The sequence below is a fragment of the Trematomus bernacchii genome, unplaced genomic scaffold (assembly GCF_902827165.1).
Source record: "Trematomus bernacchii unplaced genomic scaffold, fTreBer1.1, whole genome shotgun sequence".
NCBI classification, from domain to species: domain Eukaryota; kingdom Metazoa; phylum Chordata; class Actinopteri; order Perciformes; family Nototheniidae; genus Trematomus; species Trematomus bernacchii.
In genome coordinates, this window is record NW_022987720.1 from 12,767,703 (window position 1) to 12,911,295 (window position 143,593).

General features: G+C 40.7%; 9 protein-coding genes and 1 long non-coding RNA gene across 12 annotated transcripts; 5 read left to right on the forward strand and 5 right to left on the reverse strand.

Annotated features, from left to right (window-relative positions):
* The first annotated feature begins 9,045 nt into the window (after positions 1-9,045).
* ccdc43 (coiled-coil domain containing 43) lies at positions 9,046-12,225 on the forward strand. Its single transcript, XM_034144196.1, has 5 exons — positions 9,046-9,244; positions 10,080-10,173; positions 10,903-11,038; positions 11,207-11,262; positions 11,423-12,225. The coding sequence occupies exons 1-5, from the start codon at positions 9,071-9,073 to the stop codon at positions 11,608-11,610; spliced, it is 648 nt and encodes a 215-aa protein (XP_034000087.1). The 5' UTR covers positions 9,046-9,070; the 3' UTR covers positions 11,611-12,225.
* A 994-nt stretch (positions 12,226-13,219) lies between these two features.
* On the reverse strand, positions 13,220-18,291 carry moto (minamoto). Its single transcript, XM_034143685.1, has 7 exons — positions 18,229-18,291; positions 16,369-16,514; positions 15,969-16,073; positions 14,276-15,755; positions 13,996-14,130; positions 13,489-13,660; positions 13,220-13,410 (listed from the first exon to the last, which is right to left on the reverse strand). The coding sequence occupies exons 1-7, from the start codon at positions 18,289-18,291 to the stop codon at positions 13,220-13,222; spliced, it is 2,292 nt and encodes a 763-aa protein (XP_033999576.1).
* A 2,504-nt stretch (positions 18,292-20,795) lies between these two features.
* Positions 20,796-23,180, forward strand: fzd2 (frizzled class receptor 2). Its single transcript, XM_034143814.1, has one exon. The coding sequence runs from the start codon at positions 20,964-20,966 to the stop codon at positions 22,599-22,601; it is 1,638 nt and encodes a 545-aa protein (XP_033999705.1). The 5' UTR covers positions 20,796-20,963; the 3' UTR covers positions 22,602-23,180.
* A 10,548-nt stretch (positions 23,181-33,728) lies between these two features.
* Positions 33,729-49,369, forward strand: mylk5 (myosin, light chain kinase 5). Its single transcript, XM_034143815.1, has 17 exons — positions 33,729-34,125; positions 36,060-36,209; positions 37,061-37,213; positions 37,436-37,618; positions 38,022-38,057; positions 39,049-39,176; positions 40,238-40,391; positions 40,479-40,790; positions 40,883-40,985; positions 41,292-41,495; positions 41,598-41,815; positions 42,177-42,300; positions 43,436-43,588; positions 44,060-44,186; positions 44,268-44,355; positions 44,492-44,632; positions 47,798-49,369. Exons 1-17 carry the CDS (start codon positions 33,990-33,992, stop codon positions 48,001-48,003), a joined length of 2,616 nt encoding a protein of 871 aa, XP_033999706.1. The 5' UTR covers positions 33,729-33,989; the 3' UTR covers positions 48,004-49,369.
* LOC117493311 lies at positions 49,065-50,967 on the reverse strand. The gene is made up of 2 exons (XR_004556956.1): positions 50,368-50,967; positions 49,065-50,281 (listed from the first exon to the last, which is right to left on the reverse strand). It is a non-coding gene; the product is annotated as an uncharacterized LOC117493311 (long non-coding RNA).
* A 1,257-nt stretch (positions 50,968-52,224) lies between these two features.
* On the reverse strand, positions 52,225-55,008 carry si:ch73-141c7.1 (coenzyme Q-binding protein COQ10 homolog, mitochondrial). Of its 2 annotated transcripts, none has more exons than XM_034143817.1 (5): positions 54,793-55,008; positions 53,934-54,089; positions 53,327-53,519; positions 53,091-53,192; positions 52,225-52,673 (listed from the first exon to the last, which is right to left on the reverse strand). In XM_034143817.1, exons 1-5 carry the CDS (start codon positions 54,894-54,896, stop codon positions 52,521-52,523), a joined length of 708 nt encoding a protein of 235 aa, XP_033999708.1. In that variant the 5' UTR covers positions 54,897-55,008; the 3' UTR covers positions 52,225-52,520. The 2 variants fall into 2 exon arrangements, with proteins under 2 accessions (XP_033999708.1, XP_033999709.1); XM_034143818.1 differs by having other exon boundaries at positions 52,575-52,673; positions 53,087-53,192.
* Positions 55,009-56,391: 1,383 nt separating this feature from the next.
* On the reverse strand, positions 56,392-59,491 carry hsd17b1 (hydroxysteroid (17-beta) dehydrogenase 1). Its single transcript, XM_034143819.1, has 6 exons — positions 59,239-59,491; positions 58,870-59,031; positions 58,167-58,346; positions 57,906-57,999; positions 57,642-57,825; positions 56,392-57,083 (listed from the first exon to the last, which is right to left on the reverse strand). Exons 1-6 carry the CDS (start codon positions 59,333-59,335, stop codon positions 56,928-56,930), a joined length of 873 nt encoding a protein of 290 aa, XP_033999710.1. The 5' UTR covers positions 59,336-59,491; the 3' UTR covers positions 56,392-56,927.
* A 25,852-nt stretch (positions 59,492-85,343) lies between these two features.
* stk17al (serine/threonine kinase 17a like) lies at positions 85,344-96,563 on the forward strand. Its single transcript, XM_034142767.1, has 7 exons — positions 85,344-85,658; positions 89,002-89,214; positions 92,485-92,629; positions 93,371-93,497; positions 93,603-93,651; positions 93,958-94,137; positions 94,854-96,563. Exons 1-7 carry the CDS (start codon positions 85,546-85,548, stop codon positions 95,149-95,151), a joined length of 1,125 nt encoding a protein of 374 aa, XP_033998658.1. The 5' UTR covers positions 85,344-85,545; the 3' UTR covers positions 95,152-96,563.
* Positions 96,564-105,823: 9,260 nt separating this feature from the next.
* atp6v0a1a (ATPase H+ transporting V0 subunit a1a) lies at positions 105,824-121,645 on the reverse strand. Of its 2 annotated transcripts, XM_034142846.1 has the most exons (22): positions 121,520-121,645; positions 120,199-120,364; positions 119,556-119,634; positions 119,232-119,329; positions 119,012-119,140; positions 117,685-117,767; positions 117,062-117,188; positions 116,877-116,959; positions 116,703-116,796; positions 114,576-114,788; positions 113,408-113,558; positions 112,637-112,776; positions 111,836-112,002; positions 111,653-111,743; positions 111,310-111,428; positions 111,002-111,218; positions 110,795-110,902; positions 110,087-110,194; positions 109,375-109,419; positions 108,725-108,842; positions 108,418-108,589; positions 105,824-106,780 (listed from the first exon to the last, which is right to left on the reverse strand). In XM_034142846.1, exons 2-22 carry the CDS (start codon positions 120,313-120,315, stop codon positions 106,687-106,689), a joined length of 2,553 nt encoding a protein of 850 aa, XP_033998737.1. In that variant the 5' UTR covers positions 120,316-120,364; positions 121,520-121,645; the 3' UTR covers positions 105,824-106,686. The 2 variants fall into 2 exon arrangements, with proteins under 2 accessions (XP_033998737.1, XP_033998738.1); XM_034142847.1 differs by lacking the exon at positions 109,375-109,419.
* A 2,264-nt stretch (positions 121,646-123,909) lies between these two features.
* cavin1a (caveolae associated protein 1a) lies at positions 123,910-141,720 on the forward strand. The gene is made up of 2 exons (XM_034143855.1): positions 123,910-124,706; positions 140,652-141,720. Exons 1-2 carry the CDS (start codon positions 124,191-124,193, stop codon positions 141,411-141,413), a joined length of 1,278 nt encoding a protein of 425 aa, XP_033999746.1. The 5' UTR covers positions 123,910-124,190; the 3' UTR covers positions 141,414-141,720.
* The last annotated feature ends 1,873 nt before the right edge of the window (positions 141,721-143,593 follow it).

Below are 143,593 nucleotides of genomic sequence, written 5' to 3' on the forward strand. Positions count from 1 at the left end.
ATAAAAACATGGAACCCATACAGTAAAAGCTTCTCCGCGCCCAGAATAGCAAGTTATAAAGGCAGAGCAAGAAAGAGAAGAGGGATATTTGACAGAAGGGCAAGAAGAAGAGCAAAGGGCATGGAAGAGGGACTCCCGCTTCTAAAGGGTGAGCTTGTTAGTAAAAGGGGACGGCATAAAAAGCTCCGCTCAAGTACGCCCTCACAAATTGATATAATAACACACATATTCCTTCGACAGGCGTATGTGTCCCTGGGTTTTTCTTTTTTTTAAGAATGTGTCCCTGTGACATCAATACAACTGTAGCAGTTAAGGTGCCAGGTTTGGCCATATTGCCTGCCGTCCATTCTGCTCACCAACCAATAGACTGAACCTTGCACTTGGTGGACGGAAGAATGGAAAGGGGGAAGGAAACAAAAACAAAAACGATTGATATAAATGATCTGCCGGCCGAGAGAGGCCCCCAGGCAGGGGCGAGCGAAGGTCCGCTCGATACCAATTGATTGTGGGAGGCCCAGGCATTCGTCTTAATTCTGACTAATTAGGGCAGCGGCTGACTAGGAGGGGGTAACAGGGACAAGTTGTCGGCGTGTGTGTGTGCATGTGTGTCTGTGCATCGACGGGACCTCCCAGATTACAAAATCATGCCCCCATGTTTACAAAGCGTGGAACAAGTGGAGGATTAAGGAAATCAGTTTAGGAAACAACAACCGTCACCACATTAGTGTTGCTGCCAAAATAATTCTCCTCTCTTCGGCGGGTTGCCTGACAGGCAGGATGGGGGTAAATCCTTCCCTCACTCTTTTTTTTTGTATCTTGTTTGTGTGAGAACTACTGATTATCTTCAGACAGCACAAGTCTGGCCTTGGTAGCCAAGAGGCAGCAGAAGAGAGACACTTTTCTAGCCTCACCCATTGCACAGATAGACATCAAAGTATTTTAATTGGCAGGAAAGAATGGTTGGGCTGATCACAAGAAAAAATGGTGATAGTATTGCGTGGTCCTCAGCGTGAAAAATGATGAGACATAAGCTCCTGGTCCAGGGATAAAGAGACAAGTCTGTGGACACCTGAGGCAGATATTTTAGCGTGAGATGCTGCGGTAGATTGCAGAGAGAACAGACTAAGAGGTGTAACAGTTTAGAGGCAAAGCCCTTTTAAAAAATCGCAGCATTTAGGAGCAGACATGAGCTGCTCAGAGCCTGGCTAAGACTCTGATTTCTATCTGTCACTCCCTGAGGATGTTAGCAGCGCGAAATGGAAGGTGGCAGGAGGGAGGTATCGCCATGAATGAGAGGCAGCAGCAGGGACAATTCTACCTGACGGGAGATCACAATCTTGCAAAAAAACAACACAGGCATTCATGTAAAGGTGCACGGGCCAACTAGTGCAGCACTGGCCGCACAGACAAAAGTGACAAAATATCAACGGGTAAAAGTGACAGACAGCCGGCGTATCTGTTTCAGACACGATCCCATTGTTGAGGAGAGACAAAAAAAGCTCAGATGGGCCGGGTTGACTCGCGCCCTTTGTCACTCACTCTCATATGCGAGGAGAGACTGACGGATACACTTGAATATCAGCTACTCGCTCTTGTTCTTTGACAGATAAACTTGAATGCCCTTTCCACCTTTTCCGACCTGTTCCCCGCCAGCTATTCATATCCAGGTCCGCCTCGCTTTTGCCACCAGCCCCCAGTGGGCAGCGCTCTATCAGGGGCTCACGAACAGAAGCGCAGAAACTAACGGTGGGCGTCTGAATATCCTCGACTATAAATACCTCAATGGCTCAAAACGAGGTGTCAGTCTACTCACATCAAATTAACCAAGCGGGGTGGACATGTCCCCTGAAATCTCTGCTCGTCAGCTCAAGTGTGATGTCCTAATGACTGCCTGGCCGTCGATACCGGTCCACATAACAGTGAGCCCTGAGGGGGACAATTAGGAGAGATGGGGATGTTTTCCCTGATAAATGTTGTCACTGCTGGTATTGGTACTAATAAGATGTAATTTGTTGTCGTACACTCTGATGACACACAGTGTAACAGCACAACCAGACAGATGGGTGAGCCCTACAAGGCTTTACATGAAAGTGACACAAACGCTTTCATTATTTAATTAACGCAGAATGGTGGGATGCACAGCATTTGTATGCAGTGTTTATGAGATCATGCCTGTGTGACATATTGGAAATTCCTAAATGTTGCATTACTGAGCTCGAGAAGAGGAGAGAGATAAAGAGATAGGCGGGAAGACAAATATTATCATCCAGTCCCACAAGGAGTTTTTTTATAATAATTACAGCCCAAAAATATGGCTTGCAATTCTTACAAATTCTTTCAGGGATTGATTATTGTTAAATCTATTATTTTATGATTAAAGGGGCATTATTGTGCTCATTTCAGGTTTCCTTATTGTATTTTGTGCCTCTTCTGTGACATGTTTGTATTCTTTGATCTTCTCTGTTGTGATTGTTCCACCCTTTAGAGACGTCCCGCCCTTTAGTCTACATACAATGTGTTGCAACACTAGCCAATAGATGCACGAGTGTTTCAAAGTGATGTCATTATGTTACCGAAATAAACAAAGGACTATAATCAAGGCGTTTCAGTCAGGCGGTATGGGAGAAATACTTCCTCTGGATTGAGTTTAAAGGGATTGATGTAAATACATGGACAAAGAGCTATAACACAGGAAAAGTGAAGGGAAAACCCCAAAAAGCATATTAGGGCCCCTATAATCAAGTAATCATGTAGTGCACAGTAAAATATCTAAGTAAAAACCCAATGCCTGTCACATTTGACTAACACTGAACACTGTCCAATAAGCCATCAAATGTACAATGATATGCGAGTCTAAGCACTTTCACTTGATATTTTACTTTAATCAGAATCAGAAACAGGTTTATTACCAGGTAGGTTTACATGTACGAGGAATTTGATTGATTATTCTATTAAGAAAACAGTCGCACGTAAATGTTCTGCCGGTCAAACTATTGAATAATCAAATGCTCATTTCAGTGCTGCTTGATGGCTAGAGAGAAGCCCTTTTGATGGATTCTCCTCTTCAACATGCATGAGCGTGTGTTAAGCTCTTTCCCATCAGATCAAAAAAGCTTATTTTTTTTTGTATTGGCTCCAAGCAGAAAAACAAGATGAAGAATAGAGGGCCAGAGAGACAGACCGTCATCCAGACACAGGTGGTGTGAGACTGCGCCTCGCTGTCTGATGTGTGGGAGAGTGACGGCTACCAGTAGAGCAGGGTTGCCTCAGCCCATCAGCAGACGCGACACCAGCAGCAGTCTGTAACACCGACCAACAATGAGCAGGAACAACTGAGCGTTAGCCTCACCGGACTGCTCTCGCTCGCTCTCCAACTTTTCTTTTCCCCCCTCTGTGTCACCATCCTGCCAGAACATTGATGGGAGGATGTGTATTGTTGTCAGCGTCGCAACATGGTGTCAGCATAAACTGTCATGTGCTGATTCGCTTGAGTCAATATTTACCCTGATTTGAGTCGTCTTGTTAGGACCAACTGACAGCAATTCATCTGATTACGGATTTATTCATAGGCGGGAGAGAAAATCCATGGGAATTTGCTTAGACTTGGCTGTGTATAGCGGGAAATATTGGAATATATTGGAGCTCGCATGTAAACACATATACTGTCAAATAGCACTATGACATTTTTTTTCTACGAGAGAGGGTGGAAAATTGTATTCAGCCATCAACAGCTAAATAACAATTCATTTTAAAATGAGGTGACTGATGTGTCACAGTGGATAATAAGTGATGGCTGTGGGGGTTGTTCCGCTGTCGGTAAGCAGACAACTCAGTCAGCGTTTCATGCATTCATTTACACAGACCCTTAAAAATAGCCTAAGTACAGCTAAATCTACAGTATCCATTTCCTTTTCATATCATCTTGCTGAGAAGCTCCCAAAATCCATCATTTATGCCCCATACCAAGCCAGGTCTTCAATTTAATTCCCCATCTGTGGCCAGCTTGAAATATTATCCAAGAAATGAGATCCGTGACTCTGAATACAGAGTGTGAGGCAGCACAGGGAGCAGGATGGAGACATGGCCTGATTCTGTGGCTAAGAGGCATGCCTTAGCGGGGGGAGGAGGCCTGGATCCCCTCCCCAAGTGGCATGGCTAAATATTTGCCCTCCTCCACTTGGCTGTCTAGACGCATCCACTCAGCCCCCTTCCCATCATTCCTCTGCTCTGCTCAGAAGAGCTGGCACGGTCAGCCGGGCAGGACGCCAAACCAACGACAGAAAAGTTTCTTCTCACTGCCAGAGGTCACGAAAGGTCAACAACCTGGATAGAATGGGCTCTGCATTTATAAAACCTGTGGGCCATCATTTGGGGAGTCACATGCACACCGAGTGAGGGACGGGAGGAAAAGAACGCTGTCAAAAAGTCTTTGTGCTTCCCGATGATTTGGAGAAAGGAACTCTCAGAACTCGACGAGCGGTCTCGACGGACTCCTGCACGTTAGTGTTCCATATTCATTACCTTTTTCCCACATTCACATGGCAGGGTTTTAATTGCCTGCAATTCAGAGTAAAAAGCTCGACGAGCGGAGTGAAAGCACCATGCCTCCTGAGAGAGAGATGTGGGAAGTCCACCACCAGCACACTCAACCTGATAGAAGCATAACTACTAATAAGAGCCCTCATTACGCATAACCAGATTATTCCCTCGGCTGTATCAGCTCAAGTTAATTTTTCTCCTCCAAAGGGACACTAGGCTTAAGCAAACTGATGAACCAGCATGCATCACTGCTTTGCAGCCAATGCATTTCAAATCTAAGTAGCCCTGTACAGATCATTGAACAAGTCTAACAAAACATATTTTAATGAATGACTCCTCTTTATCCGTCAGAGGTGTTGACTCACAAATATGCTTATCAAATATTCAAGAAAATAAATGTTAGTTGCAGCCCTACTGCAAATAGAGTGGTATTGATCTGCTAACTCTCAAATAAGTATATATTAGTTAAAATTTTAGACTATTGCTTTAAGCTTTAGTGAGTTAGTTATGATAACAAAGTCAAATGGCTTTAAGCTAAGAGCCAAGTAACTATTCGAACATTAAATCAGCAAACTCTTCACACAATAAATGGTATGAGACAATCTTGGCACCAAAGATCTGATATCCTTAATGTTGTGTTGCAGAATCAATAAGCCATCAGCAATGTTTAATAATGGCAATCGAACACTGAAGGATGGACGGACATTACTAAAGACTGCTGCACTGACTCGCTGGCTCTTTATTTCTCACTTCTCTTTTTAACCACAGAAAAATAGTTTGTGTGTCTGTCAAAATGTGTGTAGGGGGGGAAGGGCAAAGTAGAGTGTGTGTGAGAGCTACAGAAAGACTTTGTGTACAGTATGTGTGTGTGTGAGAGAAAGAAACAGTGAGTACGTATTAAAAGAAAAAATAAGTATGGTGCCTGAACAGTAAACAATAACAATACAACTTAATGTATAAAAATAAATATAATTATTATGTTTTGTTGTTTTAATTACTGTTAGTTACTTGTTCGCGCCTGGTGTCCATCATATTGAGAGATTGGGTAGCTGACGTCATCTAGTCTGAAAAGATGAAAACAATCACTTTAATCATACCATCAATTTCATTCAATGAAATAACACACAACATTACCATTCATTAGTTATCGCCTACAATGTAACTAAAGAAAAGTTAGATGATGTAAATGTAAGTCCAGTCTCTGAACTAACACATACTAAACTATATTACTTATTTGATAGAATTAGCAGTATTTTAAAATACGAGCTAATGTGTGATGAGGAAGCAGACTGCTAGAGAAGAAGAGGGAACATGCCCGGTACACTTGCTGTTTTTCATGGCTCTGTACTGCCTGGTTGTTCTGGGCTCTGGTTATATTCTGTCACATCAACGTTGGGATAGAGGATATGTTGACAGAGAGAGGACATTGCACATTGAGACTGCGGGGCTTTTCTAAGGCTGGTGGCATTGGGACATGAAGACAAGTGTGTGTGTCTGTGTGTGTGTGTGTGTGTATATAGAAGGAAAGGGTTGCCTGTGGAGTGGAGCATGTGGATGCCCACCCACTCAGCAGCCTCGCGGACCTCGTCATTTCGCATCAATCCACAGCCTCTCAATATAAATAGGACAGGCCTCCTAAAGCTATGCAGTACTAAGAGTGGCAATGGCATTATGCATCGACCCTGGGCCTCTCAGCCTGAAATATGACTATACGCCTGTTGTAATGACAGTTTCCCTCTAACTTGCATTACACTATGTTAACAGGGGACTATTTGGCAGCATTATTTGAAATTAATGTACTAGTACTGCCTGCAATAACACAAGGCAAGTGAGCGCCAATAGACATCAATAAAACTGCAACTTTGGAAAACTACTTCCAATGTTTAACTTTGAAACACATTCATACTGTATACAATTCATAAACATATATGTATTCACATAGATTTTTTTTTTTTTTTCAAAATGACTGATAAACACTAAAAGGCAGTGAATTGCACATAGGGATTCAAATATGTTTTAAAAATGTGTGCATAATGTAATTTGTGTGCCTATTTTCTCTAGCCTAATGTACAATTTGATCAATAAGAGATATCTTTTAGATAATGAACTTAGATTTTAGTTTTACTCAAAAGTATACTTGCAGTGAACAAGCAGTGGCATACAGGCGGAGTTCACTAACATATTTGTATTTATCGCAAGTAATATCTTTATTGCAATATTCAACAACCGTATGACATTTTACACCTTTTTATCTTATACAGTAACAGTAAGATGCACTTTTATTTTAATCATGGGAATGTCAATCAGCCCACAAACATCAACAAAGTGTGCTTTTCATATTTTCTAATACAGTACTCAATTCATGGATAAAATGATTACCTAACATGCAGGTGGGACACAGAATCTGTATCTTTGGTCCAATTTGAAACATCTGAAAAACACTAGCACACAATTGTAGTACGGAGCATGGTGCACCAACTCAGTCTAGTTTCACAATTGTTTAAGGGTGTTTGATGAAAGTTAGTTTGAATGTTGCCTGTAGAAAGTACAAAGTGGACTTAATATGTGAGCAAATGTATCTGGGCTGTGAGGAATTGAAGGTGGTGCACAAAAATAGTGCAGTTCCACACGGTAGCTTCCCCGTGGCGTCACAGAAGCTTCACACTTCATTACTGCAAGGCCAGCGACGTGTGAAGCCATTATGTGGGAGCAGTGGGAAGGGGAGCGTGTGTTTGTGGGCATGTGTGTGTTGGGTGTATGACTAGGGGTTGTTGAATGTGTTTGTTGATGGGTGGGGTAAATAATAACCCTGCTTGCTCAAAGTGCTTTCTGGAAGCAGGATCAAGTCATTCACATGAAAACATTGTTTAATGTATTCAAACAGCTGGGAGGTGTTGTCTGTTGTCCCAGTGTCAAATGAAAGAGGACGAACAAACAGCTGGCAGGGCATTTTCTTGCTCCACAGCTCTGCTTACAACTATACTTTAATTAACAACGTCTGATGCACAAGCATGCAGCAATTTGCAATGAATCACATACTACATAAGTTCCAAACTACTGTCATGCAACTAAATCCAAGACTCCGCTTTATTCTCTGTCTCTATCATGAGGGGAAAACCAATCTATGTCCTCTACTTCCACCCAGTGGTCAAACTCAGGATGTCATACTCATGCTATTCTTGGTAGCATCATGTCATCTGTGCTTGTACTCACACAGGCAAACACTAGCCATGTTAAACAGTAACAATTTACAAAAAACTACTCCTTTCACCCATTTTCAATAAAGATTTTTAACAACCTTCTGGAAACAAATGTATCTTCAAAATAAGTAATCCTCTCAATAGGATGGTAGAAATACATTGTGTTTGTTTTTGTATATGTTGTGCTGTCCACTAAATGTAAAGATAACTGATTATTTTGAAATCGGATAGTAATGTCATGACGATAGCCTACGGGTGAGAGCCTGAGTACTTCTGTTAACTGCTGGATAATCAGACATTATTTTTTTTTTTTTTAAATCAAGAACTTGTTTTTTTGTGGCATGGGCACTTTATGTAACTGCCAACACTCAGCATTTTTTGCACTGATTGAAGCGTTGGCTGCATAAATTAGTTTTACAAGCCAGACAAGCAGCATGGCAAAGTTATAGCAGCCATTTTCATTCAAATGGACGGTTAACAAAACCTGTGCTTATATAAGCTTTAATGTAGCATATAGTTTACAGGGGTCAGAGTACATACCAAAAGTACTTATGTGGAGCAGGTAGAAATTAGAGGGCCAACAGCAAGATGTGGGAATATGTGGTGATTTGGTAAGGGGATAATGGAAGGCAAAATATAGAAGCAGTGGCCAATTATTTTGTCTATTTCATGTACATATATGAAATGCTTTATTACATCCTGATGCCAGATAGTCATGAGAATTCAGATGACTAGCATTTCACTTTTTTTTTCACAAATAAAAAGTTGTGGGTCTTTTTAGAATTAGTTTAGTTTTTTCTTTTTAGGTGGATGATTTTATTACAAAACAAAGGTTTACTTTGCATGGTACTTAACTGAACTGTATCACTGAAAACTGAGCAAATTACAGTTGTGGAAATGGAACTCACACTGAATAAATTGATGCAGTGATGCTAAATTAATTACTTTTTAAAGAAACAATATGTGTTGCTTACTTAGGTAATTTGAGGTCTGAAAAATGCAAACCACTGCAACAACAAACTGTTAATGAACATGTTTAGCTAGCTAAAATGCATGACTTAGGCTACAGAGTTTTTCTTCGAGTTTTTTTTCAGTTTGCACCGTGACAGCAACAACTTCTTTGTTATACTTCAACCGCTAAATGTGTATATGCGTACAACAAAATTACTGTCAACATACTGTAATTAAGTTACCTGGACGGTTACCCTCAAGTTTGTAGGAAAAAACGCTGAAATTTCAAACACGTGTACCTAAGTTGTATCATGTACCTTTTTCGACAGGCATTTACAAAGGACAACCATGCACCGCCGGAAAGACCCCATAGGGCCAAGATGGCTGCGCCCGTGACAGACGCCGGGGAGTTTGAAAGCTGGCTAAATGATCGTCTTGACTCGTTGGAAGTGGACAGAGAGGTGTATGGGACCTACATTTTAGGGGTCCTGGAGGAGGAGGAGAGTGACGAGGAGAGAGAAGATGCGCTACAAGGAATTCTATCCGCATTTGTGGTAAATATACAGGGCGGCACGTCCCGCTCTGCCAGCGAGGCTTTCTCATGTGTTGCTGTCCGTCTCGTCTGCCGGGCGCTGCCAAGTGACAACGCTGATGTCAGTCAGCTTTTATGGAGCTAAATATCGACGGTGTTGGTCGAAACCATATACAGTCTCTGATCAAAACACCACCGGCAGTTTAATGAGCTCATGAGTTCTCTCCTGCCATGTAATCAGCAATATGACTCTGATCGACCAAATTCGGCCAAGTAAAAGTGCTGTTTGGCGGTGATACATGTTTGAAACTGTTTAGATGTCTTTATATTGCAGTAAAGATATCATCCTCTAACAGCAGGGGTTGTTTGCTGTTAAGATTGTTAAGCCCCCTGTGGCAAAGTATCCAACCTTATATATGTGACCGTGTGTGGTGAGCATTGGCAGGCTTTCATTTGATCCTTATGTTGTTATTATTAAGGAATTCAGAACTTAACACTGTTTATGTGCTGTTTTCATATGCTCAGTGTGCCATTTGGCAGTCAAACTGCCTCTGTATCAGCCTCTGGTAGACCAACCTGATGTTATGCTAATTTTTGTAAGAAATAACCCCTTGGAAAGAAGAACCACCTTGTTATCAAAGCATAAATACAAATGGATAATTCATTCATAGATAAGTGTCCTTTTTAATGTGACATAATGGGATCACAGAACCACTGCTTGGATCTCTGAAGTAGCCTACATGACTGTGTCTCATGTAGTACTAACAGGTTGTGATAATAACCCGGTTCGATAGCCCGCATTTTATACAGTACAATGAACTGTTAGTACATAACATTTACATGTTTTTTATGTGCAGGAGGAGGACAATGTAGAAGATGTCTGCAAACAGATTATTAAGCAGTGGACCGATTGGCGCGACAGATCAGCTTCCAAAAGTGATTCTGATGATGGTATGTATGTCATTTAAATTCATCCACATTCCCTATCTCATTGAAAAGTAATATTTTAAATGTGTACCTTGTCAGTATGAATAAAAGTTCAGGGAACGAGTCATCAAAGTTTGCAGTGCACCAATTTGGCAATTATTGCTGGACATAATCATAAGTCAATGAAAACAAGAACAATATAACACAATCTTATGACAATACAGTCAAAACTTGGAAAGTGATATGGTCTAAGAATTTATATAACAATTTAGTCTAGTAAAAAAAAGGAGACTTGTCAACTCTTTTAAATCTTGACTCAACAGAGTAAAGACAGCTTGCTACTGAGTCTGTTGTCAATACCAGTTAAACATACAGAGAGAGGGATTAGCTGTTTGAGTTTTAAATCATTTTCTTTGAGTTTGGAGCAGAGTGCTCAAATGTATTTCTGTCTTCCAGAGAGATAAACATTGTCTGGAAAAAATAAACTTAAAAACAGCTCCTGTTTTTGATGTCGAAAAGTACTTTTCTTTCCGTCACTGTGTAACTGGAAAGAGATTGTTTACTGTGTACATATCCATAAGGATGGGTAAACTGTCTGGAGACTTGAGCTCAGATGGGGGCATAAGAGCCTCCTTCTGTTCACGCACCTTCATGTAGACAGTGAAAAGCAAGGGCTTTAATTGAAGTAAAAGTATTCCATGTTATTTGGGTTCATTTACACTTTGTCTGTGTTTTTACTTTTCTTTCCTGAAGCTGAAGTCCAGGCCATCGCCAGGATGATAGAAAAACAAGCCCAGATTGTGGTGAAACACAAAGAGGTTTCCGGGGAGTCGAAGCAAAGGAAGGACGCCCTCCTGGCTCAATACGCTAATGTTACGGACGACGAGGAATATCCTTTATTTTCTTTCTATCTCTATGGGCAATATCTCCAATACTTGCACCAGAACTGTTAAGATTGAGTAAAAATACTACAGGTAAGAGGAAATATGTTTTTTTAATTTATTTTTTGGGGTAAAGGGGTACCTTAAGTTGTCAGTTCTTTCCTTAACATAAGCACTGAAGCTGAAGAAGAGGAGCTAACCGGTGCAAATAACTTTATCGGGAATGAGAAATGTATCCTTTCTAAAGCTGTTTAAAATTCAGTGTCACTAATTGCAAAATGAATGGATAACCCCGACTACACACACACACACTGGTGATGGTAATATGCAGTAAATATCTTATAGCACAGTACATTTGCTTTCATCCTGCTGTCCTTTACTGAAAGTGTCAGCCCTGTTCAAGAACACCAACGTGGCAGAGGTGCTGAACAGACAGAAGGAGAAGCGGGACCAGGCTCGTGAAGATTCTCAGAAGAAGAAGGAAGGGGACAAGATGCAGCGGGAGAAGGACAAACTTACCAAACAGGACAGAAAAGAGAAGGAGAAGAAGCGTACACAGAAAGGTGAACGCAAAAGATAAAGCACAGAGAAAGGACACTTTGTATGTGGAAAGGTTTTCAGGAGACAGAAATCAAAAACAGTCATTGCCTCTTTAGCTGAACCCCATTGGCACATTCTATTATGTGTTCATCAGTCCCCTTACGTTAAGTTCTTTCTCTTTATATGTGTAAAGAATGTGTATTCGTCCAAAAATCCCTGCTATTCTTGGATACTGATATGACCAGTTCCTGAAACATGTATTGGAAACAAGCTGCCAACCGTTATGCGCTGAGTGTGACTGTGTCCTCTGTCGCTGATCAAACTTAAACCTCTGCTAATATGTTGTTATAGCAGCGTATGAAACACGCTTTGGCTGAGCTACAGCAAGTATACACAAATTGGATTGGTCACGGTAAAATCTGAGGAATGCCTGCAATGCAACTCAATCCAGTTTGTACTATTAGCCTCTGTGCCAATATGCCTTTCACTTCTGCACAACTTCTAACAAAGTGTTTATTTTGATGCATTTTTGTCCAAAATGAAAACAGAAGATTGGTTACTGAGTTATACCACAAACATATCATGTACCATAATTTCAATGTTTATAATGAGGTTCATCAGCTTTTGAAATTAATAAAAAAGAAAAAAAAATTCAGCCATTTGGATTGCTTTATTGTTAAAGAGTTGGTTAACAGAACAAGTAACGGTTAAAATCACAACACAAACATTAAAAGGACAAAAGAGAATAGAACAACTCGTATACATACAGCCTCCTCAGGGAGTACGTGTACAGATTTATGCTGCTAGAGAATTGTCACTTTTATAAAAGATACAAGCTTTGGTTCCTTGCTGACAAACTGTCAAACTGATGAGAATATTTAATAATACTATCTGAAAAGAATCAGATGGAAAGTGTGATTAGTACATATACATTTAATACGCTGCAAATGTCAGTATCTTGTTACAGTTAAAGGTTTAGAACACATTCTGATGAATGTGTTAAGATAACGCAAGAAAAATAAATGTCAGAGATTAATTGGAGCATTCAGAAAACATTTTATAATTTAGCATGTTTATATTTAACTAATTATATGAATTGCGTCTTCAAAGAAAACAGAATTCAGAGAATTATTATTAACTTAACATTTCACTGATGGGAATATTGTTTTATATGTTTCTTATGGAAAATGTGATTATACATTTTAATTTAAAACACTGAACCTTGCTTTCTGAAGTTTGAGCTTCTTTGGCATAGTTTGCAGATAAATACATTTGTTCTGATTATACTATATTAAGGCATGTTAATTACTGCCCTTATGATTCAATTATTGCTTGGGATTACCCAGAACTTAGGTTATAATACATTTCAATAAATTAGTATTAACAATGAAGAATTCATAAATAGTGTCTTTCAATACAACGGTGATGGAGCAAGATTCATGTAAATCTTGAACTGACACGAACAGCGCAGCCATCATTGAGCTTCAAACTGCTCAGTTCATATTTTGCAGTGATCACTGTGTTGCAGGTAAAATGTCACTATAAACTTCCAGGTAACACCCAGTTGCCTTTGGGAATATTATAATCGGGGCAATTGGAGTGGTTATAATGTAATCGTGACCTTTAACTCGTGCTTGATGCCTGCTAAATCATAACTTAAAGGAGTATCCCTCAAAGGGAGAGGGGCCCCTCTCTCTGTGCGTCTCCTGCTTGTTGACTTCGGGCTCCGGACTCTTGACAGTCTTTGGCAGTGTCAGCTGGAGAGCACACCACAGGGCGGTGCGGATCTTCCTCGTGGCAGCAGCCAGGTCTTTCAGTGCATTGACCATCAACAGGGTGTCTATGAAAAAAGCAGCAAGTAAGTACCAGCAGCATTTGAGAGAGAGGAACATACGCTAACTGATGCAATATGACTTACCTGTGTCCTCTGTGAAATGGGCTCTCTGCCGCTGGTGTTTGCTGGCTGGCTCCTCCTTGTGCCTCGCCTGGGTGTTGCAGATGGCCATATGATGCCTGCTCAGGGCGGTGTGGATGTCCATGTGGAGGGCAGTGTTGCCCAGAAACTCCATCCTATCCAGAAGGCTTGCCACCTGCAACACATACAACACAACATAATCAACACTTTTCCCTGTCACTCTTAGAAATACCCTTCTTAATGTGATATCCTCTCACACAATAAGCCATCACATGAACATTACTTAATTAAACAAAAATACATTACAAAAGTTGTATTGTGTGTAAGTATGGCATTTATTCAGGGCTAAAAATAACAATTATTTAAAACAAATCTCCAGGAGATTGCATATATTTCTCGTGAGTGTGCAAAATAAAGCTGCTTATATCACCTTACAAACATAACAGGGCTGCTGGGACTAAATTCACCTGGAGATGGCAGTATGGAAGCAATTAATTTAGGAGGTCTCACCCTTGCTTGTTCTCTCATCTGATTAACAATGAGGTGGTCGATTCTTGTGGGATTTGGTGGAGTTTTGGGGAGGTTAGGGCTGACCACTGCCGCCGTCCTTTTACCAAGAAATGCCTTGGTAAGAATTACCTCTGTCTAAAATCAAATTAAGAAAAAACACGTTAGAACATGACAACCGTGTGCAACAGCAATACTGAAGCTGTGACAATATGCAGCTTTTTAAAATATAGATTACGAAACGTTTGTATTAATGACACAAAATCAGATTTCAAAAGCATACCCTCTTTCTGTCCCGCTCCAAAGACCTCCACTGCTCATAGCACTCGTCCACGTAGACGTAAAGCTGGATCACAGGTCCTCCCTGATTCATCACCATTGACGGTGTCGGGGCTGAGGCCATGCCATGATAGGTGTTCTCTCCCCTGCAGGTCATCATGTCACTGATATAGGAGTTGAAAACTGCTGACTCGCTGGCTGACATCCTATCACCCACATTCATGGCTGTCACACCGCTGCCATAGGGCAGTGTGGATTTGGGGCTGAAGTGAGAGGCGTTCATGGGAACGCTGGAATATCTTCTGGGGTCATGCACAGGATACATGGGAGGCCTGAGCTGCTGTGTATTCCCACCACTCACCATGCCATTTTCTCCATTAGTTCTCCGAGACTGCATGCTCCCCAGGTGATCAAGGCTTAGATTATGTGAGAGGACCTGCTTCCTATCCCCCCCTCTCATGTTAGTGTTAGTGGAGAAGCCTTTACCTAGAAAGTGAGGCATATGCATCCTACTCTCTTCTCTCTGCATCTGTGGCTTGTTCTGTATCAGGCCCTGCTGGAAATGATGCTTTGAATACTGGTTCATGCTCATGTTAAAGGGGAGTGACGTGTTCTCTCTGTGAAGGGTCATGTTGCTTTGGTTTTGGAGGTAGTACTCTGCGTTTTGTGGGCTGAAACGAGGTGGATCTTGAAAGGCATCACGCTCAAATGTTTGTTTCCTCACTTCTCCATTTATTTCAATCTGCTGTGTCCCAAATGCTCCCACCAGCTGCTTCTGACTCTGCATTGCGGGATGACTTTGTGTTGACATTGCAGGACCAGAGATTTCCCATTGTTCAGCCACGCTGTCTTCATGCTGCATGCCCACTGACTGCCTGTGAATGTTTGTGAAGTCTCCACGACATAAGCTACCAGGCTCACCAGCCATCAAGGACCGGAAACTGCTGACCAGTTGGTTAATGTCTTGTGTCCCATACTGCTCATTACTGATGGGTTTTGTGCTGCTCTGGGTGAACTGCTTTTCGTAATAAGGAGTAAAGTATGAGCTGTTCATTTCACTTTGAGGTCTAAAGACATTACTGAGGTCAGATAAATTGTTGCTAGGCTGGCTATTCCCTCTGTTTTTCTCAGCTGGCATGTCGTCATATCCGCTCTGTTGTACCTGTGACAGGTAGGTGTTTCCTGTGTTGGGGATTGATAGACCTGGTGGCAGTTTCTGAGGACGTGGGACAGTGCTGTTTCGGTCTCCATTAGGCAAATTAAAAAGCCATTGTTGATTGGTGGAATGGCCATTGGACTGTTGATAAATCTCCTCAACATCTTTGCCCACTGATTGTCCCTGTGCTTTATCCAAAGCCTCACGGGATACATAGTTTGAAAGAAAGGTAGAGTGTTGTTGCGCTTTACCCTCCGATTGAACATACTGAAGCAGTTCTTCACTCAAAGTCTTTGGAGACCAGACAGGATTACATGTAGGAAGACTCCTAAAGAAATAATCAAGGACATATTTTAATATATAACAAACTATGGAAACATATTTAACTAACTATATTAATTAAAACACTCTTTTTTTGTATCAATTTTGTTTATTTTTGTGTAGATATTGTTATGATATGTATATGTTCAATAGCCATAAATCATACTATAGCAGTTGTACAACTAACCCACCAATTTGAAAACATAAAACCTTGACATACCCTTCACTGAAGTAGCTGTCTTGTGAATCTTCTTCATCGACAATATTTGACACTAGGCCCAGTAGATCAGTCTCTCCGTCATAGTCAGGTGTATTACTGGGTTTCCTGCAAAGCAAAGAAAACATGGCCCTTGATTTATGCTATAACTTTTCATTGTCACCTTAAAGCATTTATTTAACAGTAATACTTGAATTGTTTTCCTTCCACAATACAACTTGCACGCAGTATATTTTTATACCTTGCAAAATGATAATAAAATGGCTATTGAAATGTGGAAATTCCCTGGTTTCGATATCGACTAGTAAATGTCTGATATTGTGGTATTCCTAACCAATACTACAGAATAGTGCACAGATGAATAATAATAACCAACTCAACCTGAACATATTAAAAAGAATACCTGCTGTTCTGGGCACAACTGATGAGGCTATAGGGATCAAAAGCATTGTGAGACCAGGGCATGTCAACTGCTGTTTTCTGATCCTGTGGTGAAACGAAGGGCAAGGCCTCTCTACCATTCTCTCCCCCACCTGTATTGAAACTGGCCTAAGAGAGAGAAAAACATGGTTAATCCAGGGGTGGACATTAAGGGAAAAGGCCAGTGGCTTTTCAATTTCACTGGCCCCACCATTGTAATTACTGGCCCATAAGCATTCGTCAAAAATGTACCCCAATAATAAAGAAAATGAACATATTTGATGCAATAGTAATTTATTTAGAAACTAGATTAAAATTCAATGAGTTCTTCCTCATTTTCCTCCTTTTTTTCCTGGACGCCTACATCTATATAATTTACAAGTACTGCATCTAACACAGCGGGTGTTTCACTTGCTGCCTTCTGCCTCTGCACACACAACTTGTGTAATGGATATTACACAAGTCTGATTTAACGGAAGTCATTATGTACATTTCAGAACATTATCCTACACTGCTGTTACTTTATTACCCTAATGAATATAGCTATTTCGAGTCGTGGCTGAACCTGTCACTGTGTCACATCATACTATTTCCCTGATGGCTCCCAGAGGATTGTTGACATCCTTGTGGATTCATCTTATTATTATAGACACATGCATTTCCAAACATTTGGACTACCTATGTTGTAAATGTATTATCTTTTCAATTTACACACGGCATCTATTGCACGTCTGTCCGTCCTGGAAGAGGGATCCCTCCTCTGTTGCTTTCCCTGAGGTTTCTCCCATTTTCCCTTTAAACTGTGGGTTTTCTTTGGAAGATTTTCCTTGTACGATGTGAGGGTCTAAGGACAGAGGGTGTCGTATTGTCATACTGATATTCTGTACAAACTGTGAAGTCCACTGGGCTATACAAATAAACATTGATTGATTGAGTGATTTACTTTTGGTACTTTAAGTATATTTTCATGCTAACACTTTTGTACTTTTACTTGAGTAACATTTTGAATGCAGGACTTTGACTTGTAACAGAGTATTCCTACACTCTAGTACTTCTACTTTAGTACTTCTCCCACCTCACTGCAACGAACACCTTCCCTTTCTTTCACTCTTTATCTCATACTACTTCCTTTAACTCTTCCGGTGACTTTATCTAATCTGAAACTCGTTTTTCACGGCGTTTGGCCCGTTACCGGCGGTTTTTAAAACATTTTATCGAAAGGTGACGCGTCGGTAGTGAACATGATCGGCAGCGCGGAAGCGGGAGCGCGCTTCCTGCTCGCTGTGCGCCGGAGCACACAGCGTCTCCATTTCATCAACTATGACATCAGCCTCACGGAACGCTATGTCGAAACGATTTCCCAAAACTCCTTGACAAAATACCAATATCACAGGAAAAGCAATATTTTTGACTGGCCTGAGCGAGCAAGTGCAACATTTACAATGTTGAGCCCTGGCTGGTAATCAATCTAAAGCTCACTACACGTAAACAAAATACTTCGTAACTTTTGTGTTCTTCCTTGCACATAGCAGATTGATGCAAATTACAAAACTCATTGTAAGTCTCACAGAAGCTTCAGAATATATAAGAATACCGTTGAGAACAAAACGAGACAATTATAGCTGAAATGATTCGTTTCTTAATCAATTAGGGCGAACAAAAGTGAACGTTAAGGGATCTTGATCCTCTGAATATATCTAAGGCCTAATGAACAGTGTATTGTGCTATGACACCGTTATATGATTCCACCGTTTTACAACATTTATTTCCCTATTATAAACTCTCAACATATGTGTAAGGTTACTTCAAATGTCAAAGTTGTGTCCTAAAAGTGGTGTCTTACCTGATGCTGGTTTGAAGGAAAAAGTGAATTTGGAAATCTGCTCTGATGCCCATCAAATGCCATTCTGCACTCCCTTGAAATGATTCTTTAACGTTAATTTAATACTGGCCTGGAAAAACACAAGATACTTGTTAATATATGATGTTGCCAGATGAAACAGAAACATTTGGGTCAAACTAAAACCATTAGTTCACTACTATTTCAGGGAAAGGAAATCAACTTCGCCGTTAAAGTTAGGCGATTAAGCTAGCAAGCTATCGATGCTAGCTTGGCTAACTTGAACTCAACTTTCACCCATATTAAAACGGATTAACTGCCGTTTAAATGTGGTTAACTTCGCTAAACAGATAATGTGATCCAAGTAAAGTACAGAATGAACCTACCTGCGTACATTTGGTAACGGTCAACTTTAGGTGTTTAACTGTTTTGTTCAGCGGCCGTACATAATCTTCCAGTGCTGCTCGTGCCAGGTGGCCGCCCCCTTCGCTCGCCCCAAAGTTCCGATGTTTCCCTCGCGACCTGAACGCACATTGGCTGACGCAGCGCCATATTCGCCATCTGGCCTGACGAATCTGTTTTTCATCCAATCAACATCCAGCAGGAGATCCAAGCATAGCAACCGATAGCAACAGGTAGTGTCCCACCCTCCCCCACATCTGAGGGCATTGTGCACTGGCATTATGGCACAGGTGGTCCTCTTATTAAATACAGTCAGAATATGGTAAGTATTATACATACAGTCTATGGTTATTATATTCAGTCTATGTTTATTATGCCCACATGGAGTTCACCCATTTTTACACAACCAAAATACGTTTCAAGTAAATAATCTATACATAAATAATATTAGGAATGATAACCAGAATACCTTTATTCGTCCCACAGAGGGGAAATGTACATTTGTTACAGCAAGTAAAGAGCCAAAGATAGCTTATCTTATCTTATATAATTATACCATTCACAAAATACACATCCACTACCAATAACAGTTTTGTGATATAGCAGCCAGGTGAAAGTATTAAAGGTGGAAGTATATATATATATATATATTCCACATATAAGTATTTCACAACAGGGGCGTCATAAACCAGAACACTATTTGTTTTTAAACTAGTGAATAGCCTACATTCATTTCAAAATTGATTGTTAAAGTGTAATTACACACTAATAACACATTTGCACATTCATCAATTAAATCATGATACATTTCACATTTAATCAATTGTGCACTTGTTGATTATTATGTTAATATTATACGTACATTAAAAATAACAAAAGCTACCCCCAATTGAATTGGAATTGTATGTGATTTTGAAGAATAATTAAGATTATTAAACTTTTAATATTTGGTATGAAGTTTATTATTACTTTTATTTAATGCTTTTCATATGTTCACTTGTTGATTACATCTCTGAATTGTTTTACTTTTAAAAAGGTAGTAAATAAGGGTTTTAATCAATTAAATAATTATAAATAATGTGTAAATCCTATTGTAATATATTTGTCGATGTTGTTGTGATTATAATGTATTGCATTATTTGCAGTATTTTCTGTAACTAAAAATAAAAATGTGTTACAATACATTTTACCAAATAGTTCCAAATTACATACATAGATGAGTTAATTTTCTAAAAAAGATACTGTCTGCATAACATGATTCCTCCTCCTCCTCCCATGGACATATTACTTGAAGGGGAACTTGAAAGTCTGGTTGGGCCCATAGAATGTATAAAGGTTGGGCCACACAATCCAGCTGTGGAATCAAGCTCGAGAATATTTTCAAAAAATACAAGCAGGACACAAGCGACATTACTTTCAAAATAAAAGCACAAGTGTTCAAAAACAAGTTTAACATTGCCTTTATATAGACATTTATAATATCGATTGGGAGAATACATAAATGATGCGTAATGTGTCTGATTGTGTTATTTGTGTTTTTGAAATATCATAACAAGATACCATTATTTAAAAAAAAAATGAATACAATATCAATGTCATCCATTTCTAATGAGTATGAGGATTTAATCAATATTTACTGTAATGCATAGTAGAAATACTATATGTATTTGGTTGATGAATGCAATAAGAAAACATAATAATTATAAAAACATTAATAATAACAAAAATATCAATGAGAAGAATGAACAAATGGTATTATTTATTGTCTATAAGCATTATTTGTGCTTTGCTGATACATTTATTAACATTGTACAAGTCATGTTCGTCTTACAGCTGCTTACCAGAAGCCTTTTAACTTGTTTTAGCACCTACCGTATTTACAATGTTGTTTTTAAACTATTCTGCATCTCTTTTATGCATGGTTTGAATGAATCTGTTATTCCATTATGTTTATTTATTGTGTTCCTCTCTGTTGTCTTATTATTAAGTGTTAATGATTATGTAAAGCACTTTGCCTCTGTGTCTTAAAATGTGCTATAGGCCTATAAATAAACGTATGCTACCTTACCTAAGGGATTTTATTTTGAAAGTTTTCACCGGAGGTTATGTTGCTTAGTATGGCTGCCTTGATGGATTGATCGGAGTTGTGGAAAAGAAAAAAGTAAGCCAACAGTGTTAAAATCGGAGAGCAGGCACTCGGAGAGCAGCGTACACGTCTATGCCGCAGAGTTTTCACTTGTGTAAGTTAAAGAACTGCTTGCAGAATTTATGGTAGGACACTAAACCACTTCACGTCCAGTTAATCCGGTTATAAACTGTTTTATACTTTTTCGAAGATGTTTTTTGGCAAGACCTGGGCTGTTGCACTCCTGCTGCCTCTGCTGTTATCAGCCCAGTATCAAGGGGACAACGGAATAGTCGTCCCGGAGCACGGATTTTGTCAGCCGATTTCCATACCTCTGTGCACGGACATAGCCTATAACCAAACCATCATGCCAAATCTCGTGGGACATTACAACCAGGAGGACGCAGGGCTCGAGGTGCACCAGTTTTACCCTCTGGTGAAGGTACAGTGTTCGCCGGAGCTGAAATTCTTCCTCTGCTCCATGTATGCGCCTGTGTGCACAGTTTTGGAGAAGGCCATTCCTCCCTGCAGGTCAATCTGCGAAAGAGCCAAGCAGGGCTGCGAGGCTCTCATGAACAAGTTTGGCTTCCAGTGGCCCGAGCGCCTGCGCTGCGAAAACTTCCCCGTGCTGGGAGACGGACAAATCTGTGTGGGCCAAAACGATTCCTCCCACGCCACCCTACCACCCCCAACTCCTGTCTCGGGGACCCACGACCACGCCATGGCCCCCAGACATGACAGGCCTTTTCGTTGCCCATCTGTTCTCAAAGTACCACCATATTTGAATTATAAGTTTTTAGATGAGATTGACTGTGCAGCTCCCTGTGACCCCTCAAGGAGCGGTGGGTACATGTTTTTCACTGACAAAGAAATCAATTTCTCCCGCATATGGATTCTGGTCTGGTCTGTGCTTTGTTGTGCATCTACTTTATTTACAGTTACCACCTATTTAGTGGACATGCAACGCTTCAGATACCCTGAGCGACCGATCATCTTCCTGTCTGGCTGCTACACTATGGTCTCCATAGCCTACATAGCTGGATACTTCCTGGGAGACAAAGTGGTGTGCAATGACAGCTTCACCCCAGAAGGCTATAAAACCATCGTCCAAGGCACCAAAAAGGAAGGTTGCACCATCCTCTTCATGATGCTCTACTTCTTCAGCATGGCCAGCTCCATCTGGTGGGTCATCCTGTCTCTCACCTGGTTCCTGGCAGCAGGTATGAAGTGGGGCCACGAGGCTATTGAGGCCAACTCTCAGTATTTTCACCTGGCAGCCTGGGCAGTGCCGGCCGTCAAGACTATCAGCATCCTGGCCATCGGGCAGATCGAGGGCGACGTGCTCAGCGGGGTCTGCTTCGTTAGTCTCAGCAGCCTGGACCCTCTACGAGGCTTTGTGTTGGCCCCTCTCTTCATTTATCTCTTCATCGGTACCTCTTTCCTGCTTGCCGGCTTTGTGTCTCTGTTCAGGATCCGCACCATCATGAAACACGATGGCACCAAGACAGAGAAGCTGGAGCGACTGATGGTGAGGATTGGGGTGTTCAGCGTTCTCTACACCGTGCCCGCCACCATTGTTATCGCCTGCGTCTTCTACGAGCAGGCCTTCCGCTCCCACTGGGAGAGGAACTGGGTCAGCCATAACTGCAGAGGCCTGGCCATCCCCTGCCCCAAGCAGACCGGGCCCCGCATGACTCCAGACTTTACCGTCTACATGATCAAGTACCTGATGACTCTGATAGTGGGCATCACCTCTGGTTTCTGGATCTGGTCTGGAAAAACTCTACAGTCCTGGCATAAGTTTTACACCAGGCTCACAAATGGCAAACACGGAGAGACCACTGTGTAGAATAATGGGACATCTAAATGTTGCTGGGACTAACTTGTGTATTATTACCTGTTTATCATGTGATAGGTGAGTAGCATAGTGAGTAGCCATTGGTTCTTACAGCATTTGTATTCACCTCAACTTTATAGCCACACATGCATGCCAAACTGAGGGTCAGGGGTTTGACAAAAGGGCAAGCTGGATAAACAAGGACTGAGCCTGACTGTCTGAACAAATAACAAGCATGGCTATGGATGCCATGTGCTGAAATGCTCTCCCTCCCCCTCTCTTAAATCCACCATAAGCTCAAGGGGAGTGATGATCCAGCAGCCAAGAACACAGAGAGCGGGGAATGAACTTTGGTTTATTCGCTCCTTAAACATTTCATATGTAATTAAATGAAATTGTAAATAGTATTTGTAAAAACATGAAATTATATATTTGTATTTATAAGTAAATACTCTTCCTGCTAGTGTACCTGCTATACTTTTGCACTGTAAGAAAGCCACATACCGTAGATCCAAACATGCTCTTTTTTTATTAACTGCTGGTTATGAATTACGTTGTTTTTGTATGGATTAAAAGAACATTTTACATGGATGATATCGAACAAGCTTTTTTGGTCAGTACTTTTTAAATGAAAAACCTTTAGCAAAGGTTGCAGATATAATCGATTAACTATAAATCAAATGCTTGATTTCAAGTTCCAAGCGCAAGATAAAAAATGAATTAAGTTTGTTTTTTCTTAACTTTTTCCCTTACTTATGTTGAGTCCCTTTAGTGATTAAATGTCTTTATAGCAAGTTACTTTTTGATAAAAAAGTAACTGCTCATGCTGTTTTCTTTAGGGGGTGAGGGTTTGTGTCACACCTGAACATCTGCTTCCTAAGACTTGCGGGGAACAGTAAAAGAGACTATTGAATTCCTAATGGAAAAAGCCCTGAGTGTAGCCCTCTGGGAAATAAAAGAAGTGAGTTTAAACTAAGACAAATTAAACCACCTTTTGCGTTAAACCTTTTCATCATAGTTGCTGAAACTATCACTTTTTTTGGACAGTAAGGAATGATTCAAATAATATATTTAAAAATCAAGTTATCTGTCTCCTCCTAGTTCTCCTAATATTATTTCCGAGATTCAAACCCAACGAAAGAAAACCAACCAATCAGAGCCGAGGAGTCTAACACAGACAGAATCACTGCTCATGAACTATCAAACTGCGTTGGTCAGATATGATTATGAATCAAGATTATTTTAGTGCATTGGCCATTTATTGCCTCAAATGTTTTCAGAAACATATTTTGGTATACTTATTAGCTGTAAAACAGGAAAGTTTGCTCCGACTGTTGGACGGTGCTTAGTTTTGGCTGGACTGTTAACAACATGTCGTCTGGTTCACAAATGTCCTCATTTGACAGCATCTGATAATGCACAACTGTCAGGATATAGTGACAGTTTGAGAAAAAATAACAAATATATCAAAATGAACCAATTGAAACTTTATTCACCCAAATTGTTAACTTATTCTGAAATAATTCCCATCTATGTGTTTTGTGTCTGAGACACTAGTGCCAACCGGTGCCAACCTGTATGAATGCCTTCTCACACATGTACACTATCATCGCCTCCAAGTGCCAAACAAAACAAGAAACCTTTTTTATTGTGTCCTGTTGTCAGAGAGGGCTCGCTTAAATCAACAGGAGTCATTTGGCAAGAAACCGTCTGTGCATAGGTGTGAAAATGTCCCTGCCTGCCTGGTGAAGGGAAAACAAGGGTGTTCAGGTTTGCTATAGTGTTACTTCTCTGGAGCCGCTGTTGCTTTGTGCCAAGTTGGAATCCCCCGAGCCATGCATGGCTGAAACTCAACCTTCTCTGCGGTGATGTCATGAAGTAGATGGGTGTTGGAGAAAGTTGATCCCCTTGCCTCAGAGCGAAGCTTTGGGCTAGAAGCAAGAAGTTTGAGGATTGCACGCACATACAGTTACTACGTGTGCAATTAAACATTATCAATTTATTAGCCTCTCTAGGTTGCAGTATAATTACTGACACATATAGCAAAGCCTTACTGTCTCTCTTATATCTCCTGTCCCATCGGACAAGTTGATGTTTGTCTTTCTTGTATCCTTATGTGAGGTTAAATAAAGAAACGTTGTAATAACAGACAAGTGAGAGTGATTAAAGGTAGAAACAGATACTCCAAGGGGCAAAAAACCATAAATCTCCCTTCTTACACTCCCCCTGCCTTCACCCTCCTTCCCTCTCTCCACTCAGATGAATGGGGGGAATGCGAGTGAGTCAGTGGAGCGGTGCTGGGCCTTTGCATAGTGACAGACAGTCTCCTGTGTGCTGCTCACTTCAAAGCACCGCTGAAACCTGACTAGCTCCTTGTAAACAGTGCCGCCTGGCCCGAAGGCCCACTTCCTGCGCTTAACTCAACTTAATGGTTGGCTTGTTTGGTTTTTCACCGAAGCAGAGAAACGAATGAAGAGCAAGAGAATGAAGTGAAGCGGCATGGGGTGGAGTGCTGCAGCAAGGGAGTAGTGAGATTGTTTAAGGGTTTAGGGGAGGAGGGGTTTGGAGAGCATGATGGAAAATTCACTATTATTTGGTTGCTTTTGTCTTTCTCCAAGAAAAAAGAAAACATCAAAGAAAGGGAAGCAAAGCAGAATCCAAATTAGGATAAATTACTGTGATATTTCCACTGAAACCTTGGATCTCAGATCATTAAAACTAAATGAAATCAGATGAAAAGGTTTTCTCTCAGTAAATCTTCATGTGTTCTGGGAAAGTATTACCAACTTTGCCTATTGGCCTTACTTGTGGAGAACAAGACATTTCACACTGTGAAACCTTCTCAACCTGTTAATATTTACTGGTAGTTGTCTGGAGTAGATCCCTTTCTCTTAAAAAAACGGTGCCCAGTTTTTCAGTAGCAGCCGTCTACCATGTTGTTGATCTCAGATCTTAAATCTTGCATGCAGCCGCTTCCTGCTTGCTCGAAGGCAAGAAGGGACAAGCCACGGAACGGGGGTAAGACAGGAAGAATGCTCCTGGAGTTGATATTATGGTGTCGCTCTTATTGGGAGAAGGGATAGTGTGAAAGCCTTGGCATGTCAGAAAAGGATCATGTTGTTAGTCACTAGCGCCACTGTTGCTGCCGAACCATTGTCTAAGTATGTGTTAACGTACCATTAACTTATTTCTTTGCTGAGATTTATATCAGGCCTACGAACTGGCTTAAAAAGGACAAAGGAAATCAAGATGGGGGGAAAAGGGAAAAAAAAGGAAAAATACCCAGACATGTAGTAAGCCTGTTTCTAATCAAATCTTGGCACAAACTCAAGAAGAAATCCTGCTCTGAAGGCTAACACTGGATTAGTTGCAGTCATACATTATCCTAACCATAGGAGAGCAGCTGAGATTTTCCAGAGCACATACTATATCTATCTGTCTCGCTCCCCCATTGAAATCTCAACAGGAAGTTTAATATGTTCTTTCTCCGTCTATCATTGCTCTCAGAGGCGGCCACTGTGAGTGGGATGGAGCGTAACAAGTTGGCAGGAGACTGAACATTTATCTTGCGTCCACTAAAAGCCCTTTTTTCTTATTTGACAGCCTGCTTCACTCTTGTTGAGTTTAAAGCCCTATTTTTTCACTGAAAAAAAATATGATCCCACTGTAGTTTTGATGTTGAAGAACGACATTGCTTGGCGAAAACTAACCAAAGAAAATCCAACCTAATCATTTGTTTTGTCTTGATATCACTTGGATTATTGGTCCTGCTGGTCTCTTTAAGGCTTGATAAATGTCTTACAATATGTCCAACTAAATCACTAAACACAGCCTCTCATACCTTATTTCGTAAATAAACAGCATGTTTTGGCCTTGCAGTAGTGAGCAAAAGCATTCAAAATAGTGGAAAGAAGTTTTGCATACAGAGCTTCCAAACTTTGGTGCCTTATTTTCATGCCTCATGACATGCATTTGTCTGGGATTGTATGTCTCATAAGTGCAGGGATCACTCACTTCTTGCTTTGAAAAGAAAACAAACACATTATGGACCAACTGTGATACAAGGAGACTTCCCCCCCCCCCCCCTCTGGCCTTCAGGGCGAGGTAGAACTGTATCAGGGTAAACGTGAGGGAGTGCCTCGGAGCCTCTCCAGCTGCTGAGCGAGAGGTGCCGACAGCTGCGTGACAGATATTTTGAGAGCCTGCAGCACGCTTGGGATAATAATGGGCTTGATTGGGAGGAGTGTGTGTGAAGGGAAGGGAATGGTTAATGTGTACTCAGACACCACAGTGTGTACACAAACCGTGCCACTCTCATAAACCTTCGGGTGATGGTGCAAGTAGCAAATGACAACACATGGAGGAATGATGTTCTAAGCTACTTTGGCATCTGTGTCTAACTTTTTACATTTATTAAGTTGCACATTTTGAGCTGAGCAGGCATATAAACTAGATTTACCAGTAAACATAATAGTGTCAGAGTATTATGTCTAAGAACCACAGATACAGTATTGTTATGCCTCCTGTTTAAAATGTTGGTTTAACAATATGTGTGCTATACTGAGATGGATCATTTTTCATAGTATGAATACACTGATAGCCCAAAGCAGTGTGTCTGATGTGTCATGTTTCATCACTTGTCTTGTAATGCATCTAGAGTATGTTGTCCTCTACTTAGTACTACAGATAAAGACTTGTAGTGAAATAATGAGACCTTTATTGACATTTATTTTGAAACTCTTCTCATTTCCTGTTCGATTGTGTTGTTAAATACTTCAATGAAAAATCTGAGTTGTTAGATATTATTTTGGCTACTAAACAAAGCAACTTTTTGATCCGTAATTGTCAGTAGGTGTAAGTAAAACGTTGCAATTTCTTCAAATAATAATGGGCCAATTGGAGTTTTGTTTCTATGCAGCCAGTCCTTTAAAAGCAAGTCTAGAAAGCCACATCAATCAACAGCTGTGCAAGTAATCACTGAGCTTTAAATTGATGAGTCAATGAACCCCCTGCTGATGCATTAAAAGGCAGTAAAATCATTCTTAGTGGCCCATTACTGCCAGGATGCAGCATTTTAACCACCTGCATTTCCAGGTAAACAAGGTGTGTTAAATGGAACGCCGTCGCCCTAATCCAGTCTGTGAAACGTGGCTCTCCCGTGGGCCCCCGTGAGGCCTCAGGCTTTGACGATGACTTATTGAGTCGGCTCCTCTCTGGCGAGCGCCGGCCCCCCCTGCTTTAATGGAGGCGCTCTTAACAGCACTTTCTGAGGAATTTACAGCCCTGGCCCCGACCCACTCCCATCCAGGAGAGAGAGAGAGCGGAGCACACTGCAGCCTTGTCCCAACAGAGCCAGCAGTGGAAATGTACAGCTTCAGGCAAGGTGGCAGCACGGCTCCTGTGTGAGCGTGTGTGTGTGCCCATTTGTCCCTGTATATCTCTGTGTGTGTGTGTTCACTTGGCTGCATGTGCTTTCTGCGCTTTTGCTCATGAGTGTACATCTAAGTGAATGAGTGAGCGGTTAAAGGAGGGCTCCAGTTCTGTAGGTTCTCTCTGTAATTTCACTCTCTGCACGGCGTAATCACTTCCATGTGGGCCCTCACCGACAGCAGTGGTGGAGGGGCCTCATCGCAAAGGTGGGAGTTAAACACAGCGACTCATGCAGGCTCACAAATGCTCTCTCTTCACTGACGTAACAGAAGGCCAGAAGATTTTATTTTTCTTTGGACTGGGTGTTTCTTCATTCTTCATTCCTGTGTTGAGTAATTTCCAAAGGAACAGAACATAGCGTATCAAACCACAAATGCGTAATGTCTCAGACTTGTGGGATACAATACATGCCTCAGTTTGAGGAGCAGGAAAGCCAGTATGCCTAACCTATGCTAGTTAGTGTCCAATAAAGATATTCGGGTGAATTTTCCTTTGCATCCTGTGTTTTTTTGGTGGGTCCCACTTCACATGTGATGCTGTCAGCCCCAAGGACTTCTGGGCCAGACAGTCACGGTCAATGTGTGAAGCCAACAGAGCGGAAAACAAAAGGGCCTTCGCACAACAGGGTCGACATTTGCTCTTTTAGCCAAATGGGAGTGATACTATAAAAAGGTACAAGAAATCCTGATTGGAAAGAGAGAGAGAGAGGTGGTATTTAAGTAAAGTATGTAAGAGTCAGAAAATGTAAAGACGCGGACTGAGTTTCTGAAATCAACACTTGGAGTTTCAAACACTTCATGCAAAGATCCTTTTAGATTGATAGCTAGTGTTAATAGTGTTATGGTGAAGGACCTCCGCTGCTATTTCAGATCATACTGCTACAATGCACGCTTATGAACACAACCATGCAAACACAACATGATGAAATGTTCCCTAAGCAGTTATTTGGTGTTGTGCAAGTTGTGACCTTGCATACAACTATGCATAATTAGTTTAAGTTTGACAGTCTAATATTTTCCAAAATAAGGAATTTTGCAGAAACACATCCACTTTGAAAATAGTGAGAGTAGGTACAGTCAGCAGGCCTCTCAGGACTGCAGCCTGAGGCAATACATGACTTTCTGTCCTGTCAGCCTGCGAGCTGCTATGGGAGAAGTCAGGGGTCACTGGTCAGCTTAAGTGTTACATTTTTCACGTCGCCTTGAAAGTTTCATAATATTCCTGCTGAAGAGTTGCATGTGTATGTGAATTGCTTTATAAAGTTAGCAGTAAATTCTTCAAACCACAACTCTGTTAGTTGTGAAGGCGTGAGAAGAAAATGTTTATTTGATGCAGTTGGTGTAAGATTTTCACGATCAGAGCTTAAACTTAAGCAACAGTAGCATTACAAGTGGAAGTCATTACTTCAACTTACTTTCACTTAAGTACAGAATCAAAATATTAGCATCAAATATGAAAAGGGGAAGTAATTTCACCTAACCCTTTAACAGCCAGCGCCACCATTTGGTAGAGCACATTTTGTGTCTTGATATCTTGTTGAAAAAATAATAAAAAAGTGTAACTCCATCTGATTCAGCCATCTCTACGAGTTGGTTGACATGTTATGCGCAAAACAACCTGTAGATGTCACTGTGGTTCGAATAGAAAGCCCTTCAGCTAGCTTCAACTGAGATAGTTGGCATGCTAAAAATCACTGCTGATGAAATCACTCTTTTTGGTCAACTTTTGTCAGGTAACCATATCATTTTTGACATATTTTAGTGTCAGAGCACTGACTGAACATAATTAGATAACTTGATGCACAAAAAAGTTTCAACAAGGGTGTAATTTCTTTTTTTTAAATATGCTCAACCAATCGGTCAAATTGGCCTTCATATTGTAAACTAGCAATATTACTTTTTCAGAGTTTCAGAGATGTTTTCCAATAAAATATGGTAAATAAATAGCTAGATTCATGGTAATATTACTACATCTAGTACTGCCTTATGAGTCTCAGAGTGAAAGAGCGATAATAATTTATATAGCACCTTTCATGCATGGCATACAGCCCAAAGTTGCACACAGATGAGCAAGTTAGGCCAACACAGGATATAGACATTTGCTGTTAGGCCAGTGGTTTCTTGTTAGGCCAATTCAGCATATACAGTAAGATGAGCAAGTATTTTTTATTATTATGAAAAACACTTAACATTACTTTTTTCCATTTTTCCCAATTATAATTTATTATCTTTTATGAATATATCTGGTTGTATATATTGCTCATTTTCCATAAAAGAACTGTATTTGAGTTTGTGTTTTATTTGAGTTTGATGCATATGTAGCAGGATGAGTAGTAAATGCTGTTGTAAGGCATATTCTTCTAAGCCTATCACAGGGGGGCACCCTATAAAGGGGCAGAGGCTTCTAGCTGGCGGCCTCTTGTTCGTTGGTGCACAGACCTACCCACTTCCGTGCTTGCAGTGTTTTGCTTCCGCCACCGGGGTAGGTATGTTGTAGGTAGGAGAATAGCTGGCTTCAGGTAAAGTTCCGCAAATTCTCCACCATACTTACGTGTAGTCACGTTTTGTTTTGTATAGCGGAGGGTCTTCCTGGCGATGCCTGTCAAGTCATACAAATACTGTACTGTATATGATTGTTGAAAATGCACTTTTACCATAAAAGGCCAGTTCGACCAGTATATACAGTCTATGGTAGAGGCTCATAAAAATAAAACTGTGTGGTCAGTCAACAAAATAATTTTTTGTGGTTATTTGTGTCCCATTTGATAAAAAAATGCAAACATTTTTTTTTCCATAGCTTTTTTCTTGGTCTGGTAGTTAAAGGGTAAGGAGGCGTTTCCTATCCAAGCATCAGGTGTGATCATGTGACCTCTTAATGGGGCATCTGACTTGTTTATTAGACTCAAGTACATCTTGAATAATATACTTTCTACTGCTGATATGGTAACGATAACATGAAGCTTTAACATTGGTCACAGAGGGGAAGATGGCGGATGTTAATGTGCTATTTTAGGTTCCCTTCCAAGTGTTTTTATGCACCTGAAATTCTTAAATATGATAGTAATGATGGATCCACAAGGTGCTGTAGAGTGTTTTACTTTTATGCCCGAGAATGAAGCATCCTTGTCTCCTCAAAAGGTCCCAGTGAGACTAAAGAGTGTTTATTAAACCAGCAGGAAATGACAGGATGTAGCTGTAAAGATTGATGTTATGCTAGGTTTTCTAGTCTGTTTCTATTTAAAATGCTGCAGGTAATGAAATATAACATATGAAGTTTTAGAAAAAGCTTCTAGAAAGTAAAGGGAGATTATTGGAACCCTCTTACAATATAGAATGTATTAAATACAGTTACATTGCTGCATTGACAGAGTGAACATATAAGAAAGAAGCATTATGGGCTACAGTTAACATGTATGTAGTTGTCCTCCAGGTGGAGCCAGTGTCTTCATTCTGATGGTGTGAGGGCTGATTACTGCAGCAGCCACAGTGGAGAGATGTCATTTTCTGAAGAACACTTGCAGTTTTAGATCCATATTTTTAGGAGTCCTTGTTTAACCAGTTTGACTGCCACATTTTACTGTCTGACTTTCACTGGAGAACTGGCTCAACCTGAATGTAACATTAGCATGTATGTGACAGAATTACAGGTTTGCTTTATGACCTTTAAGATATATCTTGATATAAGAGACAGATGATTTGCTATAACACCCTAAGTTTTTGTGAATAAGGAGATGTAAGTATTGGCGGAAGTTTGTATGTGCAACAACTTCCTCAAATATATCAAAAAACTATGGGTTCCTTTACCGGTTAGAAGTAATAGTCTGCTAGGCCCAATATATCTTACTTCCTAATTGTGTAGGGTTTACATGTGTAATGTCTGATGCAAACAGTTCCAGTCGTATTTGTTCTAACTTTCGTAGGAAAATTATTCACAATCCATCTCTTTTTTTTTTTTTTACATTTGTTAGGTTTCATTATCACTCGCATTGCATTACTTTCACTTTTGATGCACTACGAAGATTCTTCTCCAAGGACTGAATCCATTTCTTCAGTCTGCTGTGACTATCTGTAGTCTACATCTCCCCCTTCGTGTTTAGATTCAGGAGTCGTGTTGGATAGTTCTGCAAAGACAGAGGTTTTTTTGTTTTTATCACTCCAGTCGTTCACATGCATACCAACCTGCATGCATACCATCATTTATAGCTGCAGAATCTAGACAGGGAAGTAGATTATTGGGTCAGTCAGCATGCTCCCTCCTGGTCTAGACTATTGTGTGCAAGTGGCCCTGTGCCTGAGTGACATTAATTATGCTCCTAGAGCCAATGCTCTGTGGGAGAGATGCAGCATTATCACCGTTTCCTCTTAATGAGCAGCTCTGCAGCGTCAGAGTCTCTGCCAACTTTCTTTCCGTGTGCTTTCTTTTTCACAGGAATCTGTCAGATATTATTTAGAGCTTTGAGTCAGACCTCATGAGGTAATGTGTCAATCATAATGTGCAGCTCATGGTTATTTGCTTTGGTACTGTGACAATCTTCTCATAACGAAACAATTATTAGCTTCACCTGCAGGGTCCATTAACACCAAAGCTAACAGATTGTAGTCCTTAATTGAATCACTCACACAGACGGTGTGTGTAAAGTGCCATGCATAATCTGACAGATTTTGAATAACTTTGCAAGGTGGAGCCTGTGGTAATTAATAAGGTGTGTATGAAAAAGGTTATCGTTTTTTTTATCAGCAGTTTTAGGATAGTTTCGTAATCAGTTGAGTAACTCTCATTTTTTTTTAATAGTACAAAATTAGTGAAATCAAAACAATGATGTGCGGATTAAACTTGAAAGAATGTGATTGAAGAAGAAGTTGGTATAGGCTACTTTCAGCACTTTGAATATAACTTCTGCTATATTTAAAAAGCTAGGAATTCCACACATTTTGCCAAAATCTACTTCCAAAACTAAATGTATAAAAATCATCATCCTGACAATGGTGACTGTGTGTTCAGCCTTTTTGTAAATGTTTGATTTGGGAATTCCTCCCTGACAGAAACTAAAACAAGCCCCTCACAGTGCTTTTCTCTGTGATCACTGATGTGGAATTCAGGGGTCTGGGACGGGAGTGGAGTGAGATGTTATAATCACCTCAGAGGGCTTCTGCTGTGTTCACTGAGGTCGATTATGTCCTCCCATCCCATAATGTATAAGGCAGATTGTGTGATCTGTAGGGTCTAAACAGCAAGTGTTCATCATGAGAACAACAGCAGGCCCCCTCTTGAGACATCCCTGGTTTCCATAGGAGCAGGTGGATCTGTTCAAGTGACGCTGTTACCGTGGTAATAGTCCCCTTGTGTGTGTGTGCTGGGATATACCTCAGCTGAATAGGATTTACAAGCCTGTCTTTCACAATCACATGTTTAACAATCCACAGGCGTGAGGTGAACCTTTGCAACGCCGGCGTCACTGACATCACAAAGTTCAGTGGCAGCATTGATAAGTGAGAGGGCAAACTGGGAAATCAATAAACAGCAGCGCATTCGACAAACAGCACACAATGCGACCTTTGGCTGGGCGGGTAGATAAGTCCTCCCACTCTCCCTCTTTTCTGCCTTTCCTTGTTTATGTGCCATGTGTGTCTATTAGCCTTGGTAATAAAGACAGGGGTTTGAGCAGTGGGTGTGGGATTTGGCATTAGAGTAACTTTGACAGATAAGCCTGTTGTGCCTTAAAAAAAAGAAGGGCCAAAGCAAAAGAGAAAGATTTGTGATGTAGGTGGAGTTTGTGTAGATAAGGGGAGGGTGAGAAAAGAGGTTAACATGTGCAGAGAAGTGTGAGGGAGTGTTGGTTCTACAGAAGAGAGAGACGGAGCGAGCTGCAGAGGCAGTGACCGAGAAGGGAAGTGTGATAATCAGCTTGGGAAATGACACTGTGAACTATTTGTTTTTCCGCTCAGAGGCCTGGGGTGTTCTTGAACAGAAATGAATGGTGATGGCAGCAAACAGCGATATGTGTCAACCTTCAGGATGCACATCAAGCAGCCCAGTGCATCGCCTACATCAGGGAATGGGCCGGGAGCTATTGACAGCAGGATCACAGACACATGTCCTGACACTGGTGAGGGCTGCATGACAGAGAGAGGAGATTAATACTTTCAGGGTGTGTGTTTGTGTTGGAAAGAGCTCAACTGCTAGGAATTATGTTTTAAATCTCATATTTACTTTTATCAAGAGTCATCACCATGTTCAGACTTGTATATAATCAAAGTGCACTATAAACACACCCTTGCTTTTATTTTCTCCTGGTGTTATGTTTGTTGTTTTTCTAAGCCAATATTAAGGGTTATGTTGAAATGGCCAAATATTTGACTTGATTGCTTTGCATGTCCACACTGAATATCAAATATAAGTATAACTGGGTGTTATTTGCAATAACAATATAAAGCTAAAGTAGTTATCATGCAGTAAAATAGTTACTGTCATGGTCGTACTATAATTATGATGGGTTTGGCTTAATATTACTGCTGCATCATTGTGTGTAAGCTAAAAAAAAAACAGGCCTGTTTTCAGCTTTGTGACAATGCATTTTCAGCAGATTCAAGAGCCTTTTAAACAATTTATTTGGATTAAAAAGCAGATCAGATCTCTTGCCAAACACTTCTCCCCTCAGTTTATCACAGACATTTCAAATCAACACATCTGGAGATACTTGTTATTTACTGCACAGGAAGGGGCAACTAAGAATAGCCACTAAGGTTGTCAGGCAAGCATAGTGGTGTAGAAAGTACAATATACCATCTGAAATGTATTGGGGTAGAAATGCAAAGCTGCATACAATGAGTGATTGAAGTAAATACAAGTAACTCGAAAGTACAGTACTCCAGTAGACATGCTTTTTTCAGTGTGAATCGTCATCGGGCAGATGTTATGACCCACATTTGTCTGGCAGATGACAATCTTGTACATTATCTTTGACATGTTAAAACATCAGGAACCGATAAAAGCAGACTTGTTTCGGCATGGCCATTTTCAATGGCATAAGAGCAGCCTGTAAGCCTTTAGTTCAGCTTATCGGTTATCACTGACCTGCCAGTGGAAGCTTTTAGGTCTGCTTAAGTCTTATCAAAGGAAGGGTCAAAGAGTCATGATGTGACAAGGGTGTGATAGTCCTCCTCAGTGTGTTTGTGTGCTGAGGTGCTGCTCAAAGCACTTGATTGAACAGTGCCTGCCTCCAGCTTTATCATGAATACTTGAGGATTGTAAACTCTGACTAAAGGTTGATTGTTAAAACATATATTTTGTTAAACCATAACTAGTTTACTGTGCATGGTATTTATAACCTCTTTTACACAATGTTTCGGAAAGTTACTTTACTACGGCTGTAGACCTCTTTAATAACAATGCATTTTACTGGTGATACCACTCAATATCAGCCTGTGGTGCAGATTATGTGCTTTTGATTAATGAAGCGTTGCTACATCAGGGGGAGTGCAGATCCTTGGTGTACCCACCCCCGTGTTTCAAGCAAGGATTCAGATCTGATATCATTACTGCAATAAAAAAAAACTAAGAAAAAACACAAAAGCAGATGTCTGATGTCAGTACTTTGGTATCTTTTGGGCAGTGGAGACTAGAATTCATGTGAAAGAAGGAAGAACAAATTAAAATGTGTTGTAACAGCTTGGCTAGTTGAGAGGATAGAACATGCACACCCATCACATCTGTAGCACCTGTGGGTGTTACTTCTAATTTAAGAGTATGAGTGTGATGATAAAAGGTGTGAATTAATGTAAATAAACACACACTATAATAAAGTTTGTGGCCAAAATTGATGTCATAAATATATAATAAATAGCGAACTAAAATAAGACGATTCAAAACATGATTTATCTAAACCTATATGCAGTTCTGTGAAGAGCAACACACACTTATCAAGGGTTTTAAGACTTCACAGAACTGCATCGTCTACAAGGGGTTACAACTCTATGTGTGTTGCTCTTGCTTTGTGTATCTGACCCCTCACCCTTTTTCACCACTCTACTCCACATTCAGGGTCTGTTAACCTTTCCGCTCGTAAACGCCTGGATCTGCCCGTCTTCATAGAGCCGCTGCAGGACTGCTGTGTAGACGAAGGAAATGACATCACACTGCGGGGGGCTCTGACTGGAGGTCAGCCTATTCAAGTGTCATGGTTGCACAATGGTGAGTGAAAAATTTAAACTGCTATATCTTGATTATCGATTGGGGTCAGATGTTGACCTAAAGTAGAAGGCCCTTATACAGTCAATAACTCGTATTTTCTTTTACAACAGGTCGTTATCCTACCAGTTAACCTCTTGAACTCTTTAGTTTTGCCTTATATCAACTCCTTTTCCTATTTAGATGTACTGTTTTTTGTTTGTGCTTATCCCAACACAATGAAGCTTATATAACAGACTATTCTACTGTATGTTTTCATGTCTGCACCTTTACACTAAATGTAAACTTTCTAGATGTATTTTTGACACATTTTCTACACCTTTTTACACTTCACTTAGCCCAAAATGTTTTGTCATTTTGGAGGGATATCTATCATAAATAAAACCTGCAAAGGTCTTTAAAGTCTAAAATCCCAAAGTTCCCTCCAGAGGGAGTTTCTCTCCCACACACTCCCTACCCCTGCCTGAAACGCTGATGGTGGTCCTTTGCGCTCCGTCCTTGCGCACATTTTTCCTTGATAGGCTAAGGGACATCTCTAAGCGGTTGACCAACCACAACTGAGCAAACCAGTAACCAATCAGACCAGACTGGGCTCTGGTTTCAGACAGAGGGTGAAAAGAGATGCTGCAGTATGAGAAAAATAAAGCACTTCTTGAACATTAAAACATGTAAACATGTCAAATTAGAGGCATAAAATATAATTATGAAATCCCCAAAATGATCATAATAGGGCCCCTTTAAACCCTTCTGTCAATATCAGCCCTTCCTTCGTTCACATGCCTTGTCTTTTCCTCGTGAATTCCCCTAGCCAGAGAATGCAAGTGTTTCTAATTAGTTTCTCCTCCTATGGGCAGGTGAAGTGGCCCGTTTTGGAAAACCTTCCTTTAATGGCAGGGAGACGAGTTTTGTGGTGCGAGAGTGCTTGCCTGAAGATGCGGGTGCCTACACGTGCTTGGCAGAGAACAGTGCAGGGAAGACTTCCTGTTGTGCTGCTGTGTATGTCAAAGGTGAGGAGGGAGACACTGGGACACACTGGAGACTGCTTTATAATGGACATTAAAACATAAGTCTAAAACACAAATGTGAAGCCCATAAACTCTCTGCCTTTTGGAGGTTGCAATGCAAGATGTGGAATATTTATTCTGTTGGTTACTCTGGTCAAAATAGTTAGGAGTTTCATTGTGTTCTGCGTTTCCTTTTTCTCTTCCTCTTACCAAAAACCAATCCAGACTTTGAAACTATCTGCGGGTCGCAGAGTCATGTCTCAAATATCCAAACTTCTGCATCCAAGAGCATGGTGCCGAATGGAACGTCACCACAGTCTCTCAAAGACGAGCAACAGAAGACCAGAGGATCTATTTGCTCTTCCCCTGCAGGCTCTGATAAGCTCAGCCCGGTCTCCAGTCCAAGAGGTAAATCATTCATTTCCCAAATTGAACATACTGTACAATGCAGCTTCCTTCCTTCCTTACATGTTTTGATGCACCAAGACATGTAAGGCCTCTTTTCCATTGTTTTAACTTCTTCCGGACATCCATGATAGGTTTTCAAACAAATAGGAAACGCATCATTTCCAGTCCTTGTGTAATTGGTTGTCAGGCTGTACGTCCGCCATGCAGGGATAATGTAGGACTTCCACAATAATGATATACACCCACTACAAGTTCTCGGTCCCAAGTGAGCGCCATGTAGGGAAGTGGACAGTGCACAGTACAGTAAAACTTGCCGAGTGTGTGTGAACAGATAGCAATAGAACAGCAGAGCCACACCTCCACCATATACTAAAACCTACCTGCGCTTCACCTGTCTCTGCAGAAGTCATCCCAAAGAAGAGAGCCAACTCAGCGACAGGTGAGAAGCCTTTTTCCTCATTTACTTTCTCTGCCAGATGACTAAGCATCGGTCTTTCCATCGTCCACCTACACTTCCATTTCTTATTATTCAATGCTACAGTATATTGTCTGATTTCTGCTTGTTCATGAAAATTCAACTTTTTCATTAGAGCCTTTTCTGTGTGTGAGTTGCTTCTGATTCTGTTTTGGTTTCCCTGGAATTTTCTTTTTTTTCAGCCTTTGTTTATAGAAATAATGTTGGCTAACTCTGATCTATTGTTATCCAATACACTGGAAACCTTTAACCTCAGGGTGTAGGCTGCAACAATAAAGGCGTGAAAAGAGAACACAGTAAGGTCTGAATGTTTGTTATGAGTGCATAGGATATGTCTGCTTTAAAAAAGATGGTTTGATGGATTGGAACAAGTTGAAGTAATGGCTAGAGGGTTAGATCGAATAATTTAGCATGTCTGTTAAATAGATAAACTGTAAAGCCTATCAGATGTCTCCAGTCAAATTGATGCCACAGTATTTGAATACTGACTGTTTGAGTGATGATGTTGACTCTATGCTCATATATGGAATTGTTCTAGTCTATTGTTAATATGTGGTTAGAAAAAAAATAATATTTGTTTTGTGTGTTTGCTTGATATTTGTAATTAGTTCTATATTGAAAATAACACGTGGGATTCATAGGTGTCTTCTATCGTGAACTAGTTTTAACATTGTTGAACACGCTCCAAAACCCAGGTACTGTGTGGAAAATATCATCAGTGTTTTGTATTTGTTTCCAGTTGAGACACTGAGTTTGTTGTATAATAATAATAATAATAAGGGTTTCGATGGAAGTAACACACTCCCAGTCCAATAGTACAAGACAAACCACATTCTCATTCTGTCTTATCTCTCTGACACAGTACTGGATAGTTTCCTTTCAGTGTGATGCTTAAGGCCTTCAGTCTAACCAAGGCTCCGAGTCAAAACGCTCACTTTGCTATTCTTCTTTGAAGGTCCAGCATTACGTTTTGAAAACCCTCCACAACACCTGGAGGTGAAGCTGGGACAAACTGCCAGATTGACGTGTTCCTTCACTGGCAGTCTTCCTGTAGTGTCGTGTTGGATCAGAAACAAGGATCAGGTATTTTCATTTATTTAGCAAGATCATATTTTATTATTATGTAAATTATCTAGAAAAATGTCCTTGGGGACACTTAGTCTTTTACTTCCTTCAGAGAAATGTTATTAACAATGGATGTAAATATTTGTTTTGTTTTTTATTGTAAAAGTAAGGAAAAAGTTTGACTGTTTAATTGTATGTTTGGTCATGAAATGTAAGCAAATTATTTTGGTGGGATAGTACGGAGCCCCTATAGGGACATTAAAAAATAACAAAACAGAGAGAGAGAGAGACACCGAACACATACACAGAGTGGAGCTGAGCACAAACAGACACACATCATGCGCCTTGGTGACCCGACATCTCCTTCATTAAACTAATAATAGGGTGTAATAATCTGCCAGTGTGTGTGTGTGTGTGTGTGTGTGTGTGTGTGTGGTTAAAACATATACAGCCTGCGGTCGCTCTTTAGCTGTTCTAATGAAGGTAAACACAGTGAAGACGGTGCATAAAAGGCACAGCTCTTTGCGCGGTGGAGCTGCACTTCTCATAGGCTGAGTGACACGTCCCTCTGCCTCCTGGTGCTGCAGCCATTTCATGAAGTGAAGGAGGTTTTCCTTCTATAAAACAGATGTGGGCAGCAGATACTGTGAGAGTCACAGTTGTGCTTAAACAAATAGCTCTACACCCCTGGGTGAAATGTCCTTAAAATTAAGTCTGAGTTCGAAATATATCTCAAATAATGTATGCACTGTCATTCGCACGAGATACTAACCCGCTATCCTGATTTATTAAATGTTTTCTCTCTCTTTTTTTATTTTTGTTCATGTCCCTTTAGGGGCTACGTAGGAGGGTTTATTTTCTTAGAGATAAGTAGATATAAAATATAAGTATAATGTGTTTTGAAAATGTGTGGGATTTTGAAAGCATACATTCCTCTTTAAATGAAATTACCTTTACAAAGGTATTTAATGTATCAACTGATGGTTATGTATTGTGACTGTTTTATTCTGCAAACTATTGGACATTTTCAAAAGAATCATTTTTATTGGCTTGAATAATAATTAAAAAAAACTCTGCAGATCGTGGATGGTCCAGAGCTGTGGTCAGAAAACACAGATCAGAGCAGCACACTGGTCATAGCAAAAGCTAACCCGCAGCACACAGCCCGCTACACTGTTGTAGTGAAGGACCGCAAGAGCTCTGCACAACACACGGTTGCTCTTTCTGTCATAGGTAAGGCAACACACACTCTGCAATGTCAGTACAAAGTGATATAAGTTTGCAGTTACCTGACCCTTCATCTTACCGTCATCCAACCAGAGCCCCCCCAGCCTCCGGCCTCCTGTCCCGTGATCTCCCTCGTCTCTCCCAGCAGCCTCGTGCTCTCCTGGTCCGGCCCCTGCTACGACGGAGGCAGTGCTGTCCTAGGTTATGTGGTCGAAGTGAAGAACCAGGGACGTGTTGATCCTGGGGATTGGGCCGAGCTCACCGCCCAGTGTAAGAGTACCTCATACAAAGTGTGCTCAGGTCTGCTGCCTCAACAGGAGTACTGCTTCAGAGTGAGGGCCTACAACGCAGTGGGAGTCAGTGAGCCAGGACCAGTGTCACCAGTAGTTAGGATGGAGCAGAATGGTGAGGCAACGTGTGTTACTCGTACCACAAAATCTAGAGACTAATTATTGAGGCTTTTATTACAGCCGTTGTGCCTTTGTCTGTGTATTTAGATAAACCACAAGAAGAAGAAACCCCTCAAGCTTACTCCTGTGTCACTGTTGACTCTTCACACAAAGTCACAGATCACTACAGTTTGCAGGAGAAACTGGGAATGTGAGTATCTGTCAGGCACAAACATGTTTTATCCAATTAGCTTGAACATTTCTTTGGAAGCTGGTGACCTCCGTGGAATTGGGGAAATCAGCCAAGTACAACAGAGCGATGATTAAAATACATGCAGAGACATGATTCTATCTATAAACAACGACATTGATTTCAATGTTGAGAAATGTTGGGTGGTTTTTCCCCTTTGACAGTTAAGGCATAAAACAATAACAGATCTCAGATTAAGTATTGTTTAACATTCACATTTTGATTTATGGTCTCAGAGATAACAAAATAAACGTGTTTCTTCATTAGGGGAAAGTTCGGCCTGGTGTTCAAGTTAACCCACAAGGAAACAGGACGTGTGTGTGCAGGGAAGTTCTACAAAGGTCGACGTGCCAAGGAGAGGGAGGCTGCTCGTAAGGAGATAGAGCTGATGAACTTCCTCCACCACCCCCAACTGGTGCAGTGTCTCGCAGCATACGACCACAAGCCTGAGATGGTCATGGTCATGGAGTTGTGAGTATCATCGTGAAAGTCAATCGTTGTTGGAAACCTGCAAATTCTGGTTGCATACAAAGAAAATGAAGTATAACAATGCTGTGGTTTGTGTGTCTGCAGTATCGCAGGCGGGGAACTGTTTGAACGCATTGTGGACGACAGTTTTGTGCACACTGAGCTTGCTAGTGTGCGCTACATGCAGCAGATCCTGGAGGGGATTGCCTTCATGCATCAGCAGAACATTGTCCATCTGGACATGAAACCTGAAAACATTGTGTGTGTTGACACCACTGGCACCTCCGTGAAGATCATTGACTTCGGATTAGCCTGCAAGATTGGTATGTGAATGTCTGTCCAAAATGTCATCACTTCATTGTCCATCGTCAAATTGTCATAATATGCACGTTAGTTCTTTGAACACTAAATTATAATTCTTGAATCCAAGCGGACATATCATTTGAAGAAATTCCTTCCAAGCATTTCTGAGTTATCATGTTTACGAGAAGGGATGGAATGAGGTCAAAGTGACCTTTGACCACCAAAATGTAATCTACATCCTCAAATGTTTAAAATGTAAAGAAATTCCCTGAAGGCATTTCAGAGGTATTGCATTCACAAGAATGGTACGGACTGTCAGGATAGTTGTCAAACATAATGCCGCCGGTGTGGAGGCATAATTATGTGATTTATGTTTAACAGAAGGGGACACACCACTGAAGGTGATGCATGGGACTCCAGAGTTTGTGGCTCCTGAAGTGATCAACTATGAGCCTGTGTGTTTGTTCACTGACATGTGGAGCATAGGAGTCATCTGCTACATATTGTGAGTCACACTGCCCCTCCCATGGCTCTTTCTACATTTAGTTTGATATTTCGGAAAACTCACCTAAGGTGCAGAGAGTTGGATTTTGTTACCTTTGCACAGGGAAAAGCTAGCTCTTTCAAGTCTTTGTGCTAAGCTAACCTGTTGCTGAGAGTGGCTTCATTTACGGTATAGACACAAGACTGGTCATAAGAACCCGGACCCATTTCTACTTTTGGGAGAATTAAGGGGAACATAATTTAGACTAAATAGACCACATAGAACACATTTATGACAAGTAACCCCCCCCCTAGTGTCAAATATCTGAAAAGTGACATGTATGTCAAATTGGGCTTTAATGGTAAAGTAACTCTTATTTCTAACTTAATTAATGAGGAAGATTTTTTGGTTTAAATTAGTTTGAACATTCTTTGAATTGAAGAATAAAGAATATATTAAATTAACTGAGCAGATCATAATCATATTTCTAATTGTGCATATATGTCACTTTGGGTTTACTGTGAATGTTTACATCCCGATGTCAGTGTCACAGCGATGTTTGTCTAATTTGTTTCATATCAATTTGATCAATAAATGTTTCCAAAACAGGTTAAATGTAATAAAGGACATGTTATGTAAGCATTTTAATTATTAAATGGCTTGAATTGCACCTTTAGCAACAAAAAACAAGCTTCTGAAATGTAGCTAGTTCTGTCACATGTGTTAGCCTGGCACATGGACATCTTGGACATGTTGTTATGGGAACACAAAATCACATGACCTGGATCATGATCCAACAAACCGTTCAGTGTGTGTCACTTAGGGGACTTCATGAGATAAAATAAAGGCTAAAGCTGTATAAGGAACTTTCCAGAACATTTAAAGGTCATGTGACACCTATGTAACGGTGGGTCCTTATGGGTTAATTAAACTACTCATCCATCTCTTAGCAAGAAAACAAATAATTGGTATAATCTGAATAATAAAAAGGCCCTTAATCAACTGAAACTTCTGATAACAACTTAATAGAACATATACGACTGATAGGACTGGGCTGATGGTGTTTGTTACGATGAGGCTGCAGCTTTTTGAATGACTTATAATGCCACCTAGTCTGGACTTAGGTTGTATAATGTTTTTTCTCTCTGCTCCTCAGACTCAGTGGTGAGTCTCCATTCCAGGGTAACAACGATGTGGAGACCCTCTCCTTGGTCACAGCTGCCCAGTGGGAGTTTGATGAGGAGAGCTTTGATGAGATTACAGACGAGGCCAAACACTTCATCAGCTCGCTGCTCAACAAGGACACCAGGTCAGACAGACAGACGCACACGCACACGCACACGCACACTTTATTTGTATCTTGATCATTCTGAAGGAAGCGTTCAAATTACACTTTTTTTTTTTTAACATTCACAATTGTTTTTAGATAATTTATTTAATAAAATGTATTTAATTCTACAATGGAAATATTTGTAAGGCTTTTTTTCTTAAATTACTTTTTCTCATATGAGCCAGAAATCTCTCTAGATACAGACGTCAAACTTTACAAAGGTATATTTATATAAAGGTTTTTGAAGAAGACCTAGATGAACACTCATAGCTTGTTTTATATAACACTTGTTCCTCGTTCGTATTTTTAAACGTGCAGATTACATTTTTTTCTGATTTATGGAGTGATGCAAAGACATATTCAAAATTCCCTCTGTAAAAACATTTGACCTTTGAGGATTTATAAACCTATAGTGTCTTCCCTTTACCATCTGTAACACTGTTTTCCCAGGCGGAGGATGACATGTGAGGAAGCACTCGCACACCCCTGGATGGCATTTGACTCTGGAGCTGTTGCCACCACCAAGAGCCTGTCCAAGGAGAAGATGAAGAGGTTTCTAGCCAGGCAGAAGTGGAAGGTCTTTAAGTACTTTTATGCTTATCTGTGAGTTTGAGGTGTTGTTTTTGTTTTCTGATCCCGGACTTTTTTTGTTACATAGAAAGCAGGGAAGGCCTTGTTAGCCCTGAAGAGAATGGCTCTGCTGTCTAAAGGTGACAGCTCTGTCTCGCTTACCAGCCCTGGAGAAGGTAGGACAAATCACATTCTGATTTTATCTTCTTATCAGGATTGTTTTATTTTCCTGGTTTAAAGTTGAAGGATAACAATCCTGGGGTTTTCCACCACTCTCATCTACTTCCTTCTTCCTCCCCCTCTCTGACCCAGATTTACCCCTGAGCCCAGAGGCGGAGCACGCCCTGCAGTCTCTGGAACGCAAGATGCAGGTGCCACCCCAGTTCACCCAGAGCCTGGAGGACCTTACAGTAGTTCAGGGATCCTGTGCCCGTCTCTCCTGTCACCTCACAGGTACACACAACTTCAGTCAAGAGCTTAAAGCTCACCTTTTATGCTATATTTGAACAATATAATATAGGTCGAAATCTATACAAAACATGTCTCTGAAGTGTTTTGCTCAAAATACCAAACAGATTACCCATTGTAGCCATGCTTTATACCCCTCTATTTCAGCCCTGTTACAAAAGTGCTGAATCTGGCCCTTTAAATATAACCAAGCTGCCGCATGCAAGCGGTGAGATAAAAGGCTGATTACCGGCAGTAACTCAGCTAAATGCTGCCGTGATTAAACGCCATATTATGTTCCAAACCACATGAAGGATTATTTCTGAAACAGTATGGAGCTCAAACGCTTTCTCTCTAACGGGTTTACCACAAGGATAGTACCTTTTACATCCGGCTTCTTTATACATATTCTCTCCAGTACAGTGTTAGCTCTGAGTGTTAGCGATGCTTGCTAATATAAACACAGACCATATTACTTCCAAAACATGTTGCGCATTGTTTCTGATACAGCACAAAGCTTGACATGTTCTTAATTCTGGGTTTACAGCTAGCACAGTGGCATTATATGAATGAGATATATATATATATATATATATATATATATATATATATATATATATATATATATATATATATATATATACATATATATACACACACACACAACCCAGTCTCACGGCATTTCGTGTTATTAGTCACGAAATTAATTTAATCTATTGATTCGTGTTCACCAACACGATTTTCACCTTTTTTTCGTGTCACAGAACGATTTTAAATGCAATGTATTTCTATTGGTAGTATGTTTCGTGCCTGCAACACGTCTTTTTGTCCGGTCGGGTCTTGGAAGACCAGAAGCTGTGTGGTTCATAAAAACATGTTCTTACTCAATATCTTACCCTCAGCCTAACCCTATCCCTTTTATTTTAAATTGTATAATGTCTGAGTTTTTTTGCCATCAGTGAGGAAAATAAATGGGGCTCAGAGCCTCAGAATACTGAAATCTGTATTTTATGTCATCTTTTTTTCCTTCTAATTTGTTATTATTTGGTGCAGGCACGAAACATACTACCAATATAAATACATTGCTTCTAAAATCGTTCTGTGTCAGAATATTTAAATCTGTATTTTTTTTAAATGTGTTTTTCCTTCTAATTTGTTATTATTTACGTTGCTTTTAAAATCGTTCTGTGTGACACGAAAAAAATGGCGAAATCGTGTTGGTGAACATGAATCAATAGATTAATTTCGTGACTATAACACGAAATGCCGTGAGACTGTGTTGATATATAACAACTTTACTCTAAGTCCCTCCCGTAGACATCCTGCTGAATACACAGACACACAGCTAGCCGACTATATATGAGGGACAGAGATGGGGTTGTTACTAAAAAAAAAAAAGTAATATATTGCATATTACATATTACTTAAGTAAAAAAGTAATATATTACACTACTTCGTTACTCTCTACATAAAGTAACTCGTTACTTTACTCGTTACTTTACTCGCAGGGCCGGCCCGCCCCTCCCTACAGGCAGATCACGCAGACTGCTAAAGTTTCAAATGTTCTCTTTAGTTCAGTTTCCATTGTCGCATAAGACTGATCCAGATAGCTCTGACCATGGCTGTCCTCGGTCTCCTGCTATCTGTATTTTGCGCAGTATATCTCTGAACGATGCGATGGTGATTCCACTGTGCAAATGGGCAACATTACCTCTACTATGAAGGATGCTACAAGCCTGTCCATCTCTGCTTTGGTTACCGGTCCTCCAAATTCTTGCGGCGGCGCACTCACAACATCCTCACTCTGGGTTCGGGGGTCCTTAGCTATTAGCTTCACCTTAGCATGTGTTCTTTGCAGGTGTTTGAGGTTTGACGTGGTGTTTACAGCAGTGTATAACAGCTTCTGGCCTGGACACAGTTTGCACCTCACCGTCACATTCCTGTCTATTCTTCGGACGAACTCAAAATAATGGGCATACCTCCACCCCTCGAAAGTTATCGCTGACTCAGCCATGTTTATGCAGCACTGCACACGGAGATGTGGACGTGCAAGTCGCGCAGATTACGTACATATAAACCTGCGGCGGAAACCCCTCTTGTCTGTCAGTGTGATTATGACTGATTTTATAAAAGTAACGAAGTAACGCGTGTCGGGGCAATGTTAGTAACTGTAGTGTGATTACTGAATTATAAAAGTAACGCGTTACACTACTCCGTTACCGACAAAAGTAATATTATTACAGTAACGCGTTACTTTGTAACGCGTTACACCCAACTCTGATGAGGGACGATAGGTTGGGACATGGGCGTTACGTTGCCAGGAGCTCAATGTATAGCCAGCCCACATTTCAGTAATGACGTCAAGTCCGCAGCAAGTCCCGTTTTTAGAGATGTGGGTAAGGAGGAAACGAGAGAGGGTTTTATTTTCTGACACTTTGTGAGTCTCCTTAGACACCAGGGACACGTATATGTATGTAAAAAAGTGCATTTTGTATAATAGGTGACCTTTAAGCAATGTTTTCATCTTTGTGACTTATTATTGCACCGTTACTAAAAAGAGCAAAAGCAAAAAGATTTATCACACATTTTGGACAATATCTAATAAATAAGCCTTGCATAACCCATATTAGACCCACTGCTATACACAACATATGTCCCTTTTTAAAGGTAGGTAAGAATGGAGAAACCAGCTCGAGTGCGCTAGAATTTGAAAGTACGCAGCCGAAACAAATCTGCCCCTTCCTTCAGACTTCCTTACAGAGCCCCTCCTCCACACACAAACGCGCACATGACCAATGAGGGCACGAGATAAGTTTGTGCACAGATGAAAGGCTGACAGGCAGGTAGGCCATCCAGTTATTTTAGCCGGGCTGGCTAAAATAATTGGTCGTGCTTTTTACAGCACCACGGCTTCCACAGATGACATTTTTTTAATGTATTTATTGTCAAAGCATTTAATGTATTCATTGCTATCGGGATGTTAAGAGCATTCCATGGAATATAACAAAGTGTTTCTGAAGTTAATTACCTACCCCACCTTTAATGGTCAGTTTTCAGGCCTGAAAGACTTGCTATCAACTCGCAACTGAAACTTCCCCTAAAAGAAAACAGAAGCACTTGTCATTTCTTTCTGCTCTTTAATCCTGTCCTCACCCCCATCTATCTTGACAGGGTACCCAGACCCAGAGGTGGTGTGGCTGTGTGGTAAAGAGCATGTGGAGGAGTCACCCTCGAAGCAGATAGAGTATGATGAAGATGGCCGCTGCACACTGGTCTTAGACAAAGTGGGCCCAGGGGAGAGCGGTGTGTACACCTGCAGAGCCACCAATGACCAAGGGGAGGCGTTCTGCTCAGCCAAACTTATTGTAAAAAAGTAGATAAAGGAGAGACAAAATGTATAAACACAACATTTTCAAGAGTGCCTTCAACTGTTTTATTGTAGAATATTGTATTAAAAGTCAGGACCAAAATGTACATCCTGTACTATCGCTGGAAATATATGATATTTGTATTACTGTATTGTACAAAATGTATGAATATTGTTACAGAGCTACAGGCATATATAAAAGTTGGTATTTCTTCATTGGACTTAGGTATGAGGACTGTCTTATATCGGCTAAAACAAGACTATCTCTTAAGATTTTATTTCAAACTTTTCAACTGGCGGTATGAATACAAATAAATATCCTTTGTCAAAAGGCCTGAAACCGCAGTAAAATCTGACTTCTGATATACTTTAAGGTAAAATGTTGACCACAATAGACACTAGGGGCTAACTGTTAGCATGTGCTTCGTGCTATGAAAAGAAACACTTGAGCAATTGTACTTTATAAATGCTTTGTGTTATAATTTTTCCAGAGCACTAACACAACCATAAACACCATTTTAGAAAAACTTTTAGTGGAATATCAAAATTAAACCACTGCATTAAAATGGAAGAGAGCATTTTTGTTAAACTTAGCAGAACAGTGTCAATTAAGGATCAGACTACCTTTGTGCCAGCTAACAGCTAAAAAGGAGACACTTGTTCCGTTTACTTATTTTGATCAGAATGTTTGGAGTGTTTAGGGCAGTCAACTTATATTAAAAACTACATTTAAAAGTCATTACAATTAAAGCACTTATTGACTTTGATCAGTTTTTCCACTGGGCAGCTTGTATGAAATGTGCCTGTCATGCAAATCATATCATACAAAAGTCTATAGATTTCCACGATTTGAATACTTACAATGCAAAATGAGCCAAGACCGAAGTTGGTGCTGGTTTTAGTTTCGCTTCTTAAACAATTTTTTTAATTTAACCTATAAACATCATGGACTAAAGCTCAATGCATCAGACCAATGGAATCAAGTGCAAGGGATATAAAAAGATATACTTTTACAGTAAATCATATACTTCTACTATGCTACAAAGTTCTACAGTAATGTCTTTTTTTTTCTTTTTCATATAAAAGATAAACTCTGATTACTAAATACCCCAGGTTTGAGTATATCAATCATTCAAGAATAAGCATTTCAATAACCAGAAAGTCACCTGTTCTCTTGTCCGTGAAGAGGCTATTGACAATATTCAAGTTGAAGTATGGAGAAAAATAAATGGTGAGTAAAGTAAGTCAATAAGCAAGTTAGTAAGAAAGTACATTTTATTTCTAGAGCTCATTTGAACACACCTGAATTATACCAAGGTGATATACAAAACTTAAAAATGTTATGTCTTCAAAACAATAAACTCATATGAATCTCATTAGCATCTTTTTTCATTTCATTTTTTTTACTGCAGTTATACATTCAATACAAAACTTCACACTTTAATTTCACATGTGCTGGAGCTGTACACATGAAAAAGTCTAAACACACATGAAATGAAAATAAAGATGGCGCAGAGAAAGCCAGATATTTATCATTATTACAACTATATTATACCATATGTTACAAAAAGGGTCGATGAAAAAACTAGGAATTAAATAAGATGGCTAGAGTCACAATGTATCCTTAAGTGCTTTTATTAACAGCCAAAATGCTGAAAGAACACAGTAACAAGGATCTAGTCCAAAATAGAAAGAAAAACAAACCTCAATATATATGTACAGGTCGAAGAAATATAACTAGGACCTCTCTGCTCTACAGCCACAGTCAGACTAACTCCAAAACACTTGTGGCCAGAGGTTTATATATGTTAAGCCCCTCCCCATAGGACAATCAACTATTTATACCCTTAATTACTGTTATTCTTATCATCTTCAAACGTATTCAAAATGTAGTTCAAACTAATTAAACACAATAAATCAAATAGGTCAACATATTCTACATTTCTGACCACAGAAGCCTTAAACAATAACAAGGCTTATTGTTTATTAGTAGTTAGGCTTTTGCTACCAGCTACCAGTTACCAGTATTAATAAAGTGAGATTATATTCCTTTTAAAAGTATAAACACACATGCAGATTATTCAGAGAAGAGCAGAAAACCAGAGAAGGTGTTGTAGCCCATGGCATCATCATACCTGAGTCATTCACATCAGACCCTGAGCTGTCCCATACTGACGTAAGCCGCACATCATTCTTCATGAGGCTAACAGAGTTTGGAGTAGGAGAAACATTGTTGTACATCGTGAAACGAAAGAAGTAGGTTCCTTTGACGGTTGCTGAAAATATGCCTGCAAGAATAAGGAGAATGATTGAATGTTATGAGCCATTGTTTGTGTTTTTTCTTTTTCGCTCTGTAACTGTTAACATACACTACCTGTTGTAGGATTGTAGTTATTTCCAGTGTTGGAGATGACCCTCTTATACTTAAGTGGTGTATTAGAAGTGAAAGGTCCAATGGTTTCCCAGCCAGATTCCACGAGAGCTGTAGAAAAGGCCACCTGAGGTTTGCCTGAGACCATGAAATTAACACATGAAATTAAAAGTGAAAAAAAATACATCATATGACCTCCAGTCAGGCTACGCAGCTCCAAGACTTCTTTTTCAGTGTTCTGCAACTTCGCCTCCAGGAGTGTTATTTTTTCTGCCATGTTTGCGACCTTCTCTCCCACTGCTCCCAAGTTTTGACTGATTTCAAAGCAGCAGGACGATCCTGAGCACAGACGGACTTTGTCATCGATCTCATCATGAATTTGCCCTTCACATACGCAGCAGCTTAATGCTAGTACAGGACTGCAAGCTGCTTCATCTTCGTGGTTTTAAAAAACAATCTCTGCCTCCATGCCAACCTCCCTCTTTTATACTTCAGCCTGCATTGCGCAAAACAAGAAAGTTTCAGGAAACACCCATCGATAAAACAACGTAAATCATCTTTTCTTGAGAGTGATGGGAAAACACACAGAACTCAGTCAAGTGATTTAAGATAATACATTTTGTGAATATACAGTTACATTTAGGCAACATTTACAAAGCAATTGGTGTGAAGTAATCAATCACTACATAAATACAGACTAAAAAGTTGTCAAATGATTTGAAGATATTGATTTAGTGAACCTGTTCAAACAAGGCATTGTGCAGTTTGTTAGCCCTGCACCCATAAGTCAGAGAGGACTGAATGACTTGCCATAATATTCCACTTGAGGGATAAATTAAAGTACTGGACCTTAATTAATATCAGTTCAGATATCTGTAAAACACCAAATCCAATATTTATGTATGGCATTGTCAAATCAATGAGAAGTTATGGCCTTTTGTTGAAGTGGAACCCATGTGAAGAATACGTTTGTAACAACTAGTCTGGAAATATTCTTTCACTTAGGCCAACTCTCTCTCTCTGTCCTCTGTGCATTATTGCCACAAGAGAAACACAAACAGATGTTGTCTATATTATGTGGTAGTTAAGTGTGAATCCTTGCAATCTCAACAGGATTCCTCATGGGTCCTTTGATCTTATATATTTTTGTACAACTCTGGAAATACCTCGTTATGGGGGAGACGTAAAGCATGGACACACGTCACAAGATAGATTATTTGTTGCACTTTCCCGTTTGTACTTGGTACTGTTAAAATGGTTACAAGTAAAGATTGTAAATATCTGCTACACGTGTACTTTAAACGTCCCCTATTATACTGTTTTTCATTACTTTATTATAGGTCTAAATACCAAACAGATCATTGTAGCATCCCATAAACCCCTCTGTTACTTAAGATGAAAATAAGGAGCCACTCCCCACGCCCCTCAGAGATATTTGGTTAAAATAAACACAATGGTGCTCTAGGAGGAGGTTCAGGTGATACGGTGGGGGTTACCTTGGTTGGTTATTGGCTAATGGTTACACAAGCCAAAAAATCGTTATGACATAAAGTGGCCAAAATCTGATCAGCTCATTTTCAGACAGGTTTTTATATAAATGGATCAGGACAAAAAGAGAGCGAATCTTTTTTCCTGAAACTTTCAGAATCTCTTTACACAGAGGGGACACATATTTATGTATAAAAGACATGAAAAAGTGGACTTTGCATAATAGGTGACCTTTAACATGTTTCTTCTCATGAAAACTGATCATCACCTATGAGAGTAAAACCAGGAGCGAAGTGTTGACTGATACAATTATAAAAAAGGAAATTAAAACAGCACATTAAAATAATAGACGCAATTAATAAAACATGGACATAGGATAACCAAAATAGCTTTTTATTTCCACAAACAAATAATAGCTCAACACTTGTTTCTGCGCTGAACAGTTGTCACTTGTTGATCCACAATTTAACAAGAAAAAATAAATAAATTAGCTTGTGACTGGCTTATAAATAATGTTTTTAAGTATGTTCAATGTGTATGTAAATTTAAGTATAAGACTGTGTGCAAAAAAAAGAAGATCCAGCCTTCTGTGACTTCTTTGTAGGACATGTTTTGACAGCAAGAGCAGGCTTTGAAGGGGATGTGGATGATATGGGAGGACAAACGCCTCATGTTGACCGGCTCCTCAATGGCGCCCCCTGCTGGCTCCTGTAAAGAGTTGATGCTCGTGACTCAAAGGCCTTGACCATCTGTTTAACCACTTCGTCAAAGAACACGCCGGCCAGCTGAGAGTGCAGGAGAGACTTGAACTCAAATGACACCTAGAGAAAACAAGAGATGGGCAAACACGTCAGTTAAATGTTTGGGAGAATCTTCAATTGTAAATTAAATGGATTTCTTCTCAAATCCTTCTAAACAGGAACAGCAAGAGGCAGAGACCACATCAGATTGTATAGAAGTCTATGAGAAAATGTACTTGATTTATTCCCTCAGTTAACATTTTCCTAACAATTGTATGGTCTTAATCGCTAGTTTTAAACTCTCTTGAATGCAACATGCTGTTGATTTAGTAAATTATGCGCTACCTTTACATGTTCATTGGTCATCTTTTTCAACATGTCAACTACTTCCTGGCTGACCCTGAGGTTTACTTTATTCAATTTCAACCCAGAATAAGTTCCCCTTCCCATTTCCTCATACTTTCAATGTATTTTCTCTCAGGTCAATATATTACTTGCATAGAAATAGACTTTGCAGGAGGCTGGTAGGTCTTTGGCTCCAGGGGCAAACCTCCATATTGTTTCCAGATGGCTGAAGAGGGATCCATTAGTACACACGGCCTGTTTTAAAAGAAATTAACCTTTAGTTATCTTTATTTCAAAAGGTCAAAGAGCATACGCTGCAGTTCAAAGTGTATTATTTGGGCAAAGGGGTTTGTAGTGGTGCATTCCTGGAGCTACCAAGACTTCCTTACCCTGACTTGGTGATTTGGGACGACGGTGACTTCAGAGGTGTAGCGCTCCACGATGGGGGGGAAACCTATTTCGAGATCCGCCTGGACGTTACCATTTTGTCTCCTTGTGACACGAGACTTCTTGCACCAGGGAACAAAGTGCTGGTATTGGTCCACACTGGCCACCACATCATACATCTGCTTTGGAGTAAACCTGAGCACACATTACATGAAAACAGAGGCACATCCAATGAGTTTATTTCTTCATAAATGTGTGTATTCAACACTTGGAGTTCCAATTTCTATTTAATGCTAAGTTTTAAATGTATTTAGGTATTTTCAATACATTTTCTTATTTAAAAAAATATATACGATTCCATCTTGTGCTCCAATTAATCTGCCATTTTTTACATCACCAAAATAATTATAAATGTTATCACTGTTGACTTATTGTAAGTTACGATCAGGTGTTGCTTTACCATGCACTTGAAGAAAACCTGTATATTTTTGTGTATTTTATCCTTTTGTTTGAAATTACACCACTTTCAGTTACATTCTGTATGGTTTGGAAGGACTGCCGTCTTCTTATTTCACTGGTTTTCAACATGTTGGATGTCAGATGGCTCACCCTAATGTCCGGCACTCGGTGTACTCCATCCTGCGAGCACTGATGGGAGCAGCCAGGTTGATGAAGCTGCGGCTGGGTGTGCTGAGGGGGGTGGCGGGGCAGAGAGGCATGCTGGTCCTTCTCGCTGCCAGGGCCCCACAGGAGCCCCACAAGTGTCTGACAGGAAGAAATTAAAAACATATATGGTTACATATTAATCAGTTTGTGGGAAATATACAAGAAGCATCACAGGTGTATTCAGTGAGGGGGCTCTGACATGTGACTGACCCAAATTAGAGTTTGGGTTAATAATAGCACAGGTTACCATATCATTTATGTTGTGAAATTGTTTGTTCTGTGGACAAACTGAATTCATTTGTCCCTAATATTTAAGTATGTAGTTATTTATAGTAAGTATTTCTCACTGAGAAAAACTGCTGGCAGCTTACTGAATGCAAGTGGTAACCATCTACAAGAGGAGACAAGACAAAGAGCAATACTGTATGTCTGCTTTGTTTTCAACCAAGCCACAACTTGCTCTCCATTTACGAATGTTCATGTTTTTGCTCTTTCAGTTTTGATATCGATAGTAACGTTGACGCATTATAATTGTGACTCACTGCGAGTCTCATGACTGTTTCTCTTTGCCAATTATTTCTTCACACGCACACAGGCTAACTTGCCACTCATGCCACTAAGTCTACAATTAATTCAAAATAACAAAACATAGCCGGATATGTGAAGAACATACATTTTAACATATAATGTACAGCTCGACCCATATTGTGACAAGTATAATTCAATATAAATGCTCCTTAGTATTTCGCCTACCTCGGCTACCTGAACGCATCACCTTTGAAAAATCCCCGTGTTCACTCACCTGATGTTTGTTCTTTTACCGGTCCCTCGTCCAACTTTTGAGTAATGTGCTTCAGACATCTGCAGCAGCGCCTTGAAGAGGAGAGGGGTCACTTTGTTGGTCATGGTGAAGTTTAAGTTTTGAAGACTAATGGAGAAAAGTCCTTATTTCCACCCCAGCAGCAGCAGCACCTACCCGGCTGTTCTGACTGATCCGCGCTACTGCCCACAGTGCCCAGATTGATAAAGACAGCAATGACGTAACGAGATGCTCTAGCCAATCAGAGTGAAATCTTGATCTTTGAACTTAAAGCCAAGATGAATCCAGATTTAAAAAATAAGAAATTAAAGAAGTTCAGAAGACGTGTTAAATGAATAAAATCAAACAGCTTTCATATGACACGTTTTATGTCATGTTATTGAACCTTTGTGAAACACTGCACCAGAAGTCTATCTTCATACAGTAAGTGGCAAGACAGGCAAACACTTTTAACAATTTGAATGAAAATCAAATGTAGGTATTTTTGTCAAAACATTTAGCAAATGTAAATATTATTTAAACCTAGTTAGTATTGTTATTATGGGATGCATTAGACTACAAGCTGATCTCCTCAGACTTGGATTTCAGAAATTACACAGTTTTACTCTCATCATGAAGGAGACATGATAAGGAATACAATCATATGTATTATTTGATTGAGAACACTGGCCTTCAAAAGGGTTTCCACGAGAAATCCAAAGTCTAAAATGATACTGTATGGTAGAGCTTGCATGCTGTGTGCATGATTCACCTGGACTTTGGTTCTTCAGACAAATAAAGGTTGTCATCTATATTTAGACGTACGGTACCACACAGTAGGAACTGGTATTGCAGGATTCCATTTCAGGATCTTTAATCTGGAATGACAGAATTTAATCAGAAAGGGACATAAGATCCTCAGTCAGTCCTAACAAAGACATTTTGGAAACGGAATGTTTTTATACAGGCAAGCTAACCTGTCTCAGGTTGTAATAGAAATACTCATGGGCTAAACAGCCTAAGACTGATCCAAATAAATAAATAAATAATACCCAGGTGATGGATGTTGTTCCAGCTGGCCCTCGTACAGTCTTTCATCTGTTCAGTGATTCAAGCAGTTCAACCTCCTCCTCACAATTTACTGGTCATAAAGACATTTCTTAACTTTTCATAATTTAAATGAACTCTTTCAAATTCCTATTTAAATAGAAAGGTATAGAGGTATAATGGTAATACGAATTAGATAATTGTGTCCATTTATGAAGTCATTTTGAGAAGAAGTTACTGATTTTAAGGATTAAAACTGTATAATACATGACATTGTCTGTTTGCTTTATGTAGATCAATGAGAGAGAATCCACCTCAAAGTGAAATAATATTTCAGCACCAATACTAGACCAAAGCATTTACAAGCTGTATATTTCCTTTCTTTTCTTTGGTCAATGGCCTTGATGTGTTGCTCCTAATTATTAGTTAAAGTGTGCATACTTCTTGTGACACACAACATCTGTTATGATAAATAATATATGGAGCAAAGACTTAGTGAAATCCAACTTTGCATACAATCTACAGTGAGTGTTTAACAGATATCATCCAAACTGGTTTCAGTTCATGGTTCATTTAACCATCAACGGGAATTTTAATGCAAGTCATTCAGAAAACACACAAAAAAGAAAACAACATACAATGTATTTATTTTATGGAGAACAATCCTGCATCTTGTTTTGTTTCATGCTTTGGAGTAACAAAATAGTTTCTGGTTGTGGTTCTCCAGAAGCACGCCCTGTGAAAATATGCCAACCAGTGTGGTAACAACACTATCACATGGTAAAAATGAAGAAGCTGCTGTATCACTCAACATAATACTTACTTAAAATGTCTCCAACAACCAAAACTTTGTTTATTTTTCAAATCTTAAAATTGTCCAAAGGAATATACATTTTTAAACGTGACTCACAAAAATAGAAGCATGCAGTCCCTTCATGTTAAAATATAAAACTGAACTTTGAGTCACCACGGTGAGTCACAGTGCCCCAACTTTAACTCCAAAACACAAAACTGAGAGAACAACAACATAAAACTCTGTACACGAAGAAAAAAGAAGAGCAACTAGTGGCTTGGTTGAAAACAAGGCACAATTATTGTTCCTCAGATGAGAACATGGTTTTGCTCAAAGCACTGATGTACCGCGAGCCACCTGGCTCTGTGGCCTTCAGTTTGGTGAGAGGTGGCACGTCCCCGCTGGTGAAGTATCTGAAGGCAGGGCTGGGCGACTGGATGGCTTCCAGAAATACCTTAGAGACAAAAACAAACAGCACCAGTGAGATACAGCGGGTCACACTACAAAGCAAGATCGTGCAAATGAAAATGTGTAAATCGTGCATTCATTTTGAAGGAATTCAAAGCCAGGCACAAAGTGTGACCCAGCTCCAGCGTGATAGTTTCCCTGCCAGAGCAGGCATACATATTTAACTTTCAGATAGCAGATTAGAGTATATGTTTTAGATTGGAGTCTGTAAATCTGAAATGTTTAATGTGTCCTGGGTTTTATGGGAAGTGTTGTCTAGATTTCCAGTTTATTTCTCAGAATAAAAACCTAAAATAATGAAATCTTCAATCATTATAATGTTATTTAATCAGCACAACAGCCAAAATAGTTAACCCACATTTTAAAAATCAATTGTTTCCACCAGTATCTTTATCATTTATGATTTTACGCTCTAAGATTAAGAGATTAAGATAGGTACTTTATTGATCCCAATTTGGGAAATGTTTGCGTTGCAGCAGCATAAAAAACACAAGGCAATGTACACAAGAGAAATGAATACACTCTAATGTATGACACAGCATACCTTCACAATGTCCTCAGTGTCCTGGGCTGCGTTTTGGAAAACAGAGCCACAGTGCTGCAGGTATTTTTCATAGAGGTTGAGTGTGAGGTCATCGACCTGTTGCAGAGATGTGTCCCCGAGCTCTGCCTTCTGCAGGTTCACCAGGAAGTCAGTGTTCACTGGACCACACTCAACAAGACTCACACTGCAGGATGAAGCATAGTTAACACTTGAAGTTGACTGTTAACTGCCTCTGAACTCAGGAAACAAAGTGCAGAGACTCACTGGATATTGAAGTGTTGCAGGAGGATTGCCAAACTCTCACATGCTCCCTCTATTGCAAACTTACTGGCACAGTACACCTCATTAAAGGGGAGACCTGTGAGAGAGCATGAAGCATGAAGATGGGTTATTTTGGCAATTTCATGCATGGCAGCAAGCATCAACACAACATGTTTTTCGACATTCCCAATAAATTATTCTTAAATCTGCACATGTGGAACACTGAGGACGATCAGTGATTTCTCAACGATGTTCCCGTCTCACCTTGAAGCCCTCCTGTGCTTCCCGTGACCAGGATGTGGCCCTGACCCCGAGCCTTCATCCCTGGCAGGAACGCCTGGATGGTCTGGATGGTACCGAAGAGGTTGACCTCCAGAATCTGCCTCATCGAGTCCAAGGACTGCACCTCCAGCGGCCCCATCAGACCCACACCCGCATTACACACTGTGAGCGGCGAGGAGATGCCCATTAACACACTTTACAATTTATCACTCTCTCCACTACAGTATACACCAAATGATACCGTTTTATTCCTGTCTATTTGTCTGTATTCATATCAAGGCCTTAACTGAGGCGTTTGTTTATATATCATTCAAAGCCTGATTATGTTTTGCCTACAACATGATGGAAACTTTTGACAGTATTTTCTGATTAAGGGAGGGATCCAAACAGATATAAAAAATTACCCGTAGAAAACGTTTGACTATGATACTGTATATAAACCAAATCTAACAAAAATGAAGAACTGGGCTTTTTTGTCAGATGTTCATGCGAAGTAGCATATATAATGAGATTACCCGTAATTTGCATATTTACACATAACAGAAAACTTGTATTGCAAAAAAAGGTTTTATTTACCAGATCTCTACACTGCAGGGAGTTTCACTGTGATGTATGTTAGTCAACATGTTCCCCATTCCCCTGTATTGTGTCCCCTTAATAAGAACACACTGACATTAGAGCATACCCAGAATGTCCACTCGTTTCTCCACAACCCTCTCCCTCGCATCCAGGATGGACTGCCAGCCGGTCACGTCCATTTGCAGGATGTCCAAGGTGTCTTTGTGCAGGCTTTTCACACACTCTATGAGACGCTCCTTCTTGGCCAGGTTTCTCATGGTGGCATACACTTAAACAGAAAGCAGCACTCACTGGCATGCCTTGATACAGATTTCAAAAATGATTTTCTCATCTCACAATCTCATCCAGCATCCAGTCTAGTATCACATTACAAACGGTGTGATCAGTAGGTCATTACCTGAACACTTCCTGACAGTAAGGCTTCCTAAAAAGACACAAAAGGAATACTTCAAAAGTCCATGTCAGCTGTGGTTACCTTTGAATGTTTTGTCGGGGTCGGAGGCCAGCCGGACAGCCAGGCTGAGGCCGATTCCCGAGGAGCAGCCTGTGATCAGAACCACCTTCTTCTCCATCGATCCAGGATCTCTAACTGCTCTGATCTGCTTCAACAGAGAGAAGCAAAGAGGATGCGAGGGAAAAACTCTGTGTTTTCACATATTTGGCTATCTCAAGGCCAGTTCAACTTAAACATCTTATCGGCCACCTGGAGTCTGCCCTCTTTTCTCATGCCCTTGTCAGTATAGTTGTTTTGATTTGGTTGTTTTCTTTCTGTTGAGAAACACATAACGGATGAGGGGTTGTTCACACCCGCAGTAACATAACTGATCATTGGTGAGAATGTAAAAATGTACCACAATTGTAAGCACCAGGTGGCAGCAAAGCATCATGATACCAGTCAGAATGACAACACTAACAGTGATGCTGAGAATAGTCAGAGCACAATGGGTGAGTTCAAGGGATTGAAGAAGAAGGAAATCGCTCAAAGGGTCTCTGATTTTGGAGACCCTGCATCCTTTTCCCAGGCTTGTGTTGAAGATGAATTGTTATTTCAGGAATGCCTCACTGAGAGTTATCATTTGCTGATTTGAATAATATCCTTGAAATATTTCTGAGCTTTACAACATCCAGAGATGAAGTACTGTATACACTTTAATTCTCAACATTTTATTAAATTGCGATAAAATACAGTCTTCCAGGTTAGTGGTTTCAGCTGATCCAGGTGCCTAACTAACATGGTTGTTATCAACATTATCACTTTTTAAACACATTTATTATTTAAAGTATTACAGTTTGCATCAATTTATTATCAATTTTATGTATTTTATAAAATGTTATATTTATTTATTTCCCTTTTTCTTTAATGTATTCTTTATATATATATGGTCCCTTGTGTTTTTTTGTTTTGATATTCTTATGTTTTGCCATTATATTTGTGTATCTGAATTAAGAAGAACCTTATTTAGTTATCTTTGAAAATGATGCTTCAATATATAAGCCTTTCAAAAAACCTAAAGATACTTTGAGATGTCCTATACAATCTCTATAAGTCATTATAAATCTATGATCACAAAGATTAAGGCATTGAACATCTTCAAATAAAGTGAGGTTGCACTGAGAGGAAACTAATAGCCTTAATATTAAAGAAAGACATTCAAACCAAAGCAGAGGACTAGGAGGGTCTTATATTAGGTAGTGAATAAATCCATCATGCCAGTTTTAAGCAGTGTCTGGATAACAGGTTTTATGATTAAAAAGCATTATCATGTGAATGATTTTTCACTAGGTGGCAACGAATCCTCAGGTACAAACCAATCATCCTATAAAGCTTGTCTACAATTACAAACATAGCATCACAGACTGGACAAAGTGCTTCGTTTAGATAACTTTTTATATCAAAGTCTCACTTATTCACATTTCTCATTTGTTTTTGTTCCTTTTAATTGTTTTGGGGAACTTTAACAGTGTTTTTGTCCCATACAGCTGATCATCTGACCAGTCAAAACAACTTACATTGTTGTGCAACATTTCAGCAGCCTGAATCGAAAGAATTTCTTCTGCTTATGGGAGAAAACCAAGTAGGAATTTCCTGCCATTTTCTTGCGTTCCTCCGCTTGAGATGGCATCGGCTTGGCTGCTGTCCCAGAGTCTGTGGGATAGATAACAGCGGGCCTTGAACCTCTTTCAAATATCTACAACTCCCAAGCATTGTTCAAACTCCTGAACTGCTTGACCTCAGACGTTAATGGCTTTTAGCTGTTTTATTGTATCCTGTCTCCATCAATCCCTAATTTCCGTTAATAGCTTTTCTTGTTCAGGGCCATGTAGTTTGAACTGCCATATGCATGGTGCATTGTTACTGTTCTTGTAGAAGAGGTGATGAAGCACATTTGTTGCTACTGTGTTCACATTGCTTTAACTTGAGTGAAAAAAGGAATGAGAGTGAGTCAAACACAGTGTTTTCAGTGCACAGATAAGCAACAATCAGTAGTATGGGCTGCATTTGATCCAGTGGGTGTTTCTGAATCCATCCTGGCAAAATGGAGCAGTCTATGGTCCATGAGTTGGTGAATTTGGGCATCTTGCTGCTACACATTGCAGCAAGTCTTTCCTCTGGGCTAGCAATTACCAGAATTGTTGGGTGGAGGTGCACCAAGGTCTGGAAAAGCCTTAAAACCACGATTAGAACACAGCACCTGACCATAAACAGATTTCCAGAGATGGCAAAAGTACACATATCCTTTACTCAAGTAGAAGTACAAATACTGGTGTTTAAAAATACTCTGTTAAAAGTAAGTACTGACTAAACTTCTTTACTCAAGTAAAAGTAAAGAAGTGTGGGCTTCGAAATGTACTTAAGTAAAAAATACCCATAACTACCATCTGTTTTAAAGAGTACCTGACCTCCCTTTATATTAATAGAACTATAATGTCATTGTTAGCTAATGAATGTTTCCATGCTGAACAACGGCAACATGACAACGTTTTCATTGGTCCCTCTTCTTTAGAGAAGACCAGGAAGTGATGGATACACGGATCGTGTTAAAATCAATAGGCACGCAATGGCTCTAACTAATAATGATCACGCCACCAAACACAGATTAAAACTAAAGTAACAAGCCTGTTTTGAAAATGTAAGAAGTAGAAAGTTCAGGTATTTGTAATAAAAATGTAAGAAATAAAGTAAAAAGTTGTCAGAAAAATAAATAGTGGAGTAAAGCACTGATACCATAAAAATGTACTTAAGTACAGTAACGAAGTATTTGTACTCCACTACTTCCCACCTCTGCAGATTTCTAGGACAGCTATCACATTTTACAAACCTGACATCCCACGTGCACAGCTGTGTGACACTGCATCATGTTTGTTGGTGGTGGAAATGAATGGACGGGGCAATAATGGATTCTGCACTGTGACTGTAGTAGCTAGTGCTTCAGGAGGAAAAGCATAACAGCTCCTTGTCAGTTCATTCATATGCTCAGCCTGTGTGCGTCACATTGGGCTGTGCTTTTGCAGGGCACACTCATGCAGTGAGTACATGGTGAAGAAACAATAAGAGGTTTGTGTGTGTTTTAGTGGCTGCACAAGCAGATGCTTTCGACAGGATGTCCCATGTGAGAGTGAAGAGCAGAAGTGAAACAGCTGAGGACGTGGTGTCGTGCTTGTGGTGGAGTGGAAATGTCACACTATACCTGTGAACAAAGTCAAATGAGGCTATTCGTAAGCTAAACTGAAATATGCATATCTTCCATTTTTCTGAGATGGTGCCTCCCTTTTCAGGCCCAAGATTAAGCAGTAGGCTTTTGAAGCTGATAAGATCAACCTTTTTCTTTATCTCTAAAAGATCTCATAAGAACACTCCAGGGGAACTTTCTTTTGAAACAATTAAAAAACACCTTTATTATAATGGTATGATGTAAGACTTAATAAGTACAAACTCTGACGTGTTTGACTCCCTGACAAAGGCTTAATTGCCAAATCGTGACGGAGTTTCTTTTTTCAGTTTTCTATCTACACTATGTCATTACGATAAAGACATTTCAATCGCTTGAGTTCCTAACTATGTTAGTGTCTACATATTCGTATCAGCCTAGCCAGGAGTTACATTAGGTCTACAAGAAGTTGCTGAAATAATTATCTAAAAGTAATGGTACTGCAAATGGAAACTTAAAAAACCTACGCTTTGATCAATCCATTGATATCCGCACTATCCTTTCTCATATCAGTGATAGTTGAACGATATCCCTACATTTTAAATGAACATTGGCAACTTGGGTAGGGTTGTAGATAAAGGGAAGCCTTGCTCTACTTGATCTCTCACATGAATTGATACATCGAACAAAGTCACATCCTTTTATGAATCTGTTCCCTCGTTTTAAGACTTTTGTCATATTGTTCAGTAATCATGCTTAGAAGACACAAATATGACATAAGTTTAATGTTTGGTTTGCGGTTTCTGGCTTGTCTTGCCTCCACACCAGTGAACTCAGACCACTGCATTTACATCTGATATCAAATCAAATCCTCTTTATCTCGCTGAGAGGTTTTATATCATATGTAAAACCACAGTTTAACTGCTTTGGTCTGGATTTGATGGATTGGGTGATTATAACAAAGCATTCGCATCTGATGAAGTGGAGTTACTATGTCTGTGACCTTTTTTTCCCTCTATTCTCAACACAGATAGATTTTATCCACAACTTTTTCCTTCACTTTAATAGTTTCCATCAAAGTTTTCAACTTTTAACCAAACATTTTGCCCGGAGACATGTTATTTATGGTGTCTCTGCATGCTTTCTTCTGTGCAGTTGGATACAGCGCTCTCATATTAGAAGTTGCAGGGATTTGTGGTAAAAATAGAAAGGATCCGCTGTTCTGTGAAACCCATCCAGCCTATTGGACAACTGGGACTAAACTGAGAGGTCGGAAGAATACCCTCCTGTGAGGATTTAATGCAGGCTGATAAAAACCCAAACCTAGGAGCTATTACTTTATATGCCTACTTATAAAGTGCCGCCTGATGACAGATGTGGCTCCTGTCGACGGATGGCAGGTTTACTTTAATAAAAGGTAAAGAGAGAGTCTGAGAAATATGCAGTGCATTTTTCTCAAGCTAATATAGAGGGAATGTGGGGATTGCTGGTAAAATCATCACGGCTGAAACAGGAGAGGACGTGTGGAAAGTATGAATAGTTTTACACACATGGACACAGTCAGCACATTTGATATGTTCTCCTTTATAGAGTGCAATGCCCTGAAACCATTTTAGAACAACTGCTAAAATGTATTATTATTAAATACAGAGTTTTGGAATTACATTAAACAGAGTTAAGCAATTCAATGACAAAATCAATGTCATTGCATCAATTCATGAGAAGCATATTCTTGTAATTTATAAATACATATATATATATATAATGTTTTATATAAGGTTGTTTACTTATAGATATTTGTCTTGATGTAGAGTGCAGACAATAAACGTAACCAATGAACATAAACCTTTTGAGAGGAAAGAGAAATATATATAAAAATACTGCAAAAGTCATAAATCATAAATAAAGAATAGAAACATTATAATAAAACATCGAAATGGTACTTGAAAAAATTGAAATACTGTGAGAAATATGTAGAGTAAACATGATCATATACAATGAAACGGTTCTTTAGAATGTTAGAGCTGTACAGATTTAATCGTATCAGGGGATCGGGATTTGCAAGAGTTCACAAAAAAGTCATCAATACTTCAAGTGCAAAAACATAGCAGTCTTGCTGTGGGCCCTAAGGGAAGGGTCAAACTTCCATCCAAGAGCAGGGTCAAAGGTCACTCAGGTCGTGTCACGGGAGAGGATTAGATCATCATATTTCACACACGTGATATATGGGATCCCGGGTTATGGCTGCTCGCTGGACATGAGACCTGACGTCACCTCGCCCTCAGGGCCGCAGCCTGACCTGCCGCTTTTCAATTCCACAGAACCAGTTTGTATACAAAACCCCAGCGCTCCAGGAAGTAGAGGATTGTGTCATGGGAAATAACCCTCCGCCTCGAAACAACCTCTGCAAGGCATTCTTTCTCTCTTTTAAATTGGGGACATCCTGTTCCTGCTCTTTTCTTGGCCTTCAGGCCCTCGAGTGTGGGCTGGGACTTGCCCTGACATGTATTCAGCTAAAAGCACTCTTCTGGAGGTCAACGCAGGACAGTCCAAGTGCGTATACATTCCCCAGCTGCACCATCATGGGGGTTATTGATATGCGACAGACACAAACATACCTGAGATACTGTATGTATCGGAGACTTGTTCCATGGCAAGATTCAGCTGGTTAGATAACCAGATAACAACCATGAGTCAAAAGGCACAAAAAAACCGAACCGTTGACTTTAATTAAGTGTACAAATTTCACATAACTGTATTAGGTTACTGGAAAGCAATAATATGAGGTTGAACCTAATATTATTTATTTAAACGCAATATTATTGCTTTCAACTAACCTTAGTTATGTGAAATCTGTTGACGAAATACATTTAATAAAAGTCAACGTTTCAGTGTTTTCAGTGTGTAGATTTGGGGCTGCCGTATAGAAGTTTGCATGTAAGGACATTAAACTAACTGTATCGGTATTTGCAGTGAAGCACATATTCCAGGTGTTTTCTCTTTCTCTTTCTTGGCTTTCTGTCTTTTTTTTCCAGGTGCAGCAGGCGGAGAATGCCAGGCACTCCATGCATCAGGCCCTCACCTGTGATGTGGTGAAACGAGGTGATGGGTAGTGTGTCGGGGCACGGCAGCTGACTCAGCCATGCTGGTATTTACCCGCTATCACATAAAATCAGTTCCCTGCAGTAAATTCAGGCATGTTTAAGCACTACCACTCTTACCGGCTTCTTCTTCTCTATCCGTCTTCTGCTGTATCTCTTATATCTGAATCACTCCTAAATAATGTTTCTCCATGCACCTTCTTGCCCTCTAGCAGACACTGATAATCAGTGGCGTGCTCTACCCACGGTTACCTGGATACCCTCTGTTTACAGCTGGGCCTGGACACACAGTAACCAAGTATGTAGACATAACATGATGCTTTGTGTGAGAATGCATGACAGTAAGTGGCAAGACGACCTACCCACACACATAAACAGCGCACCACACTACAGCATTTGCATTTTGCAGACAAACATGCCTCCTGTCTCTCTGCTTATAAACCTCTTTCCTGCGTGATCATGTGCAAGTTCTCCGCAAAGCCACTTCCCCTGACTCTCATATGCATACGGTTCACAGAAAAGGAGATTATAGTCCTTTGCAGTAGGGACATGCAAAGCTTGGACCTGAATAATGACGTTTTGTCCCGAGATGTGTCTATTAAATTTGTTTCTGCTTCTCAAGAATACCTCACTGCTGTTAAACGGTAGCTGCAGTGAAACCTTGGCACACAGTCTGTCCATTACTATCACCTTATTAAATTGCAAGAACGCAGCACATTTTTACAGCTCATACCACACTTGCATAATCCTCGATGTTCCCAAGAGCAAAGAACAAGCTGACATAATATTTCACACCTGTGGCATGCAAACCTGCTAAATGCCTAGCACATTTGCTTTCACCCTTTCTCTAATTGACATGTTTATTGGATCTCATTTCTTCAGTAATCTTTGTTATGTGCTCTCAGGCTCAGAACTTCCCACACTCCCACAGTTGGAAGGTAATCCTCGCTATTACAATAACAAATACTTCTCTTGCACGCCCTGAATAGAAAGAAATGTCACCTCTCTCCATTTCTAACATACCTGTTCTGTTTTGTCATTACCGGTGTTTTCCCAGACACTTATCGGTTGATTCCTCAAACTTTTTGTTCATGACAAATGTTGAAAGTAAACTGACGTGCAGTAAAACGTTTACCTTGAATCTCTGTGTTTAGAATGTCTTTGTTCTTTTGTGTGATGTTGGTTTTTTCTGTTCCACTTCCTGCACTGTTCCTGTTCATTTGAATTAACCTGTGGTCAGAACGGCTGATGAAATAAACACATCTTAATGGCTAAAGGCATTTCATGACTCAATACATTACGGTATGCTGTTTATTATTGTAGAAGAAGACTGCACTTTATTGTGATAATGAGTCAGGTCTCGGTGACTGCTCTACACTTTTGCTAATGCTACATTTCTAGGGAAGTAACATAGTGTAACTTAATGACATTTTAAAGTACTTTTTCCTCCAGCTAGATGCCTGACTTAAAGGGGACCTATCATGCAAAATGCACTTTTGTACGTCTTTTATACATGAATATGTGTCCCCGGTGTTCCAGGGAACTCACCAAGTGTCAGAAAACACAACCCTCTCTATTTTCCTCCATACCCAAATCTCTAAAAAAGGGGCTGCAACGGATCTGATAAAAACTGATCCAGATTTGAACACTGTCCTGACGTCAGGACAGTGGCGCTACGGCTATTGGGCCAACTCCACCAATCAGGAGGAGACAGACACGGCCATTGCCGTTCGAAAGCGCTGGAGACGCTGTAGTACATATGCCAGGCCTGTAGGTGGTGCTGTTCTCACAGAATCTGCCCTTGCAAAAACAGAGCTAAAAAATGTCAAATTGAGCAAAATGAGGCATGGCTAAAATGCATGATCTGTTTGGTATTTTGAAAAAAAAAAAAGTATAAATATGCCTTATATAGGTATGGTCCTATACTATATTATTCAAATATAGCATGATAGGTCCACTTTAAATCTGTGTCATTGAGTGCACCTTTGACACAAATTCAAATGTACGTTACGTCTTTTGTCCAGAAATAGAAATATGATGCTGATAATGTCTTGCCACATAAAAGCGGTAGTAAAAGTTAAAGTCCAATACCGTTAGATACTCATACAAATATAAAATGAAACAAGACTTATATGCGTCTTAAAATGTAAGAATTAAAAACACTTTTTGGCTCCTTAAGAACCAGGATGATTTATTATTATTATCACTGGGAGTTTCTATTTCAAATAAACACTGGATTATGTAAATATACTTCTTCTAAACAGCTCTCCAGTCTGAGCTAAGAATGCAGATACAAAACATTCCCATGACCATCTGGGTCTTATCCTCCTCAACATCATTTCCTTCACATAAAATTAGCAGGACCAGGAGCCAACTCCTCTAAGTGTGTACTTTCTGTAAACGCTGCTACGTGCTAATCTCACATCACTCTGTTTTGTCATATCAGTGGCTCTTAATTTTAATGCTAATGTAGATCTGTCTTCCTCTTGTACTAATACTGTTTTTAAAGTGATAAGAAGAGTTAAAGGTGCTTTTCTCCAGAGATAGAAGAGGTCATAGTGACATGCTGGGGAATTTCTCAGACACCCTTGTGGTAGACAGCAGTTTAATCTGTCTTGCATTTATGAGATGACAGATTAAAGGTCAACAGAAGGATCTGGGAAACGTGCCGTGCTGCATGATCCTCCGGCTGAACAACCTCCAACATGGCCAGATCAATTGGCCGTATCTGGGGCGAACATTTCTGCTGACAATTTATTATACATGGTAATTATTACATAAGAACTTTTGGCCTATAATTTGGGTTTTAGAAAGCAGACTTCTGTGGAGGCAGCAGATAGTGTTACCATGAATAGGGGAAGTCCAAGTCCAAGTGTATGATTATTAACTGTTAGTTATATAAAATGCTTTTTCCGTTACGTCTGCAACCCGAGAAATCTAATAGAATTTTAGGAGTGACATTCATAGCATGTCCATGACAGGCATGCAGCACACAGCCTAATAAGGGCAATAACCTGAGCTGATGGGCCAGTTTGACTGTCAATAACATTCCAGCTTCTCTTGGTTTCTGCTCACCTCCACATTCCTTCCTTGTTTACGGCTCATTTGAGGAAGGTGACAGGATTAGTGTGTCTGAAATTGGTAGGTGTCCACGCCCTACACGCCCTTACACTTACAGTAAACTGGAGAACAGTTCACAGCAGTCACCGTTGTTTGATCCTAAAGAGAAAGGCTTGCGTGTCATACTGTAAAAAAAACAGACGTTATAGGTTATATGTTTTAAACGTTTTTGTGTTGTCACTAATGGCTTCATTATGTAAACAGATCATTGTAATGCTTTATAGATTGGTTATCCATCACAATGACTCCTTCAGTAAAAGAGGTTCGATACATTCACTACTGGGTGTCAGAAGAGGTAAGATCCCTCAATGAAGAACATATAGAAATCTCTATTAAGTCAAATGTAATTAAGAGTTCCAATTTAAGTTTTTTCGCTTCAGATGGAGCTAGTTTGAATGTTTTTTCTAAACATATAACCCCTCTTAAAGGCAATGAAAGCAGAAAGAAGAAAAACTACTCGTAGACATCTGATACTTTTGTAAGGGGTTAAAAGCCCAAAAAGTCATAGATCAATCATTTAATTATTTACAATGTGTTGTATTATAGATTATCATGTGCTTTTGTTTAAATATTAAATAGGTAACTACGTTTTATTTAATCTGTCAGATAGGTGTATAGCAAAAATACTTTCCTCAGAAATTAATTGTCGATCTAATGTCAGAAAATATTCAATTAAGATCTTAAGAACTGTTAGATTATATGAATTATACAACCTGTGTTACTTTTCAGCGCTAAATTGTTTAATTTGATCTAAGCCATTAAGTCTGCAACTGCATGTAAACAAAGAAAAAGCAAATTATGGCTAGGAATAAAAACAAATGACCGGAGAAACTTCACACTACATTGTAAGTCAGCTGAAACTTGATTTTGGAAACATGTCCTCCTTCATTTGACTGAAGCAATGAGAAAACAGGGTTCGAGTCCTCATCCCTGAGAGCTTTGAATGTTTTTAATTCATGAATCGTCTTGACTGTCGGAGTCTCACAGTGGAATCAGAGCCCGGTCACATGACTGATCTGTCTCTGGGGTCTTTGATCAGCGCTTCGGATCACTTACTGCAGTGGACATGTGCTGTTCTCCTCATTAACGTTACACGGCACACAAAGGTGACATCAAAGGCGCCGGAAAACTCTTTCATGAGAGAGATGTCAGACTAGATTTAAAGTCTTTGTAAAGGGTCATTTTTGTTTCCTGAGTGTGATTGCAAACCCATCTTTACACGACCTACCATTGATGCAAATACCCACATCGTGGCAAATCATTTAGTAAAGTTGTTGTTTAAAGTCTGTGAACACGTATCATATTAGAGTACAAGAATCTTAGTTAGACAGCTATTTTTGTAATGATAACATGTGACATGTGTTTAAGGCGCTCACACCCCAGTTTCTTCATTTGAAAAGAGAAAAGCCTTTAGGCTGTTCTCTATTTCAACAAAAGAGAGATCTGTAGTCTCCAAATGATTCATCTGTCTTCAGAGCTGGAGTCTGGGTCTTAACATTGATGTGGCAGCAGATTCCTCTGGCCTTGCGTCAGCAGGGGGATTCCTCGAGATCCAGCATCTGGGTGCTGCATTCTTGCCGTCCCTCCACATTGCCATTGCAACGCTCACAAGACACGGCCGCTCGACAGCCGAGTCGCAGACAGAGTCGCTTCCTGTCCGCCAGCTGGAGTGAGGGGTGTGAGAAACAAGCTCACTGAGCTCAGAGTTATGGCCAGAGAGAGGCGAATAGTAGCAAAGAAGCAAATAACCCAATCCCACAGTGCGGATGGTCCCCTCTCCAACAGACACTCCACTCAATAGACGAGGAAGAGAGACAATGGAGGGATTCAGTGTCTGTTAACACAAGGGGCTTTGTCTTTAATAGATTACCAGGCCATGAATGAAGATAAGGATGTGTAGGCTTTATGACCTGAAACATGAAAATCGAACACCAGTTTTAAAGATCATAAACCAAACACATAGCAAGTTCATATCCTCAGACAAATAGTTGAAATTCAATAGGAAGATTATGTTAAATCTAACAGATGGCGCTAACCCTTGACTTTATTTGTGGGGTTTCGAGTTAGCGGAGGGCCTGTCTAGGGCGGGTGTCCCATCAAAGTGGGGACACTCCCTCAGTGCGGCCACAGACATTGGGCTGGAGGGCGGCTAACCCAATCTGTATTCCTGCCAGAGTGTTTTATGTTCCCATTCATCCCGAGGAAAGAGCTGAAGACCACTGGAGGCTGGAACCTCTCATACTCTTTTTATATATAATTTAAAGAGAAATTCATTTGGCTTTTAACACATTCTGTCCCCACAAAAGTGTATAATGCTCACAAAAATAATCATTCCTGTGGAAAATTTGAGTGAAGGTAAAGTATGTTGAGATATGTTTGATTCATTGGCGGCTTTGGGTCTGATTTGTGAGTGGATCAGCTGAAAAGAGGGGTGTGATAAAGAAGGCAGTCTCAACACAGAGGCCTGGAGGGACGTGTGAATAACTGGCTGTCGAGGTGAGCTATAAGTCATGTCTGCGGCGTCTAGAGTGCTAAACTAGTGGAAACACACACATATGAGTGCATACACTTGAGTGGATGTGTCTCTCTGGGAGGTCTTGTAAGGGTGAAAAGGAACTAAAGAAAGTGGGAACAGGATCTAAAATAATGGGAGGCCGGATGCTGGTTGACGTTAATGGGGGTCTCGAGGCGGCCTCTGGATTAATTGAGGCTAAAGAAGTATTTGTTTGTGTGAATTAGAACAAATCTCAAGAACACAATGGCACCCTCCTGGGCCACAGCCAGCACTCAATAAAATGTGAATGACTATTTACATGGAAAAGTAAGGCAATGGTCCAAACCCTTCTACTATTTGTGGTTTGCAGGGGGTTAATATAAGAGATTTCTGAGCCATAGAGAGTCCGACAGGATAGTATGTAAGGAAACAGGTATAATATTTGATTAATATTCTTTCTTTTTGCATCCACTGCCCGCATTTACCATGAAATTAGGTTTGGCTGTGCATAGTCCCCAGAGGATGATCACTATGATTTGTTGACCCCCCCTCTCCCCTTGTCAGGATACACTGACCAACACATGGTCCAAGTCTACAAGTAAATCTAATCCTTATGACCGGATTTCCACAAAATGAGAGGTTACATTTTCTCAATTCCCAGGGGATGATTCCCAGTGTGTTGGTTGACCAACGCATTAATTCTCCGTCGTGGTTTTGTGATGAAGAGTGGAGCAGGAGGACCCAAGCAGGCAACAGGAACTTAAATAAATAACGTTTTAATAAGTTTTGTAAAGGCAAGTCTAAATTAATTATTAGAGAACCAGAACAAGGAACCAATGAATACTGAACAGGAAGAAAAAAGAAAGCCGAATAAATAAATGCTTAAGCCTCCACAGCGGACAGATGTGAGAGTTGCATAATCTTCTTATCTAACTCCTCGGAACAATACAAATTAGCACATTTCCGAAATGTCAGGCTTTTCTTTGAGCACAAAAACAAAAGACTTGTTTCCGGCCTTATGCGATGCACCTGTTCACAGTATGAATTAAGGAGTGGCCACGAAGTGTGACAATTGCCGCAAAGAAGAAGGTTATCCCCTTTTGTCTGACCATTGACCCAAACCTCCCCTCACCTCATTCCTCATGCGAGTCACAAAGAGACACAAAGTGCAAGCTGCCCGCTGATTACATGTGGTCAAACACATGTGGTCAAACACATGTGGTCAAACACACACAAAACTACGCGAAAGCAAACACACACTCTTGCAGAAAAGTCTGGCTCCAGTGTAAACTGATAAAATAACCAGCTATTACTAAAAAGATGGGGGCTGGGATATCTTGTGCATACCTGCAGACTTTTAGCTTACAAGACTGACTAAATCTTCTTCTGCTTTTACCTTCCAAAATCTTGACCGCTGTATTTTTTATTAAACCTGTTAGGGTTTTTCTTCTCATTTTAAGCTAAGACCTTCTCATAAACCAAAGCCACAAAGCTCTCCCGATGGCGTTGTGGTGGGATGGATATAAGGCCGAGCTTAGTGTCTTTAAAGATCTACTTGGCTACGGCCTAAAGCAAACTCTTTATTCTTCATAAATGTAAAGCCACTCTTTAGCCAGTTGTGTGTTTTACTTGATAATAGTTTTTATATTGCTTCACATTAAAAAGCTTTACTTATTTATGAGCTCATGGCCAGAGGACGGTATGAGCTGGCATGGTGCTGACGGAAAGTGTGTGCGTGCGTGCTGCTTGTTGCACTGTCACCACGGATACACAAACAAACACAGAGAAGCTAAACCACACGCTTCAGCAGGTAATCATTAGTAGGAAGCCGACCTTTGACCCCTGCCATGCCTCGGATGACATATGGTCGCATCTACCTGCTGTTACTGGAGTCACTGGGGTGTGTTACCCAGTGTGATGTTAATGCAGTGAGCTGAGCACCAGTTTATTGTAGTTGTTTCATGTAGACTGTAGGTCCTCGATACTCTACTTGCTAAGTCTGCCTCTGGGCCACTTTTGCAACATGACAGGAAGCAGAGGGCCAGTTACTAAACAAACATTACTATTCATCAGATTAAAATGATGAACATCCCAAAACTCATCCTCTTCTCAGATATTCCAGAGCATTTAATAGCCACAACTTCTACTGTAGGTATAAATTCTTTGGTTACATTTAAAAAAAAGAAAACCCGCTATGCAGGCCACCCGGCACCCTATCTGGCCCATTGGCTGTAAGTTCAGCAACACTGTTGAGTGCGAAGGGAAACAGGATTTTTCAACTAGAAGTACACTTGTACTAATGATCTACCAACATTTCTTCCCCAAAGATATAATGTGTCTGTCTCCAATAACTGTGTGTGTGAACATTTCCTTTCATGAAACAAACCAACTTTTAAAAGATAATCAGGAAATTCCCTTGGCAAGAGCGTGCCACAACAAATAGCAGAGACATTTTAGCAAATGAGTCAGTGTTCAAGTGCATTTTTCTTCTGTTGTCTTTATCCCCCCTTCAACTTTTTTTCCTCCCTTGTTTTACTGTCTGCCACACTAACACTATCCCATTTCTCAACACTTACCATCCTACCTCCTTTTAACTCCCATGTGAAGTTGCCAATTCAATTATTTTTTTCCATTTCTCCCTGAGTCAGACATTCCAAATGGGTTACTCTGCTTCCCAATTCCCTTTCCTGCTGTCACCCTTCTTCCACCCACTGGCATCTTATATTACCCTCTCCTTCACATTTGTGACATTTAAAACATGTTCTGCCTAGTTACAAGTTTTAGGTTTTATCCAACCATCTCAGAAAGGGGTCAAAAGCCAAAGTCCCCCCTACCATTTAAGTTTGAATTGCTGGGAAATCATATTTAAAACAGTCAGACTGCAATTGCTTTTTAAAACAATATTTCACATGCCATACGGCCCAACCCGAGACAACAGAAATGTGTTTTGGCAACCACACGGATGAGATTTTGATGGATGGCCAAGGGTGCGAGACTGTATTTTTCATCACCTCTAGGAAAGTGTCAGCTTTAAAAGGTTGTGTTTAATCCCATCTGATATCATCTGAATAATGCCGGCATTATTTAGGCATAAAGCATGCACAGTGAATTGAGCTGTGAAAGGCGTCGTGTAGCCTATTGTTGGATTAATGACACAATGATGTGGCTGTGAGGGGGGAAGGAGACCGGAGACAGAAGCAACAGCTGAGAAAGTCCTCTCAGTTTCTAACTTGGTCTGTCTGTCTATGGTTCAGCCTGGCTGCATCTGTTGATGCCCAACCCCAACGGCATTCAGGGTGGTGTAATATCTAAATCTGCACATAGCTATTTTGGCCAATCTAGACACGCTTTGTTAAGAGTTCTTGCATGTCAAGTCCTCGAGACAGAGCTCAACAACATGCTGCTGCTTTGTTGAGGCGGATACAAATACGATGTAATACCCTTTGTGTGAGAATAAAGAGCTGCATGGCTGTAGTAAGACTTGTACAAGGTTTACTAATCCCTCTGCCTGTTGAACATGTTTAAAATGTTTTGTTTGTCTCCTCTTTGCCTGAAGGTAATAAGCATTTTACCACAATCACTGCCTTTACGGGCAAACAGTGTCTAGGCAGGTCACATTGCCAGAAAGTGAGGCAGGATGTGGCATAACGTCTTATCTGTCTCTACCTGAGAACAGCTTTCATCTTCTCACTTCTTCACTTCCTGTGCGTGTGCTTTGCACCAACCCACACAGTCTGAGATTGAAGAATACAAATCAGTCGCTGCAATCGGGGGAATTAAAATCGGTAAAAATGTGGGTAAAAAATAAGTGCAATTCTTTCTAAAGAAATCAGCCCGGCTGTAATTCTAACACAAGTTTTCCCAGCGCTCTACTCTTTCCTCAGTGTTTCCCATCTGGGGCATTTATTCTGAACATCATGTCACTTTTTCCCCATAGGATATCTGGTCAGGGGAAATGAACCGAAACCAGCTGTTAACATTTGATTAACACCCAGCAGTGTTGCCCCTTCGGAAATATTCTCACACCAAAGGTGGCTGACCTTGCTCCCATTGCTGATTGTAGCACCCATGGTGTAAAACATGGCTGTTGTTTTTTGCTGCTTTGCAACAGATTATGAAATGATCATACATGTGTGTTAGCCTGGAGGGAAGATTTGGACAAATGAGCCTCCCCTGAGATCGAGAGGAGTTGAAGAACATGTTCTCTTACTCACTTGAGGTAACAGGATGCAGGATCAGACTCTTAGACCTGCAATGGGTCTGAATTAAGGTTATCTTAAATACATGAACTTAATTCGTTTTTATAGTATGGATAAATAACAAAACATATCTTAAAGACAGTGCTCACCTTTTCCTTTTCCATTTGTTTTCATTCAAAGAAATGACATTAGAGATGTGCCATCAATAATAAATTAAGTTAAGATGCGTGAATACCTGAACATACGGAAACATGAACTGTTTCATTTGAACTTTCTTCCCAAACATTATAAACAACCATTGACAAAACATAATGGGGGGCTGTCAAGCTTAAACTCTAGAGCTCCTCATATTATAAAATAAAGTGATGACTGTGTGAAATCCAATGTGAGGACGAGGCCACACACCGCTCCCCTCCATCCTGTTTGCCTATGTTGTCTTTAGATTACAAACAAGGCAATGAGATTTCCAACCTATTCTACTGTCTTATTTGTATCCCTACTTCAGTGTTTTTCTCTATTGCCAAAAGGATTAGGAAATTATCTTGTAATACCACACGAGCGTCAGCCCTGCACGTCATCCTGCAGTCTTGAGGCGAATCTCTTCCAGCTCTGGAGTTTGGGAACCCACTGATCCTCCCCTCTCAGGCCACAGAGATGTTTGTCCTTTTTGTTAACCACAGAAGTTGATGTGGCAGAAAAACCAGCAGTTTTCGGGGCGAGAGAAAGGGGTTTAGACGTGGGTGGTGTGTTAAGCATTTAAATCATCTGAGCTATTGGGCTGTTTAGTTTTAAGAGGTGCCAGACCTTTGCTGCTCAACACTGAGGTCACCGCAAACAGATTTCAGCTCACACCAGTGTGTGACCTAGGCTCGCCACCATTACACCACTGCCCCAATGATTTGTTAGAGTTGGTAAAAGCATGACATCATGTATTACATTGGCCTAAATTAGGCTTCCCTAACCCTGTAAGTGGTATCATACACGCCATCTACCTAAGCAAATTAGGGCCTACCAGTGTAGAGACATCAGTTGCGTGGTAATTACAAATTGCACAACGCATGGTGCATAAGTTGTGTATTGAAGCCCCGTTTAAGCAGCCAAAGAAGGCAGGGAACACTTATCGACTGAGGTGAGATTACCAAGTAGCGCTCCTGAGTCTGAACCCATTCATTACATGGAATCCTCTTTTGGCGTAAACAATGGTTTACGACTAACACAGAATTGAGTTAGCCTTGAATCATGCTCTGTAGGGATTCAGCTTTTTGCGATTGAGCAGTCTAGATAACAAGACACATTTCCTAAAAAAATGAAAAAATTGGTGGCTTTTTCATTCTCACGAAATGATTGTGTGTAAGCAGCCATCAGGTGTAATCATCCAAAGATGGAGCTAAACAAGGGAAAATATTTCCCTTTTAAACATTGTTAAATCATCAGTCAGACATTTGCTGGTGCCGGATGATGGCAAACTTCCTCAATCAAACCTCCTCCATGTTATAAGCGAGGGGTGGAAACAGGTCATTGTGGTCTTTCAAACAGAAAGGAAAAGTCTGGGATGTTATCAGGGTTGGACATCTTAACATAACTGCATGGGCCTCCAAGCAGACTCATAAAGGAACAGCAGCAAATTTAACAGCCGAGCCCGGTGTCATAAAGTCATGGAGAAAAAAAACACTTACATAATGAGACCCTTCCCCCCCTTTCTCTTTTTACACATCCATTGGCGACAAAATAAAGGACATCTTTAAAAATGTGGACAAAAGACCACACTTACCTCAGGGAGCAACCCAGTCTCACGGCATTTCGTGTTATAGTCACAACATTTAATCTATTGATTCGTGTTCACCAACACGATTTTCCCCTTTTTTTCGTGTCACACAGAACGATTTTAAAAGCAATGTATTTCTATTGGTAGTATGTTTCGTGCCTGCACCACGTCTTTTTGTCCGGTCTGGTCTTGGAAGACCGGAAGCTGTGTGGTTCATAAAAACATGTTCTTACTCAATATCAAGCCACGATTATTGTTTTTATTTTAAATCGTATAATGTCCGACTTTTTTTGCCGTCCGCGAGGAAAAGAAATGGGGCTCAGAGCCTCAGAATACTGAAATCTGTATTTTTTAAATCTTTTTTTCCTTCTAATTTGTTATTCTTTTCTAAATAACACACTGTTATTTACTCAACAATAACACACAATTATCCTTGTTTTTATTTATTTGTTTAATTCTATAATCTCTGGCTTTTTTGGCGTCCTTAAGGAACTGAATTTCAAAATAAAATAACCGGAAACAGATGTAGGCCTATATGGGACATTTCGAGCATCATTGCGATACACACCCACTGAACTTATTACCCAAGATCCTATGGTTTAAGCTCGGTGATTGGATGTTTTAGCCGCAATGCACGTTGGGATATGATGTTAATGCGATATGAAATCCGAAAAACATTTCGGAGTTTAGGATGGCCGAAGACACTACACTACCCATAATCCTCAGCTAACGTTTGGGACTACATTCCCGTTGCTTGACAAACCCCGTGATTAATCTTCAAGCTCTGGGATTGGATGTTGGCAGTGGCAGTGCCCCAAGGTTACGCCGAGCGTCAAACAGCACTTTGAAATGGAACGAAACCACGGCAGACTATCCACGGACCAGCCCCCCCCCCCCAGAACTACACATGCTGGCTATTGTGTTTCGCAAAATGTTCTATGGGACGTCTCTACTGGGAACGTTTTCCTTTTTCCCACAATTAGAAGTTGATTTGAAGGTTTTGAGTTGGATGAACTGAGTGCGGCCAGAGAGATACGATTTAAACCAGAGGAGGGGTAATTCCGATGGAGGTCAGTCTGTCAATGAGGATGCTGTGGGCAGTGGCGGCGCCAGAGCATTTTTGTTGGGTAATCTATGGTAGGGCTAACCCATACAGTGGTGGTGCTCAAGTCAGTATTTGCAATGTAATTACATACACGCTATATCGCCCCCCTTGACAGTGAAACGCCACGCGTGAGGTTTAGATTATTTCCCTTTCTCAATCAAAATGGAACTGTATGAAATAAAACGGCACATTTGTCTTGTAGTAAATAAAAAGGGATCACTGTGAACGTGACGTATGATAGTACACGTTGAAGATCCAATGGGGATACTGAATGGCGGTTTCGATTGATCTCAATCAATAAGGCATGACGCAGATCCAACGTTGCGTTGCTCTGATTGGCTGTAGGTCAGGTCTATTCAAATTGCATTCGGAGGCATTTTGATCTGACCGCGGCCGCGCTGATATTATAACGCCAGAGAATTTCCACACCTTTAGTGTATAAAACTCCCCCACTACTTAGACTATTCCTTGCACCCCTCTTATAGCATAAGCCCAATGGTCTCAACCATATTGCATCAGTAACGTGCACTTGTTGTTACAGCAGGATCAGTTTGTGTGCTGTGGACACGACCCGTATATTTTCGCAATCCGTGTTCTCAACATTTAGCATTTCGCTTATTATTTAATTGAATTTGCATCACTTTTCATGGTGGGGCTAAGGTGGGGCTAAGCCATTTCTTGGTATGGCTGTAGCCTACCCCAGCCATACCCTGGCGCCGCCACTGGCTGTGGGAAATGGTGTCAAAAGCTGCACTTAAAGAGGATGAGGATAGTTAATAGTCCGGAGTCAGCTGCCATAAGGAGGTCGTTAGTGATTTTCACCAGTGCTGTTTCTGTGCTGTGATGGGGGCGGAAACCAGATTGAAATTGTTCGTACAGGTTATTGTCAGACAAGTGGGTATGGATCTGGGATGCAACAGTTTTTTTCCAGGATTTTTGAGAGAAATGGTAGGTTAGATATGGGACGAAAGTTATTAAAATTGTTGGGGTCTGCACCAGGTTTCTTCAGTATGGGCGTGATGGCGGCTGAAACTTGAAAAGTGAGGGAACAAGACCAGAGGTGAGGGAGGAGTGTATGATGACAGTTATAAGGGAGGACAATGAAGGTAGACAGGCTTTTACCAGGGGGGTAGGAAGAGGGTCTAACTGACAGGTAGATGGCTTGGATTTACTGATGAGGTCAGATATTACAACAGCAGAGGGAAGTGTGAAACTTGAAAGAGAATGATAGAAAGGGTCGGTGAAAACAGGGAGAGATATACTGCAGGTGGTGTTAGTTGCTGGTGAATGTTTTCTATTTTGTCATTCAAAAATGACATGAGGGAGTTACAGTAGGCAGTTGAATGAGGTGCAAGAGAGTCCGGTGGTCGTAGAATGTTCTTCACTGTAGAGAACAGGACCCTTGTGTTCCCTTCGCCAGAGCTGATGAGAACTGCGTAATATGATGATTTGGCTGTAGAGAGAGTGTCCTTGTAGTGGAGAATGTGGTTATTGTACATTTCTTTGTGAACGACAAGTCCAGTTTTTTTGCAGAGGCGTTCCAATCGACGGCCTTTTGTTTTGAGTTGGCGTAGTTCAGGTGTAAACCAAGGAGCAGAATGGGTAAAGGAAACAGACCGGGTTTTTAAAGGAGCCAGGGTATTGAGCAGTTTATGAAGATTGTTATTGTAATGAGAAACGAGTTCATCAGGCGGGGATGAACAATTTATGCTGGGGAGGTTGTCAATGCCACTGGAGAGTGTAGTTAAATTAATATCCTTGATGTTGCGGAAGGAAATAACACGTGACAGATTTGGTTCGGACAGTGTTAAGGTGACAGTAAAGGATATTAATGAGTGATCAGAAATTGGAAGATCAGTTGCAGTACATTTAAGAGGAGTGACACCAGAACAGCAGATCAAGTCCAGAATATGTCCTTTGGAATGAGTCGGAAAATCGATATGTTGCTGTAATCCAAAACTGTCCAGGCAAGATGTGAAGTCCTTTGTGAGAGCATTGTTGACAGTATCCATATGTATATTAAAATCTCACAGCACTATTATTGGTGTAAATATAACCTATCTACCAATTGGATCAAATATAAAAGTCAGCCGAATTAGTGTTGATACTGCAAGGAGACGTATTGTGTGAAGAGAAATTGAAGATGTTGTTTAATTGCTGATATATTTATGATCCACGTCACGTATTCAGTTTCGGTGGCATTTCGTCCAGTTTGTCCAAAGGTCTTCTAATCAGGGCTCTATAAATAAAGAACTACGGCAGATGAACTACGGCAGATAAAAACAATAATCGTGGCTTGATATTGAGTAAGAACATGTTTTTATGAACCACACAGCTTCCGGTCTTCCAAGACCCTACCGGACAAAAAGACGTGGTGCAGGCACGAAACACACTACCAATAGAAATACATTGCTTTTAAAATCGTTCTGTGTGACACGAAAAAAAGGGGAAAATCGTGTTGGTGAACACGAATCAATAGATTAAATGTTGTGACTATAACACAAAATGCCGTGAGACTGGGTTTCAGGGAGTCTTCAGAGAGCTAAATAGTGTACACTTACCCTCACCCCTGCAACTTCTTTAACATCCACATGCTTGTGTGACTCCACCCGCAACCTTTTACATCCTCTGCCTAACCCTCATCAATACAAACTCAGGCAAACATTGTCCCATAACCTTGTGATCCATCCAAATCCCTCTTTCATCAATCAGATCCATATCTTGAAAACTTGTTTTAATCTACAGCCGGGGTCGAAAAACAAGAGCGGCCTTTTCTGACCCAGTCATGACAAGGACTGTTTGTTCGGAAAGTGTTTGCGCACCCGAGGTCACGGCTGAACTTCTCATATTTATGTTAGCTAAACTGCAGGCTGGCAGGCTAATTCGCTGGTATGTGTTTTCATTAGGTCTCTGGGGCCGAGTAGAGCTCCCTCACTAACGTGGCTCCTGTGAACTCTGACTCCAGCTTTAATGGGAAGGCTGGCAGAGAAGGAGGGTCAAGGCTCCCGAGTAGGCTCCCATAGACTTAAGGTAACAATTTGAGGAGGCGTAACAGGTTATGTAACCTTGTCGCTGGACGCTAATGACTCGATAGTGCCTGAGGAATGTCCACTCTCAATAGGTCTCTTTTACATCAGTTGCTGTTTGTGGCAACAACATTAGCTTTGGTATGGTAAGGTTGGACAAATCGTGCTCTGTGTGCTAGATAACAGCTATGTAGGGCATGTGACAAACCACAAGCAACGTGCTCAGCCATGGGCCATAAAACCAGTACAGAGGGACCTGTCATCCTTTCTTTTTCCTTCACTCCTTCTTTTCCCTTGAGGAAGCACAAACACTCATGTCCTCATTTAGAAACATGAAAAGGACAGACTGGTATGAGTCTCTCCGTTCTTCACAAAATTATGTGGTCACTTTTATAATGGCAAGTTTACAATCTTTAAAGTTTTCAAAGGTTTTATATATGCCATGCAGCAAAATAAATGTACTAAAGTAATGCCGTCCTGTGCAAAATAGTGAAGTCACACTCTCTCTGTATGTGTTGTTGCCATAGAGTGTCACATTGGCTGTGTGTGATTGCATGCGAGCTAGCTAATGGTCCCGCTCTGCACTGTGCTGATACCATGGATGTATTAAGCTCCTTACACACCAAGCCGATTTTCGGCGTCGATAGATGTCGATAGATGTCAGGCCGCCGATGAGCGTCGTGTCGCCCTACTCAGATTGGTGTGTACTGCACCGTCGTGTCTTTTTGGCCGTGCCGACACCTTCCGCCGCCGATTCGACATGTTGAATCAGTAGGCTGCCGGCCAAAGGCCGCCGGCCAAAGAAATCACTCTGATTGGCTGTTCAGCTTAGCGAATTAGTGCATGAGAAGCGAAACGGAAGTGAGGGACCCAAACAAACTATTAAGAAGGCAAATCTGAGATTTCATTTAACTCCAGCTCTCGACACAGGTTCGGAAAAGCCCCATGAGCTTCTCGCTGTAGAGTGAAAATGGAACACACACGCTATTTGTTGTTTGTTTATATCACGCAGTTTGTTCTTCTTCTCTCGGTGTATCACGCAGTCTGTCTTCCGGTTGTTGCCTCTTTTGAATGACGAATACACACTACCGACACCTGCTGGTAAGGAGAGTTATTGCCACTCACGCATGCGCAGTTCGTACGTGCAACTTGGCCGTCGGCTGAAGTCTTTGCGGTGTGTTCCAGTGCGAAACATGGCCAAGACGCAGGAGACGTGAGGCGACGCAGGAGACGCGAGGCGACGCAGGAGACGCGAGGCGACACAGGAGACGCGAGGCGACGCGTCCCGACTTCATTGGTGTTCTTTGGTGTCAGTTTGGTGTGTAAGAGGCTTTATATGAACGGGATACTGGACCCCAAGATGTCCTGGTTTAACTTCCTGGGGATGTTCGTCACAGATTTTTGAATTGCTTTTCTTGGCTCTAGGAAACATTTTCAAACATGCAGGCATTAAAAAATGTAAATAAAAAGGGTCCTAATTGACCTTGTTCACATGCTCCAATGTTTCCTGTTAGCAGTTTTATATATATTTCTTTAAAATGCTGGCGTATCGAGTCACAGGGGGATTATTCAACACCATGAGTGCCCAGTCCACTAGTCAAAATTGTAAACAAGTCCAAGTGTAAAGCACACCCTCACTCTCCCCGAAGGTTAACACTAGCTCTGTTAGCACTGTTGAAACTGTTTGCACTGTATCGCTGTTAGCAGCTCCGTTAGCTGCTAGCTGCTGGCTTAGCCATCACGATGTTGACAGCCATGAGGGGAATCCATCAATCATAGATATTCTTTGAGTTTTGTAAAGAGAACATTTAAATCATAGGTCGTAGTCGTAGGTGAAACTGCTCTTCTCTGTTTTAAAGAAGAGTCCTGGGGTTTCAGGCTGTCCTTCAAACAAAATGAGACATTTCAAGACCTCTAATCAACTCAATTATTCATATAAAACAATGAAATTAATTGTTAGTTGTAGCTCCAAAGGGCAATCACTGATATCTAGCATGAGTCAGTTATTTTTCAGATACTGCTACAGAGTACAGCAATGCTATTATGGGAGGCTCACACTGTGTCACATGCTCTCATTAACACAAGGCTTAATCTCAGGCAGAAAACCACATCTTCCAGCAGAGGTGCCTTTATCGTCTGGAATTGACTCTCAGCTGGGGAAATATGCCTTGTGTGAGTGTGTGTGCTGCTCTGTTTGCTTGGGGTCCTTCAAGGCCTCGGTCTTTCAAACAGCTTCAAAGTATCAACGTTTTAGCATCAGCACTCTCTGAAACTTAGGTGACACATTTCCCATGGAGTCAGGTCATTGCCCATTCTGCTGCTGGCCCTAAATACCATATACTTTTCTTCATTGACTTTAAATAACAATAACAGAATGATCATCTTTCCTACACTGGATGTCCCCTTCAAAGCCTTCCACGTTTCTTCCGCCTTGCCACGCATGCTGAGGAGCTGTCTAATGGGATGTTTTGAATTCTTCTTTGATGACATGTAGGTTCAATGAGCAGAGAAACAACTCTCCCACAGATAAGAAAACAAACAGGCTCTGCAGAAAGCCTCAAGGTCACCTTCACATTCATGGCTGAGAACGAGTGTGAGAAAAAGTCTTACCTGTAGCACAGCCAAGCCCACATACAACAAACAACTATACAAAACATGCCTGCAATGTTTATGAGTGTACGATTGTTCATGAGTTTTTGTTTGAGTGATGTATTTTGTTTTGTCTTTTTAGGAGTACATTTGTGGGCTGCGGAAAACATTGGGTTATAAAAAGGAGGGTTTAAAAGGTACAGTGAATGTTAAGTTAAGTTAAGTAACAATGTTGGTGTCTCTTTGATTAAACAAACACTTTTGAACTCATTGCTTTCCCTATTCAGTTTAAGATTAGCTGGACTTTAGGACACACACATCTAAACTGATACATGAAACTATTACAGTATACTATTACAGTATACTGCTGTAAATTATAAGAAGATAAAGTGTGCAGTAGTTGACTACTAAACTATCATGTTTAATAATTAATATAATTTCCAGTGTTGTAAAGTAACTAAGTATATTTACTCAAGTACTGTACTTAAGAACAAGTTTAAAGGATTTGTAATGTTCTTCAGTGTTTTTTCAATTTTTGAGGTTTACTGCATACTTTTACTCCACTACATTCATGTAATACCTTTAGTTACTTGGCAGATTTGGATGCATGATTTGAAATATATTTAACACTTAAAGGTAGGGTAGGTAAGTTTGAGAAACCGGCTTGAGATACACTTTTTGTTATATTCCATGGAATGCTCTTAACATCCCGATAGCAATGAATATCTTAAGTGCTTTGACAAAAAATCCATAAAAAAATGTCATCTGTGGAAGCCGTAATACTGTAAAAAGCACGACCAATCATTTTAGCCGGCCCGGCTAAAATAACTGGATGGCCTACCTGCCTGTCAGCTTTCCATCTGTGCACAAACTTATCTCGTGCCCTCATTGGTCATGTGCGCGTTCGTGTGTGTTGGAGGAGGGGCTCTATAAGGAAGTGGCAGATTTTCTCCGGTTGTGTTTTTTCAAATTCTAGCGATCTCGAGCCGGTTTCTCAAACTTACCTACCCTACCTTTAAATAAGAATGTAGTTACACCTTTCACAAGCTATCCTAAAGCATCCAAAGTAATTGAAACTAGCTGCCCCTTGACAAGCTTTGATAACTTTAAAATTAATCTATGATTAAAATCAATCAATATAAATAATTCTGATAAGTATATTCTGATGCTAATACATTTGTACTTTTACCTGAGTAACATTTTAAATGCAGGACTTTAACTTGTAACAGAGTATTCCTACACTCTGATAGTTCTACTTTAACTCAATTGCTGAACTGAGTACTTCTTCCACCTTTGATCATATTATTAGTCTTTATGCGAACTATTCAACTGAAACTAATGATAATGGTCTTTGTTTATGTTTGTGTACCTGCACCGATAAGCTCCAGCCACTTGAACGCACCACTTGCCAGCTGATTTGCACCTCCTCTCCGGCGCATTCATTGACTCTTCGCTGCGGAGCGTCATCGCAGGGGGCGGGCCCTGAGCAGGAGTTTATTGTCAGGAATGTGTAGTAGCACTCAAAGTAATTTACCACACCGACTGTGCTGCACACTCCCGCAGGGCATCCTCCTCTTGTTTGGAGCGCGCGCACTGGATTATCTCCCGGTGGTTTGACACAGCTGCTGCTCGCTCTGATCGGCACTTTTATCATGCGAGCTTTCACTTGAGAAAATACTTTGTTGAGTGTTATTTCGCCGGCAGAAGATTGTTTCAGTTCACGCGCGACGTCAATGCTAGAATCAGCGAAGATGAGCAAAAACGGAATGTTGACAAAAATCCACACGAGGATAAGATCTGACCCCTTCACAGCCAATTATGAGCTGGTCGGCAAAGAACTGGGCAGGTGAGTTTCTTTGTTGATTTCCAGCATGCATTGGTGGAAATAATTGAATCTGTGTACTGACTTTGCTCATGTGCTGGCAGAATGGAGTTTGCGACAATATATTGAGTTTGTGTCATTCTTGTTATTCGATGTGCCCATGCAATGGTAAACGTGTTAATTGGACTTTTCCAATCCTGCATTCTTTCCCGGAGAAAGGCTCAGATGGCACTTTGGCACGCGCAATGGTAATGCGTCTTTGTGCGAGTAAAGGAATAGTTTCAAGAGATTCAAAGGTTTTTTGTCATATGCACATAGGCTACAGTTTAGAAATGGCAATACAATTCTTCTGACCTTAGCTCCTCCAACAATGCAATATAGTTGTATACAATTTAAATAAAATAAAAAGTAATTCATTATGTGTAGATGCTCAGAAAGTTTTGTAAGACAAATAGAGAATCCACACATCGTTCTTATATGTCTGCCATAAGTGGTGAACATATATCTTACTCTGAGTATCAAAACTCCATATAGGCTGTGTTATAGCATCTCTCTGCACACTTATGTGGTCTAGTACTGTATATCCCGTGTAGTGTATGAGGTTGTCAAAATGTAAACTTCTAAATGCCTTGAGCTGCATTTCAGTTTGGAATCCCTTTTTTAATGTATCACATACAGAGGTGACAAAGTGACAAATCATTCAACAATTAAAGAACAGCAAACACAAAGTTACCCTTACAAATATTGGATTCATTTTATATGCATTTGTTGTCTAAATCAGAACTCATGTGCTTCTTTCATGTCACATACTTGTTTTTTTATCAGGCTATCTAGCATCAGAAACTTTTTTTCTAACCTTCCTTAGCCAAGTGCATTTTATGGGTCACACTCACTGATGTGCACATTCCAGAAGTAGCCTATTTAAGCGGGGATTCCCCAGTGAGCCAGACAATAATGACTTTCCTCAAAAAGCATTCAGAATTAACACAAGGATCTGCAGTTGAGCCCTTGGGTTTCACTTAACCTCGACAGCTGTTTGATTGCACTCTGTGCTAAATCTGCATCTGTCTCCATAACTCTAATGTTCCCTGCAAGGTGGTTTGCTCCTCTGCAGAGTGATGGGACAGCCTAGGCAAGTTTATAAAAGCCTAAATAAAAGAGTCAGTTGGTAGCAGCCAGTTTTCCTTGTCGGACACCATGGGACATCCTGGGACAGCAGCCAGGTCCTGTGGGGGGTGAGAGGGGCTCTATACGCCCCCTCTCCCTCTTCTCACCCTCATACCTCAACCGATCATCCTGTTTCCCTCTTCTTCCCAGGATTCCAACTTAACAACATCCTGAGAACAGGCCTCATAATCGCATTAAGTGCAGGAATGTATTCTTGCAGATCAGCTATGTAGTCCGTACATTAGGGGGGGAAGTTGACCATATTAGAAGCAGGAGGTGCATAAGTTGAATTCTTCTGCCAAATGCCTCTTTAGCAGTTAGACTCGTTGCCCTTATTTTTAAATCCTTTTCGTCATGAAGCTTTACATCCTGAGTCCTCTTGCAGAACTGTGCACAACACATGCTACCAGAAAGAGGAACTCATGTTGTGTCTGTGAAAAAGGCAAATGAGAGCTGTCATTTCTCATCGCACTTCAGACATGAGTCAGTTTCCCGCTGGGGGAGACAAAACGCAGACTCCACAGGAAACCGACTTCTCAATCAAATGATCACCATCTCCAGTACTGGGGTAGTTGTGTGTGTCACGATTGATAACGGACAGGTTTCAGACAGATTTTATGAGGCAAACCTGCAAATGAGCAGTTTGATCTGCATAGACGTCATGGTGGATCCAGATAGGATGTTTTCAGTCAGTGTTTCACAGCTAACTGGGTGTTTTTAATAAAAAAATACAAAATAAAAGCTCTGTGATGTTGGTGTCATGGCAGAGTTTGAACATAGCGGCTGGAAGATGGCCATGTTTGGTAACCTCTGACCTGTTGTCATCCTTTAAAAAGGCCTCCCGTTGCTCTTTTACGTGGCCAGCGTTCATTCCTTTTCACACCATATGTAGTTCCCACCCCCAGCGAGCTGCTCTGAACTTGGCTAATTAAGGATGAAAAGGCTCTGACGTGCTTTGCCTTTTCACTCTGAACAATGAGTCGTCACCAGTCTGCGAGACTAGGGGGGAGAAGAAGAAGGAACAGGCCTCGCTGTAGCCAAAACAGAACCGGTCTCTGGCCAGAACAGTTGCTGTTTTTGGTCCCGGCACAGTGGGCTTGGAGTAACGCTGTGTGGGAAAATAACAGGCACCACGCTGACTGGACTTTTCTGACTTCATTTACATTCTGCCCAGCTCACAGTCATCGTTTCCCAACCCATCGCAGCGGATCTCTATTGTGCAGCTGATTAAAACATTGAGATGTTAGTCGGACATAGACGCAGAAGCTACTGGCTCCGTTTTAGCATGCTGCTCAGGCTCCAACCTGACTGTAGCAGCAGTGACCCCCCGCCTGTCTGGTGGGTGGTCCTGCTGTATCAGCCGACTGGTCAGCTTTTGTACGATTGTCAAGGGGGACGCAGGCTCTGTCCGAGTGTCTGGGCGGAGGTGTCAACACAATCCCATTTGTCCCTGCTGCTGTCAGCTGTGAAGAAAGGGAAGTGGACAAGCCTCATTATCAGCCTGGGAGGCACGGCTGGTGATTGTGACAAGAGAGGCAATTCTGCACACATCGGACATCCTCCCCACACCCACCGCTGACCCCTTAACGCCTCCTAGGAATCCATCAATGTGTATGCTGCGAAATGAATGGTAGTCATGAGGTCTTTAATCTCGTGTTTTACCAGGAACATCCAGCAACCGAGCCGTTGCATGTCTTTGCTTTTGCTTGACCTGACCCTTATCATGTCCCTGCCCACTATTTAGCAGCCCTTGCCAAAACTGTCAACCTTATCTGCCCCCTGTCAGAATCCCCTGAAGGCTAGAGGAAAAGGAGGAGAACGGGGGAAATCTCTAACAAAGGTTTTATGACACCGCCTCCTGTATTTTCAAATGATGCAGATTAACCTTCTTATCTCTAAACTGTTCTTTAACCTCGCCTACAGTGCTGCACTCGTGGCCTGCTGGAGGGCTGTTCCACATGGCTTGCACTGTAATCTAGCTTTTACCTCATAGCACTTTAACTGTCATGAGTTTGTGCAGTAATTTTAGTCCTTCCATTCGCTGCATTTGCCTACATTTAATCTGTTGGTCGCATTGGCTACTTGGATGCAGAACAGAACCAGCGCAAAACCAAATATATTTGAAAGCCAATAATGTGGTTGTGATTATTCTGTCTCCTCACTAATCACTCTGCTCTCTCCGCTACTTTTTGTGTCCCAGGGGAAAGTTTGCGGTGGTAAAAAAGTGCATCGAGAAGGCAACGGGGAGGCAGTGCGCTGCCAAGTTCCTGCGAAAGCGACGGAAGGGCCAGGACTGCCGCATGGACATCTTGAACGAGATCGCCGTGCTGGAGTCGGCCAAGGCTAACCCCTACGTGGTGGCGCTGTATGAGGTCTACGAAACCAACAACGAAATCATCCTCGTTCTGGAGTGGTAAGAAAATGCAGTACACATTACAGAAACAGCACAAAGGTCACGGAATAAATAAGACCTCACATTTTAGCAGTTTTGTCTGACACTCTTTTCCTTTTCCACCACCACTGATCTGAGAAAAAGTGATTTAAATGGCCTTTTAAACTTTCCTCACTTGTCGGTGTTTGAGCCATGCCAGGAAAACTGTGGATACAATGAATAGGCCTTCAATCATTATGGCGAAGGAAATCCTTTAATCAAAACTTCCCAAATGGGCTCGTAGAAAACTCCCTCACATGTATATTCAGTTTTACTTACAGTAATAAGCAACAAACACGTTTTAAGGTTGAAACAACAAATCATTCACTCGCGTCAAGCGACATCCTGTATTGCGCATGACGAGAATGCTTTGTTGTTTTCTTGTGAATTCTCAGCTTGTATCTATACGTCTCATCTGTGAAAAAATACTTCTTGGCTTGAGTTATGTGCCGGTTGCTGAGAGCACAGCTGCATGTCACTCACCTCAACAAAAAAAAAAGTCCACATGTGTGAAATACATGTAGCAGTGTTGCAGCAAAAACCCAGCCTTAAATGGAAATACTCTCGGTCTGTGGTTAGCTGCTTGTCTCGTCATAGCCCCGACACCTCCGCTTCTTGTTATGGGAAATGGCTGTCAGGAACCGTAACTTTAAATACCTATGTGGCACTGTGTGAAAAAACAATAATGAGCGAGTGAGTTACACTGTGAGAACTTATTGCTCTCTATACTCATCATGCAGGTGAGGTACAGCTGAGAGGAGCTGCTGGTTCAACGACCCACTAAGGCCATCCCAGCCGTCTGGCTCTGGTCTGTTGTGGTTAGGTGTTAAATGACATGGTGCATATCCACTAAGTGTTCTCTAATGACAACCTCTAATTAGGATCTGGAAAGGACACTTGGCATCTTAATTACCTCGCTCGCCTCATTACAGGGAGATAACACGGGGCAATTATGCTTGAACCACGTTCCTCTGACCCTGTTCCTGAACTGCCTGCTGCTCGGGCAGGAAGCCCCCCCCCTCTTCCCCAGTCCACAGTAGTCCCAGACATGGAATGCCTTCACAGAACAAAAGTCTCTCTGTAGGGGGGGGGAAGTTTGACCTCTGACTGAAGTGTGAAAAGGGAAGTAGCACCACAGTTCACCCCTGCATGCCTGCAGAGAAAACATAGCAGGGGGTCAGTCCACAGTGGTCCACAGTTCCTCTCGGCTTCCAACTGGTGCTGCGCGGGGAGATCGAGTGGCCTGCACATGCACAATATTTTAACACTTAAAAAGCTTCGTTTTTAAAATGTCAGCTCATGCTTTCAAAGCCTCAAAGCTGCACTCAGAGTGAGACCGTGAGCCACCGAAAAAGCTGCATCTTCAAACTGTCTGACCTCAGCCTAGGTTTCGAGAATTGTGACCCATTTTCCATTTCCTGTGGGTTTAAATGTAAGCAGCAAGCAGGGCTCCCAGTAATATCACACGCCTCCACACTGGTAAGAAGTGTCATGCGCACACACTTTTTGTATCCACAACCACATCCCTTATGTCAGAGAAATGGAGGCAAAAGATTTTATTGTAATCATCTTTGAAATCTCCAGCATATATCATTACCACAGCAACCCCCAGCATAATGACTTTTAAAGATGGATAATTTAAAAGAAAAAGAAGCATTACTTTTGGGTGCAGAGTAGCTATGCTTGCCAGATAATGAATCGCTCTGATTATAATCGAGGACGAATGGTCATCTCCTGGTTAAATGTACTCTTTAAAAAAAGTGAACCCATAACAACTCTAAAAAATGCAGGCCTTTTTAAAATTACTGTTTAAGTGAACTGCCAGAAGGTGTGCACTGATATTAATTTTATCAAGATTTAACATCCTCTCGGGTGCTTTGCTGACAGCTAATGTAGCTGCAGGAACACTTTGTCATGCCAAGTATTTAATTGTTCAGACAGGTACGGTAAAAGTTCAAGTCCAGGTGAAATCGACAGATTCCAGTTCATTTTCACAATGAGGCATGAGGTTTTTCAAGAAAGTAAAAATTGTCCGTCAAACCCTACTCCCCTGTCTTTCATTTCCTCTCTCGAGAACACTAGACATGCTTTCATTTCATATACACGTGCAGATCAATGTAAACAGACTAAGTGCAGTTTCATTCCAAGTCTCCACATGCTCTCATGAACAAGCGGGGTATGTGGCAGGTCAAGTATTCGGTGCTGGTAGCAAAAAAAAGACCAATGACGGATATCCTCAAAAATCCCCTAAAACATGGGTGCTATTTTCACAGCTGAGGATAGTAAAGAGTTCAGGGATGGAAAGCTAACAGGAGATTGGGGGTGGCGCTGGTTATGTAACAGTTCTGCTCAGGGCCCGGTCACAAAGTCTACCTCTGAAAATAAAATGCATACTTGCCATTTAAATCCCCTGCACATGGCTTTAATTATTTTGGATAAGATGCTTCAGGCATTGATCTGACTGAGGGGAGCGTCCATCGTAAATCAACCATGTCTCAACTTTATTTAACGTTGTTACAAAACTGATCAAGTCCAGACCAGAATCTGACTATTCCATATTGAGTTGTCGAATAAGAAATTCCTAAAAAAAGTGTAATCCTTTTAACTGTGAGTTGTTTTAACCCAACAAGCAACAAGCTGAGGCCCGTATCCAGATACTTACCTGACACTTCCTTCCTGCAGCCTTCTCTGGATAATTTATGTAAAATGTGTAGGCTTTGGTGATATCCAGAGTGTTTGCCTCTTTTTCCCCCTGTGTTGCTTCAGTAAGTGAACCTGCAGGCTGTATAAGGCCTTATCTGACCGTGCTGTAAGCTTATACGACCATTCTTATCTCCAGTAATAGTCCTGGGAACGGGAAAGTACATGCAGAGACGGGAACCTGAAATGATATTGATTAATGTTGGACTCGCATGCTGTCTGTAGATGTGGATAGACTTTGGTCTTCCAAGCCAAAGTACACTAATGAGGACGAGGGTGTTTCGTAATTTTTTCGCAAAGAAATGAAAAATGACTGGGTTTGTTTACTAAAATTCCACTAATGGGACATGTTGGAATTTGCTATTATCCCCTTGTGTGATTTAAAGTGAAAGGAAGGGTGTATGTGTGCATTTTAAGGCTTAATTTATTATGACAAGTTGAAGTGAATAATCAAAAAATGAAATATAATCCAAACTAAACTCCACACAGTTATTTTTCCATTTTATCGTTGTTTTGTTTTACTCAGTTTTCCTTCCTGTGCTTGCCTTCCAGCGCTGCCGGTGGTGAAATCTTTGACCAATGTGTTGCCGATAACGACGACGCCTTCACGGAGAACGATGTGATCCGGCTGGCCAAGCAGATCCTGAATGGAGTGGCCTTCCTGCATCGGAACAATGTGGTGCATCTGGATCTGAAGGTGAGCCTACTGAAAGAGTATATAACTATATAGGACATGTGTATTCCCTCGAGGGACAGGCCGAGGGAGATATCATTTCTATTATGCAACCGCAGCTCATTCAGGGAGTCACAACCCTGTTCCCACGAGGAGTCACACGCTACAGGATTGACTATCATGTTGATGTTTAACGGCCCCTGGGGTAACATGGCAGTCATCATTGAGGTTATCTTTCTACCTACACATCTGATAGATTAACCAAGTATCATATTTCTTATAACAAATGTTATTCAACTCATTTTAAGGTGAATAGCCTGGTCTGACCCAGAATTAAAGTCACAATCTCAAAGATATCGGTTTTCTTTACTTTGGCGGCCCCTTTGACAATAAGTGATAATTGCAAGTAAAAAGAAAAATCTATATTCCCTTAGATGGTAACACAATGGTATTACCTCATTGGTGTTACCTCATTTGGCAATAAGAGTCGGGCCTTTTTAAAATAAATACAAATCCTTCTTTCATCCTTTATTTCTGTGTGTACTTTCACCAATGCCAGTGGTTGGCATGTATATCCTACTTGTTTTTAATTGGCTTATGATCCCACCGATGTAGCTGCATACTTGATGTGCCAGACCCCAAATCCTACTGGAACCAGTAACCTTAACTGTTTTGACTCATTCACCCTGCCATATCATTAATGACCTCAGACGTCAGACCTCAGGCTTCTTTAATAACCGTTATGTCTCTGTCTACCCTCTGCAGCCCCAGAACATCTTGCTGACCTGTGCCAGACCTCTGGGGGACATTCGCATCGTAGACTTTGGCTTGTCCAGATGCATGGACAAAATCACAGAAGTCCGGGAGATCCTGGGCACGCCTGAGTATGTTGGTGAGTTCTGCTTTAAGCCCCTTTTAAATACCCAGAATCACCTGTGTCTTCTCCAAGTGAGGGCGATTTATCACGACTAATTGGGGCCATGTGTTTGTGTTGCAGCACCAGAGATCCTGAACTATGAACCCATTAGCACTGCGACAGACATGTGGTAAGTGTGCTACTGTAGTTAATTTAAACATGTAAGTGCAGATGTCAGTCTGTTTTACTTCTGAGGATAAAGACATATTCAGGACGGTGATCAGCATCTACATGACGTGCAAAAGACAAGTCTAGACCTTTGACCACAACACCGTCTTTGCTACATACTTACAGTTAAAAAATTATTTACCGCAGCACAGTGGAAGACAGCCAAACATGTTTTTTTTTACAGTCTGTCGCAAAACAGATTATGTAACTATCTAAGATGACAAATTGCCTAATAACCTCCTTCCTTTTCTTCCTCCCTCTCTGCTAGGAGTATCGGGGTCCTGACCTATGTCATGCTGACGGGCGAGTCTCCTTTTTTGGGTGAAGAAAAGCAGGAGACATTCCTCAACATCTCCCAAGTCACCGTTGATTACTCGCAGGACACGTTTGATGGGATCTCGTCCCAAGCGGTTGACTTCATCAAGTCCTTGTTAGTTAAAAACCCAAGGTGAGTTGACCTCAAAGATGTTCTGAGAATGGCTAAACCACAAGAAGTTTCCATCAGCATCACTTTGAGCTTATTAACACACCAGTCAGGTTCACAGCAGCACGGAAGTACATCCGCATGTGTCTAAATGAGTGTATGTGGTAACAAGATTTGTGTCACTTTGGCGATAAGTGACACAAATCTTGTTACCACATTTGCAAAACTGACATCATTTAAAGAGCTCGGATCTTTGTGTTTTGACATGACAAAAACCGCAAATGCGTCATCTTTGTGTGTCCCGTTACACATGTACAGTTTAATTTCAAGTGAATTTATTTTTGAAGTGAACTTTATTTCTGCTGAACTGAACTCTAATTTTAATTCTGATTGAGAGCTCAAACACTGAGCCTGTACTTAATCGCCACAATATGTTGATGAGAAGTAGCAGCAGCCTCTGTCTCACATCCAAAACCATAATCTCCAGTCAGTATCGTTCAACTCCAGCGGATTATTGGTAGCATTGGAAAAAGTGAGAGATTCTTCAGTGTTTGAGTAATCGGTGAGAGATGGATGGAAAACATCTTGAGTGCAAAAAGTGCTTTTCTTTGTGGTTTTCCGAAACCACATTTTGCAAAAAAAATATGGCCGACGTCGGAAGATCCAGGGGGATCCATTGGTTATGTAAACTACTCGGGAATTTCCACTCATCCGCCGTGTTTTTGTGTTTGTGTGTGCAGGAAGAGAGCCACGGCAGAAGAATGCCTCACCCACCCCTGGCTGAACTCGCTCCCCCTTCCCCACTCCCACCCCCACCCGCACATCAGCACCAGGCCGGCCTCCTCCCTGGACGAGCCGGAGACGAGCCAATCAGAGTCGGAGCCCGAGAGCCCGAATCCCTCTCCCGAGCTGGACTTGATCGGGTCGTACCTCGTGTGCCCGGGTCAGGGTGGGCTCAAGGCGGGCCGCAACGCCTTCTCCTTCAGCGATCCCCCCTTTCCAACGCGGCCTGAGATAAAGCACGAGCTGATCTGCTGAGCGTCGTTTTGCAGGTGGAGAGAGACTGAGGGAATTGAAACTCCGTGGGGCAGACGCTGAACTGCAGCTTCTTGGTCCTGATCTGACTCGGGGCCATGCTATATGGATGCTGTATGCCTGCTTGTACTGCTGTGAGCTGGATTGTGTGTGTGTAGTTTAATACCTCTGCATGTGTTTGAGTAATACACGCTTCCCCGTGCTGATTTATGATTGTACGGAAGGAATGTGAGAGGAATAAGGATGCAGGAGCAAGGAGTGGGAGAAGACACGTGAGGATTTTGTGTCAAGACTGCACTGCTGCCTTTTTAAAGTGACAGCTTATCACTGTGGCTATTTCACCCTGCACGCACACTGGCTTCTCTTTTTACCCAATTAGCCTTTTGAACTGGGTGTCCAAGGACAGGCATCTTTGGGAAATGACTTCACTCACTGTGTGCTCTCATCAAAACAAGTTATGCTTCAGCTGACCCAGACGTACCTTCTGTGATGAGTTTTGTTGAAGGAGGGTAAAGGGTTTTGACGGATGGTTGTACTTAACAAAGGAATTAAAGTACAGCACCAACGATAAAGCCAGACTGTTCCACTGTTGTATGTGTTTATTTATGTGTGTTCGTTGTTCCACTTCACCCCCTTGAATACAAAAAGCCACATCAATGCCTGAGTTTAGGATGGAAATAGTAGCATCTTTTTTTTTTTAAAGGACAATTTTAAGCACTTTTTATTTTGTTATTAGAGTTCAAAGTTATATTAATCAACCAAAGGCTATTCAAGCACAGTCACCTGTCACAATGTACTGTATATGTTCACCATTTTCCAACACCCACTGGTTTTGTCACATGTTTATTCACAAAGTGCCACTTTTGTTCAACCTCACTTCTGTGTTAACATTACAGTTTTACTTTTATTTGGTTTGGTTGGCTATTGCCCAAGTTGCACAAGTTTTTTTTTGTACTTAACTGCGAGGTAGACACACGATTTCAGGCTCTTAATATATTGTTTGGACATCAGTCTCAGAAAGAGGGAATGGCAGGGGTAGAAAGCAACAGATAATTTTGTAATGATAATTATAATTGATGAACAATGACATGGTCAACTGAAGATTTATATAAATAAGTGACATTTGCCTTCAGATGCTCGGGAGTGTAGAAATTGGGGAAGTATTTCTCCAAAAAGTACTGAAATGTATATTGTGAGTAAATAATGACGTTTTTTTTTTTTTACCAGTGTTTGAATGTTAACATATTGTCTTATTTTACCATGTCAACTTTTACTTATTCTTATTGTTTCTGCTCATGAATTTCAGGCAGGTTTGCACTTGTCCTTGTGGACGCTATGTCAAAATGAATACATGTTTATGGCATGCATTGCAAAATGTAACAAAGAAAAATACAGGTGCATTTTGTATCAAACTCCTTCTTGTGTGTGATTGTTTTTCCTAGCATTGCCATCTTACATTTGGCCGCAGCATTACTTTAATTTAATTAAGGGTGTGGAATCTCAACTACTACAGTACAAAATATTCCAGATTTTGGCGTGTTAATTTAACAGACTCCAGGTTAGTTTTTATTGACATATAAATAGCTTGCATGTAAAATAAGAAAAAGACCAAATGACCAATTGAATGTTTAACAATTGTTTACTTGCATGGCTCATACAGTAGAGATGCAATGGTTGTCAACCTCTTGAATTATCTGGACACAGTAGCCTACTGCTTGATTTTATACTTCTGGCCTTAAGCATTAGCACGACTGACATTATCAGTGGATGTTTAATAGCTTACGATGTCCGTGTGCACTTTAGTGGTGCTCAATGGCATTCAACAAAGAGAACTTCGTATACTTTAGGATAGTGGTTGCCAACTTTTCTGAGCTTAAAAGTATCTACCAACAACCTCTCACCATCATACATACATTTAGGACTGGCTAATCCTATACAAAAATACTCACATAGTTTTATATGGATTGTGCATCAAGAGAGAAAAGTCAGAGTTGCTTATTGTGTTACCTTTTGTATTATCTTATCCACCACATATAACCATCCATCAATCGACTACCATAAACTCTCATTATCCCATTATACTGCTGATGAAAACCATTAGGTTTAAATGTTTGTCTGGTGTTGATAGTTGTGTTTAGTCGGGAGTAAAGGCAGACCCCATACCACAACAGATTACTGGTGTTTGGAACCGATCACATGTTCAGCATCTGCTTTTCCTCTCAGCATGTCTATTTAGAGAAACTGAGTATCATTAAGAAAATAAAAGACCTCTCTCGGGCAAGTCTTCCATAAATATCCACCAGACTCACTGAACAGGAAATGCCAGTATCCTGAATAGGAACAGGGGGTAATGCTTTCCACTGTAGTTGAGTCTCTTTCTCTCATGCACACACTCAGGATTGTTTACTCGTGTCAGGTTTGATAATACCCCAGCCCGCCAATATCCTGAATTCTTGCTTTAATGTGCTCTTCCTCTCGGGGTGGGCACTGAGCCAGCTGAGGAGAAAGCGGGGCTCCCTGCAGGGTCCTGCTCCGGTGGCTCTCGTACGTACCGACCACTTCCCCTAAAGAAAATCCTCCTGCTGCATGGAGCTGAGGAATGCCAGAAATGTTCAGATCTGGCCTCCTTCCTTTTTTCAACCCCCGTCCTTTAAGCCTCTCTTACCTCCTTATGGTCTTTTGTTTGCCTCAGTGGGAGGTGGGATTGTTTCCACACACACGCAAACATATGAAGTTATTGAAGTGGCTGATAAAGGGTCTGTTTCTCAGAAGGACTCTCAGGGTTTGTTGATGTGACTTTTGATATTTAAGGTGACCATTAGTGGATGATTTGGGGCTGTTTGTAAAAGAGCACTTGGCTCATTCAGATCCAAACAAATAGAAAAAGCAGTCAAAAACATTACTGTGACATCCAGATAACCTGCTCTCAACAATCCCTGTGGATGAAACGTAATGTTTTTTAAGGTTATCTGGCAAGGAAAGTAAGACACATTACTTTGTTAAGTCCATTTGTCTCTCTTGAGTCAATGTAAGAACAGTCAAAACAGATAACACAAATATAACATAATATTGATTTTTCTTGTACTATGTGAAAACTGCTCCCACATCTGCTGGGCTGAAATATGTCTTCGCTGTCGGCACTCTGCAGGCGTTTCATCTCGTGCTAAGCAGCCACAGACAGGTCTGTCAGCGCCTCCAGCCATGACACATTGATCCCTGGAGGTTAGTGGAAATTCAGAGCTGGGATTTTAGAACGAAACCTCTCAGGAAGCTGGAAGTGCTACATTCTACACTGTATAGGTCAAAACGATCACTTATATAATCAAGAACTGTGGCCTCTCCGTCCATGTGCCACTGACAGATTAGGAACACACTACAAATATGGTACTGCGTCTGTAATCAAATATTTGTCTATGTAAAGTACTTTTCTTCGTCATCGTCAAATATGTTCTGTTATCTGAGTGGACCAAGAGACATGTGAAGGCTTTAATGGAGTGTTGTTTTGCCCACATTGTGGTACTTTGCCCTTCTTTATTAATGTGTGTGTGGGGCAAATTGTTCCTGGAATCCTGTCTTTGTGCTATCACTTCCTAAATAGAGATTCAAATAGGATTAGGGTAGATGCAGATGATGATCTATACAATTAAGGCAAGAAGCTTTTCAATTACCTTTTCAGACCATGTATCACTACTGTATGTATGAGACCAACTATTAACCAATAATAAAACAATCAACCTAAACATTTTGTCAGTTTAATTGGCCTATTTGAACAATATGATCACATGATTCTTTACGATATTATAGCAGAACATCTGTAAATTAGCCAGCTAACCTAGGCATTTAAAAAGAAACGACAAAACACTTACAATTATGAAACAGGCTAACTCCAACAGTTACAGTTGGCCAACTTTAAAATCCAGAATGTCAACAACTGCTCCGGTCTCAGCTGTGAGCATCATTTTTTAGTGTCCTCTTTTCCGTTGTGTTTGAGTGTTTCGTTTATTCAGTAAACCTTGCGCATGTTTCGAAGGGTTTAATAAATTGGTGAAGATTTGGTTGGAAAATATTTTTCTTCATTGCATGTGTTTTGGCACATTAGATTTGTTTGTTTTGCATCTTTTTGAAAGTGCAGCATGTTTTGACCTAATTGGACGTGTGTTGGGCCATTGTAGCACGTTTGCTTGACAGGAAAGGTTGCATTCACCCAGGGAAGAGTAGGAACATCTTTACATCTAACGCTCTTGACCAGAGCTGGTGTACCAGTGGTCGTGTACTACAGTTTGGGAATCACTGTTATAGACCAAGCAATGACCTGTCCTTATCACTAGTTAGATATAAATTAAATGTTCCCAGCTCCTCGGTTGCCCCTCTCTGTCTCCTCCCTCATGATCTTTCGCTCTCCATGTCTCTCCTAATCTCACTATATCTAGATCTCTTTCCGTGCACACGTTTTATAAGAAGTAGTTTGCCTTGCACCTTATATAATGGGGAAATTCCTTTGCGCTTATGTTCCTGATTATACCGCTGAGTACACTGATGTCATAGAACTCAAGAAAGTGTCTTGTGTGGATTAAGCACAGCTTCACATTATAGCCATTCAGGTCAAGGATGTTTATCACACAATGTGTTGCTAATTTAAATTGAATTTTGTCCATTTAGAAATCAGATTTCATATTGACATAATGCAGTCTGACCTCTCAGTCACTCCCTCCTCATCAGTTCACTCCTACTACATTCCGGGTTTGACCTTTAAAGATCCACATAAAGCCCACAATAAGTGCAAAACCGTCCACCCCTTGATGCTGATGCATATCACTGGCTGGTTGAAGTGGACCTGGAGTGGGTGAAAACAAGGACAAATCCTCACAGTTACCTGGGATTTTGTATCTTAATCCCATAAATGCTGTAGTATAACATAGAGATAACAACCATGACAAATAAAAGCCTTGCTGAAGTTCTCCAAGTTCACTGACTGGCTGTTGACCAGGACAAACAATGGAGGATTTCTTTTATTTCACATGTCCCAGGAATACTTGCAAAAGAAAAACAGAGTGAGGAGAGAATTTCCAGAAACACAACCGCTGGTCATATGTTTCTCATGGTGGTGCATTCATAGCAGCGATGCCTCTGGTTAAGCACAACTATTTATTCTTTCCCTGGAAACGGCTGAAGAACAACAAAAGCCTTCTCAACAAAGAGTAGCACGACCTGATGCAGCTGCCTGTTTTCTTCTGTCTGCGGTGTTATCCTCCCTCAACATGGGTGCACCACTGGCACACCAATTGTACTCAGAAAGCCACACAATAGGCACACTCAGCTCAGAGAGAACTTTTCAACTCAAAGGCTGCGTAAGGAACCCAACCAAAACAAGACACTGCTAACTTCATCCTAAAAAGGTTCAATTTGAATGTGGGTAAGCACATGGTAAGAAACAAAACACCGCCAGTTCTGTTGTTTTGATTTTCAGGACGCGGTGCACACCAATGCCCGCTCACATGTACTTATATTGTAGTTTATACACTCGGCATAGTAACCACAATGAACTCTGTCCGCTGACTCGTTGCTAGCTTGGGAGGGAGTCCAGGTTTTCAGACTGACAGGGAACAGATTCTGGCAGTCTGGATCTTTTCGAGTGCTTCATGTTCAACCCACAGCGCTCTGCTCGTTTACTACAGTACTGGGTTAGAAAGTTATTTTGAGGACACACACACACACACACACACACACACACACACACACACACACACACACACACACACACACACACACACACACACACACACACACACACACACACACACACACAACAAATAAAAACTAAACAAACTCAACAGATAAGATGATTTTTTTCTCCTTTATGGATTTCCTGCCTGACTGCTTTCAAACATCCATATTTGTTTGTGTTGTTGATGCAAGTATGTTGCATTTCGTATTGAGCAACCTTATTTCTTATTTCAGCATGAAACTGAACAATTCTTTAAATAAACACATCAATAACAATGCATAACAGTTAACTCTGCTGTTCTCATGACAAGTTTAGGACTCAAAACAAAAAGACAGGGGCTGAACAATTCCAAGTATGACCCCTTTGACCTCTACTTCTACTAAACACACCTGAATATGCTCAGTAACTACCTTTGCAAGTCTTTATTTATTTAAGTACTGGACAAATGGACATTTTAACACAATGAAGGCGCTGGATGAATCTTTAGGTGATAACCAAAGTTAATACAATTCATTCTGAGGTGAACACAAATGTGTGTCCTTTTGCATAAACCCAATAATGTTAGAGACGAGCGGATGGTTTTGCTCTTCTTTTATTTGTTACAATGTTTTTCTAGCTTCTACTTATATTTCTTGCAGCAGCTACTGTCTTTTAAAGTTGAATTAATGTAATTACATGTGTTTACTTTGTATTGGGGCCACTTGATCTGTCAGTGTTCGGAGCTCTGTGGGTGGTACGAGAGATTTTGAGACGAGAGAAGAAAACATGTTCTTCTCAGTGGAATTTGTTGCCTCCAGGAATTTCCGAGGTTTTCCTGGAGCCGGGAACAGTTAAGTGAATTAGTCAAGAAGTCAGCTGTCAAATCCTTTTTACGTGATTCTCACTTGTTTTTTCCTTTCTCCTTGTCATTTATTCCTGCCCTTTTGTGCTATAACTCTCTTCCACAGAGGTATGGAGATGTGTGCATGTTTGTGTGCCTGCGTCTGTCAGATTTTCATATTGTGTTAAGCTTCCTGATGTAATCGGCCAAATCGGAGTGTGAAAAAAAAGCTGAGAAACAATAGCTGGGGGTCAGACAGGTCGTGGAAAACTGTTTGAAGAACAATGTTATCTGGAGACCTGGTAATGAAATCTCAGTGGTGTAAAAAGGCACAAGCCCTCTTAAGCTTCCGCTCTCCCAGCCTCACCTGGGCCGTCTATTAGCCGAATGGACCTGCCTGTCAGTCACGTCTGCATGAACAACTTTACCTTCTGTTCCTGTCAGCAACGATCATTCCTAATGTGGCAGCCTGTGGCAGTCTGTCCTGACAACATGTCCGCCTTTATTTCTTCTGGGTTGCAGATGAATGTCAAGATTAATCAAATATCAGAGAGGACGGATTGGCTCGGACCTTTGAACACTGAAAGTCAAACAAACAGCACACCATCGAGAACGCCAGGCAGCTACTGTGGGTTGTTTAATATTTCACTTGATGGGCTCGGAATAGCTAACTCCATGGGATTCTGGTGAGATTATAAACATCCTGCTCCAAAGTTACACAGGGGGTGTAAAATCCCGCAGCCATAACACCCGCTCTGCCAGATTTAGAAGCCCCGTGGCCATTTTATACACCATGAATCCAGAATAAAATGCTTTTGTTTTTGCGTAAACTAGGGGGCTATAAATAACACCAGAGTGATTTTGGTGAGATTATGATCATCCTGGCCAAAAATCCAGGGGTGGGGGTGCCAAATCCGGCAGAAATAAGGCCATCTCTGCCAGATTAAGAAGCACTCTTTACATTTTTCACCTGATAGGCCCGTAGTAACATGCTTGATTTGGCTTAAAGTAAAGGGAATAACTATCACAAGTGTTATTTTGGGGAGATTATGACCATCCTGGCCAAAGTTAAAGAGGGGGTGCCAAATCCGGCAGCCATAACATCCGCTCTGCCAGATTTAGAAAGCCCCCTTAAATATTTCACATGAGAGGCTCAGAGTAAATTGATTTTGTTTGGGTAAAGTAGAGGGGAATAACTAACACCACTGTGATTTTGACGAGATTATGACCATACTTTTCCCTGTGTTTTCTTTTTAAATATCTGTTGTAATTTATTGTCTTTTATTGTGCTTATAGAAATGTGTTTTTATGTGATTGTAGTTATTACATGTACAGCACTTTGGCCCGACCAAAAATCGCTTTTAAATGTGCTCTATAAATATGCTCTATAAATAAACCTTGATTTGATTTGATTTGATTTGATACTGGCCAAAGTAACAGAAGGGGTGCCAAATCCAGCAGCCATAACAGTAGCTCTGCCAGAATTCCCCCCTCTTTGGTAAAAATGAAAATATATCACTGAAACAACTTCATTAATGGTCATGTGAGTCTGTGTGTGTGTTTGTGTATGTGAGATGTGAGCCACTAATAATAACATTTTGACACTTGTTTTTTTGGAAAACAGAGAGGAGAAGTGAACATCAATATTATTGAGTGAGGTGACCTTAGAAAAGAGAAACATCCTTCTCATGAGAAATCTTTGTGTCATTACAGCAAGAATACAGTGAAAGGTATGCAAAACATAGTGTAGGGATTGTTCTTTTAATTCTATTTGGATGTAAATACATCACAGGGATATTTCTGGATCACTGTTTGCATTGGTGTAGCTGTTTCTAACTGTAACACAGCAACACCATGTTTCCCAGTGCCTGGATGAAGAATCAGGAACACATCACTGAGGCCTGCAGCACAACAGCTGCAAAAGCATCTCTGTGATCCCAAAGACAAACCTGCTCTAACCTTTCAAGAAGCACAACATTCCTAGAGACAGTTTTCTGCCAAACTAAAGTGCACTTAACCTGGATAAAGGAGCAAAATAATAAGCTAAGTTTCATTTGGGCTCATACTCTGAAAGTGAGTAAAAGTCCCTGGAAGTGTAAACATGATGGGATATCTGGGGGTCTTACGCAAGCTTAATCTCCCTCTTGGTTGTACATGACACACTGGGAAATATTTGATTAAATGAGCTGGTGTGAAAAAAAATGTTAGATAAATAAAGTGGTCTGTTATTACTCTAGGCTGCTGTGGCTAATAGCAGTGACCCCCCTCAAAATAATACGCTGATAGAGAACATGATGTTCCTCATGGCCGAGTAGCTGCTGGTTTCAGAGATGATTGATTTCACTAACTTTAACCTTTACTCCAACTCACAAGCTACTCAGAAGAAAACTAAGTCATTAATATTATCAGCGCCTTGGGCAGCTTGAATATTATTATAATCCAATAATATAATATGAAATGGGCCATTCCACCTAATAAATATGATTCTTTTGGTGTCTTTAGCATATTCTGATGCTACTGCTATCTATTACTTCTACTGGAGCATCCCAAGACTCTTCTTCCTCCATTACTAAATAATGAAAATGTATTATAAAGTTACATATTTCCGGTTGCTTTTGTCAGGAGTGAGAGAGTCAAACAAACTCTTTCAATTGGATATTTCTGTTTGGACTTATTATAAGTAACATAATTGCATATAACTGGACGTCTACACTGAGTGAACCTGTTCATTACAATATGATAAAAAAGGCCCTTTATGCACAAAATACATATTTGTACGTCTACTTACTCTATGCTACTTACACGTGCCCTTCTGGATCTTTCCCTTTCTGTTCCAGCACAAAGTTCAGCGGGTATTTAAGATATATTTATCTGCCACAGATAACTGTAAGTGCTTTTATTACAAGTCCTAACATGCAGGGGGAAAAACACAACACACTCATTTCTCATGGGCCACTGCAACTACACAACCTATTCAATAGCACCACCAAGAGGAGTGGGGACACATTGAAATGCTACGGTCCGTGAAGCCACCATGCAGAAAACAGGCGGTTGTTTCAGTTTCATCTGCAGCTACAGTATTTTGCTGGACTTGAGCACAATATTAAAGTACTTGTTACTTCTATTCTTTGACATTTTATTGGGAAATATTGTCCTTTTTAGTCCACTACTTTTATTTTTTTTATTTTCATGTTTTACATACAATCATAGTCTATACATTTTGATACTGGGTTATGTGCACATCTGCTTACAGAATGTCAGTCCTTAAAGGGGACCTATCATGCAAAATGCACTTTTGTGCGTCTTTTATACATGAATATGTGTCCCCGGTGTTCCAGGGAACTCACCAAGTGTCAGAAAACACAACCCTCTCTATTTTCCTCCATACCCAAATCTCTAAAAAAGGGGCTGCAACGGATCTGATCAAAACTGCTCCAGATTTGAACACTGTCCTGACGTCAGGACAGTGGCACTACGGCTATTGGGCCAACTCCACCAATCAGGAGGAGACAGCCACGGCCATTGCCGTTCGAAAGCGCTGGAGACGTTGTAGTACATATGCCAGGCCAGTAGATGGTGCTGTTCTGCCCTTACAAACACAGAGCTAAAAAATGTCAAATTGAGCAAAATGAGGCATGGCTAAAATGCATGATCTGTTTGGTATTTTGAAAAAAAAAAAGTATAAATATGCCTTGTATGTATGGTCCTACACTATATTATTCAAATATAGCATGATAGGTCCACTTTAAGTAAAAGTCACATGTTCTAAAAGAACAGATTTGCCAGTGCTGTATAGAATATTTCTTTCAAATCCTAAAACCAAGTTGAATTACTAATAATGATTTTAGTAATTATTAGTGTAATACTCATTTCAAACTACAAACAATTAGAACATTTTGAAGTGAGGGTTGATTTAAATGTTAAACAAAACATTACTGTAGAGACCGGTTTCAGAACTATTTTAGAAATAACAAATCATTTAAATCAATTTGATGCCCAATTAGTACTTTCACTTAAAGTATGTCAAATGTTTAGTGCATTACTAATGTTACTTAAGTAAAGGCTTTGAATGTATCTTCCACCTCTGCTGCTGTTTAAGTAAAGGAAGAGACAAATAAAAACAAACTTAATCCAGCTCTTTCCGCTTTATTGACACAGAGATGCACAATTATTGCAGTGCTAAATATTTTCTGAGGAACGGTCTCCGCTGCTTCTGACTCCCTTCTGAGTGTGACAATGATTATTTAAACTTTAATATACAAATGAAATCAGATGCGAGGGACCAAAATGAGCAGGACCAACACACATTCACCTATAGATTCCCCTTTATTATGCTTGTGTAGATCAATGGAGAACAGCTCACAAAACACAAAGGGCATTTATGGAAAGGTTAGCTCAAAACGCAGGATTACACAGTCTCTTTCAAAGCACTGACTGACATCCTGAAGCAAGTCAAAATGTTTCCCTTTAAAGCTCTGTGTGAGGTCAGCGTGATAGAGGCGTCTGCTGTGCAAAGTTTGTGTGTGTGTGTTTTAGAAATTAAACCGGTGAGATGCTCCGTGCAGAACAATGCCTTAACACAACATGTGGAGATGAGAGACAAATAAACACTTCTGTCACTTTACTCTGAATAAACATCAGTCAAGACATTTGCACAACACACCTAACATATGGGAAGATGCAGGTTTTATACATTTCTTATTTGCATAAATAATATTAAACTAAATACAGGTACAACAAAAATGACTTCACTATAGGACAAGACACACAACAGATTACAGATGCAATTATTAGAGGAATGGATGTAATGAATAGCACATTTCTGAGTAGATGTTCCCGATTCTAAGAAGTGATCAGTAGCTTAAAACAAACAGCAGTCTGAAAGAGCTTTTGGAGTGTCACTCGTGGAAACTGCATCACACACACACAAAGAGACCATCACTATTCAACACCACACAGATTCTCAAGAGATGAGTGACATCAATAGAAGTTCTCAGTCCTCAGCATTCCCTTCCAGGATGCTTTCGAAGGTGAAGGGCAGGAACTTGAAGCCCTGGCCGGAGTAAAACTTGTTTTGGAACTCCACCCTGTAGAATAAACAAAGCGTCAATCAAAAACTAAAACAGGAACCCGGGAAGTCTCTCACACAGGCAGACAGGTGTGGTGATGGTCCAGGTTGTGTAAAGACGGTGACGACCCCCCCCTCTCTTCACTCCACACTGAGCTCCCACCTGAACACACTCATGTCTACATATGCTTCTGGGTCTCGTGCCAGGCCCTGACACATGAGCCTCTTCCCTTTTGGAAAATGATCAGGCTCTATTTTTGAAGCGGCCGACGCTAAGTGATGGCCGCATGACCTTTTAACTGAGGAGCCATCAATACCTGCCATTCCATAGTCTGTGTGGAGAAGCAAAGCTGCCGGGGAAGGGAGAGTCCAAAAGCTGCTACGAGTCGACTATTCGATCGGAAGAAAATAATCTGCCTCTTAAATGTAAAAATGTCCTGCTTTTTAAATCACACTAAACTGAATATCTATAGGTTTTAGGTGAAAAAATGTCATATATGTCCTTGGACTTTGAGGACTTCAATAGAACTTTTAAAAATGCAGCTGTAATATAAACTTCCAGGACTTTATCATGCAAGCAAATAATCAACATGTGTGCTATTTGCCCACCAAAGTTGAAATTGTATTCCAAAAGGCTACCTTAGACTTGAAGGCATCTACAAAGTAGTGGCCGACTACATTTTTCTCCACCTCTTCTTTGGCTTCTCTGCATTCCAAACGGCCCTGTATTGTCTCTAAAAGGCCTTTCAGTGAAAGCTGAGTCACCCAGTCATACTGTTTAAAGTTAATTATAGAGAAGAGTGTCTGCAACACACACATGCTCTGTAAATGTGCCAGCGGATAATAAAAAACCAGGATGACATTCAGCAAAGCCTGACAAAGACATTAATGAGGGTACAACAAAGTCTCATCGGAGCCATAGTGAGGACTTACAGACGGCTCTGCCCGCCTCACCCACACACAGCAGAAAATGGAAAGCATAACAGTGACTGGAGCCAGACATGTTCCAGGCCACAGGCCAGGGGAGAGAGAGGGCGGTGAGAAACTGAAACGTTCTACTTATACACCTGTCAGTTATGACCTGACCTGTTATAGTTACATTTCTTATTATTTTTTTTAATGTTGTTGTGAATGTTCACCTATGTCAGGGTAACCCGTTGTATGGATACTCTGAATGTACTGTTAGTGAAACTGGAAGTCAGTTTGATAAGTCTCATAATAAAAGTTAACATAAACTCTCTGACAACATTTTTACAATCAGGACCTTTTTAACTTTTATCACAAACTGTGACCCTCATTATGCCGTTGTAATGCAGAGCAGAAGAAGAAGCTGGTCCTGGATCCTAATGTGCTTAAACCGTCAGTTATTGTGTTTTATCACTTACTTACTACTTACCAAATAAGCAAAGCAGTGGCCTTGCATCTGTTTGTCTTCACCTGCAGATAGCACTATTGGTCTGTAGGTGCTTACCGTTATTTTAAAAAGTCCCACCCCAGTGCAAAGGGACTGGATTAATGCTCATTGGATTTAAAACTCTGGTTAGGAAAAGATGCTAAAAGTTGTACACTAGGACTGTCAGAACAGAGTGTTTTTCTGGCAAATAAATACAAATCAATTAACAGAAACAAACGCCACAAACACAAGACTCAACCTACCAGTGCAGTCGCAGTGCATGCAAGAAGGCGGACAAGCCCTCCATGATGAGAAGAATGGCAACTGTGAGAACAGCAAAGAAGCAAAAGACCACGGCCAGGATGAAGCCCCCTCCGATGCTTCTGCTGGAGAGGCCGATGTGCATCACCATGGTCCACAGCACCTCGGCCAGCTCTGTGCACGGGACGGAGAGAGCACACAGACTTCAGTACTGTGACGAAGGTGCAAGCATTTGACAAACACCTCTGTTAGTCAGTGTGTGTGTGTGTGTATAGTATGGTATTAAAATGGAGGAAGAGTGAGACTTACGTGCATGAGCCAGACTGAGGGCCCAGAGCCTCAGATAGGAGGCGGTGTTGGATATACAGCCCAGGCAGAACTCTATGGTGTGGATGGCCTGATGCACAGCCACATCCCCAAAGTTAAACTGTGAAAGAGATACAACATCGAACTGAAGCGTGAAAATCTAGAAAACATCGTCTCTACGTCAGGTCCACATAGGAGTCCAGTTCATTGTGTTTATAGAATCATTCAGGTAATTGATAGCAAAGACATTTGTTACAGCAGATCCCCTTAAATTAGAAGCGTCTCAGGACCCTGTGAACCCAATAACATCAGCTGCCCCGCTGATCCCTCATGCACATCACCGGAACTGTAAGCAAACACGGGTCTAATGGCTCCCACCGCTTGAGGAATCCCTGCAGCCCATGTTCAACAAGAGACTATTGGAACACATGGACCTAACACCCACATACACACCCACATACACACACACACACCCACACACACACACACACACACAGCTAAGAGCAGCAGGCAGTGGTTGACAGCAGACTACAAAGCGAAGGGATAAAAGAGACAGAACTGCTAGACATGCACTTTGACAGGGAGGGGATCGTTTGCAGAGTGGGGGGGGGGGGGGGGGGGGGGGGGGGTGCAGTGTGAGCTCCTATCCCTACCTCTTCCTCCTGGCAGGCCTTGACAGCAGGTGACAAAAGGCAACGCTTTGTTATTGACAGCACACACACAGATCGACAGACATCAGTAAAAAAAAAAGAAGAAGAGTGATGAGAGAATGAGTTACACACGTAAAAAGGAAGGAGGGAGAATATTACAGGATGAACACTCTGCTCACATGTGCAGACACAACATTTGAGGGATACATGGGGGGATGTATCCGGTTATTTTTCTTAAGGAAGTCTATTTAAAAACAACTCGTACATTAACTGTTTCCTGGTTGAGTTAAATCTCTTCGGGACGTACAACCCTTCCCCCCCCTGGTCTGTTTCTTACAAGTTAAGGTATACAATCTACCATCAACCACACACTAACGTGGCTGTACTAAGAAATACAGTACAACAAAGTAAACCATTTTTCTTTCATCTTTGCATCTTATTTGCTATGATCTGAAGGTGGCAGTCTGGAGTTTGTTAAACCAGTTCATTCAATAATTCATGTGTTTTATTGCCACAGTGGAAGTGGAAAGATGGGGTGTCGGGTTCTGTTTCCAAACTGTGGCTGAATATCTAAATTATTCAAAGATGTGAGTGGATCCTATAACCTGTGGCACCCCCACCCCCCACCCCCCACCGGCCTGCTGTTTCTCCTGCTTAGTGAGCAAGAGGGAGGAAATGCAGCCGGTGTTGCTGAAGAGGACACGCCTCTTTTTACCTCAGGCTCCTCCTCCGAGTGCTGCGAGAGCTGGTCATGCTGGATGATTTCAGCCTCATCCTCAGTGGGCCCGTTGCCCACCCGGATGCCTCCAAAATTCGCTGTACCCTGAATTGGAAGACGGGTCAAATAAAAAAATTAAAAAAGGGATTATAGATACATTCATATTGCGGCCTACTTGCCAAACATCACAGGATATATTTTTCAAGCTACTGAACAATATATTTTTTAATGTTTATAGTGTACTATGTTTAATAGATTGGTATATGAGAGTATTCTAATGTATTCTGTATATTTTAGAGTGCTTAGATACTCCTCTGAATATATGTATTTTTGACTGAGAATGTGAATGCGTACATTCTACTTTCTATAAATAACAAAACTAGAGCAGTTCATAAGCTAAACAAAACCTTACAAAAACGGTATAAATATAATTCATAGTTATTCAGTTCCTTTGAGTCAACTTAAAATAATATTTAATTGGCTGACCAAACCATAATTAATCACCATAAAATAATGTGCCCTAAATGGCTCTTACAATATATGTATATTTACATTTTAAATGTTTATTTTTACTTTACTTGTATTTTATTATATTTTTAAGAAATGTTGTAATTCTTGTAGATTGACTTGGGATAAATAAAGTATACATCCATTATAATTAAAATGTACAAGGTATTATTTAAATTGACATTTGATTTATCTTACCAGGTTCTTCCGCCACAAATACTGTCTCCGCAGAACAAGAGTTTTTATTATTAACATACAGGGAACACAAGCCAATGCGATTATCACCAGGATGGATTGTATAGCCATCTAAATGAAGAAGATAGAAATAAAAAAAGGACATTAAGCTTACTGTAGTTCATTATAGGACAAAAGGATGCATGTCTGACAGAAACAAATGTGTCTGACCTGCCCTCTGTAGAGGGGCTGGTTACTGGGGTCGCTGTAGTTGAACAGGAACATGTTAATAAATGCGATTAGGAGACTGGGAGCGTCCTTGGATATGCTGGCATCGTACGAGACCCATTTATAGAAGATCATAATGGCTAGATAGCCGAACAGACTGGCCATGAAGACGATCTCCGGGATGAATCCCAGGTAGATATTCAGCGGCTTCTTGAAATACCTGCAGAGACACACAGATAATCACAATTTGTGCAAAATGACAACGAGCAATAAATAAAACAAGAAATGAAAGCAGTGGATGGAAAGCTCACAGGTGGTTGAAAAGACTGAGTGAGATTCCGAACAGCATGTGGACGACTCCCAGGATCACAGACATCTTCATCTTAAACGAGTTCAGGAAGGTCAGCTTGTTCGTGGCAATGTTCCATATCTGAGAGAAAAGAAATTGTAAAAACTGTTCAACATTGGATTTTTGATATGTTTTTATTGTGGGCTTTCTCCATTCACACATCTTCAATTATAGGCACTTTATGATAACACATTTATTGTTTGATTCAGCAACTAGCCATTCATTGAAGATGTATTTGAAAGGATATATATATATATATATATAAAAGACATTGGCAACTAAAATAGTTTGTAAAAAGTATTCACCGGATCAATGCCAATAGGGTACGGCCCTTTGAACACTCCATCTACCATCGGGTCCAACTGCAAAACCTTATTGCCTTCCAGTGTTTCAAACCTGATCGGGAGGAGAACACACATCAGTTTTATGATTTTAAACACTGTATGACTCCAACAGCGTTTGCGTCTGCGTTTGATGATGACACTTACGACCAGTTGCCCCCTCGCTTAGCGTCGAACATGGGCCTGACGCTCCAGCCTGAGCCGAACACGTTGAGGGACTTCGAGAAGCAGTCGTTGTAAATGATCCCAGTGTAGATGGAGAAGACTCCCATCAGCAGGATGATGTAGCGCCCTGCAAACACCATGCTGAACATCTGCCAGAGAAAAATCAATCATGGATAAGTGATTTAGAAGAGCTGCATCTCTACATTAAAAGGTTACCTATTATGCAAAATCCACTTTTTCATAATCTTTTATACATAAACATGTGTCCTCTCTGCGTTAAGAGATTCTGAAAGTTTCAGGAAAAAAGATTCACTCACTTTTTGTCCTGATCCATTTATATAAAAACCTGATTTTGGCCACTTTATGATGTCATAATGAATTTTTGGCTTGTGTAACCATTAGCCAATAACCAACAAAGGTAACCCCCCCCCCCCCCCACCTTATCACCTGAATCTCCTCCTAGAGCACCATTGTGTTCTTTTTAACCAAATATCTCTCAGAGGGGCGTGGGGAGGGGCTCCTTATTTTCATCTGAAGTAACAGACAGAGAATCAGCACTTTTGAAACAGGGCTGAAACAGAGGGGATTATGGGATGCTGCAATGATCTGTTTGGTGTTTGGAGCCAAACACTTCCGAGACATGTTTTGTATATATCTGAGACCTATAATATATTGATGAAAAACAGTATAATAGGGGACCTTTAATGAAAGGAGCTCTGTTTGGCTTGAATCAGCCATGAGGGTGGTGTAAGGGCTGATGAGATGGATGTGATTGGATCATACCTCGTTGTCATTCTTCTGGGCAATCAGCCTGCTCTCTCTCAACACAAGGTAGAGGGCAGCCGCGGTCATGAGCACCCCGTGGCCCAGGTCACCAAACATAACGGCAAACAGGAAGGGGAAGGTGATGATGGTGTATGGCGCTGGAGACAAGGAGGGAGGGAGGCAGGCAACATGTGAGGGGGGGGGGGGCGGTGGTGTGGCAGGTGAAACAACATATGCCGATAAACAGCATGTTCAAACAAAGTGACAATGGGTGATGAGGAAACACGCCTTTCAGTGAGTGTTTCAAAACCACAGGCAGCTGGGTAAAGCCGCTTTTGAATACAAAAAGTTGGAATGCCTTAAAGGGACAGTTCACCCCAAAATACATATTTTCTCTCCTACATGTAATAAAATGTATCAATCTACAGTGTAATTGTGTGAGTTGGTGAGTCTTGAGGTTATCGTCCTTAGAATGATCTGCCATCTCTTTAACATCATGGAACTAAATGGAATTGGGCTTGTAATAAATACATTAGAAAAAGTATTTACAGAAATGTCTCTTTCCAGACATTACGAGCAGGTTTCTTAACATAATCTATAGACTTTGTTGTGAAATATTTACTTAACAAAACAATATTTTCATCAAACCAATATATTAACATGTGGAGGAAAATTGTGTATTTTTGATTTTGGGGGTAAACTGTACTTTAAAACATACATGATAACACTGATGGTCCAGATGATGACAGAAGCCAGAGGGATGTTCAGACAAAGGTGTGTGACGCATACCTGGGTTAATCTCACGGTAGCTGCCAATCCCATAAGCATCCACTATGTTTTGAAATCCGGAGGTGAACTTGTTTGTCTTGTTAAAGGTGGGTGGGGTCTGCTTGGTCTGCATTCGATTCAGGATGGAAGGCACAGTGGAGCCGCTCTTCTCCTAAAAAGCAGAACAAACACAAGTCATGCGCCACAGGATTATAATAAACATGAGTTTTCTTCCACAGACCGGAACTACATACACCCTGGAGATAGGATTACAAGCCTTCTAGTCTTTCCTAGAATGGGATCATGTGCAGAGAATGACAAAAGCAAACTAAACAAGAGGAAATATGCTGCTATCTCAAATTACACTGCATAAAAAGTATTTTAAGGAACTAATAAAAGATGATAAAATTATTATTTGCTACAGGCGAGACCTTGATAAACTATGCTATGGCCTCATGTTTCCCAACAAGTACAATAGAGACAGCTGAGAACTGTGAATACAAACAGTTCAGTGTAAAGTCTCTGCTGCTACACCCAACATACAAAAAAGTTTCTATATTCTACGCTATTTTCTTAATTCGGCCGGCTGATGAAGCCCAGCCTACGGAGGCCCTTTCTTTCCAACTCCACACCCCCAGATTATTTTCATTTTAGCACTACTAGTCATGCATGACTGTAGATAAGGCCAGAGCATTAACTGTCTCTTGAGACGCCTGAAAGTCAGCTCCTGTGGGCCCTCTCACTCATCACTTGCACTCAGGCAGCCGATAAGAAAGTGCACACAGCAGCTGTTAACGGTTCCACAAACAAAGATGCCTGCTCACCATGAGGGGGAAGCTGTTGAAGCTAGCACAGTATTGGTTTATTTAAAAATCTTAACCGTTTGTTTTGAGGAACTTGTAAGTAGTGCATAGAGTAGTCTTGCATGACTTGTAAGTTCCTCTTCTTCGGATTATGCAAATAAATAAGAACACCACACTGTCACAGTGAATATACTGGTGGCTGAGTACCGTATAAACAAAAGATGGAATGAACATCCTGTTTGCACTGACGTAGCTTGGACACATGTGTTTTTTCCAACTGGTTCTGCTACATTCAATACATGAACCCTGTTCACTCTGACAAACATCAAGTTTGAGTTGGATTAAACCAATTAAATAGTGAATATTTGACTAAATCAGTAACTCACCGTCCCCCTGCGCAGGGCGAACTGGATGGAGTCCATGTCGGAGACGGGACACCACACCTCAGCGATCAGACACTTCTGAGTGACATCGATGTTGCAGAGGTTGAGGGTGTGGTAGACGGCCTTCATCTTCTTCACCTTGATGAACCACACTCTGACCGTCTTGGCTGCAGCCTGCAGGACCCTCTGCCTGTGATCCTCCGTCTGGTTCAGCACCTTTACAGAGACACAACAAGTAAAGTCAGTCGTTGTTTAAAAAAAACCTAATTTTAGACATTTAATTTACGATGGTGGCATATTTTGTAAAGTTTGTCTGATGTTGTCCATCTGTAAATCGTAAATAATGTTAATATCCTAGAGCAAAAAAAGGTCAAGACAAATGTCCATTGTGGTACCCAAAAAACACTTACTGGTGCCATTTTAGTTAAACCTGTGCTTTTCTATCAACTACAAGCTGATCTGTGAATACATTCAAAACCTCCTCATTTCAATACCCAGAGCACAAATATAAACTCAAATTCTATCAAATACTTGTATCATCTTTAAATCTGTCTAAATAAACAGCTTTTGAAAATATAATGTCCACTGCAATCAGAAAAGGCATCCAAAAATAGCAGCAATGAATCATGCATTTGATATTTACACAGCGTTTACATGTAATCCCTCATCATTGAGTCATACGGTTAAGAGCAACAAGTTGTGTGCTCCATTAGGTTTTCCCGAAAGAGATATAGGATATTCCCAGGTATGCTGCTGTGTGACTCACATTTAAAGCTGAGTCCTATGATCAGCAAATAGCTGGATACTTAAGCTGTGTGCTGTCTGGCTACAGGCGCTGTCTGGCTACAGGCGCAGTCCTGCATGCTGTTGAGGGGCTTAATGGCCCACACATAAGCTGATTGCTGTGCAAAATGTTTGACATTCTTCTAGATTTGTGCCAGTCAGTCATTCGGCCTTCATGCCTACATAGCGACCAACATAACACTACATCCACAAACGCTAAGGATCCCCATCAGTAGTGTGCAAAGCCGTGAGAGAATATCAATTGATATGTTAATACACAAAATATCACGTAACTGGCTCGAGCAAACCGTTTCTGATTCCACAAATTCTTAGCACCGACGGAGTAAATAACATGTGTGGGAGATTCACCTTTAAAAAAGGGGCCTTATAATGCTTTTGGGGGTTTTCCCATTTCCCGTTATGTTTTACATTATATTACATTACATTACATGTTACTTGTTACTTGTTAGACGCTTTTATCCAAAGCGACTTACATACTCAATACTGTGGACAATCCCCACAGGAGCAACTCGGGGTGAAGTGTCTCGCCCAGGGACACAACGACATGCTGCCTGCAGTGGGGTTTGAACCTGTGACCATCTGATCCCAACACCAAGGATCTATCCACTGCGCCACACGCCTCCCTATTTTATTGTTTTTTGTTCATGTAAATGGTCTGCAAAGACTTAACTCCCTAAAAGGAAAGTTCCTCCAGAGGGAGTTTCTCTCCCGCACACCCTGTGCAGCATAACAAGTCACTGAGGACTAAACCATCACTGCAGGCACAACAACAACACTGAAATGGAAAGACTATTCCTGCTGGAGGACAATTCTCTTGCGGGGAGCTAGACAGTTGCTGATCAGCAATGGTTCATGTTTATTGCTATAAATCAATAACTATAATAATAACCCAAACTGACCGTGCAGGACGGCACATATCGGGATGTTAACAAGAGGTCATATGATAGCCAGGCTGTTACTGTTGGTTACTAAAAAAACAGGAAGGAAGCAGACTTGCTATTTGCAAATTGACAATACATTGTATTCCACACACTCAAACGTGATTTATGTCATCGATGGGGTGACATTTGTGCAATATAAATAAAGGAAGTTACTCATAAAAACATCAGGTTTACAGACTGAACAAGAAGCTGACAAATTAATTGTAAAAAGCAGATGTGTTGCATGCCTTACCATAGTTCCCTTACACTCACTTCTTCTGAAAAAAGGTCTTGCTTACTTGGCGGAAGTACAAAACAAAAAGACAACTAACCAGTTTAAGTGTGTCTCTCAGATAGTTTTAACGAGTCTACATTGTATAACCGTTTTCCCTTTGAGTTTATTTACCATTTGCAGGTCATCGATGCGTGCATTCACTCCTGCCAGCATCTCTTTCCTCTCCTGGGGTGTTTCCGGGCAAGGGTACAAGGTTGCTCTGAACCTGAAGATGTAGAAAAAGAAGCTCAGATATGAAACTGCTGGCCCAGAACACTTCCTTAAATGTGTTGGTCGGTCACTTACCCCTCACAGATCTTCTTGACTCTGATCTTAAGCTGGTCTCCCTGGAAGAAGATGATGAAGACAGTCTTGTGGACCTGATCGCCCTGTGGAAACAACTTTCAGTTAGGACTCTGGTGATAAAACACTGAAACAGGCATTAACATCTGACCAGGTTCAGAGGACGTTAGTGGATGAACAGCACTTACCGTAGACGGGTCCTCCAGAGGTTCTTCAATTTCTGCCTGCCTCAGGAACACGTTTCCTCGGCAGACTCTCCACAGCATCCTCTCAAATGTGGGAATACGTTCCCGGCCAATGACTCCAGCCACAAATCTACAACAGATGGACAAATGCTTTCAGTGATGATAGGAGTTATGATTGATATGAATCATTATTGCACTTCTATAGCTTATATAAAGATAATGGTTTTATCTTTTTAAAGCCTGGTTCCCATAATTTCTGTTTGAAGAGCTCAAATAGGCCTCTTGTGAACCCTAAACTTAATTTATCTTAACAGAATATCAAATGTAACATTAACAATCTCTGCTACTATCCAGTAAAACAAAACACTTGAAAATATTTCTATATAGGGAGATGGAGTTTCCACACAATATAAAAATGTATGTTCTGTAAACATTGACGGTAATCCGTACTATATATATTTGTGTGGATTTGTGGGTAGACCTCCACTTTACGTGTTGTCTTACTAAGCTGGGCAGACTGAGCTGGTGTGGGCAAGGGGATTGGCTAGATCACACTCTGGTTTCAGACACAGATGGAAGAGAAGCTTAATCTGTTTGAATGAGGGAAGACCAAAACCCAGACTCACCCCAGTCTGAGAGGAGCCCTTTGGATCGTCTCATTGGGGTCCAGCAGGGTGGATGCCTCCTCCAGTAAACTGGGATCCTCCATCTGCATGAGAGTCAGTTCATTATTTGACATTAATAATCGTTAGACTTGGGCTAAACTATATATATATATATATTTTTTTTTTGGGGATTATTTTGACTGATATTGTAATATGATTACAAATATTGTATGTCGGGTTTTTTTTTTTTTGCATCATTATTTGTATTTAATTGAACAATTGTATTCAAATATTCCTTGGGTCATTTTGCAAAGATGTGCACTAAACAAAGATTTTTTTCAAAAGTAGAATTGGCTATATTGCTAATTTAAACATCTTATGAATTGTTTAATACATACTTGTGAAAACTGCGGTTGGAAAACTGGATTTTATTAACATGAATGTAGAGATTGGGAAAGAAGGACGAAGGAGGAGTCAGGGCCAGTGTTTGTTTTCAGCCTGGACAGTGACTTTTCTCCAGTTAATGCCTAAACAGCAGCTTGTTGATGATTCATCTCAATTACAGTCTGTAACAACTTGTAAAACATGACTTAGCATTGTGAGTCAACAGAGTTTTGCTTGTGAATGCAGTGAACTGGAATGGATGTTGGGCAAAGGTGGGCAGTAAACATGAAGTCTGTGCCAAGTACTGTCCAAAGGTTACTACAGAATTTGCCTGTTTAGAAATAAGGCTTTTTATTGCCACTCAGAATATTCAATATACATTTTACCAACAGTTTTTTTCTGCTATCCGGACCCGGTGACATTAATGAGGAGTTAAATGGTAAATAATTGAAATACAATATTTAAACATTACAAATAATTGTTTGAATATATATGAAACAATCAGAAAATATAATAATTATTATATTTCCCATAACTTAGCAGTTTTTAGACTATGATAGATTTTAAAACCAATAAAGATCTTATTTTTGGATTTTTTTAAGTCACAGTTCTTTCCAGCAGTGGATTTACAGAACAGTAACTCATGTGACCGGCTGGTGTGAATGGGCAAAGACCATGTAAGCAACTATGGTGTATCAAAAGTGAAACGCCAAAGCCAGACTAAACAGCAACAAAAAAATCAGTTTATCCATTTTCACAGTGAGTATATTAAATAAATAATGTTTCAAAACATTTGAAAAAAAGTTCAGATTTTCCTAAGATGTGTTAAAAGGTCTTAGATGTTATAACCATGGCAAAAAAGTATTACAGAAGTTCTACTTATTTTTAAGGCAACACAATGTTAGTAAAATAAAAGACCGGAGAGCATCGTTTTGTAAGGCCTACGTGCACAAGGGAAGCTGACCTCATCAAAAAACTGCTGGGTGCGACGCAGGATGTGCTTGAGCTCAGTCAGTTCCAGGAAGTTCTTCTTCAGAGCTTCTTGGTTGGTGTTTATTTCCTTCAGCTCATTCTCAAGCTTCTCAAATGTGGCCTGTGGTGAGACATAGAGTACAGAGAGGTCAGCAGAGGGTCGAGTAGAAGGATAGAGAACACTGTTAATCTTTAGGAGAGAGAGCAGGCACCTCCATGTCGATCATGTCCCTTGGGAGCGGGACTTCAGGGTTCTCTCCCGTGTCAAGTATGGGGATGTTGGCCTTCTTTATTTCTTTCTCCACAAATCCTGCAAACGAAAAGTGAACAGGTAAAAAAGAGGCGTACAGTTGTTTACGCTGTGAAGGAAGTGCCCAGCCTCCTATTGTATGGCCTGTTATGGCTCTTTAAAATGATGAAATCAAATAAAAGTATGTTGTTATGGTTCATGAGTGCAAGCATAGTATTTTTCAGATTTTAAATTGTAAAGTCATTGTAATGTTTAGCTCTGGCAAGATATAACCAAGCTCACTTACTCAGTTTGCGATCCATCTCCTCACATCGTCGTACTTCATTGACAAATTTCCGTTGGAAAACGTTCACATCGGGATTTAGCTGCATGATAAAAATGAAGGGGAACATGAGAGTGTGAAGCAACAGAAGATAGATTATAACGACATTACTTTTTTGTTATAAAAAACAAATGATGCATCAGTAACATGTGTAAAACTGGAATTAATTCAAAAACAAGAACCTCCACTTACAATAACATCATTAGCTGCTTCAATGTCAATGATTTAATGATGTGCTCAGATGATGCATAGCTATACATTGACAACCCTACCATTAAAATGGGATATTTGTTAGAGTCCATCAATAAGTTCTAGTAAAACAAAGATACTACTGTTTACACACAGGCCTACTCTGTCACAGCCCATCTTATATTCTAGCACACAGCTTCAGGGATTCTCAGGAATGGGCTTTCTCACGTGTGGAATGAGGGGTCAGCTGTGAGCACATGATTAACATGATGCTGAAGGCATGCACTTTCTCAGCATTGTCACTGAGGTGGTATCAACAGGTACCAGCAAGGTGGTTGGTAGAAAATGGCAATCAAAAGCTAAATCTGTTGATAATAAAGAAATCATGATTCAGAGGACAGTATAATAGTGCACTTACATCACGAAACTGCACCATCCCGATCTCTCCCAGTTCGCTGACACAACAGTAGGCCGCTTCTGACTGGAGGAAGAGCTGAGCCAGCGTCATGTCTTCACTTCTAAAGAGTTCCCCCATGTTGCTGCAGGATGCGAGTGCTCAGCACCCCTAAAACCAACCAGAACCTCTAGAAACAGAACATTAATATTGATAATTAGTCACACATTCAAGAAAGAAAAACAAAACATGAAGGATCTAAGTAGTTCTCCATTCAACACTTTCTCTACATAGCACATTAGTGTCAAGATCACTGATGAGGGAGGCCTTTATCAGATGTGTGTTAGTTTAGCAGGCATGTGACAAAAAAGAGAAAAGAAAAAAGTATATCAGCTTCTCCTCATGCTGATCTCATGATCACAGCAGGAATGTTGTTAAATTTAAAATCGGTGTTCTCTGAACCATGGCAATACAGAAGCTTTGTAATATAAAATGGTGGATGCAAACCAAAGGTAAACAGAAAACGTGGTTAGAAAGCAGCCTATGTAATATTTGACAATAAATATGAATATGTTCTCAGGATAATTTAGTTTAGCAGCATATCCTCCCACTGTTAACCGACCACACAGGGCTTATCTGTGGATTACAGGGTAGCATGTGACTAGTAGTTCTAGTAAGCCTCCCCACTTCCACGCAAAGGGCTCATTAACCGATTTAACACAGCAAAACAAGTTCACATAACACCATAAAACTTTACAAAACTTAAACAGTTAAGTGACTTCGTATTTATCTTTTTGAATTACATATCAAGCAGTATTGTAACTATTTTAGCACCGACGACTGAACCTTTCACCTGTCAAAGATGATGTCAAATGGATAGCAGTATCGCTAACTAAATTGACATGTCACTGTCACACCAATTTACCGAAACTAGTAAACTCACATAATCTAATAACGTAGAAAAGCAATCATTACATAAGGTAACAAATTCAGCTTTTACAGTTGTAAATGTTAGCTAAACTAAATCAGTAGTCGGAAGCTAGTCAGCTTAGCAACCCCTTAGTTAAAGTGTAACATTAATCTTAAAAACTAAATATTCACTTGGTTGAGGTTAATATGTATTTTATCCACAACATCAGGTTGTTAGTTAGCTCACTTAACAGTAAACAGTAAAGTAAATCATGATCAGTTCGCATTTTAAGTGGTGCGGGGGCTAGCAGGAGAGCTAACGCTAACTTAGCGCACCTGTTGCTCAATACTTTACCGAAATAATAAGATTAACGCTAGATTGGTTTATATAATTTACACTCTCAATTACCGTTTTATTAAGCAACAGTGTACCTACTGTTCAGGCGGAGATGTCCCTCTCTCCTTGGTCTCCTTCCTGATTTCCTCTCTGCTGTTTGTTGTGGGCTGGTCGGTGGTTCGCAGCTGACAGCTCTTCTTCTTCTTCTTCCTCTTCTTCTGGGTTTATGGCGGTTCACGTCCTGAATGCTGCTTTACTGCCTCCTCCTGGGTATGGTCCTCCTCAATGCCCAGTTAAAGTTGTGTAATTAGCTATGGTAATTAGTCAAAAACCTATAATAAAACGAATAGTAAGTGATGGGATGTAGCTGAATACATTTACTAAAGGTAGTCAGCACTCTCATTATATCTGCACTTTATTTGAGATTATTTTATTTGATACTTCTACATCACTACAATTCAGTAGGAAATATTGCTCTTTTAAGGCTACTTACATTTATTTGACACATACTATTTATTTGTATATTTTTAAAGCATATAATATAATTCAGTAGCCTACTATACTTCAGTAATCTATAATTGGTAGCCTAAAAGACCAAACAAAGTATACAAAATTCCCTCCACGTTTATCAAGCTCCACATTTGGACTTAAATAATAAATCATAGGCTTTTTATTTGTGATAAACACAGAACATTTTTATATTCTATAATAATGCAGCAATTTGAAGCCACTCTGTATAAAACTTATGTAGGACACTTACTAATGGAGTAATTATAAACCATGGTAGGCCTATACTTTTACATTTAATGAGGCACTACTTTCTCTGATATGTTCCTTTTGCCTGTTTCATTATCATCCCTAAGCCTTAGATTGTTTGTATTCCATCATACACTTGTAAGAGTGTTCGTCTTTATAAGTGTCTGTGCCTTTTTTTTTCTATTTTCCATTGCTTCACTTGCCACCATTCATTTGTTCTCCTCTTAATTGTGCCTTTACTTTCAGCAATAGATTCTGATGCAGCTGTTTTATTTTATCATAAAATGCTTCTTTCCCCATATTATAATCATCCGACTTAGATATTTATCACTTTCTGTGTGACACATTTAAATGCATATTTCATGCCCTTGTTTGCAACTAGTGTTTTGTTGTTCCACTGTATGACCACTAGAGGGCAGTGAACTGTCATGATAAAACAGTCAAAATGGGTTTATGGATGATATTCTAGATTTCTTACAAACACTTAATACAATTTAGTCCACTTGACTACTACGTCACTATTTTAACATATTAATTATTTCAAAAAGATGCTACCCCTTTTGTTGGATTCTATTGGTCTAGATTCCTTGATAACAAGAATTGAGACTAACATAATTTCAAACATAAAAGTTATCTTGTCAATAATCTTTAAAAAAAAATCGTGTAATCAGCTGACACCTTTTTACAAAAAAAGAAAAAGAAAGGCGGACCAAGAAGGCTTTTTCCTCCACTTGCCTAGGTTTAAGTTGAGTCATCTTACTTGACCAAAGTTTTTATGCAAAAACAGGTAAAACACGTGAGCATTCTTCTCATTAAAGCAAAAAACTAGCTTAGCATTAGCATTGCTAGCTAGTGGTCACTTTGTTTATACACAGGACGCAGGTACAGGAAGGACCTCCGAAGGTAAGTTACCACCGTTGCCCGGCCGTTAAAACCAAGTCCTGAAACTCCAAAGTCAGAGTTGAATATACACAAGCTTGTCAACTCGTCCCTGGTCAGTGCTATTTATTCTAAACTTCCCGACTTCACAAGGCTTTTGGGACTGCTAGCAATGACGTTTCTAGAAGGTCAAACTGGTCTCGGTACTGCAACCTGTTCAAAAGAAGCCATATTGAAGTCCGAATAGCCTACCATGTTATGATGTTCATCAAACATTTGATCAAAAACAACCAATGTGTGCAGCCAAATAATTATAAAATATTAATATTATTCTGTAATGCTACTACTAATAATAAAACAGTTTAAATGCACATTTTGGCTCCTACAAGACTAATCAACAAGATATTAGTTATTATTGATGAATGTATGAACATGTAGATTGTAAGTATATCTCAAAACCAATAATCAGACTTTAGAAAGTACAAGAAAAACAAAAATCAATCCAATTAAACATTCAATCTAATATAAACAACACACTGACACGTGGAATATACTGTAGATATCAAACACAATAGGGTACCCCAAACCACATGCATTTGGTAAAACAATCAGCATAGCCTTTATTGACATGACATAATCAGGTAAGCACAATAGTAGATTGTGAACTTCAAATTGTCACAATTCATTGGTCTGAACTGATAGACGGTCTACATTTGAGTGGAATCTGGTAGAGAAATGCTGCTCTGTGCTTGGGGACAGATTGGGTGGAGCCCATGGCAGCAGGGGGAGCTGGGGGCGGGTGTAAGAAGCGAAAACTTTGACTGGGTGGTTTCACAGGGAGCATAGGCATTTGAGTCAGGGCACACATGCCTCAGCTGTGAGAGGCCCAACTCCCCTTGGCTGGCTGTCATCCCAGAGCAGAGGCAGAGAGACACAGAGACTAAGCGTGAAGAGAAAGTTATAGTGTAAAGTAGACTAGAAAGAGGCAAGTGTTTGAGAAAGTTGTTTTAAAAGAAGAAGAAGAAAGGTTTACAGACTTGAGTTGTGTGTAGCAAGGCTCCTGCAGGTCGTTTTTCAGTAGTTTATTTTTAACTGTAGCCAGTGCGCAGGCGGTTTGCATTCAGAGTTGACAGCCATGGCGGATACAGGTGTCAAGAAGGCGCACGTAGAAGAGCCTTACGATGACGACGACGAGGTAGCTCTGGTGACCGCCGCCACAGAGCCGGCTGTAGACGACGATGATGATGATGATCTTTCTGAGGACCCTTCTGAGGAGGTGGACCTGGAACTGGCCACCGGACCTGGAGGCAAGACTGAAGCACAGATGAATGGGGTCATGGTCCTGTCTCTGCTCGACAAGATTATCGGCGTAGTAGACCAGATCCAGCAGACCCAGAATGGGCTGGAGGCCCGGCAGGGGGCCATGGAGAAGTCAGTGTCAACCATCCAAGGGGAGCTGGCTAAGATGTCCAAGAATCACGTCGGCACAACCCACACTGTCAACAAAATGCTGGATAAGGTACGCAAGGTCAGCGTCAACGTCAAGTCGGTGAGGAACAACCTGGAGAAGCAGGCGGGCCAGATCAAGAAGCTGGAGAGCAACGAGAGCGAGCTGCTCAAGAGACGCAACTTCAAAGTGCTCATCTACCAGGTGAATACTTCAGTGTGTGTGTGTGTGTGTGTGTGTGTGTGTGTGTGTGTGTGTGTGTGTGTGTGTGTGTGTGTGTGTGTGTGTGTGTGTGTGTGTGTGTGTGTGTGTGTGTGTGTGTGTGTGTGTGTGTGTGTGTGTGTGTGTGTGTGTGTGTGTGTGTGTGTGTGTGTGTGTGTGTGTGTGTGTGTGTGTGTGTGTGTGTGTGTGTGTGTGTGTGTGTGTGTGTGTGTGTGTGTGTGTGTGTGTGTGTGAGCTTGATCTCTCACTATTTCCATTGCTGGGTGGATCAATAGCAAACCATCTTTCTTGGAGAATGTTCTGGTAATGCTTTACATGTGGCTGTTAAAGTTACACTCACAGTACATGTTAAGGGGGTGTGTTGCATTCCCAATGCCGCATAGGAAAGTTGGGAGGGCAGTGTGAAATGCACCTGAAAAGCTATCAAAACATCAGAGCCACCTTTTGACATCATCTCACCAGAGAGAGTTAGAGTCACACTGTGGCTTGAATTGACCCGTGTTAGTGGAAATATCCTGTAGTTTCTCAGGACAGGCTCTTTGGTTTCCATGACATACAGTACATGTCTAAATCAGTTTTTCCTAAAACTTCAATGAGGCTGTAATGTTTTAGAACAGAAACAGAAAGTGCAAGGTCTATTTAGAAACTGTTATAAGGTTTGTATTCATGATCAGTGAGAGGCGACATCCACCTACTACTACTAGCTTTCATGGAAAAATTATTGCAGATTGTGACCTCTCCCACTCCAAGACTTCATGATTACCAAATTAAACTATATAAAGACTAGTGGTGTAAATAAAAAGCCCTATAAACACTGGCATGAAGGGCTACTTGAGACAGAACCAACGCCCCAGCCTGGAGAGCTCAGTGAGCAGATAGTTGGCAGGGCGCTGCCATGTAAGATGAAGATGTAGTTTATATTATTAAGATTTCTCAGAAGTGGCACACACTGGCATTCATGCATTCAATCATGCACAAACCTGCATTTTAATACCTGAGAACCCAAGTAAGAGTATTGGGGCAGTGTCAAATGTTTTTTACGGAGCACTTCTCAAACAGTTGGGACCATGAACATGTTAGAAAAACAAATGGGTTAGAAATCAGATTGACGTGTGAAAGTGTGACTGACAGCTGTTGTGCATTTGAAACCAGGTGAGCAACTCCTTTCTTTTAAGCAGCACACTGCTGCCATGTCTCTCTGGTAAACCTGCGGCATGGAGATGTCAATTGTCAAAGAAAATGCCCGAAGTAGTTACCTTGTGCACATTACATCATAACTTTTACCCCCTTGGAAGCTGGAAAGGAAGAAGATTTCCTTTAAAATCATTAGCAACACAAAATCTGAGAGTTGTAGAGCTTACTACTAGCAGGCGAACCATTTCAGCTCCCCTTCCTGGGATGTCCACTATGGGAGTGGGTTACACTATTGGCATGCAGCAGAAATCCAATTATAGACACTAGTCATTAATAAATTACTCTGCAAAGCAGGTTCCCCCTGCGGTTTGAGATACTGTCTATATGGCAAGCTCTTTTTTAACGGCATGCCAGTTAGAAATTGTAACGTACAGCACTTTGCATGAGCCGAGCTGCAGATGTGGCGAAGCTTGCACCATTTTGTAATGTTAAGGCTTTATTCTGTCATAAGCTTTGATTGTGCTTCAGCAGGCACAAATCATTCAAATTAATTTCCTGTCAGTATTATGTAAAGTGCTACTATTGACATCTATACTGGTCACAGTCATGTTTGAAAGCGGTTGTATGAGCTGCTGCTTCCATGTTGCAGTAGCCGTTTGCAGCTCCCACAATCTGATCTATTTTTGCCAGAAGATGGCTGCACCGTGTCCCGTTTAAAGGGGACCTATCATGCAAAATGCACTTTTGTACGTCTTTTATACATGAATATGTGTCCCCGGTGTTCCAGGGAACTCACCAAGTGTCAGAAAACACAACCCTCTCTATTTTCCTCCATACCCAAATCTCTAAAAAAGGGGCTGCAACGGATCTGATACAGACTGATCCAGATTTGAACACTTCTATGTCGTCACAGAAGTGGCGATACGGCTATTGGGCCAACTCTCCACCTATCAGGGGAATGTGGGGTTGGGCCATGGCCGGCCATTGCCGCTCGAAAGCGCTGGAGACGCTGTAGTACATATGCCAGGCCTGTAAGTGTCGCTGTAGTCTGCCACAAAAGCAGCGAAGAAGACTTCCCGCCCATAGTTACCATGGTTACCCTTCTGTTTATTCTCCGCTGTGGCTTTTTTTCTCCCTCCCCGAGGCAAGCGTTTGCTCCCGCTGCTTTAATTCAATGCAATCCCTCCCCGTCGAGGCAAGCACTGTAATTCTCTCCGGTTAGTCCACCAGCAGATGACAAACACCCACCTCTCCGCCTCTTCCAAGGAACGAGGGGACCGTGCGGCAGAGTTTCAGTTTCAGTTACTTTCGCCGGTCAAGATGTCCGTTAAAGTTTAAATCTTCCGGACAAAATTAGAAAAGTGTCGGTCAAAGGTCTTCTTTGTTATTTATTGAGCTTTAAAACAAATAAATAACGACTCTATATAATAAAACACGGAGGACGGAGATCTCTTTTTCTCCCCCTCTTCTGACAGCCCAGCAGCTGATCAGAGCACGTCTCACCTCTCCTGCAGGAGGGCGTGGTCAGCAGAATCAGACCCGTAGACAGCAAACAGCACATAGAGCGAAATGAGGCATGGCTAAAATGCATGATCTGTTTGGTATTTTGAAAACAGAAACGTATAAATATAGGTATGGCCCTACAATATATAATTTAAATATAGCATGATAGGTCCCGTTTAATTAACGAACGTATACTGGTCAGGAATTGGCAGCAGTGTAAATCAACACTGGCTCTCAGTCAGCTTTCAACACTTTGCTGCGTTACTGTTTGTGTGTTAATGTGTAAGGATGAGATCAGGGTCAGGGTTAGGCATGAGGAGGTTAAGGTAGAGGTTCCGGTAACGTCCCTGTCAGTCAGAAAGCTAGTGCTCTGTACTCACCAGTCAACTCTCAGTGCGTGTGTATGTGACCATTCCTCACCAATATTGCCTTTCACTTACTGTACAGTGTCAATGTCAAGGGAGGCTAGAATTGGATAAGACAAGTGAAACATTTTCAGAGCGTTACCTTTGCTGTTTAAACTTTTTACTCTGTAAGTTTAGCTTTAACTGCAGGTGCTGTTTTATTTTCCCCCGTTAATCTGTCTCTGCACTCTGAGAATAGACACATACTTCAGGATTTTTAGCCTGGAAAGACTTTGACAGCGATGCTTTATAATTAAACCTTCAATGATGGTCGCACGCAGGATCCCCCGGCAACAGCAGGGTGTGGTGATGAAGACATGTTGACCAAATGTGCATTGCATATCAGTTGTGGTGGAACAAGTATCTTAAACTAAAGTAAAAGTACTGGTCATAAATACTCTGAGTCCTTAATTAAAAATATTCTTGAAGTACCCAATGTAAAGGTATTCTTTATTTCGGATTTTTGGATTACAATTATTTATGCATCAAGTTTATCTTCTTGCATCTACTTTGTAAACTGCCTTGTAGCTTGTATCATAATGTATAATAATTCAGTACATCAGTATAACTGTGTTAACAGTACTTGGTTACATTCCACCACTACATCTCAGATAATTATTGTTTTAATTTGAAAAGATCTTGGTCTATCCATTTACTTTTAAGTGATTCTTAAGTTATGGTGTTACTGGGGTCAGCAAAGAACATCCTCATTAGAAACTAAATCAAATGTATTCATTTTTATGGCTTACAATTTGAACTGTAAGCCATAATGAGACCTGGTTTTAATGCGATACCATCACAAGTGGGCAAGTCTAAGTACAGGTGTGAAGGTAGCAAAGACGCATTGAGATCTGATCGCCACAGATGGCTGCATTTTTACAGTGTGTGCAAATGTATCCTGGGCCTGGGTGTTACTCTAAACTTTTAAAACAATATTTATATTCTGTCGTGCTTCACCGAGTGCAGGGTACTGGCCCGCAAAAAAAGGTGAATGATAATAGAGCGAAGTAAATGTATCATTGCAAATAATTATTGTCATTTGCATGCAGTTCCCACCGGTTCTAATTTTTTAATGAAAACTGAACTCCTCATAACATGTTTATATGCATATAGACTTGTGAAGTGAGATCCACTCGATCACAAGTGGTCACTCGAGATGTATTCTGATGTCAGGTGTGAACTGGCAGACGTAGAGCTACCCTCTCATGACTGGTTTACACAAGACACATGTTAATGCCATGTCTGAACAGGATCTCTGTTAGAGACACACATTTGCTTCCTCATTAGGGGGCATCTTTCTGCAGTTTTAAAATAACAAACCCCTATCTAGAAGTGACCTTGCAGCAGCTGAGGGTCTTCCTGCTGCACACGGCACCAAAGCCTGTCAGCTCTGCGGTTCGCAACTGGTCAATGAGTCAATGCGGCCCTGCTCCCTCACACACACGCACGCACGCACACGCACGCACGCACACACACACACACACACCTCGCGTTTTTCTGCTCTGACAGTATTGCTTTATAGACCAATTGTCTTTCCATTTTTTAATTAGTGTATTGCTTTATTTCCCGTTAGTCTCATATCACCAGTCAATTGACTATATTAGTTCAGCCTCACAAGTCTCATTTAGTGTTTTGTAACAGCTGTCTGGAAATGAACCTGATCTTACAAGACCCTAGCTGGATTAGAGATATTAGTGTGTGTTTCTCAATGAAGTCTCATGATGGTTGTTTAATAATGATTGTAAATGTCCCTCTAGAGGTGATAGCAACTCCATATTCAATCCATAAGAATGTTTTTATTCTCTTTTCAAACAGCTAAAGTTGTAAGCCTCTGCTACACATAATTAACATCTTTCGAAAATTACAAACATTAGATTTTTACAAGTCAGAATTTTCCACCTTCTCAGCTGTCAGGGTAGAAGAAACCAGGATGCTGCCACTGTGGTGATACAGTAAGGGAAGTCACAACACAAGAAATGTAGAAGTAGATACCAATATAAGGGAATTACACTGTTCTCAATATCAATTTGATACCATGTTAAAAAACAAAACAAAACATCCCATGTACTTTAACATACACTCATTATTAACCGTTTGCATACATGTTTTGGGATCATCATCATTTTTGAATTTGTGGGGTTCAGCCTCAACAAACGTTTTCGTCCATAAAAGGAGTTTTACAGCTTATTTTTACAAATGCAGTTGTATTGCCGAATAACTGATATTGATGTAGTAACCCCTTTTAATGTCATCAATTTATGGATTTACATGCTTCGTAACAAGCAGCTAAACAACAAGGTTTCCATGTGATAAAATGTGCAGTGTGAGGCTCATTTGTGTTTGTTTGATAGGAGGACGTGTTTGCTTTTTTTAGACACTGTGACTCAGCCCATCAGGATTGTGTGTTTCAAAATGCCCACTATTTAATTATGCGGATTAATCCGGTTAATGTAATGCAATAGTGTATGTCAGACAGTACTGATGTGCGTCTGGAATGAGGGTGTGTTTGGCTGCAGCTCAAAGACAGTGATAGCCATGTGATCAGCTCTATCATGGAGATGTAAGTCTTCTCAGTTACAGTCTACTTATTCCAGACCAACCCAGCGGAGATCGGATCGCAGCCAAAAAGTCTTGCCACCAGCCCCAGCCCACCTTATTTGAATATACTTTAATCTTGCCCTGACTATGTGACATCTCTGTTCCAATTTCCCATGGCAAAATAATCCAGTCAATTTTTTCTTTGGCCAATTAATTCCAAGTAATTTGAGAGGAAGCAGTTATGAATCACTTAGTGAACCGCTTGCAAGCGACAGAAACCGGCCACACCAAAAAGCACTAAATTGGTGTTGTGATTCATTCCGTTGGCATCTCTCTGCCTCTCCTGCCAAGATACCCACTTGTTCTGCTCCCTCCTTCTCAGTTTCTCTCCCACTATCAATTTAGCCCCTTCTACTCCAACTCTAGACATCTAATCCAGAACTAAGGGCACAGCTCATTCAGTATTTGCTCCAGCACTTGGTGTATTACTGTATGTTGTTCTCTTCAGTCGCTCCCCTCTGTCCTTTTCCCCTGCGGCCCTCCTCTTCCTCAGGCTTGTGGAAAGATATCTTGCAGGCTCCACATTTCACTATTGCATGTGAGCTACCATCTCGAGCCAGTTTAGAGTTCCAGAACGTGGTGGCTTGTGAGCCCCTGCGTGTAAAAAGTGATCCAATAGTTAGAGGCTGCAAGGATATATCGAGTACATGACCTAAACATTTACATTAAAAGTGTCTACTATAATCAAAAAGAAAAACACAAACTAATACCAGCCGGAATTTAAAGACAGTTATTTAAATTTGGTTTAGTTTAACATTTTCACACTATCATGTCCGTGTGCTAAATATGAGGCTACACCCATCAACCTTTTAGCTTGTTAGCACAAAGTCTGAAAATGTGAAAACCGTTTGCCTGTCCCAGTCCGCCAGCACCTCTAAATTAACCTCACATTATGTTGTGGTTATTTAGTCTGGACAAAAAAGTGCAAAAATGAATTGTTGCTGGACAATTTCCTGTTTAGGCACTGTCACATCTTGGTTGTTAGGTAACAAGAGGAGACTCCAGGAAGTTACTGCATCCTGTCAAAAAATAGCCCCAACAACATGTCCACATTTGTTTTTCCTCTTGGTATTGTAAGGAGTTAAACAAACAAGGTATCAAAGTTAGCGAAGCTTTATGTTCCACACAGATGAGAGGTGTTCTCATGTAACTTTACTTTAGTCTAGAAAGTTACATGAGAGCACTTTGAATCGCCACATGCTGAAAAGTGCTATATCAAATTGCCTTGCCTTGCCTTGCCTTGCCTTGCCTTGCCTTGCCTTGCCTAGAAAGCATTTAAGTGCCTTTCCCAAAATGTCTAACTATTCCTTTCAAGTCAAGTTTGTTTTTCCTTTGCTTATCTCTTCCACTCATCATCTTTGTTTGAACCAACAATGTCTCAAAACCAGAGCTGTTTCTCTTGGCCTGATTGTCCAAATCCAGATCTGGTAACACTCTAATCTCTCTCTTTCTCTGGCACACACAATACGTTTGTTTACCACAGAAAAAAAGTGAGTTACACCTTAACAAAAAACTACCTTTTCTTGTTTAGTCGGATCACATTTTTGTTGCTTTTTGAAAACACATGTATTTGATGTCACCTGATGTCACAACATCTAAGGAATGTAAAGAATTAAGCAGAGGGTACTTTTGATACAGCAGCAATGACGTTACCTCCAGGGGGATATATTCCTTCTCTGTACAGCACTGTGCATTTCATTGGCAGTAATATGCTTCTCTATTCCGGCACATTTGAATAGGTGTAATTATTATTTATTTGTATCATACATTACATCTGCACTCTTTGCTGCTTTATCAGAGTGAGTGTACAACACTACATGGAGATACAGTAACGGAGGAGGATTTGCTGATATTGTTACTGTTACCTTTCCTCTGCTCCTGCCATGAGGATATACAGTTGGTACAGCAGCAACAGGATCCCTGCTATTTCTAGAGCATGTACTGTATATACTTTGTTGAGTTATTTAGGGACACAAATGTGTACTTGCTTATCAGCTTATGGTGCTTTAAAACACCTGGTAGATATTGTGTACACGTGTCTGGTTCCTTTCAGTTGAAATCAGTCCAGATGTTTGTGAGCGGTTTGGTTCCACACGAGGACACTGATCTGATCTCAGGGCCAGCTGCCTTCCTGTCCCACTAAACATCCCCATCCCATACTGTAGCTGCAGACAGGATTCACCAGCTGGGACACTGATCAGGTCACCCCTCCACTGAACGCTCGTAGCTGTCGTCCAACGTCTTGGCTTGCGAACAGAAATGTGTCCTCATACCACATCACAACTCAGTGCAAGCTGCTGACACCCTCCATGCTGTTTATCCCAAGATTTGTAGGCACACCCTTCACCTACAAGGCCACAGCCAAAATAAAAAGGTTGCCAAAATATCTGAGTTGGTATATTAAAGTAACCCGCTATACTGCTGTGGATTAAAAATACACCACCAGCTATGCACTGGAGTCTTGTTTCACTGAGTAAGTCTGAATTTAGCGATAAGCAGCACCAACTGATTGATTTCCTGCATTTAGTGTTTGCTTATTTGATTGATGTGGTTGGGTGTGACTATGAAACCTTAGTTCTTATGTCCATACTGTGCTTTGTTCTTTTTTCCATTCATTCAATATATTTCCCTTTTGTGGTGGATAGTTCAACAGTTCTGTTGAAAACATTAAACCACAAATCTACCATGGAGACTTTAGTAGGCTGTTTAAGCAGCATCTGGACATTCACTATGAATAGAAGTATCTGTTTTTGCTGTAACGTAAGATGTTGCGTATGAATGCAAAGTGTGGCATGTCCAAACCTTTAGTATGAAGTGCAACAGTCAGGTATATTTTCACTGCCGCTGTTCTGGGCACTGGTATTTGAGTTATAGGCCGCCAGTGAGTGCGTGCCAGGTTCCTTTGGGATTAGATTTTGCATGCACATAGATGTTTAGGATTATTAATCTATAAATAAAGAAAGTGCACTCAAATGATGTCAGGCGCAAACTGAGAAAAGTGCACTATAATCTGATTTATTTCCTATTTTCTTTAAAGGCACCATTTTGTTTATAGACTTCACACTTCTTCTCAGAGACGAACGTTTTCATCCAAAGTAGTGGATTATGTTTTTCACATTTAAAAACAGCACGGTTGCTCATGTTATATTGTAAAAAGGTGCACAACTCAAAATGTGTGCAATTTTTTCCGTCTTCAACATCCCAGTGGTGTTATTAAGAAAACACAAACAACTGCCCATTTTAGAACAAAGCAAAGCACTGTGGGTGCTTGCCTTCCGACAACCCACAAGTGTTATTTTCCAGGAGTTATTGGCCATTAGTCTTTAATCGGCATCATGTAATTCAGTCGTTATAGCTTCCTGTAGTTGGGCAATGTAGCAATGTTTTCACGTTGGCAGCTTTGTCTTGCCCTCATTTGAACCACTTTATTCTGTTAAGCGACAATATGAACAATGAATAAATGCAACTAATGCTGTGCTTAAACCAGTTCCAATTTGACATTTTGAAGGGAGTTGTTCAATTTGGATGAGTAATGTGTCAATGTGGATGGCACCTTGACAGAGAAAGGGATAGTCATATAATACATTCTAGCACTGTATCTGCCAGTGCACACAGAGGTGCAAATGGAAAAAATACATTTCCGTCTTTGCATGCGACTAACCCTGGGATTCCAGTGGTCTCAGAGTCATAGACGTGGATAGGCTGAGCTGTGGAAAAGGGCTTCCCTCCTCCAGGTCCATGTGTATGAAATCACAAATCACTGTGACAGAAAAACCAAGGAACTCCCTTCCTGTGGTGTTCACGGTAACATGACATCGCCATGTTGGCTACAAGGTAATACAGAGCTCCCTCTTGTCTATAAACTGAATGGGACTGGTTGTTAATATGTCCATTAGCCACAGGAGGCTTAAACATGGCACCATCAGAGTGTTATTCTAAAAGGAAAAAGAGATCTTCACGAAACAGAATTTGCATTGTGCCCTCTGTCATAAGAGTCCAAAATGCCTGAGGGAGCAGGCGGCTTGACCAGTCCCCTGTGAATTGTTTGAGCCTTATTTAGGAGAGCGTGGGTGGGTTAGGCATCAATATTAATGACCAGAGTACATTAACGTCCTTATTTTAGCCCCAGACAACTCTTCAGGGATCAAAGCAATGTGATTCAGGCCTCCACATAAATGACTCTACACACAAAGCTCCACCTCTGCTTCATGTCAATCTGTGCTTTGGCCTTCTCCCATCCTGGGTCAGGGATATCACTCAGTGAGATAGCAGAGTGCACAGCTGCAAGGACTGGACAGGATCAGACAGCTGCTGCTGTGACTCACCGCAGAGGCCTTTCTTCATGTCTCTGAGGGGGGGGGGGTGTTTATCATAAGCGAGCAAGTTGCTGAATGTCTGCATGCATGTAGGGGAATCAAGATTGCAAATGTTAAAAGGAATACCTCATCACCCATAACTATTGTATATGATTTGTTCACCCCCTGTTACTTAGAAATCTTGCAGAAAACATGTTGTCATACTTTTGATATAAACAAAGAATCAAGTAAAGTCTTGATGAATTGAGCAAAATGTAAGTCAATAATTTAAAGCAACATTTCACAACCGCAAATCTATATCAAAACACAGTTTACAAACACTTACACAACTAGTACAGTATAATACAAGTCTTATTTATCCTATATCAAGTCACAAGCTCACTACTTTCCAAATAGATGCATTTTCTCTAAAACCTTTTAAACCTTGTCAAATTCTTCCTAAACAATCTCACTCTTGAATATTGGGGCAATCTTATTAAAAATGTAGGATATTACAATAAAGGAATTATAAATGTAAATTTTGTAAATATATTAAAATTATATAGATGATTAATTATGTTATTTATTCTACTAACAGCTGACTGAATAGTGGGTGAAATAATATTTTAATAACTAGTTAGGTATACTGGACCAGGTGGAATAGTGAGTGTAGGTCTTGTAACAGCAGATAGAGAGGGGGGGGGTGAGAGAAAAGTGAGCTGCTGTGGTCTCTGCGTAGCGCTGATTAAGTACCACTGTTTGCTCTGTCGTCCATGGTAACAGTCGGTGGTTAAATTATCCCCGAGCCCCCCTATGAGTCAGACAGAGAACATTTTGCTCACATTGTTTAGACACTAAAAAGGCTTTGCTGCTGTTCCATGAACACCTTGGATTCAAGATCTTGTTTCAGGATTACAGAATGTTCAGCATATATTAAGAACATTCTGGTCTGATCTTCAATTAAAGTAAAATAGGCAGGAGACCCTGCTAATCTCCCACATATCTTTTCTTTTTCCTGATAGGTTGTAGTCTTAGTTGTTTACCAGCATCACATTTCCTCTTTCTAATTGCACCTCCTGTGTCGTGCCTCGTTCTGAGAGATGGCTCAGACAGTTGTTGACTTGTCTGAGCTAATCAAACACACACACACCCACACAGACACACACACCAACACACACACACTCAGACAGAGAGAATTCCCACTTCTTCTAGCCAACTTTTCCATGAGCTATGATTCACGACACATTCAAAGGAAAGAAACACTAGCAACAGACCTCCTCATTGAGGAGGGCACACATACACTCAGTCCATTCCCCGGGCACCTGTCAGTAAACACACACAGAGTGCCGACTTTTCCATTACTGCTAAGTGGGAGGAGAGTGGTGGGTAACGCAGGGATACTAATGGACTTCCCACCTCTTCCCTAAAGCTCCCAGTCTCCTGTTTTGTGATAAGGCAGGGAAACCCAAACAAGGTCAACTGACCATTTCCACAGATTCAGCATCCTGGAGTCAAGTTTTAAGAATGTAAATGACAATTTCAGAAATGCAATGTCCTCAGTGTTTCAGAGTCTAAAAAAAAATTGATTTAAAGGAGAGGTGTCATGGCCATTTCCACTGATCATAATTCCATTGTTGAGGTATACTAAAATAGATTTATACTGTGCATTTTTCCAAACTCACATTGGTTTTTCATACAGCATCTCTGTAAACTACTTCATTCTCTGCCTTTAACGGCTCGTTGGAGCTCCAAAAGCTCCAGCCCCCACCCTCCCTGTGAGCACAGTGTGCTCTGATTGGTCGGGACGTTGTGAATCGCGCTGAGCTCCGTGGAGGTGTTGTTTCCTTGTTTAGGATACATAGCGAAACACAGCCAAACTCATCCTGAGCACACACAAACTCACAGCCGAAGTAAAAACAATAAGTGTGGCTTGATATGGAGTAAGAAAAAGGTTGATAAACGCTGTGAGAATGGGTCTGCAGAGAGAATTTTGCCACGATCCCAACTGTCTGTTATCAGCCTGCAGCCAGGGAGGAGAAATCAGCAGAGCTGCCTGTGTGTGAGGAAGTCCGTGGATTGGTCAATTTGGACCAATCAGCGGGGGCTTAACGTAACGGCTCCGCGGACGTAACGTAACGGCTCCACGGATTGGTCCATTTCGTTCCGGGTACGGCATGACATCATGCCGTACCCGGAAGAATCAAATGGACAATGACGTATCTCCAACGAGGCGTTTTGGGGAGGTATTTTCTGTGTTCGAGTTTTACTCGCTACAGGGTGTACTTTGAGGGTTTTGACTCTGCACACCGTTTACATGCATAAAAACCTTCATAACACACAAGGGGACGGGTAATAACCGGAAAAGCATGACACCTCTCCTTTAAATATAACTCTAGTAGAGCTGGACTGATAAATTGGCTCATATCGAGTAATGGTAAATGGACTGTAATTGTATAGCGCTTTATCAGGTCTTTAAGACCCCTCAAAGCGCTTCACATACTACGAGTCATTCACCCATTCACACCTCATTCATGCAGAGCAGTAACACGTGCTCTGGGAAGCTAACATCCATACACATTCACACACCGTTGGCCATCAGGAGGAACTCAGGGTTAAACATCTTGCCCAATACATCGACTTGACTGCACAAGCTGGGATTAAACACACAACCTTCTAGTTGAGAAACGACCACACTACCTTGCAGCAACAGTCTCCCTCCGAGTACTGCTGGAATAAGTCATAAAACCTAGAATTTGTAATAGCAGGTAGCTATTGCCTGAGATCACATGATGTGGCTTTGTTACATGTGCCAAGTGCAAGGGCTGACTTAGGTATGAAAGCTTTTATGTGCGCAGCTCCTCTTGCTTGGAACAGTCCTCAAACATATTTGAAACTGAGCAAATTGGTTCCACTGCCTGTTTTTAAAGCTCGGATAGGTGCAATGACACTTGATACTGTTGGTACTTGTCAATGTCTGGTATGTAAATGTAGCCCTGTAAATACGATGTCCTTTTGTGTATCTGTTGTTTTATGTTCATGTTGTAACCTACTTGCTGCCATGTTGGACAGGTCTCCCTTGAAAAAGAGATTGATGATCTCAATGGGACCACCTGGTTAAATAAAGGTTTGAATAAATAGAGCGAGTTGTTTTCCATCAATTTTAAGTTTCAAGAAGTTTCTATTAAACAACATGAGTAGGTTGGCCAGTGATGGTCTCGATTCAGCATTACAGACTTTTTATTGAGTTATGGTGCTGATGTGGTCCTGGATCACGTTGCAGTTTGCCTGTGCTGTATGACCTCAGCTGTTCCCAGGACGCCGTGCAGTGCTGCTTTTTCCATTGGCTGCAGAAACTTCCTATTCAGGCTTCAGAAGTGAAAAAGTGTTCACAGAAATGCTTCATGGAAAAATTTGTTTTTTCATTTCTTTGTGTGAGGATTTGCGAACACGTGTCAGTCTGGATACTCTTTTATGTGTTTATTTTTATTTTTACACAGAGTATGAGGGCATGTTTACTTGACTAATACAAGTATGTATAAGGTCAGCTTTTTATTTGTGCAATTGTATCATTATTAAATTCTGGTAAAATCTCTTGAACTTGCTTATGTGTCCTATTCAGCTTAGTTTGTCATACTACTAAGTTCTGACAGAATCTGTGGAAAATTATTGTGGTAGGGTTATGTGCTAATGCATTTTAAAATATCTCTCATTAATGTTATTATTGTCACTCACTCGACTCAGCAGGTGCAGTTTTTATTATAGTTTTACTGTATCAAACGCATGTTGGAGTATTGTTGTAGAGATGTCAGCTGTTTATCCGGCAAAACTTCACCACCCACAAGGGACAACATGAGCAGGTGGTTGCCATGGTGACAGTGCGCTGTGTTTATCTGTTGCCGTGAGAGAGACGAGGGTGTTGTGTGTTGGGGCGGGGGGGGGGGCAGATTGAATCCAGAGAGAGGGAAAGGCCAGCCCAAAATAAACCCATACAGAGTGGGTCGCAGAGGACACACCCTACACGACTCCAGATAAGGACGCAACGTCCATTTAATGATAGGATCATATGGCAATAACTGCCCAGGGAGATGTGGCGATCACGTGATCTGACAGGTGTTTATCTGTCAGAAGGTTAATACCGGCATTCAAATCTAACTTTTAGTTAAGCTACTAATAAATTACTAATAATCTAACGCTATAAAACACCTTCTTATGTAGTTTTTTTTTTTTTGTATTGACAGTGACAAACTAAGACATTTCTCAATATATGTCTTCACACTCCATTATATCTGGCTCTTTCATGCCACGTCCTCATGTGTTGCCCTGTCAGTCTGCAGTGCTGTACATGTGTTTCAGGTGTTTCTGCGGGAGATTCAGTTTGCATGTGGCAGCAGGCCGAAAACCACAAAGAATAGACAATCTTTTTTTCTCTCAAATTTAGCACGACTAAATTAGGCCAAATTTGCCTCCTGCTTGAGGCTGAAAATCAGATTTGAATACGTCTACTTTAACATAAAACATAGAGTACATAAAGAAGTCATTAATCGAAGCATGCTCTCTTTTTGAAAACCAAAAAAAGACTTCATCTTAAAATGCCCTGTGAAATATCATAATTAAAAAAAATGTATTTCAGTATCAGCAGAAGCAAATATACAATTACGCAAAACCTACTTTTGGGCCTTTTTCAAACCCTCACTGGTCTAACCCTTGTTCATTTTATGGCACAAGCATCTGCAGTCAGAAGACCTGGTGACTTACTTTATACTTTTATACATTACAGTGTAACACCATTTACTGTATCTACAAAGGCAGTGAATATCGTGGTGGGTCCTCTAATCCCTCTCGGGGCCCCAGACACGCTGTTACGGGGTTTACATTGTCAGCATTGTACTGCTTCTCCCTGTGTGGATATCTGATACCACACACTGACAGTTTCCTGCCACAAAGCATGTAAATATGGTTTCTGCACTCCTGATTGATTAACAGCTGTCCCCAGCAGTAACTCTGTATGCTGTGTGTTGTGAGTAAAAGACTAGAAAGGAAGTATAAGTGTACACCGACCATTAGGTTAAATATTGTAGTGCAACTGAGCTGTATTGCTGTATGGAGGACCTATAGGTGTAGGCCCCTATTTCTGGGTTCACAGAGATATATTTTGAACAAGTGTGAACCTGCTGCACTGCTTTGCTGTACATTATATTATATGGCTAAATTGAAACTGTACTTAGCACCTTGGCTTTCCAGTGAGGCAAACGCACAATTATAAATGATAGTGATAGTATGATAAATGTAGATTAAGAATTGTTCATAATTCAAAGATAATTCTTTATTTGTATATATGTATATAAAACCAGATCCCCTGTTTACTGTTAGATTTGATTGGGTATTAGCAATGGAAGTGTGTGAGTATTTGTTTTTAAAGATACATTATGTTCTGAATGTAATGGCAGGATATAAACCTGTGGTTAGATGGAACATCCTCTTGGTTTTAGTTTCAATATGACTGTGAAGTTGCAGATTCTCTTAAGCCCCATAGATTTATAATTATTCTAATCGTGTGGTGAACATGTGACCGCATCAGACTATGTTCTTTTATAAAGACTTAAAGTGTAATATATCTGGCTGCAGCTAAACTGGCACTTGAATGTTGGCATATGGCTGGCACCACTAGATGGCAGTCTACACTAGCTACAAGCAGTGAAATGTGTGAATGACACATGGATCTGTCAAGCATCATGTACCTGTATTTTCAAATTCATTTTTAGCCCAAAGGCAATTTAATCCACTTTCTTAGACTGATCACATGACATATTAAATGAAATGCCATAATTTACATGATCATATAATACAATTAGCGTAGCCGGATTCCTGATAACATTCTAGTAAATGTCAAATAGAAAATGCGACACAATTCAAACATTGTGATTTCTTAATACAATGCTTCTGCGGCTTGAACGTTGGAATTTTTTCTAATCTTTTATTTTTTGCTCCCTTAGGACAAAGTGAAGCCTCCTAAAACAACCAAATCCAAGACCGCAGAGACCTTGGTTGAAGGCATAGCCGTGGAGGGCCTTGAGCAGATACCTGAGGGACAAGAAGAAGTTCAAGACCATCTCAACTCCGATGAAGAGGTGGAGATTGAGGAGATTATCGAGGAGTCTCGCACCAAGCGCATCCAACGCACCACCAAGCAGCAAGTGGACAACATAAAGAAAGCCTTCTCCAAAGAGAAAATGGAGAAGACCAAAATAAAGACAAAGGAGAACTTGGAGAAGACCAGGCAGAGAACCCGCGAGAACCTGGAGAAAACAAGACAGAGAACCCGTGACAAAATGGAGAAAACCAAGCACAGCCTGGGGCAGAAGATGGGCCAGCTCGGGACCCGCATGACCCCCAACATGGAGCGCAGGGCAAAGATGAAGAGCTCCAAAGAGAAGGCCAAGAAGTCCCTCAATCCTGAACACAAGGTCTACGCCCGCTCCAAGACCACCGTGTACCGCGTGCCGCCCTTCACCTTCCATGTGAAGAAGTTCCGAGAAGGAATGGAGGAGGTGGTGCCAAACACAGAGATGGATGAGGTGGCCGACGATGAAGGAGAGCCAGGGGGAGAGGAGAACGGGCTGGGGGTGCACGTGGAGGTGGAGGATGGGCAGCTGGTGAGGGTAGACAGCCCAGAGATGGAGGCTCTGTTGGAGGTGACTGAGGACTTCCAGCTGGTCAGGGTGGAGCCGGACCTTCCAAAGGCCCAAAGCGAGTAGAGCATCCCAGCTCTGTGTCCTATGAAGGAGGGAATGAAAGGATGACGAAGGGAACATTAGACACAATATTAGTCGTGGGGACTTTATAGACGTGATCACAATCTATGATATCTTTTTTGATTTCTGTTCTCTTTTTATTTTACCCAACAGGGATGACTTTCATATTTGCTCTTCTTTAGAGAAAAACAAAAAAGGCTAGCTTTTAAAACATGGTGCAGGCTGAATGGTTGTTTATGTTAAAGCTAATTGCTGTTTGTTGTGGGTTTGATAATTTGTGTGGATATAAGAATAAAAAAGATATAAATAGTCTTTGCTATTGACGATGTAATGTATAACCTTATATTTGCCATGTATGATATGCACATTTGTGGGTAACAGGAAGTTGTTGGCAGGATTTATGCTTAATCGATGGATTTAGAGATGTAATGTGCAAGAGTGAAACAAACAGGAAAACATGTAAAGGTGTATAAAGAACTGAGGCAGGACTAGAGAACATATTTTCCTTGTTTACAAAAACCATCCTTATTTGCAAAAATAATGAAGACATAAAGGTTATTAACTACTAATCACAAAAACATTCTGCCAGATGTTTTAGTAAAATATAAATTACAATTTATGTAAATTACTGAAAATATAGACGTAATTTCAAATAAATTGTATTTAAAACATTAGAACAATATCAAATATTTAAAGAGTAGCATATAGCACCAGAATAAACAGCTTAAGTACATGTTGTGTACAAACATCTTAGGACAAGAATGTTTTACCATTTTGGACTTTTTTTGTGTTTTGATTTTCATTTCTTTAAAGATTGTGACAAAGGATCACAAGGCCTTAAAATAATCGGTAGTCCACCACTGAGTTTTAAGTTGTACTATATTATGTAGCAAAATACCTTTTTTTGTGTCACTAATTCAGATAAATATTATAATGAAATACTCAAACTGATGTCAATAAGGTGTAGATTGTAGCCTTTTTTATCTTTACAATGCATGCATGTACCAACTTTCCACATAGCTCTGCAAACTGGATTAGAACAACTGTGTCGCCATGGTCACAGCTCATCATAGTACATTTGCAGATCCCTAACACATTTATCAAGGTAATTGCAGGCAGAAAAGAATTATAGCATGAAAAGCAGGATGACAGTTTAATGACTCGTGGAGATGCAAATGTCATCCTAAATGCAGTCGAAGGGAGAAAGCCATTCTGAATGGCAAGGTATTTCAATAAATGTCAGAGAAGATCTTGTCAACAAATTATTTTGCAGAGACCAGGTGCAATATTGTGTATCAGTGATGTCTACACTGATGTAAAAGCCTGCATCTTTGTACAACAAGTTAGAAAATATGTTTTTTAAACAAGTAGAGGAAGCTAAAATAATTGAATTGTAAATATTCAAAGTCTGAAGAAAACTGGCAAAGCCAGTGTTCCATCATTGCACTTTTGACCATGTACGGCAAGCACACAGTGCTCCGGACAAAGAGAAGGTGAATGCATGGCTTCCATTTTCATCCCTAGAGGCTCTGTGATCTTGATGTGGTGCAGACATGCAGAAGCCCACTGTGTAGCGTGGAGAACCATTAAAATAATCAATGGGCTGGGGAATTCAATTAAGGAGAGTGCTCTCTCTGAGCACTGACCAGGGTAGAGAACAGTGAGAAGAACAGAGGAAAGTGTGTGTTTGTGTGATTGTGAAGAGTGTGTCGATACAATATACCCAATACCCTTGGCATCAAGTTCACATTTCAAAGAAGCAAAGAAATCAATTACAGGCCTCTGACATCACATATCACATTATAATTATTAAAGTTTTATATATAATTACATGTCTGTAGTGATTATTTACACAAACATTGACATTGTTTTGCACAGCAAACATTAAACACTTGTAAGATATTTGTCCTTTTTCTTCCTTTTTTTGTTAAGGTGTGTAATTTGCCACCATGTATACACCCTGTTTTGACCTAGGCCTACTGGTTATCAAATAACTGAACCATCCTGCTATGAGCGTGAGGTAGGTCATGCACAGCTTATACAAGGCAAGGCAAGTTTATTTATATAGCACCTTTCAACACAAGGCAATTCAAGGTGCTTTACAAAAATGAAAGACATTCAGACAAAGGCATTTAAAAACAGTCATTAACAAGAAAAGATAATAAAAGAAACATTAAGAGAAA

Bases quoted from the DNA above. Each gene is read 5' to 3' on its own strand.
- cavin1a (XM_034143855.1), top strand. From the start codon at position 124,191: ATGGCGGATACAGGTGTCAAGAAGGCGCACGTAGAAGAGCCTTACGAT. The intron at 124,707-140,651 runs GTGAATACTTCA...TTGCTCCCTTAG, and splicing joins TCAAAGTGCTCATCTACCAG to GACAAAGTGAAGCCTCCTAA.
- atp6v0a1a (XM_034142846.1), bottom strand. From the start codon at position 120,315: ATGGGGGAACTCTTTAGAAGTGAAGACATGACGCTGGCTCAGCTCTTC. The intron at 117,768-119,011 runs GTCAGCTTCCCT...ACTCTCATGCAG, and splicing joins CCCAGCAGTTTTTTGATGAG to ATGGAGGATCCCAGTTTACT. The intron at 111,744-111,835 runs GTAAGTGTCATC...CCTCCCGATCAG, and splicing joins AAGCGAGGGGGCAACTGGTC to GTTTGAAACACTGGAAGGCA.
- si:ch73-141c7.1 (XM_034143817.1), bottom strand. From the start codon at position 54,896: ATGACCAACAAAGTGACCCCTCTCCTCTTCAAGGCGCTGCTGCAGATG. The intron at 54,090-54,792 runs GTGAGTGAACAC...TCTTCCTGTCAG, and splicing joins GGTAAAAGAACAAACATCAG to ACACTTGTGGGGCTCCTGTG. The intron at 52,674-53,090 runs GCAAGTAATATA...TGTTTTCTCTAG, and splicing joins CCTGCAAAGTCTATTTCTAT to GTGTCATTTGAGTTCAAGTC.
- mylk5 (XM_034143815.1), top strand. From the start codon at position 33,990: ATGAATGGTGATGGCAGCAAACAGCGATATGTGTCAACCTTCAGGATG. The intron at 34,126-36,059 runs GTGAGGGCTGCA...CTCCACATTCAG, and splicing joins AGACACATGTCCTGACACTG to GGTCTGTTAACCTTTCCGCT. The intron at 44,633-47,797 runs GTACACACAACT...CTATCTTGACAG, and splicing joins TCTCTCCTGTCACCTCACAG to GGTACCCAGACCCAGAGGTG.
- hsd17b1 (XM_034143819.1), bottom strand. From the start codon at position 59,335: ATGGAGAAGAAGGTGGTTCTGATCACAGGCTGCTCCTCGGGAATCGGC. The intron at 59,032-59,238 runs GTAACCACAGCT...TTTCTGTTTAAG, and splicing joins CCCCGACAAAACATTCAAAG to TGTATGCCACCATGAGAAAC. The intron at 57,826-57,905 runs GTGAGTCTCTGC...TTCATCCTGCAG, and splicing joins CTGCAACACTTCAATATCCA to TGTGAGTCTTGTTGAGTGTG.
- moto (XM_034143685.1), bottom strand. From the start codon at position 18,291: ATGGCATTTGATGGGCATCAGAGCAGATTTCCAAATTCACTTTTTCCT. The intron at 13,661-13,995 runs GTGAGACCTCCT...TATGTGTTGCAG, and splicing joins AGATGAGAGAACAAGCAAGG to GTGGCAAGCCTTCTGGATAG. The intron at 13,411-13,488 runs GTAAGTCATATT...CTTTTTTCATAG, and splicing joins CCATTTCACAGAGGACACAG to ACACCCTGTTGATGGTCAAT.
- stk17al (XM_034142767.1), top strand. From the start codon at position 85,546: ATGCTAGAATCAGCGAAGATGAGCAAAAACGGAATGTTGACAAAAATC. The intron at 85,659-89,001 runs GTGAGTTTCTTT...TTTGTGTCCCAG, and splicing joins GTCGGCAAAGAACTGGGCAG to GGGAAAGTTTGCGGTGGTAA. The intron at 89,215-92,484 runs GTAAGAAAATGC...CTTGCCTTCCAG, and splicing joins ATCATCCTCGTTCTGGAGTG to CGCTGCCGGTGGTGAAATCT.
- ccdc43 (XM_034144196.1), top strand. From the start codon at position 9,071: ATGGCTGCGCCCGTGACAGACGCCGGGGAGTTTGAAAGCTGGCTAAAT. The intron at 10,174-10,902 runs GTATGTATGTCA...TCTTTCCTGAAG, and splicing joins CAAAAGTGATTCTGATGATG to CTGAAGTCCAGGCCATCGCC. The intron at 11,039-11,206 runs ATATCCTTTATT...TAACATAAGCAC, and splicing joins AATGTTACGGACGACGAGGA to TGAAGCTGAAGAAGAGGAGC.
- fzd2 (XM_034143814.1), top strand. From the start codon at position 20,964: ATGTTTTTTGGCAAGACCTGGGCTGTTGCACTCCTGCTGCCTCTGCTG.